General features: G+C 48.3%; 3 protein-coding genes and 1 long non-coding RNA gene across 8 annotated transcripts; 2 read left to right on the top strand and 2 right to left on the bottom strand.

Moving 5' to 3' along the window:
• The first annotated feature begins 21289 nt into the window (after positions 1 to 21289).
• Positions 21290 to 32326, top strand: FGF23 (fibroblast growth factor 23). The gene is made up of 3 exons (XM_070371764.1): positions 21290 to 21639; positions 27894 to 27997; positions 29587 to 32326. The coding sequence occupies exons 1-3, from the start codon at positions 21444 to 21446 to the stop codon at positions 30022 to 30024; spliced, it is 738 nt and encodes a 245-aa protein (XP_070227865.1). The 5' UTR covers positions 21290 to 21443; the 3' UTR covers positions 30025 to 32326.
• A 137-nt stretch (positions 32327 to 32463) lies between these two features.
• On the bottom strand, positions 32464 to 52702 carry TIGAR (TP53 induced glycolysis regulatory phosphatase). Of its 3 annotated transcripts, none has more exons than XM_070371761.1 (6): positions 51133 to 52702; positions 45665 to 45702; positions 41684 to 41805; positions 38956 to 39033; positions 38210 to 38320; positions 32464 to 37192 (listed from the first exon to the last, which is right to left on the bottom strand). In XM_070371761.1, exons 1-6 carry the CDS (start codon positions 51162 to 51164, stop codon positions 36761 to 36763), a joined length of 813 nt encoding a protein of 270 aa, XP_070227862.1. In that variant the 5' UTR covers positions 51165 to 52702; the 3' UTR covers positions 32464 to 36760. The 3 variants fall into 3 exon arrangements, with proteins under 3 accessions (XP_070227862.1, XP_070227863.1, XP_070227864.1); XM_070371762.1 differs by lacking the exon at positions 51133 to 52702 and adding an exon at positions 50908 to 51037; XM_070371763.1 differs by lacking the exon at positions 51133 to 52702 and adding an exon at positions 50273 to 50588.
• Positions 52703 to 62264: 9562 nt separating this feature from the next.
• Positions 62265 to 90231, bottom strand: CCND2 (cyclin D2). Its single transcript, XM_005897940.3, has 5 exons — positions 89730 to 90231; positions 87789 to 88004; positions 85055 to 85214; positions 76756 to 76904; positions 62265 to 67324 (listed from the first exon to the last, which is right to left on the bottom strand). Exons 1-5 carry the CDS (start codon positions 89922 to 89924, stop codon positions 67175 to 67177), a joined length of 870 nt encoding a protein of 289 aa, XP_005898002.2. The 5' UTR covers positions 89925 to 90231; the 3' UTR covers positions 62265 to 67174.
• LOC138987996 (uncharacterized) lies at positions 88011 to 115094 on the top strand. Of its 3 annotated transcripts, none has more exons than XR_011464352.1 (3): positions 88011 to 88965; positions 114004 to 114127; positions 114243 to 115094. It is a non-coding gene; the product is annotated as an uncharacterized lncRNA (long non-coding RNA). The 3 variants fall into 3 exon arrangements; XR_011464351.1 differs by having other exon boundaries at positions 114001 to 114127; XR_011464350.1 differs by having other exon boundaries at positions 113940 to 114127.
• Positions 115095 to 142906: the final 27812 nt, after the last annotated feature.

Here is a 142906-nt window from a genome sequence, read left to right as displayed (position 1 = left end):
TGAAAACGGCCATACCTGTGGACTTCCTGACAGATTATAATTTGTATTTTTGATTAAGAAAAACCAAATCAGTGTTTCATGTCACTATGCTTTGAATTTCATTTCCCTCTTAGTGAGAGAGCTCATTTCTAGATTCTGTGGGGTCAGAGAACTTTATTGCCCCGAGAGTGCTGGGTTGGCCATCTGTACCTTTGCAACTTGAATGAGCAAATACAGACAAAGGTGCCAGCAGTTACCAGCTTGAGAACCAGATTCTAAAGGTGGAAATCATCAGAAAATTTAAGAAACCAGGAAGTTTCCGAAACAAACTAACTTTTAGTTTCCTCATCTGCAAAGCAGGAATCAGTATTCATTTCTGTAGGGTTATTGTGAGGGTCAAATGTGATAATGTCTGTAAAATATCTGGTGGGTAGAGAGCAACTAGTATGTTTTTTGTTGGGTGGGAAAGTTACGACCAATCTAGATAGCATATTCAAAAGCAGAGACATTACTTTGCCAACAAAGGTTCATCTAGTCAAGGCTATGGTTTTTCCAGTGGTCATGTATGGATGTGAGAGTTGGACTGTGAAGAAAGCTGAGCGCCGAAGAATTGATGCTTTTGAACTGTGGTGTTGGAGAAGACTCTTGAGAGTCCCTTGGACTGCAAGGAGATCCAACCAGTCCATTCTGAAGGAGATCAGCCCTGGGATTTCTTTGGAAGGAATGATGCTAAAGCTGAAACTCCAGTACTTTGGCCACCTCATGCAAAGAGTTGATTCATTGGAAAAGACTCTGATGCTGGGAGGGATTGAGGGCAGGAGGAGAAGGGGACGACAGAGGATGAGATGGCTGGATGGCATCACTGACTCGATGGACATGAGTCTGAGTGAACTCCGGGAGTTGGTGATGGACAGGGAGGCCTAGCTGGTGCTACAATTCATGGGGTCGCAAAGAGTCGGACACGACTGAGTGACTGATCTGATCTGATCTGATTCAATATACTGCTGTATGTTGGAAAGTATTCACATTTTCCTAGAAGCCTACTGGAGACAGATCCTGAATATGAAGAAGTGAATTTTTCACAGCCATAATGAGATAGCTGTCGGAGGAGATACAGAGTTTCAGTGACCACAGGCTCAGAGGTATGGGGATTACTTAGAGATTTAAAAAACGATCCTTTTCTTGGCCAAGGTTAGGATTTCTCTGGCAACACAGTTTCCTTAATATTTTTGTTGTTGTTCAATCGCTAAGTCGTGTCTGACTGTTTGTGGCCCCATGGAATGCAGCACACCAGACTTCTCTGTCCTTCACTATCTCCCTGAATTTGCTCAAACTCACGTCTATTGAGTCGGTGATGCCATCCAACCATCTAGTCCTCTGTCATCCGCTTCTCCTCCTGCCTTCAATCTTTCCCAGCATCAGGGTCTTTTCCAATGTGAATCAAGTGGCCGAAGTACTGGAGCTTCAGTGTCAGCATCAGTCCTTCCAGTGAATATTCAGGGTTGATTTCCTTTAGGTTTGACTGGTCTGAGCTCCTTGCTGTCCAAGGGATTCTCAAGAGTCTTCTCCATCACCACATGTAGCTTCCATCAATTTGCTTCTAGTCAATTCTATGAATTATTAATCCTCAACCAAAGACTTTATCTGGATGTGGTCTCTGAGTCCCCTGATAAGTGAGCTCCTGGGCCCAGTGTAAGGACCTCTGCCCAGAGGCACTTTAAATAACATTCCTGGGCAGGGAGCCCCCACCATAAAGTTGATCTTGCTGACACCCTGTCCACAGGGTCTGGTGAAGAAACTCAAAGGAAGGTGTTTGGGAGGGTCCTGGCCAGTAAGGTTTTTATGGGCTTAAGTATCTCCTGGAAATAAGATTCCCACCTCCTTCTCTGCTTTCCAATTGGCATAATCTTGTCTCTTTCTTATAAGATTTACTAAAGGCCACCAAAAACAGTCAGTGCTCCAATATGCTGAATTTCCCATCATTTCCCCTAATACGACACCCTCAATGGGCACTCACTTATCATCCCACAGTTCTACTGAAAATAGTTGCATCTGGTAACTCACAGCCTCATAGCAGTGTCCAGCTGTCCAGCCTGGACCAGCGGGGATCTTGATGCTGGCTCCTGCTTCCCCACCTCCTCCCCTCGCCCATCCCTCATTTGAGGGCCACTCTCTTCCTCACACCTGTCACCCCTTGGCTGTGCCCCTCTGCATGCACACCTTTCACTCCCACAGTGGCAGAAAAATAACTGTAGACACAACTATTACATGCAGATACCATCACCCCTTTCATACACTTTTCTGCGGGAGCAAGAATTTTCCTGAAGCCCACCAACAACCTCTCCTTTACGCCTCACCCATCACACTGGGCTGTGTGCGCACTCCCAGGCCAGCCTCTGGTGCGGTCACCATGACAGCTTTCAGCATGTGTTTAGAGGCCCCTGGGGGCACTGAGGTCCTTTCAGGAGGTTCATGAAGGGAAAAGTATTTTCATAACAGTATTGCCTTTCTCTCTCAGTCTCTCACGATGGACTTTTACAGCAACTGCGTGCTGGGTGATAACACAGCAGACGGAACACAGGAGCGAATGTGGGCATCCAGCTGTGCTGCTATGAAGCCGGGCGCTGAAAGGAGTTTTGCAGACACGTAAAACAATGCTGCTCTTCTTACTGAGTGTTTTTGGTTTTGGAAAATAAGAGGTGTTTTCTTTAAAATATGCTAATCAGGTTACCATCTAACTGGCTTCTTGTTGCTATCTGTAAATTAATTCAAAAGAGTTCTTAAATTCCCTACTTCTAGTAGCAAATACAGTGAATACTGACAGATATAGCCCCTAGAAATGAAGGCTCTTTGAGTTCTTCAAAAAGTTTCAGAAGTGTGACGGTGTCTGACACAGATGTATGGATACCAAGGGGGAGGGGGAAGGGAGTGGGATGAACTGACAGATTGGGATTGATGCATGTACGCGACTGTGTATAATGTAGGTAACTAATGAGAACCTTCTGTGTAGCACAGGGAACTCTACTCAGGGCTCTGTGGTGACCTAAATGGGAAAGAAATCCACAAAAAGAGCGGATATATGCATAGGTGTAGCTGATTCACTTTGCTGTACTGCAGAAACGAACACAACATTGTAAAGCAACTATCCTCCAATAAAACTTTATTTAAAAAAGAAAAAAGAGGGTAAAGCTGTCTGAAACTGAAAAGTTTGAGAACCACTGCTTAAATTAATCAGCTTCCACCTATTGAGGCTGGGGCGGCCCGTGGTCAGCCTCCCCAAAGCTTTTCATAGAGGAGGGGTGTGTGTCTGAGCCAATCAGGATCTGTTGGAAAGGAGTAAAGGGCAAATAATTATTGAGCAGGCAGACAACAGTGTTCACGACAGAACACAGAATTTTTAAACCAAACTTAGACGTGCACTCACTGACTTGCCCAAGGTCACACAAAAGCTCTGCTGGAGTCAGAACTTAAAAGCAGGACTTCTGATTGCTGGTTAGAATCAGTTAGAAGTCTGACTGTTATGCTTTCTAAGCCTCACTGCTTTTTTGCAAAAGGTCTGAAAGAGGTTCAGAAGTCCTGGCAAGGTTGCAGTGATGGGCCGTGCTCATAAAATGCTGGTCGGAGTATAAGTGGTACAACCCTTCCGGAGAGCAATTTGGCAGCATGAGGGGCAGTGCTGAAAGTGTTTTTACCCTTTCACCCAGTAAGCCCACTTCTAGGAATTCACACAAAGGAAGTCATCAGAATGCGAACACAATCTGTGTGTGAGGATATTCATCAAAGTGTTATCTCTGGTGATGAGACAACCTGGATGTCCAACAACACGGAATAGTTAGAAATTCTGATAAAGCTGCTGGCTGCTTCGAGTGGTTTTCTCTTGAGTTGAGAATATCAGGAATGTTCATAAACGTGAATATTTTTCAGGGATAAGTTTGGTGATCCAGAAAAAGAAAGATAAATAATAAAAAATAATTATGACCTTGAAAAACTAATGGTGAGGGAAAACACAATACTGAGTTGTTTTTTTTTTTAAATAAGCATGGTGCCATACCAAATATATAATATAATATCATTTACATATGTCAGGGGTGGATTTCCGGAAGGAAATGTTCCTAAATGTTAACATTTGACACCATCTCTGGGGTATGAGATTATTGATGATTTTGCTTTCTTTTTTTTTTTTTTTTATTTTTTAACAGCAAAGACATTTTGTACTGGGGTATAGCCAACTAATAATGCCGTGATAGTTTCAGGTGAAGGGTGAAGGGACTCAGTATCCATTCTCCCTCAAACTCCTCTCCTATCCAGGCCGCCACATAACCGTTGCTCTCTATTAAATTTTCCAAGGCTTTAGAATGAGCATCTTTTCCACTTGTAGTCATGGGAAAAGGAAGGTCATTATACAAATATAATAGGTGGCCAACGAGACACGAGACGAATCCTACCCGGGGCTCGGGAAGCTTTTCCTTGTGTTTCCCCTTTATCGCTGCCAGGAAAATGTACGTGATGTCTGGAGTTGGAGTGGCCATCTTTCAACTCCAGGGTCAAGGCTGAAGAATCAAAATGATATAGCCCTGATGATAAGCCACTGAACCATTGCCAGCAAACACCTACTAATATTTTTTTATTACCTGAGGAAAAAACCCTCTCTGTGTTTGAACTGTTGGCAGTTGGGTTCTCTGTCAATTATAGTGGTAAATATTCACTTTCAGTGGCAAATATTCATTTCATGAGAATTAGTCTAACAGACTTGCATAGATTTTTTTCAGAGCTATTCTCAACCTCATCCTTGAACCCAGAACAAGCAGAGTTGCTCAGACAGAGTAAAAAATAAAAAGAAGTGGTGTGGAAATTATGCATTCATACTACAGAAGTTGAAAGAAAAGGAAAGAAAAAGACAACAAATAAATACTAATGTAGAAGAAGTTATTTAAGTTTAGTCTCTAAGTTGTGTCTGACTCTATTGCAACCCTTCAGGCTTCTCTGTCCATGGGATTCCCCAGGCAAGAATACTGACTTGGGTTGCCATTTCCTTCTCCAGGAGATCTTCCCAACCCAGGGATCCGACCCACGTCGCCTGCTTGGCAGGCAGATTCTTTACCACTGAGCCACCTGGGAAGCTCAGGAAGAAGTGGTCAGGATCCATCATTAAGTGGATTAAAAAAAATAGACACAAAACTGTTTATAGAGTTGTTTTAGTTATCTATTTCTACATAACAAATCACTGTTAAACAACAATCAGTGGCTATGGCTTACAGTTCTATAAATGAAGAATGAGAGTAGGGATTAGCTGGGGGCTTCTTCTGCTCCACATCAGCAGATGGCATCAAGACTTGGCTGCATTTAGCGTTGGCTGTGCTGAACCAGAGGGTCCAAGAAGGTTTCACTCACATGCCTGGCTTCTCTCTCTCTTGCCGGGTGGCTGACTTAGATTTCCTCACAGTAGGGCAGTCTGGTGGCATTCAGGCTCTTTACAAGACTGCTGGCTTTCAAGAGAGAAGACACTTCGTCCTTCCAAGTATAAAATCTAGGTATAGGAAACAATACACCTGCAAGGAAGTAAAGTCAAGCTGACCTCAGACTTCCAGGAGCATTGTTTAACTGATAAATAATGGGGCAATATTTACAAAGTTTTGAGGAAGAGAAAGTGGCACCCCAAATTATAACCACCAAGAAGTCATTTAGCTAAAGTCAAGAAACAAAATTTATCAAACCTGAAAGAACTTAGGAAGACAGCACCCAGAAACTCTACTTGGGATGAGGGGGAAAAGCTATTTAATACAATTTTATATATTAACATAAGAATCCAAACAAAAATTCAGGAAATGAGAAACAGCTGAAAAAGTACAGGTGGTAAACACTAAAACAATTAGATACTGACTGACGACTACACAATCATAGAACAGCTTTGATGATGTAAAATTAAGAATATAATTAGCAAAATTAGGGAGCTGTGAGAACACAGACATGTGAAAGATGCTAATTACCTTATTTTTCATAGCATTTACCCAATTTGAAACCGCCAAATTTAAATCAGTCACCAAAAAAATATTGATAGATAGGCAATGATTCTAACCTCTCAATGCTTTTATAATATTTTCATAATTTATTTTCTTAAATGTGGGAGGATTTTATCAAAACAATATCTCTTGTGCAAATGACTCTAACTGAAGTTCACCAATTACTTTGCCACTTTAACTTCCATTGTTTCCTTCCATTAAATCCAAGTAATATCGAATTAAAACATTTTTGTGTAAAAACATGAATATGTAGTACGATTCCATTTTTGTGAAAAACACTTCTGTTAATGTTTCTGCCTATTCTTCTATCCATAAAGATACACATGAAATGCTGGTGGTGGTGCTCAGTCATATCTGACTGTTTTGTGATCCCATGGACTGTAGTCCACCATGCTCCTCTGTCCATGGGGATTTCCCAGGCAAGAATCCTGGATCGGGTTGCCATTTCCTTCTCCAGGAGATCTTCCCGAGCCTCGGCTCGAACCCTGGTCTCCTGCACTGCAGGCGGATTCTTTACCACTGAGCCACCAGGGAAGCCTATATATGGAGATATATACAATAAAGTTCATTCAAGAGTGGATATTGATAGATAGCAGGGTTTTTTTTTTTTAAGCTTTGTTCTTTCTACTTTATTCTTTGTTCTTTTTTCACTCTATTTTCTTAAGTTATTTATGAGTAACAAATTCTCACAAAACAAAAAAAGGTGTTCAATAAAGGAAGGTCTAAAGAAAATACACTGAGTTGTGATCAAATAATTGTTATCGCTCAGAGAGTATGGGTATTTTCTTGCCTCTCTACTTTTCTATAGTTTACAAAGTTACTCACCTTTCAGATCTCGGTTTAGCCCTCATCATGTCCTCCCGGTTATTCACTGTCCTGTTTGCCAGAATGTGACCCACTGACACACTTCCTCCCTATTGCAATATTTTACCAACTCTTAATGCAATTCATGGGGTCGCAAAGAGTCGAACACGACTGAGTGACTGAACTGAACTGAACTGAATGTGACTTCTGAAATTGTCTTTCTTCCCTGCTAAAAGGTCACCACTTTGAGAGCAGAGGTCATGTCTATCACTTTTTACTGCTAAAGTATCATATAGCAACACCCCTCAATAAAAATGTATTTTAAAAGTGTATGTGCTGAAGCTGTGTATCAAACAGCAAATATTACCACTGCACATGGCAATTGCTTTTTATTTTCTAAATCAAATCCTCTGGTTTTGCCAAACTTATCAGGCTATAAGGTACATGGACGTTTGAAGAAGGAAATCTTTTAAGAGTTTATTTTTTTGATGCCAGTTTTGGGTTCACAGCAAAATTGAGATGAAGAAGCAGAGATTTCCCATCCTCCCTGCCCCCAACATGCACACTACTGCTACTGCTAAGTCACTTCAGTCATGTCCGACTCTGTGCAACCTCATAGACGGCAGCCCACCAGGCTTCCCCGTCCCTGGGATTCTCCAGGCAAGAACACTGGAGTGGCCCAACATGCATAGCCTTTTCCTTGATCAATATCCCACACCAGAGTGATACATTTGTTACAATTGATGAACCATATTGACACATGATCATCCAAAGTCCATAGTTTTCACCAGAGTTCACTTTTGATGTTGTTACAGATTCTATGGGTTTGAACACAGGGATCAAGTGACAGATACTCATCATTAGAGTATTTTTACAGCCTTGCCTGTGTGCTCGGTCATATCCAACTCTTTGCAACCCCATAGACTGTGCAGCCTGCCAAACTCCTCTATCCATGGGATTTTCCAGGCAAGAATATTGGAGTGGGTTGCCATTTCCTCCTCCAGGGGATATTCCTGACCCAGGAATCGAACCCGAGTTTCCTGCATTGGCAGGTGGATTCTTTACCATCTGAGCCACATAGGAAGCCCAAGAAATATGCAGTTTAAACCCAGGGATACATCCTCTCTGCTCTGCCTATTCATCTCTCCACCCCCAAATGCTGGAAATAACTGATCTTTCACTGTCTCCATAGCATTGCTTTTTCCAAAAACTCACATAGCTGGAATCACACAGTATGTGGCCTTTTTCAGATTGGCTTCTTTCACTTAATACTAGACAGTGAAGGTTCCTCCGTGTCTTTTCATGGCTTGATAGCATATTTATTTTTAGCACTGGAAGATCCCTTGGAGGAGGGTAGGGCAACCCACTCCAGTATTCTTGCTTGGAGAATCCCCATGGTCAGAGGAGCCTGGCAGGCTGCAGTCCATGGGGTTGCACAGAGTCAGACATGACTGAAGCGACTGGCACACACACACACACGGGGTAAGAGTATGTTTAATCTTGCAAGAAACTGCCAAGCTGTTTTCCAAAGTGGTAGCACCATTTTGCATTCCCACCAGCAGTGAGTGAGAATTCCTATTGCTCCATGTTCTCGGCAGTATTTGGCATTGTCAATTCTGAATACCAATCTAATAAGTGTGTAGTGTACAGGTGTGTAGTGGTATCTTATTGTTGGTTTAATTTGCCTTTCCCTGATGACATATGACGTGGAGTATCTTTCTGAATGTTTATTTGGCATCTGTATAGAATCTTTGTGTGAGGTGTCTGTTCAGATTTTATGCCTGTTTTTTAATTGTTGTTTGTTTTCTTATTGATGAGTCTTCAGATTTCTTTGTATATTTTAGCTAACAGTCCTTTTTCAGATGTGCCTTTTGCAAACATTTTCTTCCAGTCTGCAGCTTCTCTTGACTTTATCTTTCTCAGAACCAAAGTTTTCACCGTAATGACTGGTATCTAAAAAGTCATTGCCAAACCCAAGGTCACTTACATTTTCTCAACCATATTATCTTCTAGGAGTTTTATAGTTTTGCAGTTTGAACTCAGAATTTAAAAATAGCCCCTGATTTCTCATCTCCTTCCTTGATTGGAGAAAACAGTCAGTCATGGATGGATTAGCCCTGTAAGCCCTTCCACAAAGAAAGCCTTATGAGTGGAACAAATGATCCAAATGGCAGTGGTATTCCTGTAAAGTTTCTCTTTTTGTGATTTGATAAATCCGTCATTTTTTCTCTTGAGTTTCTTAACTAATTAGCCTAGACCATCACCCTGTGGCTCTTCCTATTAATGTTTCTCCACACTTTAAAAGAATGTCCACACTCTCCACTTTCATCCCCTCATTTATCTTGCCTTCAGTCCACACAATCTTGTTTCCAGTCCTACTCTTTTGAAAGAACTCTTTGCAAAATCAAGAATGAAAAATTGCAAAGCCTGATCCCTGAGCTTGTGTGTCCTCTCTGCAGTGTTGGGAATAGTTCTTCACACCTTCTTTCTGGAAATCTTGCTTCCTCCACTCTCCTTTTTTCCTCTCCTCATTCCTGATAATTAAGAACAAACATCAGGGAGCTGAAGACTTCCTCTTCACTCCAGCCCTGGGAATGAAATCTCACACGTGAGTCAATTACCAAAAGGCCTTGTTTCTCGGAGGTGTACACTCTGGGGTTCTGACACACTAGTGGCTGGACCTCTTTAGTAGAAGGAATACATAAATCATAGCTAGGAACATCATGGAGTACGTCACACCAGGCTCTTCTCAGCCACTAAGTTCCCTTTCTTCCTTCCCTTCTCTCTGCCTCCTTAGATACCTGGTGGGAATCAAGGCCAGGCTGGAAGGAGGAGAGACCAGATGGGTTCTACTCCGGCCTCTCAGAGGAGGGTCTTCAATTATTCCCTTTATTTAACTGTTCGTTCATTTCCTTCTTTGGGAAGTCACTGGAGATGAAGGATAATCTGCCTAGAAGGAGCCATACCCTTGGCCTACCTGTTGCCACACCCTTGGGACAAGGCTGGGCAGAGAGTGCGCCAGGGAGGGGGCGCTGAAATGGGGCCATCTCGCTGATGTGGGTGGTGATGTTACTGGCCATGGGGGCAGCGGGGACTTGAACCCAGGCTTTCGCTTTGTGTTCATTTTCCTTCCCAGTTCAGTGCCCTGCCCTTATATCAGGCTCAGGAGGAACGCATCCCTTCATTCCGTAAATACTTAATAAGATCCTAACAGTGACTGCGGCCATGAAATTAAAAGACGCTTGCTCCTTGGAAGAAAAACTATGACAAACCTAGACAGCATATTAAAAAGTAGAGACATCACTTTGCTGACAAAGGTTTGTGTAGTCAAAGCTATGGTTTTTCCACTAGTCATGTACGGATGTGAGAGTTGGACCTTAAAGAAGGCTGAGCACCAAAGAATTTATATTTTCAAATTATGGTGCTAGAGAAGACTTTTGAGAGTTCCTTAGCTGCAAGGGCAAAACAGTCAATCCTAAAGGAAATCAACACTGAATATTCATTGGAAGGACTGATGCTGAAGCTAAAGCTCCAATACTTTGGCCACCTGATGTGAAGAGCTGACTCACTGGAGAAGACCCTGATGCTGGGAAAGACTGAGGTCAAGAAGAGAAGGGGGTGACAGAGGATAAGATGGTTGGATGGCATCACTAGCTCAATGGACATGAATTTGAGCAAACTCCGGGAGATAGCGGAGGACAGAGGAGCCTGGCGTGCTGCACAGTCCATGGGGTTGTAAAGAGTCGGACACGACTTAGAGACTGAACAACAACCAAACAAAAACAACAAGCTCCAATATGTGACAGGCATCGGCAGTAACTCTGAAATGACAGCGGCTCTGAAGGTCACTTGTGAGGAATTATGACTGCAGGAAAGATCTAGGTGGGAATGGTCAGACTGTTCCCACCTGGATCTACAGTAGGAGGCTGGAGTTTGGAAAAGGAACTACCAGTGGCAAGAAAAACTGACCATCTACCAAGCAGGGCTACGTGGCCCCTTCCCATGAGACTGTGTACCCATTGTATTAAATCTTATTGACCATCTAAAGACACAGGTATAATTATGGTTTCTTTTTTAAAAAACACTTTTCCTTTTATATTGAAATATAGTTGATTAACAGTGTAGTGATAACTTCAGGTGTATAGCAAAGTGATTCAGTCTTGCATATGGTGATGGTGGTTTAGTCGCTCAGCCATGTCCAGCTCTTTTCGACCCCATGGACTGTAGTCTGGCAGGCTCCTCTATCCATGGGATTTCCCAGGCAAGAATACTGGAGTGGGTTGCCATTTCCTACACTAGGGGATCGTCCCCAATCCAGGGAGGGAATCTGCGTCTCCTGCTTGGCAGGATTCTTTGCCACTGAGACATGTGGGAAGCCCAGTTATACATACTCACGCATCTGTTCTTTTTCAAATGCTTTTCCCATTTAGGTTGTTACATAATATTGAGCAGAATTCCCTGTGCCCTGCAGTAGGTTTGACTTCCTTTTTGACAGATGAGAGAACCAAGTCTCAGAGTGGGGAAGTGGCTTGATGGTGCAGAGCTCAGGTTCTGGCCCAAACTGTAGAACCCCAGGGCCTTTCTTCAACCACAGATCTCTGCTCACTCCAAGCCACACTGAAGACAAGTGATTCCCACAGGGAGATAGGACAGGGGGTCAGAGCACAGAGGTGGCAGGCGGCTGGCTTCTCGCCTCACCCTGTGGACTCCGGGCCCCTCCCCATCGTGCGGCAGGAGCATCCTGCCTGCCCCACCCCCACGTGTCAGCAGCTGTGACCTCCAGCAGCCCAGGGGGATGCCTTTCTCCGGAAGCCCCCGCATCCTGCTTTCTGCTGAACCCAAGCACATCGGGCCGCCCATCCCAGCTGCAGCACGCAGACAACCTGACCTGACAGGCTGGGCTGAATCACCAGCCCCCTCAGCTAGAAATAGCCCTCCAAGAAGTGTGCGGTGGCTACGTGTCCACCGGGAGGGGAGGAGGCTGGGCAGGGGGGCCAAGGAGTCCCAGACCCTGAGATAACATGGGCCCGGATGTGCGGCATCCCAAACGCGGTGGACTGCCCTGGGTCACAGGCTCTGAGGAGGTGAGTGGGCACCAGGATGTCTGCTCTCCGACGTGGGCTGCGTGACAAGCCCCAGGCATCCTGCGAGGGCGGGCTGGGTTCCGATGGGCAGCCTGCGAGTGCCAATCAGATCAGGCAGGCCATGCACACACGCACACACACACACACACAAAGCAACTCTGCAGTTCACAGTTCCCATTGTTCTTCCCTGGACACAATCCCAGCTTGACAAGCATCCTTGTCTTCTCTCTGGTTCTGGTCAAAAGAGCAGGGTGGGAGGGATTAGGAGGAGATAGCAGCCCAGCAAAGTTTAGCCAGCAGGATAACCAAGGCTTCTAGACCTTGCTCCTTCTTCCCCACCTGTGTGTGTGTGCTCAGTCATGTCTGACTCTTTGTGACCCCATAGACTATAGCCCACCAGGCTCCTCTGTCCACAGGTATTCTCCAGACAAGAATACTGAGGTGGGTTGCCATGCCCTTCTTCAGGGGATCTTCCCAACCCAAGGATGGAACCCTGGTCTCTTATGTCTCCTGCATTGGCAGGCCGGTTCTTTACCACTGGTGGAACCTGGGAATCCCTCTTCCCCACCTAGAAGAGAGAAAACATTCCAAGTTCCTCCTGTAGAACCTAATTCCAGGGTACCAGATCCCTCCAGCTCTCCCTGCCACTGCTCTCTGCCCACCATGTTCCCACCCCAGCCACTCGGTTAAAGTCCCTGAAAATGGGAATACACACCAGATATGGGGCAAGGGGGTATCTTTGGCAGAGCTCTGAATTCAGAGCAAGAAGGCCAGGGTCTGTCTCCCGGCTGTGCCTCAGAGGAAACATAAAACCTTGCATAAGTCCCAGATTGATCCTCGGTTTCTTCAGACATCAAATGGGATTCCTACTCTCCCACGGAGTGGTTCTGAAGATCAGATAAGAGAATGCATGTAAGAGGGGCTTCCCTGGCGGTCCAGTGGATAAGACTCTGAGCTTCCAATGCAGGGGCCGCAGGTTTAATCCCTGATCAGGGAACTAGAAATCCATATGCTGCAGAGTAGCCAAGAAAAGAGAGAGAGAGAATGGATGTGAGGATGTTTTGTCAGACTATTCCATTTGGAAAGCCCTTTGTAAATGTTAGGGGTGGAGCTTTTGTTATTACATGAGACCTAGGGCATGAGGGCCAGTCCCGGCTTCAGTGTGGATCACCTTGGAGACACTGCTGAAAATCTGCTGGGACACTGCCCTCGCCTCCTCCTTGGGCTTACACAGGGGCTCGGGCCCGAGTAGGTGTGAGAAAGCACTTTATCCCCAGGGCTGTTTTTATACCTGGAGCAAGTGTGATGACCTTGGAATGGGGCTTCCCAATCTTCCTCACACGGGGGTCCAGATAGAAGGTGGCATCTGTCTGCAAGCTGACCACCCATCCCCCCAGGTCCCAGCCATGCCCTGCGCACCTGCTATCCCTGGGGATTCACAGGACACAGAGCTCAGGAAAGCACCACTTCAAATTATAAACTTTTTTTTTTTTTTTTAAGTGAGATTTGTTGGTGGGGGGCAGGGTAACAAATTGACAAACTTTATATTGAGATTCCTCAGGCAGCAGAGAATGAGACGGTTGGATGGCATCACTGACTCAATGGACTTGAGTCTGAGCAAACTCCGGGAGACAGTGATGGACAGGAAGCCTGGTGTGCTGCAGTCCACGGGGTCGCAAAGAGTCGGATGCGACTTGGCAACTGAACAACAACAGCAACAAATACTGAGAATCCTTATTCAAAAGCTGGCTAGCCCAGTCCATCCCATGCTGCCTTCCCCGCTTGGTTTCCATGTTTGTTCTCTGTGTCTGTGTCTCTCTTGTGCAAGTAAGATCATTTATACCCTTTTCCTTTTACTGATTTACTTCTCTCTGGATGACACACTCTGGAGTCATCCCTGTCTGACTGGGACTGACACATATACACTCTGGATACCATGTATCAAATAGGTAACTAATGAGAACCTACCATATAGCCCAGGGAACTCTACTCAGTGCTCCGAGCGACCTAGATGGGAAGGAAATCCCAAAGGGAGGGGATGTGTGTATACGTACGGCTGATTCACTTTGCTGCACAGCAGAAACTAACTCAGCGTTGGAATGCAATTAGACTCCGATAAAAATTAATTTTAAAAAGTAAATGAAATCTTTTGTTTTTATACAAAAACATATAAAGTCTTATCTCAAAATAAAATCTCATCTCAAAAACAAGCTGTGTTCCCCCATTCCCTCCCCCACACCCTCAGGCCCACCTCTCCCCACTTCCCCAGCAAGCCTGACCCCAGTCTCTGGCTCTGCTCTGAATGGACCCAGCGCAGCCCCTCTCTTCTCACCCAAAGTGAACCCTCTGAAATCCCTCCCGCAGCCCGGGACACGCAGTGTTGTCTTATCTCTCCCCGGCCGTCGTGGAGGAGGCCAGGAGAGGGCTTCCAGTAAGAAGGGTGTCAGCGGAAAAGAGGAAGGGGGGAGGTGGCGGAGGAAAGGGGACGTGAGCTGCAGCCTCGGGTCAGTCTGTGTTCCGCTGTCAGGCTCTTCTGTGACCCGCCCTTGACCAGGGTCCCCAGCGAAGGCGTCTGCAAGGCTTTAACTCCTCCTTGTCCTGCAACATAAGCTTCATTCGGACCACCACAGGCCAGACAGCAGCAACATGGGTTCTGTGACATTCGAGAAGCCGTTTGCATTTCACTGGGGGAATGTATCAGGCGGGTTCTGTCTATATATTTGGATTTCCTCTTGAGCACATCTGTTGGGCTGAGACTGATATTATACAGACCTATAATATTAAATGTTAAAAATACACAATCCTTTGTGTGATGTTCAATATTAAATTAACAGCATCTGTAGCATTTGTAATTTAAAAAACTACATGATAAAGGACAGAGAGGAAATAGAAATTTAAAAAACAATTTTAAAAAATGAAAAAACCAAGAGCTGGTTCATTGAAAGGATAAACAAGACTGGCAAATCTCTGACCAGACTCACCAAGAAGAGAGAGAGAATCCAAATAAGCGAAATAAGAAATGGAAAAGGAGACATAACAACTGATACCGCAGAAACACCAAATAACACAAGGGAACACTATGAACAGTTACATACCAACAAATTCGACAGCCTAGAAAGAATGCGCAAGTTTCTAGAAACATACAGCCCACCAAAATTGAATTAAGAAAAAAAACAGATCATTTAAACAGACTGATCACCAAAAAACAAAATCTCCAATTTTATAAAGTAATACAATAAATAAAATAACATCTGTAATTTAAAACCAAATGATCGGAGAGGAAATAAAAGACAATAGAGAGTGAAGGCATCTTTCTTGCTTGAGTTGATCCCTAGTCCAGTGTGAACATTATAAGCAAGGCAAGAGGGGAAAAATGAGGCCAGCAGCAGAGAACAATAAACCCTCTGTCTACATCCGCAGGTGGGCACTTCCCAGCTGACCAGGTCAAGTGTAGCAAGTGATAAAGTGAGTTATTGAGGAGGGGAATGGATGACATGACAGGATCTGACCCCAGAGACACTGCCAGACTGAGACACCCAGTAGGGACTTGAGAGATTATTTCATTCACACATCCACCTCCCCAGCAGACAGCTGGGAACACAGGTCGGAGAGGATGCGGTTCCGCAGTTTGCAGGCACAGATTTAGAAAAAAACAAGTCTACACAGCGACGGAGAAGCTGCTCCATGTGCAGGGCAGGTGAGAGACTGAACGTGTCTTATTTCAAGGCATTAAAGGTGACGAGTCAACGCAGGCGGATGGGTGCTGTTTCAGCAGACCCCATTTCTCTGACCCTGGAATGAATTGTTCCAGGTGGCGATCCCATTTCGACCCCCATTCAGGCAAATGCCATGGCTGAGTTTTGTTCTCATTCTTTGGAATATACGTTCTTTTTTTAGGGAAGTTATAACAGTGGGCTTCCCAGATGGCTCAGTAGTAAAGAATCTGCCTGCCAATGCAGGAGACATCAGAGAGGCAGATTCGATCCCTGGGTTGGAAACAGCCCCTGGAGGAAAAAATGGCAACCCACTCAAGTATTCTTGACTGGAGAATCCCATGGACAGAGGAGCCTGGTGGGCTACAGTCCATGGGGTCCCAAAGAGTCGGACACAACTGCTCGACTGAGCATACACACATAAGTTAACAACAAAATTAAGCAGAGAGCTCTCATATACCTCCCCCAGCACATCTCCTCTACTACCAGCATCTTGCATTAAGTATTGCATTTGTCACAATCAATGAAGCAATATTGAGATGTGATGACTAACAAAGGTCTTGAGTTTACATGAGGGTTTGCTCCTTGGGTCGTGAATTCTATGTGGGTGTGTGTCCACCATTGCAGTCTCTCTGAGAACAGTTTCACAGCCCTAAAGCTCCCCTGTGCTCCAGCGCTTGGCTGTGGGTGTCCTCCCAGCGCTCAGCTCCTCTCACTGTCTTAGATGGTGCCCAAGTGCCAGCCACAGACTACAGGGCACAGGGCATGACTGTACACTTGCAGGGCTGGCCCCGCCCTAAAGCCTTTGCCCTCCAGGGATGCTGTTTCCTAGGACGTCCTCCGTCTCCTGGTTCTCCTCGCCCCCAGCCACTCCTTCCACATTCTTATGACAGCTCCCTCTCAGTCAGCAAGTAGCAGAGCCCCCCCACTCACACACAGACATACCCTGCAAGCCTCTTCAGAATTCCTATCCAGCATGACATATACCTTCTTGAAAAACGTTAAACCCCTATGCTGAGCAAGCACTCAGATATCGTTTTCATCAAACACACTCAAACAATTGCTATTCCTATTTTTTTTTTTTTTAAAGCTTTCAAGCTCGGTAGTGGTAGCGGTTTAGTCAATAAGTCATATCCCACTCTTTTCCAACCCCATAGACTGTATGTAGCTCGCCAGGCTCCTCTGTCCATGGGATTTCCTAGGCAAGAATACTGGAGTGAGTAGCCGTTCCTTTCTCCAAGGGGATCTTCCAACCCAGGGATTGAACCTGGCAGGCAGATTCTTTACCAGCTGAGCCACCAGCGAAGCCCTTCAAGCTCTGCAGTAAGTTGATACTAGGTGGCAAAGTTAAATGGTATGCATTTGAAAGTCAAAGCTTATTTTTCCAAAAGTCAAGTAAATAACACCCAGATGCCTATCCTTCTCATCCACAGCCATTGCCGACCCGTCAGTGTCAGTAATTACAGATTTACAAGGTCACTGGAAGCTTGGGGTTCACTGGCAGGAGCAGCAGGTGCAGACGACAAGTCCTCCCAAGGGCCTTTATTTTGGAAAGTTCTTTAAGAACTTCATCACCTCTCAGTCAAGTATCAAAACCTCCCATGGGGTCACTCACCTCCTCTTCCATCCTTACCCTCCCAAAAGAGATGTTTCAATTTCTCCTTCCCAAGGCAGGCATTTCAGCTTATTTTTCTGGTTGTGGTAAGTGAAAGTCGCTCAGTCATGTCCTACTCTTTGTAACTCCATGGACTATACAGTCCATGGACTTCTCCAGGCCAGAATACTGGAGTGGGTAGCTTTTCCCTTCTGCAAGGGATCTTCCCAACCCAGGGATCAAATCCAGGTCTCCCACATTGTAGGCAGATTCTTTACCAGCTGAGCCACAAGCAGAACCCAAGAATACTGGAGTGGGTAGCCTATCCCCTCCCCAGGGGATCTTCCTGACCTAGGAATTGAATCAGGGTCTCCTGCATTGCAGGCAGATTCTTTACCAACTGAGCTATCAGGGAAGATTTGGTCATGGTAGCCTTCCCAAAATAAAGGCCCTTGGGGGGACTTGGGAGGACACCTTGGGAGGTATTGATTCTTGACTGAGCGGTGATGAGCTTTTTAAGTGTATTTCATTGAACTACAGTGGATTTACACTGTGCATTAGTGTCTGGTGTACAGCAAAGTGGTTCAGTTATACATACGCTTATATGTTAATATACATGGTTTATATATATATACATGCACTTGTTAATCCCAAACTCCCAGTCCATCCCTTCCCAGCCTGCCTCCACCTCGGCAACCACAAGTCTGCTCTCTATGTCTGTGGGTCTGTTTCCGTTTTGTAAATAAATCCATTTGCGTCATATGTGAGAGTCCACATAGAAGTGATACCCTGTGATATTTGTCTTTGTCCGATTTACTCCACTTAGTGTGATAATCTCTAGGTCCATCCATGCTGCCACAAATGGCATTATTTCACTTTTTTTATGACTGAGTCGTATTCCATTGTACATATATGTACCACATCTTCTTTATCCATTCATCTGTTGATGGACATTTAAGTTGCTTCCACGTCTTGACTATTGTAAATAGTGTTGCTAGGAACATAGGGTTCGTGTATCTTTTCAAATTATAGTTTTCTCCACATATATGCCCAGGAGTGGGATTGCTAGATCATACGGCAATTTTATTTTTAGTTTTTTGAGGAACTTCCATGTTGCTCTCCAGAATGGCTGCACCAATTTACATCCCCACTAACAGTGTAGGGGGGTTCCTTTTTCTCCAGAATTTATTATTTGTAGATTTTTGCATGATGGCTCTTCCGACCAGTGTGAGGTGGTTCTTCATCGTAGTTTTGAGATAGAAAGTTCTTGAAGTGACCTGACAGCCTGTCTCACAGGTCTGTCAGAGCATCAAATGGGATGCTGGGTGTAGACGCAGATTGTAGGTTGGGAAGAGCCAGACAGAAGCTAGCTGTCTCCTGCCCCGCATGTCATCAGCTCCTTGAAGAACAGGACTGTCCTTTTTCATTCTTAGGCTTCCCTAAAGACTTCCTACAAAGCACTGGCTATAAGATAGGGTTCCTATAAACACTTATGTGAGGATTGAGTGGATGCATTGGGGAAGAGAGAATCTGATTGGATATTAGGAAATGCACTTTAACTGTCAGCAGAACAACATACAGGGTGATGTTTTCAGGAAGGCCATCCCTCCTGGAGGCTTAGGCATTGATTTCCCTGACTCCAGGGACTGGATGAGCAAGATGGCGGGGGAAACCACTGTTGAAATGATACACCGTGAAGACGTACAGGTAGGGAGCAGAGACCTTCCTCTGCAGACAGGGGCTTCACAGTCCCACAAAGCAGAGAAAACCCTGACCCACCCTGAGACCACCTCCCCACAAGGGAAGGGGCCAGGGAGGTTTGCCTTCCAACCAGTCTGGGACTAGAGCCAATGCCCACATCCTCCTCCCAAGACACCTGCCCTGCGTCCCACCGTGCCTTGGCGGGGGCTGGGACACCCCTCCCCATCCACCCTGTGAGTCTCCCTCAAGCCTCTCTTGCCCTCAAGTCCTCCTTGACCACTGCGTCCACCCAGAGATCTGTCCCTCCTCCAGATGCCCTCGTAAGCCCCACCCATCCTGGCCATCCAGTCCTTCTCAGGAGGCAACTTGTAGGGAACAAATCACAGGATCACATCGTGTGTCCCTTGAAGACAAGTTTGCATTGTATTCTGTAACTCCTCCCCTGCCCGCTCTGGCACAGGGAAGGCTCTCAGTACCTGCGGCCGGCTTCACAGTGCTACCCACCACAGGTGCTCCTGAATGACTTGCACTTCAATCCTCAAAGCTGTTTCTTCAGTTCGCTGAGGCATGGGGTTCTTTGCATGAACCATTCTGTGACTGTTCCTAAAGAAGGCTGTCTGACACATAGCATCCGTGGTGGTGGTTTAGTCGCTCAGTCGTGTCTGACTCTTTGTGACCCTATGGACTGTAGCCCACCAGGCTCCTCTGTCCATGGATTTCCCAGGCAAGGATATTGGAGTGGGTTGCCCTTTCCTCCTCCAGGGGATCTTCCCGACCCAGGGGTGAAACCCAGGTCTCCTGCATTGTCAGGAGGATTCTTTACCAGGGAAACCCCACATATAGCACTGAACTGTCCTAAATCTTCTCTCTAACCTGGGGCATCAGCACCCTGTCTTAGAGACACATTCTGGGTCCAGGTGAGGAGCACTGTGCACCTCTGCTCCTGGTCTTTCCTCTCCTGCCCTCGTGACTTCAGCCCCAACCCGTGGTGGGCTCAGGATATGCAGCTTCAAACTCGACCACTCCCGGTATAAGCTGCGTGTTATTTAAACTGTCTGCACCAGCCTCCTCATCTACACAGAGGAGGTAACAGTTCCTCCCCCAGAGAGTTACTATGAAGAATAAATGAGTTATATGTAAAGCACTTAGTAAGCTCTCTGTAAGTGCCATGTGTAACCAGGATTATTATGGGGCCAGCGGCCTGGGGAAACTAAGATGCTGTCCCTGCTCTCCTGCTCATCTGATTTGTGACTCCAGACATATAAACCCCAAGAGCTCCCTTTCTTCATATATAAAGTTAAAATATTGTTAATGCCTGGTGTGTCTACCTCACAGGGTGGCCATGAGATCAGATGAGCAAATACATGTGAAAAATGCTTTTATAAACTATGAAAACATGTATACGTGCAGAATAACAAACACCCGCTTTCTGTGCCTGCATCTGTGTGACCTCACACCCTGTGATGCCTTGTATAATAGTTCCTGACTCTTCTCTGCCTCCTGTGTTAGCTGGGGCAGGCATCACATCTCTCTCCTCCAATCACAGGGTGCATCCAGTCCCAGGACCCAGGACCCCTAAGGACTGGGACACTGCTTAACTGTGGGGACCCCTGGCCTGCAGCTCTGCTCCAGGGACCCTCCTGGGCACTGCTCCCTGGGCATGGCCAGCAGATGTCCCATCTTCACGAGCTCTCTGAATTCAACTCCACACTGCCGGGGAGACCACTATACTGGTGGAGTGGCTCTGGGCAGTCCTCACCAGGGGAACCAAGCAATCGAACCTCAGCATTTCATAAAGGAGAAGTGACTTTGGGTCTTTATTCTTCCTTCCCATCTCGAATCCTTCTCAAGGTGGCAACTTTGGCTTTGGGTGCCTCAGGCTCTGGCTCCCAAATCTTCACGAGGATGGAGTCTTGGAGGATGCCACGGCCTGATGCTGACCTGGGTTACTTCTGTATCCCTCCAGACACCCACCTAGCACTGTGCACAGAGAACATTCTGGATGCACAGCTCCTGATTGGAATTCAAAACACTCGTTTGGGAGAGAAGCAAAATGAGTGGACTTGATGGGAGATTAATTGCACAGGCGTCTGTCGACTGCATGGCTGAAGCTGGATTTTTTCAGAACTGCTGGCTGCCTTCACATTTCCTGGTGGAAGTGGGGCAGGTCAGCAGACAGCCCAGAGTTGTAGATAACTTTTGCCCACACATCATTCACTTTTGGGAGCGTTGGCTTGAAATTGAGGGGTGTGTGTGTTTATGTGTGTGTGTGTGTGTGTGTGTCTGGAACCGACGTGCCTTCCGTGAGCCTCAGAGATCCCTGTATTCTCTTCAAATGGGCTGATTACAACACAGAGGATGTGGACGGCGGAGTTTTTCCTGTTTGATGTCACACTGCTACCCTTTAAAAGTCTGAGGGGAAAAAAGGAGGGAATGCAGCTGAGGAGCCTCGGGCCAGAAACCAGCAAGGAAGAGGAGAAAGAAGCTGGCAGAGTCAGGGAGGCAGGGTCGGGTTTCAGACTCAGCACCGATCACTCAGAAAGCTGCGATGCTGGGGGCCCGCCTGGGGCTCTGGGTGTGCACCCTGAGCTGTGTGGTCCAAGCCTATCCCAACAGCTCCCCGCTGCTGGGCTCCAGCTGGGGCGGCCTGACCCACCTGTACACGGCCACGGCCAGGAACAGCTACCACCTGCAGATCCACGGAGACGGGCACGTAGATGGCTCCCCGCAGCAGACCGTCTACAGTGAGTGGGGCTCCGCCTACGCCAGGGGGAAGGGGGCTGCTCTGAGCATCCACCTGCAGGGCCTGGGGAGGCCTTAGCTGGGCCAGAGGGCGAATGCAACCTCCTAGACCCTCGTCCAGTGTGTGTGTGTGTGTGTGTGTGTGTGTGTATGTTTAGACCTCGGGAGAATATTCTGTCACCTCCTCAGTTAGTGTTTACTGGTTTCTCCCAACAGAATAATTTCCATCTTAACTAAAATCTGTCTTCCCACAAAGAGCAACCTCTTCCCCTTTGCCCTGTCCAAAGAGTCATAAAAATGTATAAATGATAGACAAGGAGGCTGGGAGGAAGAGAAGCCAGACCAGTCAGTAGACGCTGAGTTATGCTCATGAACGTTGGACTGGGTTAGCCTTGGAGGTTGTAAAGAGGATTCTTGTACCAGACCAAGGCTTGGGATAGATGAATCCAGGGGCTCTTTCCAACTCCAGGCTTCTAGTATTCTGGCCTTGTAAAAGTTCTCAGGAAAAATGCATCAAAGACTAGACTAGACAGCATTCACTGTCTTGATGAGTCTGACCCAGTGAATCCACACACCCATCCATCCACTCATCTATCCAACAACCTTACTGAGGGCTTCAGTGGTACCCAGGCTACTATGAGCCAGTGAGTCTTCTCTGTGGAGCTGAAAGGTCTACCTAGTAGCAAATTGAGCTGCTTGGAAACTCACTGAAAACATAAGACAATCAGAATGTTTTTAAAGATCAGGTTTGTGGAAAATTGGACCACAGTCTACAATAGTCAGCCAACTAGCTGTGCTTCCGATGTCCTCAGAAGGAAAAATGGGGTGGGAAGAGGATGGATGTTTAAAAAGACATGGTCTTCTCTTTTATGAAAACTAGTAAAAATTACTCTAAGGATACAGAAAAATGCCAACTGATTCAAAATTCAATCAGAGGAGTGAAAGAGTAATCACAATCTCTGTTTAATTTTAAAAAGTGTATTGTAGGAATGACTTGCCCTTTATTGCTGCACGGAATGATTCAGTAATTTTGCGATGGCCTTGCTGTATGCAAGACATTCATTCTGCTAAGAATCAAAGGGCCTTAAATGTGGTAGCAAGACAGATGAACATGCAAAGCCGAGAGTTCAGATCTCAAGTTCTCAGCAGATGGAGACGGGAGATAGGAAGAAGGTCTCCCCAAATACCAAACGGTTTCCAGAACTCAGGGGAATATGGTAGGATTCAGGCGTCAACATCTTGGGAGCCAAGTTTGAGCCACATGGCAAAAATCTGAACTAAATCGGGATACAGTTGTTGCCACCAACGGATCGCGTGTTTTATTCAATGGATACTTAGCAGCATCTGCAATGTGTCCGACATTCCCCAAAGCTAAGGTGACTTCAAAAGAAGACCCAGCCCTTCAAGCACCTCCAGGCTTCTAACCCTTCATGTCTTCCCGCTGTGAAGAGACTATTAGGAAACATGGTTTTGCACCTCTCATTGAGGGTCGTCCTCCCTTCAAGATGAGAGATGATTTTCGATGCAGGATAGTAGGGGAATTACTGTGATTCCCCTAGATGGAAAGGGCTGCAGACAATTAAAGACTGCTTCTAAAACTTATCTTCCTTTGATGAAAGGAAGCCCCCAAAGATGCATCCTGGTGGGGATGGGGGGAGGGCTGTGAGTGGTGCCAGAAGGGGGCGGGGCTTAGCCTACTGAGTTTGCAGAATGAATCAGAGAACTTTCCCTCTTGTAGCCACTGACCTCAGGCCCCCAAAAGGCACAGAGCGCTAGTTGGAATGAATTAAAATCAGTGAGAGGAAGCAAAGTGAAATGAACTGATTTCAGATCTTTTTTTTTTTTTTTTACAGAAATGTGCTTTCGTCATATATAGGTCCTAGCTAAGCCTGTGTCTCTGGCAATTAAGAAACCTGGGGAAGGGACAGAGTCAGGGGTGGGAGGGAGACACTTCTCCTAGTTTGTATAAACTTTTATATTATCCAGATCAGTTATCACATGTATCACATGTATCATCACATGTATCAGTTATCACATCAATGTATCACATTACATTACATTACATACATATAGATTACATACATATAGAGCATTACATACATATAGATAAAGAAATAGAGAGAGAGAGAGAGAGGTAGGCTAAGATAAAAAGTTACCCAAAAAGGAAAGAAGAAACACCGATACATGTAACGAGGTAGCACAGCTAAGTACCAAGCCGAGGAAGAATTTGTAATGACCTCCCCAGTGAACACCAAGCAATGCTGGAATTTTTGTAAAACCAACGATGGTTTTACACTGATGGAAAGATGTGGGGTGTATTTTCCCTCCTAATTATTTCCAGTAAAATGCAGTTCACTTGATTAATGTGCTTTACTAAATTCTTTTTTTTTAACTTTTATAAGTGAGGGATTTTGATGAATCATTGAGTGTTCAGCCCATCTTTGGTTTGTTGATCATTATTAAATTATCTGCTACAAGATGCTAGAACCTCAGGACTCACAGCTGTGAATAGGGAACCCCTATGAAGCCTGTATCTCCTCCCTACTATAAACAAGATCACCCTTTTGAATTCCGTGAGCCCCACTTTGTGGCAAGAGTAGCAACGAGATGCTTATTACTCCCAGTTAATATTTCTCTCTAGATCCTAAACTTTTTACTTCCTTCACCTTCCCCAGTGTCACTTTCTTTACATGAAGCTGAACCATCCTTGGGCTTTTTAATCTTTCAAAATAATATCTTTCTTTTGGGGACCCCAAAGCTATTTTGGAGAAGGAAATGGCAACCCACTCCTGTATTCTTGCCTGGAGAATCTCATGGACAGAGGAGCCCGGCGGTCTACACCCCATGGGGTCGCAAAGAGTCGGACATGACTGAGCAACTAACACACAACACAAAGCTGATTACACCCATCATCTTATTTATCACTTACTGGCCATGAGACGAGAATAGGGCAGAAAATTTTCTACTTTTACAGCAGAGGTTGAGGCAAATGGTCATAGTAACAATCACTGGTATTTAGAAAGTGTGTTTATAGTGGATAAAAATATTATCTCCTTACATCCCAAAGTAGACCAAATGGGGTAAATGATTGTGCTCCAAATGAGAAAAGAGATTCAGGAACACAGGTATCTGGCTCGTGGTCACATATGGTAAGTGACCTAAAGCACACCTGGACCGCATCCCACGCTTCTTCTGGGGTCAGGTACACGGACACGGCATCATGAAAGGAAATGTCCTTCACACCTGCCGGGCTCCAACAGATGTGGCCCCAGCAGCCAGGGGTTGGTTGATGCTTTCTTTCTGCCAAATTCTGCCCATGGGTCTGTGCAGACCTGCCTTGGGCCCCTGCACCAGGGAAGGAAAGCAGCTCTTGCCTTTGCTAGACTTCTGCATCGGCTCCCGTGGATTTGGTTCAAGCCTGCGCACCCTCACAGCAGCAGCTCCCTGTCCCTCTGCAGGCTGCCTTCTGTCCGCAATGGCCCTGGACACCACACACACCACCCAGAGGGACGCAGGCATCTGCCAGTGACGGCCCACATGATGGCCTGTTGTCAAGGGCAGGCCAGCCACCCTCCATGGAGCCTTCCATCTGCTAAACATTTTCAAGGCACTTTTACAGCATCATCCCTTTTGATCCTGCTGCAGCCCAGGGGAGCAGGCAGCACAGCTGTGAGACGAGAGCGATGACTTGCTGAGGCTACAACATTAGGAAGAGGCGTAACGGGGAACAGAATCTTAGTGTATGGGTTCCGGGCTGCTGGCTCAGAACCTCTCCCCTGACCCCCTCCAGGGCACCACGACCTGGAAGCCTCATAGCCATGGCCTGGATTTTGGCCCCTGATTGTGTCTTCTGAGGCTTGTTGTGACCTCAGTTGGAGATGAGCTCCTGGGCCGTGGGCAGAGGATGTCAGGGTCATGGATCGGAGTTTGAATATTGCCATAGGTTCCTCATCATTTAAGTTGGGAGGTTGCTATTTCCAATATTAATAGTGGTGACATTAACAACATAGCAGCTGGGGTTTTAAAAAATTCTTTTTTATTTCTTTAGTTTTAGTGCCCAAGGCATGTGGGATCTAAGTTCTCCAAGCAGGAATTGAACCTGAGCCCCCCTGCAATGGAAACTTAGGGTCTTAACCACTGGACCAGTAGGCAAGTCCCATAGCAGCTGTTTTGAAATTTTAAAATATATCAAGTACTCAGAGTACAACCTCTCAAAAACAGTTATGAAGTGTAATTTTTTTTCAGCTAGACTAAAAAATCATCAGGCTAGAAACAGCTTCTTGTTCTTTATGTTTCAGGTCTTCCCTCAACAGTAGCTGTAGATCTGAGACACCCCGACAGACGCTACTATGGAGGATTTCATATCCTCTGTACCTCCCATAACCCACCCCACATCCAGAAGCTTCTGTCAAGGCCAATCCTTAGCCACACTTGGAAACCAATGACCGCTCCACTTGGGCTTCTTTCTGGGCTTGCTCTCAGCCTCACGGCCTCTGCCTGTCATCATTCTGACTGCTCTGAGCTCACCTAGGGTCTGAGCACTGCCTGTAGCTGTCCTTGGAGGGCTCTGCATGGAGCCCACATGGGGTATATCTGGGGTGTAACTCACCCAGGAGGTGAAACCACTTACTGGGCACACAGGCCCGATGTTCACAGCTCTCCAGGCTACCTTTCTAGAAGACCCCTGCCTGAACTACCTCCCTGGGGACTCTGAGGCCAAATGAGACATGTGGGGAACAATTCTCTGGTCGGCTAAGGGAAGAGACCCTGAGACTTAAACAAATGATCCTAGTAGAAAATGTCAGGAAATTAAACAGCATTTGGGGAGGAAGTCTTGCTCAATTATCACTCGCATCACACCTTTTATGGTCTACTTGTACCCTTGCTACAAAACAGAAACTTTAGACTTTATTTAACTAGTCACTGGTACTTCTTAAAACTGCAAGTCTCCACGGGGGTGGGCAAGGGAGTGGGGGGTCACACTTAGAGCTGCTGTCACTTACTCAGGGTGTAAGTAGTGTGAATGGCTGTCAGGCTTTTGTCCAGGGCTAGGGGCTTATTCATTTGTTATTTCTGGCTGTGCTGGGTCTTCACTGCAGAGCGTGACTTTCTCTAGTTGCGGCGAGTGGGGGCTGCTCTTCATTGCAGTGCAAGGGCTTCTCATCGCAGTGGCATCTCTTGCTGAGGAATATGGGCTCTAGAGCGTGTGGGCTTCGGTGGTTGTGGTGCCCAGGCTTAGCTGGCCCGCAGCATGTGGAATCTCCTGAACCAGGGATCGAAACCATGTCCCCTGCATTGGCAGGTGGATTCCCAACCACTGGATCACCAGGGAAGCCCCAGGGCTAGGTTTTGAGAGAGGCTACCCCTGGGGGAGAGGGGCACCAGCAAGTGAGAAAAGGAAAAAGAATAGTGATGAAGAAGCAAGAAGTAATTCCCTGCATCCATTCAACACGGAAAGCTAAACCACCTGTTTCTCCACCCTAGAGAGGCATAAACTTATTAACACAGGTGATGAGGTACATGCTCTGATGGGGTGAGGCATTGTTTGGAGGGGCTGAGAAGAAAGAACAGTCCATGCAGATGAGGGAGATTAGAAAAGTCTCCATAAAATGGTGACATATGAGCCTGGCCTTGGAGCATGAGTGACCTGGATACACAGAAAGGAGAGGAGAAGATTCACACAGAAAGGGTGCTGACTGCCGCCTCGCCGGCTCCACACAGCTGTCTCGGTGGAGGATCAGGCTCCACGTACAATCTGGATTCCTGAAAGACATCTGGGCATAGATTTCAAAATCACAAAAGCTTGGGAGAATGTGACCACCATGGCAAACATTAAGCAGTATGAGCCAAGGACTTCCCTGGCGGTCCAACGGTTAAGATTCTACACTTCCAATGTGTGGGGGAAGGGGGGACACAGGTTCGATCCCTGGACGGGGAACTAAGATCCATACTGTCAAACAATAAAAGTATGAGCCAAACAAAGGGGACAACAGAGTCCAGGGAGAGAGAAACGTGTTGGCACGGGTAGAAGAATGCTGGGAGCTTGGGGTGCTCCCTACAGGCAGGGGAGAAACAGGAGGCAAGGCGGAGGGGAGGGGCGTGGGGAAGTGGGAGTCAGAAGAGGCTGAACAGGGACAACTGTGAGGAGAGTTCTGTGAAGTCCTCACCCTGCCCCTTCAGATCAATCAAGGCAGGCTTCTTGGAGGTGGGGACCACATGTGAAGCCAGGTTTGGACCTGAATGGTTTTCTCCACAGGCGCCCTGATGATCAGGTCGGAGGATGCCGGCTTCGTGGTGATAACAGGTGTGATGAGCAGGCGGTACCTCTGCATGGACTTCACAGGCAACATTTTTGGATCCGTGAGTTTCTTTCTGTGCTGGGTTATTATTTGCAAATACTTATCTCACAGCTCTGGCAAAACATAGAACCTTATAGCTTAAAGATTTCCACCTGCAGTGTATCTTGGTGATCTTTTCACTGAGGACTTTTACCCATCTAAGTATCAGATGCTCTGGTTTATACAACTGGGGTCTGAACCCAGTAAGTCCAGCTCATGGTTCCTGGGCTCTCAGCTTCTAATCTGACCTGCCCCCCTTTGTCCCCATTTTTGTACCTGGCACAGCACCTTGTCTGCAGCCCAGGTCCTCACGTCACATCCGTTCATATTGTAAAGTCCGTTAGAAAGAAAGGGTGAGGAGCCACTGGCATCTCATGATGTTGTTCCTAGATGTCCGTGTCCTTGGGCAAGTCCTCTATTATCCGTCAATTTCAGTTTCCTGACCTGGAAGAAGTCAAGGGTGGGGATGTGGATCATATGCCCTGTGGGCTTCCCCCAATTCAAGGTCTGTAAGGAATTCTCTCTGTCCCAGCTGTGACAGCTGCTCTGAGCTGGAGAGCAAGGGCTTTTCTGACCTACAAGGCAGCACTGCCGTTCCAAACATCATGCCTTAGAACAGGAGCAGGAAGGCAGAGCCCCGGAGCTCCTCCCACCAGAAATTCCAAGACAGCAATTACTTTATGTTTTGCTTGCTGTGTCCCAGCACCCACCATAGAATCTGACCCAGAGCAGATAAATATCTGTTGAACAAATATAGATAAATAGATATGAAAATACCTGTTGACCACATACAGGCATATAGAGAGTTCTCATCTTTAAAATACTGACTTCCTGGACTTTGGGGCTTCCCTGGTAGCTCAGTCGGTAAAGAATCTGCCTACAGTGCAGGAGACCTGGGTTCAAACCCTGGGTGGGGAAGATCCCCTGAAGAAGGAAATGGCAACCCACTCCAGTATTCTTGCCTGGAGAATTCCTCGCACAAAGGAGACTGGCGGGCTACAGTCCACGGTGTCACAAAGAGTCAGACACGACTCAGTGCCTAACACTTTCTTTCCTGGACTTTGAGGATTAAATGGCATACTCTGCAGAGGTCCCAGCAGTCACTGGGCAAAACCCAGCCCCAGTGAGTGGCTGAGTGAGGGCTTGCCTAGGTCATCTGGTGATGAAGTTCATGTCCTGAATTCGCACGTTCTGTCTCGGCTGGGAGCACTCTCACTTATGCGGGGCCCCACAAACCTCACCCCACCTTTGTCCAGGTGAAAAGGCTAACCCAAGTCGCCGCTGAGCCCAAAAACGGTTTAAAGGGCAGTGACAGGGCAGGACGAGGCTGCATGGAAGTCGGCCTCCCTCCAGAAAGCTAGTTTTGTCCAGCGTGGCTCCAGGCAGCCACAGGCCGCCAGTGAGTCCCCAGGCGGGCCAAGAGGAACCGCGCTGGGGGCCGGGTAGCTTAGAAATGAGTGGAAATCCCTTTTGCCCAGCAGGGCACGAAGGGGTTTTTAAGGCACGGCTCTTGCAGAGTGGGTGGGAGGGATGGGGTCCCTGGGGTGCAGCTGGTCGCGTCCAGTCCCCGCAGGCTCCAGGCTCACCCCAGTCGCCCCGCCCCGCTTGCAGCATCACTTCAACCCGGAGAGCTGCCGGTTCCGGCAGCGGACACTGGAGAACGGCTACGACGTGTACCACTCGCCGCAGCACCGCTTCCTCGTCAGCCTGGGCCGGGCCAAGCGCGCCTTCCTGCCGGGCACCAACCCGCCCCCATACGCGCAGTTCCTGTCGCGCAGGAACGAGATCCCGCTGCCGCACTTCGCCGCCACCGCGCGGCCCCGGCGCCACACGCGCAGCGCACACGACGGCGGGGACCCGCTCAGCGTGCTCAAGCCGCGCGCCCGCGCCACGCCCGTGCCCGCCGCCTGCTCCCAGGAGCTGCCCAGCGCCGAGGACTCCGGCCCTGCCGCCAGCGACCCGCTCGGGGTGCTCCGCGGACACCGCCTGGACGTGCGCGCCGGCTCCGCGGGCGCCGAGCGCTGCCGGCCCTTCCCCGGCTTCGCCTAGGGCGCCCGACTTGGGAAAGCCACATCGTCTCCTGGGGGACAGGTTCCCCTGCCACCCCCAGCACAGGAGGTGGAGTGGAGTGGCGGCTCCCTCTCCGGGAAGACCGGCACTCCCTGCTCCAGGGGGAATCGCCCTTTGAGGCCTGCGGGATGGAACTCCTCACCTTCCTCATCCCACCTCTCCACGCACCCCTGGGAGAGAAGGTGTCCCCACCCACTCTCCTCTTCCCCCTCCTGTCCTCTCCATCAGTCCAATCATTAAGAACAAAGGCTTAGGGACTTCCCTGGTGGCCCAGTGGTTAAAATTCAGCCGTGCCAATGCAGGGCATGTGGGTTCGATCCCTGGTGGAGGAACTGAGATCCCACATATCTTGCGGGCCAAAACAAACAAAATTTAAAAAGCAACAAAGGTTTAGGCAGTTTATCCCCTCAACACGCCCACCTCTCACCCAGGGAGGTGAAGGGGAGACCCAAGCCAGCAGATCCTCCACTACCCACAACTTTGTGTCATCTGCCTGGACCCTGCTTGACCCTGACCTGAGAGGACACTAACAGATGGACTGGGCAGTCCTACTCGCAAACATCCTTAAGCATCTCTGGAAAAGCCTGTCCACAAGATTGGCGGTAGGCTGGTCAAAATTTAGCCAGAATGACTCCTCAGAGACCGGAGGCAAGGGATCAAGGTGGAAACATCCCCTCCCTACTGGGCGGTCCCCCTGCCCTGCCCTGTCCCTCTCTGCAACCAAAGCCTGAGGCCCAGAGTGAAGCCTGCGACCCTGACACAGCTCTGCCTCCTGGACCGCCTCTGGCTTGAGTGAATTGAGCCTGAGGAGGGGATCCAGTCTTGGCTCCAGAGAATCTACCCTGCTAGGATTTGTTTTTCCAAGGGGAAAAAAATTCAAACTCTGCTTAGAGGCGTTTAGCTAAGTCTCTGCTTCCAGGTTGAGTGGCAATCCCAACTACACAACTGTTGCAGGGAGGGGCCTTGAGAACACTACTGTGGGTTCTGGGGTCTTTGTGGCAATTGTGCCCTTTCATGAAGTGGCATTGAGGATCCTGGGGAAAGAAATCCAGGACTGGGGACCCCAGTGCAGGAGTTAGAAAAAGCCAGCACTGTCAGCTCTTCATCACCACCCTACCTGCCCTGCAGCCATGGCCAGAGGCTTAGCTAGGCTCCTAGGCCGGCATGTCTGGGTGTTACTCCACTTTGAAGTTCTGGGGGCACCAAAGACAGTTTTCAGTCCCAGAAGCCCCAGTGGCATCCTGAGGAATACCAACTCTCACTTACAGACGATGGAGCACCAGGCAGGGCACTGATGACTTAGGCATCCTCAGGGGCCCCGTTCCTACCTCTGTTTCAATGGCCACCTGAAGAGGAGAATGTGGGCAAGCAGGGCAGATCTGAATAGCAGCTTCTTCCCAGTCACCTCACCACCCTCCTTGCCGCCCCCCACTTCTCATCATGCACCCAATCGTAGAAACTGATCCACTGTCCTCGCCTGATGCTTTAGGCTGAAGGACCGGTTCCTATTTTGAAACACTCAGACTGTGTATGACACTAAATAGCAGCACATGGCAACTGTTTCCTCTATAGTCTTCATTTCCCATCAGAGATACTATTATACTGTTTAAGAGCTACTGGAGAACTCCATGGAAAGGACTTTGGCAGAAAACTGGTTCTTTGGGGTTTTCTCTTTGGCAGAGTCGAGGGAGCCCCACAGTCTTTTGTCCCTTAGCACATGGCAATATTTATTTATTTATTTGGAAGATTTTGCCTCTCGCTCTGTATTTATAGATATTTATAAAAATGTAACCCCACCCTTTTCCTTTCTTCTGTTAAAAAAAATAAAATTTATCTCAGCTTCTCTGAGTGTTTCTTTTTTTGTATGCGTACATAAAAATATATCAAAACATGAGAATAAAAGGAATTATGGTAGAGGAGCACTGGGAAAATGTAGAGAAAGCAAAGTTGAAAAAAAATCAGAACTTTAAAATATTCCAGGTTTTCCCCATACACAAACGAACTCAGTAATTTTGACTAATTCAGACAGAATTCTGGAAAACAAAGAAAAAATTTTAATCGTGATTATATTTCTGATCACTCTAGCTTGTTGTTTCCTTCAAAGAAAGAAAATTTTCTATTTGAAAAATACCCACAGACACAACAACATCAAGATCCCAGTAACCCTCTGAAGGAAGACGACACATTCCAGGCTCTGGACAAAATAAGGGGAAATGGCCCACAGTCCAGAGAAAATGCAATCACTAGAGACCAGCCATTAGATGAGCCAGATCCTGGAATCAGTGACAGGAACTTTGAAGCAGTTATGATAAATATATTTAAGGATTTAAAAGGAAAGAATGGTACTAAGGAATAAACAGATCAGAGAAAAGAAATAATAAAGAACCAAGTAGAAATCAAGAATTGAAAGATACAATATCTGAAATAATAAATTTATTAAGCAGATAAATAGCCATTGAAGATAATAAAGTCAACATATACTCTTAATCTGAAGAAAGAATAAATACGTTAAAAAAAATCATGACCGGTGTCTCAATGATTTGTGTGACAGTATCAAATTGTCCAAAATATGTGTAAGTGGAGTTCCAGGAAAGGTACAGAAAAAGTTGAGGAATATTATTTGAAGATATAATGACTGAAACTTCCCCAAAACTGATGAAAAATGAACGTACTGATACAAGAAGTTCATCAAATCTCAAGAAAAATAACAACAAAGGTAATCACAGTCAAACTGTGATTTGGGGATGGCTACAGGAAGAATTTGCAGGAAGAATCCACCTGCAGTACAGGAGACACGGGAGACCTGGGTTTGGTCCCTGGGTCGGGAAGACCCCCTGGAAGAGGAAATGACAACCCACTCCAGTATTCTTGCCTGGAGAATCCATGGACAGAGCAGCCTGGTGGGCTACAGTCCATGCGGTGGCAGAGTCGGACATGACTGAGTGACTAACACTTTCAACACACTGAAATTTTGCAGGGGAAAGGGCATGGGATCTCCAGATTGCTCTCCAGTGTTTCAGGGGGAAAACATACCCATGAGCCTGCAGGACAAAACAAATGGCTCAAAATGTAAGCAAGTGGTGAATCTGGGTGAAGAGATTAACATGAGGAGTTTCTTGTATTATTCTTGCCACTTTTCTGTGGGCATGACATATCAAAAGCAAAAGGTTACCAACACACACACACACTTTGTTATAATTATTCTCCACTTAATATAAGGAAATAGAAGCTCGGGGACACGAAGAGACTCACTCAGCCACAAAACTACTAGAAGCTGAACACAAGTCTACTGACCACGGATCTTCCCCATGTTGCCGCCTGGTCCCATCAGACATTAACCCATCAACAGATGAGCCCCAGCCCTTAAGCCAGGCCTCCCTCCCTCATCCCTTCTGCTTTCTGCTCCCTTCTCCTGTCGCCCACCCAGACTTCCCAGTACCTGCTCCCCCCACACCAGCTTGGGTCCCACACAGAGCTTGACCCTTCCTCCTCCGTCCGTGTCCCCATCTCCATCTGGGTTGCTCGTCTCCTCCCACAGACGAGCAGAGTTCATTCTTGGTTTCAGTCTTTGGATCCCACCTTCTGCTCCCACCTGTGGGAACCCTCCCGGCATCCCTCAAATAAAGCCGCACGCCTCCCTCGGGTCTTCCCGCTTCATTTCCCTCCACTGCAAAGAGCCCACTGACAGGTCCTGTATTCATCTTCCTGGACAGAGTATGGCTTCCACAAGGATGGTCTATTTTTCTGTTCATTGCTATATATTCGCAGTTCTTAGAATAGCTCTAATAGTTCTTGTGACAGCCTGGCATGTATGTGCCATGCTCAAAATAAATCTACCGAATGACTAATTGAACACAGGCATGCGATTCCAGTTATAATTGCAACAGAGTTTTTCTGGAAATTAATGAACTGATTCCAACACGTGTACAGAATAGAGGTGCTCCCCGTACAGAGTACCTGGCCATGAAGCTGCAGTAACTGAGAGTGACAGTCCTATGGGAACAGAGTTGTTGTTTAGTGGCTAAGTCATGTCCGACTGTTTGCAACCCCACGGACTGGAGCCCACCAGGCTCCTCTGCCCGTGGGATTTCCCAGGCAAGTATACTAGCGTGCTTTACTGGGTTGCCATTTCCTTTGCCAGGGGATCTTGCCAACCCAGGGACTGAACTCAAGTCTCCTGCATCGCAGGTGGATTCTTTACAGCTGAACCACCCGGGAAGCCCGCATGGGAACCCAGAGCTCCCTGAACTGGGGCAAAGTCCACTCCCTCTAGCACATGTGGGTGCGTGGGGGTCTGCCTGAGAATCAGGAACCAACTGGGAAAAGAAAGACTTGGTAACCGTTCACCACATGGGAAAAAATATCTAAAACAGAATTCTGACTTTACAGTATTCAAAAACAAATTCCAGATGATGAGAGGAAACATTCAGAAAACTCCTTAACACTGTAAGAAAAAGGAGATTAGGATATGACCTCATGGTAGGAAAAGCTTCTTAAAGACACCCCCAACTCCCCCAAATCATAAACAATAGCGTATATCCGTTTGACTTCAAAATAAAAAAAGACACACATATGAAAAAGGTGTATGGTGGCATACACAAGAGATGAGTGAACTGGAGGACATCTTCAAGGCCTCCTATAACTCACCACAAAAAAGCTACGCAGCCAAACAGAAAGCCAGACCAAGAATGCATGCAGACTGATGACTTGCCAGAGAGGGAACCCCATGGTCAAGATGCACACACACACACAAATGCCCAGACTCCAGCAGTCACAGAAGAGCTCATTAACACAGGGGCATAGCCTTCACTCGTCAGATTAAAACAATTTCACCAGACAAAATCCAGCGTTGCCAAAGATGTGGAGACCAGGAGCTTTTGAAATACTTCCAGTGAGACTGAAAAACCTCTGTTCTGTAGAATACTGGCTCCTGTCAGGCTGGGGATACACGCTTTCTCTGACACAGCACAAGACCACTCCCTGAAGCACTGTTTCTATTCAGAAAATGGTGAATAAACCAAAACATCCACTGATGGGAGAATAAAGAAATAAAACGTACTGTGCTTATTCTGCAGAATACAGTGGTTAGAGAAGTGACCAGGTCTGTACACACCAGTATAGAGCCCCAAGATACACACAGGAAGTGAGAAGTCAGAATAGACCGATGCTGTGTCCATTTGTAAAACGCCAGAATGATAGCGTTCCCTGATGATACCAGGCAGCCATGTGAAGGACGGGTGGGAGTGCAGACCCGTGGTGCTGGCCGCCTCTGTGGAGAACAGGAGGCAACAGGGCAGTGACGGCTGCTTAGAGGAACTTTACTTCCATCTCAGTGCATTATTTAAAAAAGGAGGGCATTAGTTATTACTTCTGGAGGGTGGGGGAGTGGGCATTTATTTGTCCTTTTCTGATTACTTGCCAGCTGTCTGCAGTGAGCTCCCTGTGCGCGACCACATCCTCCGTTCCAGGACACCGGTGGCACTGGACACACTGAGGACTGCGTGATCCTAAACCTGACGCACGTCTAAGTGTGACTTTAGCCTTAAGTGACGGACAGACTCAGTCTTACCCTCTTGTGAGCTGAGGCTCACAGCATTCATCAACATGACTATTTATAAGCAAAACTGCATGGAAAACACTTTCTCCATGGAGACGAGGACTTCAGAGGGACCCCCATCTGTTGCACAGAATTTCAGTTCAGTTCCGTTGCTCAGTCCTGTCTGACTCTTTGCGACCCCAACGACAGCAGCGTGCCAGGCTTCCCTGTCCATCACCAACTTCCTGAGCTTGCTCAAACTCAGGTCTATGAAGTCGGTGATAACCGAAATCCCTTTTCTCTAGCACCATCTGGTGGAAAAGAGAGGAAACCTCATCTTGAACAAATCCCCACTGCTTTGAAGCAAATCAGCAACTGTGTGCTTTCTTAAGCACCATGTTCAAACTAAATTCTTCAGCCCACAGGTTAGATATGAAAGGTCTGCTCTTTTTGTTTCTCCTGCTTTGATTCCCTCTTGAAAATTCTGTAATAGGTGATGGTTGTTCCTCAGTATACTGTTCTGAAACTACAAACCACATTCATCTATATCTCAAACCCTCCAGAATCCACAGTTACAACAGTTGATTTCCATAGTAAAGATTTAGTGTCATTTGCTTTTACGTAAACTATGATAGCAGGTTTCCTTTAAGGACTTTTTGAATATAACATCTGTCACATAAATATGGAGTGGAAATTACAAGTACCCTCTTCCAAGCACTGGATGAAGACAGCAAAAGAAAAAAAAAAAAAATACAGTATCATACCAAGAAAACAAGTTAGATTTTTCAGACATAAAAGAAAAACATTAAAAAAAAAAAGATATTAAAAAGGTGAAAAAAAAAAACACAAAAAAAACCCCCAAACCATAGTAACAGGGTTATTCATGCCTCAATTCACAATACTGAGTTCCCTCATCCATTTACAATACAGAGAGGTCACTGAGCAGGGTGGTAAAATTACCCTGGAAAATTCCAACTGTACTTGCACCAAAGAAGTCCATTTTCGATGGTTTTCTATTAGTGTTTTACATGGCTCTGATTCCACTCGAGTTTTATAACCTGCTGTAACAGACAGCTTTTTAACTGTTTCCAAATCTGCATTAGCAGAGGACGGAAGTAAAGTCAAGAGGCACTCCCTCAGAGGCTCACATGTGCTGATTTCCATGCAGATGATTCAGATTTAGGGAGTTTTGTTCACCCCGGCCAGGTGGCCCTGGAGGTTCACACACACACACTGGGCAGTTGGTCTCCCTTTGCCTCCTTTCTCAAAGTTTAGGATGAAGACAGTCATCCCTGTGTTAGGGCTGACTGACGTGAGCTCGGACCTGCTCAGAGTCGCTGGGAACGAGCACTTGAGGTCAGTCAGAAAGTAATCCAACAGGCTTCGTATGTAGGCGCCATGACTCACGACTAAGACACTGGCTGCTAGGCCCGGGGTGCCGCTGTCAGAGTTAAACGTGGAGGCACAGTTCTTCCCTAAAGGAAATATCTCTGCCAGGGAACTTTCCAGACAGCTGCTCGGGGCTTCCTGGGAAAACTGTTCATTCTGATCGGCTTCTTTCAGGATCAGTTGACAAAGAAATTCAAAAAAGTCTTTCCCACGCCTTTTCAGCTGCAATGAAAGAAAAAAAAAAAGGTGAAATAAACTGACATTAATGACTATCTTAAGACATAAACAGGCTTCCCTGGTGGCTCAGATGGTAAAGAATGTGCCTGCAATGGAGGAGACCCGGGTTCAATCCCTGGGTCAGGAAGATCCCCTGAAGAAGGGAATGGCAACCCACTCCAGTATTCTTGCCTGAAGAATTCTATAGACAGAGGAGCCTGGCGGGCTACCGTCCATGGGGTCAAAAAGAGTTGGACACAACTGACTGAATAACACTTAGGATATAAACAGAACTGATTTTTCTGTAAGTCAGTAATACCACAGAAGCAGATGAAACTCTATTCATTCAATCAGTACTTCCACTGATACTAGTAAGTAAGCACCTAATATATTTCTGGAACCATGAGAGCACTTTGGGGGCAAAGGTGAGTAAGCTACAATGCCCAACTCCTGACTTGAAGCAAACAGAAGGTCGTGAAACAGCGTCACCTAGGAAACCACGTCCAACGCTTCTGAAGCTCAATGACAGCAAGGATGAAAGGCCGGCCCTTGCTGAACTCTGCAAAGTCCTTACAAGGGAACTACGAAAATTAAAAATGGGGGAGATGACCACCCGTAACACACCTGAGCAGCAGAACACTCCAGGGGATATGATGTCACCTGGAGGGGTGGGGGCGGGAGAGGCGTGACGGCCTCTATCGGCTGCCCTCCCCGAGCGGCACACACCTGCTTCACTGACCCCCCTGTCACTGCAAAGACTGCTGCTCCCCATTCTTAACAAGACCATCTAACAACCCATTTCCTCAAATCCATGATCAGTAATGATGCCAAATTAATAAACGAGACAGGACAGGTTAAAAGGGGGGAAAAATGGTATCATGCAGAGTTGTTCTGTGAATCGAACAACTTGCAAATTGCTTAGCTAAAACTCAGAAACATCTCGCTCACAAAGAGGAGTCAGGTTTTAGCTACTCGGATGTCGACCAGCTCGTGGACACAGCCACTTTCCCCCAGGCTGCATACCTGGTCCAAGGTCTCTCCTCCAGGCGGTGTGAACGCTGGGCACTCCTCCCCCGCCGCTTTGGCCATGGCCCTCAGCTCGCTCAGCGGCCTGCCTTCTGCAGCCCCATATTTCTGCAATGATCCAACAGACAAAAGTGCCTCAAGGGGAATTTGCAATTCACAGACAATTAAGTACATGTTTACAGCACACTTTCAGCTTACTTTATCCTATCTCCTCTGAAAAGATGCAAACCCAGGTCCATGTGACTTCATAGCTCGTTAGCTGTTTAGGCTCTTAAAAATCAAGACTTAGCAAAATGCACAAGTCACAGAGGAAATACCAATGGCCAAGAGACACGGAAAATCTACCTTCTCAGGAATCCCATAGTAAGAAAGATTAAAATGACACCTTTCATAAGTCATTAAATCAGAAGACCAAAGAGACCACTAACAACCAGTGTTGATGTAGAAGGATCAGAGGCTGGGAAGAGAACTTTTCACTTTTAAACTCTTCTGTACTAAGTCCTCACAAGTATGCCTTGCTTTTATAATTTAAGATGCCTCTCGCCTACGATTTTAATGATTAAATAAGACACTATTCACGAGAGCAAGTAAGAGTAACTGCCACACAGTAGATTCTTCATGTAATAGCCAATTTCACATCCCAAGCAGGAAGGCATTTGATTTCTAGCCATGGGATAAACTGAGTTGCTGTAGTGATATTTTATGGTAGAAGAACAACATATAAGTAAGCTATTAATACTTACCCTTTCTCGGAGTCTTGAATCATACTTTACTGTCATATCTTTGCAAAATTTGCTCTTCTCCAAAATCCCATGCACGGTCTGCAAATCAAAAGACAACCATTTCTTTTCTCATAAAAATAATCATTACTGGGGAATCCCCTAGCACGCCAATGGTCGGGGCATGCTTCCATTGCAGGGGGCACTGTTCAGACCCTTGGTTGGGGAACTAAGGTTCTGTATGACACGCACCCCGCCCCCCGAAAAAAATCATTCTGGGAGGGCTCAGGATGGTATCATAGGAAGACTCTCAACTCACCTCCTCCCAAGGACAAGGAAAACCCCAAAAGGCTAATAGTAGATTTTCTAGTAGAAATCTTACAGGTCAGAGGTAGTGGTGTGACATATTCAAAGTGCTGAGAATTCCAGCTAAAAACACTCTACCCAGCAAGGTTGCTCGGAATTGAAGACAAGATCAAGAGTTTTCCAGACAAACAAAAACTAAAGGAGTTCATCACCACGAAACCAGCCCTACAAGAAATATATATGGGGCTTCTTTAAGCTGAAAAGAAAAGGCACTAATTAATAGCAAGAATACATGAAAGCAAAAATCTTATTGGAAAAGGTATATATATTAATATAATAAAGGTTGTAGATCACTTATAAAAAGTTATTTACTGACAAATATATATGTGTCAGATATATACACACATATATAACATACACATTTATAATTTTCTCCCTCTATGTGTCTTATTTATGCTTTGTCCCAAAAAACTTTCATAAAGACCTTTCTCCTGTGTTTTCTTATAGAAGCCCCATAGCTTTAGCTTTTAGACTTGTTCTATGATGGGCTGCAAGTTAGTTTTTGTGTACTGTGTAGGCAAGAGTCACATGTCATGTTTTTCCAGATGGCTGGCCCATTGTTTCAACACCTTTTATTGAAAAGACCACCCTTTCAAACACAGAATTATCTTGGCATCTCTGTCAAAGTCCAACTGACCAAAAACACTTACAAAAACAACTGAGCATGTGAGTGTGGGTCCCTCAACTCACGCTTGAAAGAGAAAGTCTTTATTTTACCTTAATTTTCGAAAGCACTGCAGGGTTGTCATTTCTTCAAAGTATCTTTTACCTTCACACTCACCCCAACTCTCTTCCCTGTTTCCCTTTTGAGACTTCAACTATATGTTGAAGTCTGCACTGCCTGGTACTGTCCCACAGTTCAGAGACTCTTCATTTTTCCTTTTCCAGCCTTTTTTCCTTCCACAGTTAATTTTGGAATGTTCAGTTTCCACGTCTTCACATTCACTGACCTCCTCTTCTACAGTGTCTGTTGCTGCTGCTGCTGCTAAGTCGCTTCAGTTGTGTCCGACTCTGTGCGACCCCATAGACGGCAGCCCACCAGGCCCCGCCGTCCCTGGGATTCTCCAGGCAAGAACACTGGAGTGGGTTGCCATTTCCTTCTCCAATGCATGGAAGTGAAAAGTCAACGTGAAGTCGCTCAGTCGTGTCCGACTCTTAGCGACCTCATGGACTGCAGCCTACCAGGCTCCTCCATCCATGGGATTTTCCAGGCAAGAGTACTGGAGTGGGGTGCCATTGCCTTCTCCATCTACAGTGTCTAACCTACTGCTAATCCCACCCTGTGGAATTATCATTTCAGAACACTGCCTTTTTCATCTCTAGAAGATGGAGTTGCTTCTGCCGCCTCCTACTTCTCCCCTCGTTATGCTCCTCTGAGGGCAGTTTAGCCTCACGGTGATGGGGTGACACACTCTCTGTATTCAGCAAAGCCTCCACTTGTGCTGTGGGAGCTCTCACACCTCCCCACTTTGTGTGGGCCCCAGGAATCAACTGGACAACCACACCCCAGCAACTGTTCTCCCCCAGAGTTCCGTTTTCTGCCCTCATGTGGTTCCAGCCACACCTGTGCAGACTAACTGTTCACCAGAGACTGATGAGGACTTCTATACACGTGTCTAGAGTCTTCTCTGTGCATTTCTCCCTCCAGCACGCCCACAGATTTTAGTTCCTTAAGCCTTCCAAATTCTAAGCTTTGTTCCCTCAACTCGGAGACCAATGACCTCCAGCTGGCTGCTTTTGCAGAAGTCTGGAGATCACTTTAGTCAGAAAACCACAACGACTGAGGGCTCATCCCCTTTGTTTCACCCCATCTGAGACTGCAGCCCAAGCTTCCTGGAGTCCACTATCTGAAAACAGTTGTCTCACAGGTTTTGTCTTGTTTTCTGGTTGTTTGTTGGGGGAGGCTACATTCCAGCCCTGTTATTCCCCCATGGTTGTCACTAAAGTCTCCTTCCCTTAGCTTTCAGAAGTTGATTTGGTTTTTTCAAACCTCTGGGATTGTTTTTATAGTAATCTGCTCCCTAAAGCTATTTCACACATCTTTCATTTCTTTATAGCAACATAACTGCTTTTTAAACTCTATCTGAGTTTCAATATCTGATATCTCAATCGTTAAATCTTTGGTGTTTCCACTGGGTTTCTCTCACAACACCCTCTTTGCCTTTTTTTGGCATTTTGTTAGACATTTCCCCCCAAGCTGCTCTGATTAAATTACCAAAATAAAATAAAATATAAAAGTGAAATAAAAAGAACTTCTGTCAGCGAGGAGAGGATTGGGGATGATGTTTGTGTGCGATTTAATTCTCTATGAACTCTGGGAGGAAATTTTTCAAGGTACAACTGTTGAAACTTTTGATTTACGAGCCTCATCCTTGACTAAACTTACCTGCTTTGTCCTTGTAAGGTCACTGGAGAAAACATGAGTAAACTTCACATCTTTAAGAAATATACCAGCAGCAGCTGCTTGTTTAAATCCAGTTTCTGAAAGAGGCTCATCTATTCCTTGTCCTGCAGTATTAAGAGAAGGAACAATAACGTTCAAATATATATAACGGATGCAAATAAAAATCATACCTAAGAGAATATAAAGAGCGTTTATATTTTATTAAGACTTCCTTGAGTACTTTCCACATAACTGTTCAGAAAACCAAAAGCAAGCAAAATTAAGCTATAATCCCTATAGAGGTTCAGGTATCCAAGTGTTTTCCAGCATGTCTGCCTGATGGGAACTGGTGGGTGATGAGACTGTCTTCAGCTCCCCTGCCTTGCACCGCCCACCGCTTTACCAGCCTGTTTCATTAGTGCTGCCTCTGATCTACCTTCTCGGCCCAGCTGCTGTATTTGGGTGGTTGGATCATCATCTAGAGAAGTTTTCCTTCTTTATCTCCACTGTTTAAATTCAGTAACATACAGTACTGCAAATTACTCTCCATAAAGGCCAACAAGCCTTCTACCAGCTTAGAGCAAAGATCAGTTTGGCCAGCGACACGACACACAGGACAATAAACCATCGTGAATGAGGGTCAGCAGAAACAACGGGTAACGGACTTGGAACCGCCAGTACTTCAGACATGGAATCAGCAGAGGCTGCACTCTGCATCACAAAGACAAGCAACAGCAAGTCCTCAAAACCAGACAGGTTTCTGAAGGAGCTAAACAAATCTTTTAACAATGAAAAACGGAATTGCTGTGGAGGTAAAAAATATCCCTCAGTGGATAAAAGGAAATTCATTAAGCTGAGAAGCTTCACGAACCCAAAGGTAAGGCTGAAGTGGTCCCCCGTGCCCCTTTCCCACAGATATGAGGAGATAAGAGCACGTCTCAGACATGTTAAGACATGGAGGAAGGACAAGGATTCCTAACTACAGCCAGTGGGAACTCAAGAGAGAGAGAAATGGAGAACAAGAAGCATGAAACGGAACAGGAAGTGCTAAATGAAGAATAGGAAGTATGAAATGGAGAACAGGATGTGTGAAATGGAGAAAAGGAATTATGAAACAGAACAGGAAGTGTGAAATGGAGAATAGGAAGTGTGAAATGGAGAATAGGAAGTATGAAACAATAGGAAGTGTGAAATGGAGAATAGGAAGTATGAAACAATAGGAAGTTTGAAATGGAGAACAGGAAGTGTGAAATGGAGAATAGGAAGTGTGAAACAAAGAACAGGAAGTGTGAAATGAAGAACAGGAACTATGAAACAGAACAGGAAGTGTGAAATGGAGAACAGGAAGAGCGAAATGGAGAACAGAAATCAGGAAAGACATAAAACTACAGATAAAGGAAACATGATGCACACCAAGGATAAATTATTAAAAAAAAAAAACAAACCCTACCAGATTTAGTAAGAGAAACTGTAGAAAACCAAAATAAAAAGACTTTAAAAACAGCTACAGAGAAAGACAGATGGGACACCATGGGATATGATGGGACACCATGGCCATGATGGGATATCCACCATGGGACACCATTTGGTTGAGAGAAGATCTCTGGACAGGAGCAACAGAAGCCAAAATAAAAAAACCCAGCAGAGTAATGGCTTCCAAAAGAACCATCAGTCTAGAACTGGACTAAAGAAGACTAAAGAAAATAGAAACAGAACTGCATGGAATAGAACTGATTGAAACTATCTTTACCACCAACCGATTTACACAAGAGAACTTCTCAGAAAAGATGCTTCAGGAATGAAGGTCCGAGATGCAAAAGAAATGGTGACAGGAGAAGCTGGCAAGTATGGCTGTAAATTAAACAAACACTAAGTAAAATAATGCCTAGGCTGCACAGGTGAAAAGGACAGGAGACTAAAACAACAGCACATGCCAACACATCTTTCAGGAGAGAGGATATTTACCTTATACTTTATTAGGTATGAATGGTGAAGATACAAAGACAACTATTAAAAGAACAGACATGGCTTATTTCAAGGCCAGAAGGCAAGATAACAGTGGGTTGGATAAGGGAAAGAAAAGCAGGCACCTAAGAAGTAAAGGTGAGTGAGAAGGAAAAGATTAGAAAACGAAGGAAAAAAAAGAACCACAAAGGAAAAATCCAAACACACCAGAAACCAGAGTCAACATGGATTAAACCACTCTCACCAGTTAACAAAAAGACTGCTTTTTTTTTTTTTAAGAGAACCAGAATCAGCTGCCTACCATTGACAAGGTTAACACTTAGGAGACCGGTACCCAGCAATGCTGAAAAGAAAGGGATGGGAAAATACACACCAGGAAAATTCCAACCCCACACAGCTTGAGCTGCCATATCACTCTCAGAAATACATGACTTTGTGACAGAAGTCTCACTAAGGATTGTGAAGATAACTATAAATAAGGTTCAATTCACCAGGAAGATAGAGCAATCTTTAAATTTGTATGTGCCTAATAAAATAGTCTCGAAGGATGTAAAAGCAGAATATATATATATAAAGCACAAATTGATAAAATTGAAGGTATTTAAGGATGAATTGGCTATCACAGTGGGAAATTCAATACATCTCATGCATAAACTGACCCTTAGGTCATACAGGCACATGAGTAAACTTACAAAACTAGTAAAGTAGGGGAAGATTTGAACGACAAAATCAAGATGAATGATTTGATATCAAACTCCAAACCCAACAATTAGAAAACAAAGATTTTTCTCAAACATATAGTAAATTTATAAAAACTGACCACGCTAACCAATTTCAGACATATTACCAAGTAAGCCATATTGTCAAAACAGAAAGCAATCACACTCTAAGTCAATCACAAAAGATGAAGAACAAAACCAAAGAGTCCACTCATTTGGAAATTTAAAAAACAGTTCGAAATAACCTACAGAAATCATAAATCATAATGGAAATTTAAGATACTTGGTACTGACTATTTACTAGATTACTATAAATCGAAACTGTAGGCATGCAACAAAAACGGTACTCAGAACCATATAAGCTTGAATGCTGACAAAACTTAAAAGAAAGAGGTGGCTGTGACTGAGGAGACTAAGCGTCTAACTTCCGAAGTGAGAAAAAGAACACAAAACAAATCTAAACAACAGGTCCTGAACATGGAAACTTTTATTCATGTTCTACTGCCAGTTTCAAATGAAACGAGACGAGTGAGCAGGGCCCATGAACAAACAAGGTAATGAGTCCTGACGATGCTCTGCGTGGGGCCCAGGTCAGTGGGAAACAGACTGGTTTCCAGCAGAAGGAGGCAGGCACGTGGGGTATTAAAAATCAGCTCCTGCAAACACCAGATGTCCCTAGCCCCAAAATACAAAACTCAACGCTTGGATCATCAGAGCACAGAAATAGCATGTCTAGCTGAAAGATATTCTTTAGAAGCCAGACCAGCTGGATCGCAGGGAGATTAAAAGAACCTGAGCCCAAATTAACAGAGCAAGCTCGGCTGAGGTGGGGTGGGGAGCAAGACAGAATAAAGTAACAACCCCATGTGAGAACAGGAATTCTCTTTTTAAACTATTTATTTCTTACGACTAAAAATAATATATCTTAGCAGGAAAAATACCATTAACACCAGCCAGTAAATTTTTGTTTCCAAATATGAAGTCATTTTAAACCCTGGCAGATATATTTGAAGACAATTAGACCCAATACAGCTCCTTAATCAGCTGAGAGGTCGCTTTGGAGCCGCCCACAAACAATTTAGACCACTGGTCTTCACATCCAATTCACTCAAGACACTCACTCCTCTTGAGTACCATCTACTCTGATCATACTTCTGTTACCACAGGCTTTAATTCCGTAATCCCAGCTCACAGTCCAGACCTGCCCCCGGTCCATCCTACCCTATCAGATCTCTTTAACCTACATTTCACATGAACATGAACAGAGAGAGCTAAACAATAAAACTCAGAGAATACCAACCTTGAATTATTTTCTCCTTGTTAAGTCTTGTTTCTCCACTAAAATAGAAACACAGGGAGAAAGCCTTTATTATCAAATTAGGTTACTTTTGAAATGAGGGGAAAAAAATCAGCAATGAAAGGTCACGATATTTGTAAAGACAGCACATTGTACCTACGTTAGAATCTAACCTGTAAAAATGACACTCTAAACTACTATCTGCAGCTGTCTATTCTATGTACCGAATTGATGAGCTAAAAATTTCAAACTGTTCCAAAGTAAAATGTATATAGATAAATCTTCAGTGAATTGAAGGCAGAGAATATTACTTTTCAAAGTATATGTACAGATACACAATGGAGTGTCACTCAGCCATAAAAAGAAATGAATCTGAGTCAGTTGTAAGTGATGTGGATAAACCCAGAGCCTGTCGTACAGAGTGAAGCAAGTCGGAAAGAGAAAAACAAATATTGTATATTAACACGTATATACGCAATCTAGAAAAAAGTCTTGATGCACCTCCTTGCAAGGTAGGAACAGAGACACAGATGTAGAAAGCACATCTGTGGACGTGGTGGGGGAGGAGGGCGGGGGGCAGACGAACTGAGTAGCACCGAGATGTACACACCACCACGTGTACAACAGATAGCTAGAGAAAGCTGCTGCACAGGGCAGGGGGCTCAGCTCGGCGCTCCGTGAAGCTAGGAGGGAGGGACGGCAGGGAGGCAACGTACGTGTACTGGTATCTGACTCATACTGTTGTACAGCAGAAACTAACAAAACACTGTAAAGCAATTATACCCCAATTAAAAAAAAAAAGTGTATATACAGACAGAAAATTTTTGTTAAATCATCTTCAAATATGTTGACCAAAACTACTTCCCAGATGTCAGGACCAAATAGGACAGCCAGTCCACCCATTCATCTGCTGGGCTGAGCGAGCAGGTCCAGGGGACCATGAGTGGAGCGGAAAGGGGTACAGGGACCCACAGTCCCCACCCTGGCTTCCGAGTCCTCGAGCGGCCCCAGCTGCTCCGCTCTGCAACGCTGAGGGATTACAAAACCAAACCCAGCCCATTCTGAAGCAACCAGAAGAGTGACAGGGTGAGAAACACTGTCACAAAACAACTGGATTGAGGCTGGCCAGGGGAGGGCGGGGCGCACTGGCATCCTATGGGGCAGATTTTGCTTTCAAATCACCTTATAAACATCACAGAGAAGCAATCTAGTAACAGGATTTTTTCCCCCCAAAAAAATGTGCACAAATATTTAGTTTTACAGCTTTGTAAATGTTTGTTACAAACCAAACATTTCTCGAGAGGTTTGTACAAATTCTTGAAGCAACTGGTTATAGCTAATTTGGGGAGTGGGAAAGAAAAGTGGGTGGCTAGAATAGGTTTACTATTAATCCACTTCCCTAACCAAAGCTTGGCTTGTAGCAGCCACAGGGAAAATCAGGAGAGTGGAAAGGTCAGAGGAGTATATTTTGAAGGAGTCAGGAGTAACAGCACTCATTTTCAAAATGTGCAGTGGGATTCACTTCCAAGACAGATATCCGACTCTGTAAGAATCCCAAGCCTTATGACAAGAAGCCAAGTCTGATGACTGGCCATTTATAGGCCCTCAAATATGCACCGTTCGTTTGGGGGATTATCACGCTGTTCTTCACTTTAAAAGACATTTTATTTTGTTAGTTCTGGTTTATGCTCGACAGCGCTTCTCTAGAAACCATGTAAGAGAGCTTAATTTCCTAATCACATCCTTTTAAATAATTCAAATTCAGCAGACAAGTACTTGGGTTTGCCACAGGAGAGACAAATCATGGGACATTAGGGTACAACTGAGGCGAGTTGTCAAAGTAGATGTTCTGGTATACACGAGAATGGAGTGTACTCTCCCGCTATTCAACCATGAATATACAGCCTTACAGTGATTCCTCCACAATTAATTCATTTGAAAATAGCGAAGTTTCCAAGGGCTAGGAATGTGAGGATTTTCACTGGATCTACATTACATTAGTCCTAGCTGCACAGGCTCTTCCAATTAATCAATCCTACTCCCAGAAAACACATCACGGGAACATAGCAATTACATGTATCTTTATAAGAGTTTACAGATGATCCAATATTCAACTTGCCTGCTCTATTAGAACAATGATTAGCATTCAGTGAAAACTAAGTAACTGCCAAAAGAGGCAGAATTAAAAAAATAAAATCAGTGTTGCTGTCAATACCTATACTAATTAATCATCTTTCAGGAATTAAAAGTAAATTAGTTGGTAGAAATGTTTAAAGAACTAGCTAAAAATGGAAGTGAAATGGAGTAGTTTGGCAGGCAACTAACTGCAAACACCTACAAGAATGTTTCGAGGAAACCAGAGGCTTTTCTGCATTTATTGGGGTTTTCAACAATGCTGTTCTAAGACCATGAGAAACTACAGCTCAATCAGATTAGTAAACTTGAAGTGTGAAATCTGGGGTATTCTGTTCCAACAATGATACACACTGGCACTCTCACGTTCAAGGATGTTGATGAAGATCAACATGCTGACAGTAACAGCACAAGATTCATAAAGAATCTGGCTGAGCTTAAAGCACAAGATTCATAAAGGGTTTGGCTGAGCTTAAATTGCAATTAAAAAGTTTTCTTCCATTATCAGAAGAGTCACCATTCAATAAAACTCAATTCAGTTCAGTCGCTCAGTCGTGTCCGACTCTTTGCAACTCCGTGGACTGCAGCACGCCAGGACTCCCTGTCCATCCCCAACTCCCAGAGTCTACTCAAACTCATGTCCATTGAGTCAGTGATGCCATCTAACCATCTCATCCTCTGTCATCCCCTTCTCCTCCTGCCCTCAATCTTTCCCAGGATCAGGGTCTTTCCAAAGAGTCAGCTCTTTGCATCAGGTGGCCAAAGTATTGGAGTTTCAGCTTCAACATCAGTCCTTCCAATGAACACTCAGGACTGATCTCCCCTAGGATGGACTGGTTGGATCTCCTTGCAGTCCAAGGGACTCTCAAGAGTCTTCTCCAACACCACAGTTCAAAAGCATCAGTTCTTCGGCGCTCAGCTTTCTTTATAGTCCAACTCTCACATCCACACATGACCACTGGAAAAACCATAGCCTTGACTAGACAGACCTTTGTTGACAAAGTAATGTCTCTGCTTTTTAATATGCTGTCTAAGTTGGTCATAACTTTCCTTCCAAGGAGTAAGCGTCTTTTAGCATCTTGTTTCTTTTCCTGAAAGAATCATCAATTTTTAGCTTTGAGAATTCTGAAGGAGGAAACTAACTATTCCCTATCAATTATTTCAACACTTTCTCTGCAGTTTCTTATGGATGCCCGTGTGCTTGATGGTTAAGTAGCGTCCGACTCTTTTTGACCCCATGGACTGCAGCCTACCAGGTTCCTCTGTTCATGGGATTTTCCAGGCAAGATTACTGGAGTGGGTTGCCATTTCCTCCTCCAGTGGATCTTCCCGACCCAGGGATCAAACCTGCATCTCCTGCACTACAGGTGGATTCTTTATCACTGAACCACCAGAGAAGCCCTTTCCCATGAACAGAACAGAACAAAGCAAACTGTTCTTATCACTCTTCACAGTCAGATCACAAGAAGTAAAAAGTAGCTTCTGAAATGGCTGGTGATAGTCAAGCAATCCACAAACACTAGGCTTTAATTCTAAAATAGGAGTCAGAAGGGCAAAGCAGTTAACAGGATGGGCCACAGTACCACCACCTTGGTTTAAACCCCCTCCCCAACTCATCACGTGATTTTAAGCAAGTCACATGACCTCTGTGTCTGTTTCCTCATCTGCAAATTGAGAGGCCCTCTTTACCACACTGGATGGTAGTCAGAATTTAATTACAACAGTACCTGGCAAATACTAATTCATTAAGACTTATTTTTAAATTAAGTCCTCAAAGGATTTCTTTGAGGAACAACTTTACACCTTTCAAGCCCTTTTTAAGAAGGGAGGAGGGGATAAAATATACATTCATGTAACAATTGTCTATTAAGCATCTAAATAGGGATCAGCTTGTTTTTCAAGGGGTGGTTTAGCCTAGATTTTCTATGGCTTCTGGGCTTCAATTTTATGTCAGGCACTGGGTCAGGCATCTAGAAAGTGCTGCAAATTAAGAGGAAAGTGCCATCAAGACTAGTTCCTGTTCTGCTATGGAGTAGCTGTAAGTTCTTGGAAGGTCACATGATGGTAATAAACCATTCTATAACATGCAGAGGAATGGGGTGGAGAAAGGATCTCCATTTCTCGCTTGGCCATTAAAATCCTGTGAGTCCTAAAGGGACAACTTCAGATAACAGCTGAGATAACCTTCCTATTCAGGAAGAACAGGACCAAAAAAAAGACAGCAACTAAAGGCAGCTTGACAAGGTTAGACCATTCTGATGTTGCTTGCAAGCTCCAACAAGTCAAAAATGGAATCTTAGTGACCCGTAACCCAGTCCTCTGATACACAGAAGCCACTCAGAATGCTGGGTCCCATTAACCACACACACACATACTGGACCACACGCTGCATTTTTATCAGAGCTGTCCTTAACACAAACAAAAGTTCGTTAATTCTCATATACGCTCCCCACCCCTCCCCAGTGCTATGCACTTTACCTTTCTAACATTTAATGATCACACTAATCCAGTGGGGTGGGGGCTATCACTATCCCCATTTTATAAATCAGGAAACTGAGGTCGTGTAAATTAAGTCGGTTAAAGGAAGCCCAGGTTACAAGGCTCCCAGGTGGAGCCCAGATTCCAATCTATGTCGCCCTTGCTTGAAAAATCTGTGCTCCTGACCGCCCTGAACTCAGTTAACACCGGGCAAACATAGAGTCGAAAAGGAAAAGGAAGGCATGGCAAGATATGTCAGCATTTGGCTCCCTGTAACGCTGCATGTTAAAAATATTTGTTGAGGGCGGTGCAGGCGGCTGAGAACAGGGCGAGGCGCACCCCCCCGCCCCACGGCCCCAGCTCCTCCCCCAGCGACCGAAGCTCTGCGGGGAAGAGAATCTCAGACCCGAGCCTGGGGGACAGAGGGTACAGAGTGGGAGCAGAGCCTGCAGGGGAAAGGTCAGCCCCGAGCCGGTCCACGCTGCAGACCCTGCGGGCCCAGCTGGGGGCTAACGCGCGGCCCGGGAGGTGAGGGGACTCGACTGTGTCTTCGGATTCAGCCGGCCCCAAGCTGGGGTGAGGTGGGGGGGCGGGACCTTGACCTCACTCCTTCCGACATCCCTGTCCCCACGTACTGGGGGACCGATGACATCTGACCCCTGGCCTTCTGCTCAGCGTCGCTGGGCCAGTAGAGCCGGAAGGGGGTAACTCACTGGGAACATCCAGAAATCGCCAGGCCGAGCAGAGGGGGAACACACGTGACAGGACTGGCGCGGCGGGTGCGGATCCTGGGTCCCCCCGGCCCAGCCCCGCAGCACGCCACGGAAGGGACAAGGGCAGCCCGCGACGGCCATACTCACTGCCGGACCACGGTCAGAGCGAAGCGCGTCATCCCGCCCACGCCCGGAGCCAGAGGACCAAGGACCTCAGCGCCGCCAGAATCCGCACCCGCTGCCCAGCACTGCGCCCACTGCCCAGCACTGCGCCCACTGCCCAGCACTGCGCCCACTGCCCAGCACTGCGCCCGCCGAGCCCCGCCGCTTCCGCACCGCGCCGCCGGCCGGCTCCGCAGCTATAGGTGAAGGCGGACTCTACGTCACTCCCTGACCAGCCAATCAGAGAGGCGGAGGCCCGGCAGGTCGCGAAGACTGATGGGTGGCCAGATCCCGCCCAGGGCCGTGGCGCGTGCGCCGCTGCGCGCAGGCCGGTGATTGGAGCGCTGCAGGTGCGGCGGCCCCGCCCCGAGCCCGGCAGACGGGTCGCGCCGGGGCAAACCCAGGGCTGGAGGCTCAGCGGTGATAAGGCTGCTGCCGCTCCGATTGCGGTTAGTCTGATTTGAGGCTGGAGTGCGGCCAGCAGTCCTGCTTCGTGGATGTACAGCTCCAGACACGTTCGGTCCTAGGGTTTATGTTAACCGCTGGCACTGGGAGCGTGGGGTCAGCAGTGTGCTTAGACCCACCCGGCTTCAGCCCCCACCTCCGCCTAGACTGACCTGCTCCGGACACAAAGTCCTAGGCTTGGCCCCTGGCAGCCCTTTGGCAACCCACTCCAGTACTCTTGCCTGGAAAATCCCATGGGCGGAGGAGCCTGGTAGGCTGCAGTCCATGGGGTCGCGAAGAGTCGGATATGACTGAGCGGCTTCACTTTCACTTTTCACTTTCATGCACTGGAGAAGGAAATGGCAACCCACTCCAGTGTTCTTGCCTGGAGAATCCCAGGGACGGGGGAGCCTGGTGGGCTGCCGTCTATGGGGTCGCACAGAGTCGGACACGACTGAAGCGACTTAGCAGCAGCAGCAGCAGCAGCAGCCCTTATCTGGACTAGGCCTCTTGTTTCGCCTGCAGGGCCCGATTTTTACCAAAAGTCCTGCGAAGCCACTTGCTGGAGAATCCTTCCACCCTTGATGTCTAATCGAACTCCTCTTCCTCCATTCTGTAAATAAAATCACGTTCCTCTCCGTCCGCATTCCCCCAATATCTCACCTAGTTCCTCATGGTCATATTTTCCGTTCTCTACCTCATTTTCTATTCTATCCTTCACCCTGCACCCTTGGCTATGCATGTGTGCTCAGCTGTGTGTGACTCTGTGATCTTATGCACTGTAGCCCGCCAGGCTCCTCGGTCCATGGAATTTTCCAGGCAAGAATACTGGAGTAGGGTGTAATTAATTTCCTTTTCCAGGGAATCTTCCCGACCCAGGAATTGAACCTGCATCTTTTGCATTGCAGGCAGATTCTTTTCCCCTGAGCCTCCGGGTAGCCCACCCTTGGCTATAAATTTCCATTTGTCCTTGTGTTCAGAGTTGCATTCATTTGTCAAATCAAACATCTAAAAAAATTAGCTTTATAAGAGGAGAGAATTGTTTTGGAAAAATTTAGAAAATTAAAATAATATGAAATGTTTAATTATCCAAGAACTACCTATAAAAACCATGTATGTTTTCAAAAACGTTGAGAATCAGGAAAAAAACAGTTGAAAAATGAGACTCTTTGAAAGAATGGACATTATTCTGCGTTATTCATTCAAGAGTTCAGAGACTACCCTACAGTTTATAAAATGAACAAGGAATTCATTTAAACTTTGTTTAGATATAAGCTGGAAATTACCACTGATAAGCTTTTGTTGACAACATATAAAATAACATGCTGGTTTGTTTTGTTTTTTATAAAAAAGGATGCTTTGTTGTGGCAACTCATATGATAGAATTCTGAATTAGTCAGGATAGGCCAAGTTATGGTAACAAATTAATCCTGGAGTTTCCATGGCTTACTACATAAAAGTTTTCTCTCTCATGCTACATGTCTGACATGGATCAGGAAGGGGCTTTACTCCACAAAGTCCTAAGGTAACGGTTAACAATGACCTCCTTACATGGATTCACAATAACTAGGGCAGGAAGTGAGAACAATTGAGGGTGTTGAACCAGTTTTTAGATACTTCATTCAGTGTCCGAAGCTACTCACAGGACCCTCCTTAACTGCAAAGGTGGCAGGAAAAGTGAGGGACATGTGAGTGTTTAGCGTGTGGACCACGCCCCCCATACAGTGTGTGTCCCGGTCTCCGTGGGGTATGCTTTTGGTCCTCTTCTGTTCTCCACCATGCAGTCTCCTCACTGATCCTACCCAGTGCACAGATACTGTGTCTCCAGCCTGCAGTCCCCTCCCTCCACTTTCTCCTTATTCGTTTACTTTTTCTTCCAGTTTTACCGAGATATAATGGACATACAGCACTCTATCCGTTTAAGGTGTGCAACATAATGATGTAATTTATACCCATCACGGAATGACTGTCACAAAAAGTTTAGTGAATATCCCTCATCTTGTCATGTCATGTGTTAGTCGCTCTCAGTCGTGTCTGACTCTTTGCGACCTCCGGACTGTACCCCGCCAGACTCCTCTGTCCACGGGATTTTCCAGGCAAGAGTACTGGAGTAGGGTGCCATTTCCTCCTCCAGGGGATATTCCCAACCTAGGGATCAAACCCGGGTCTCCCGCATTGCAGGCAGCTTCTTTACCATCTGAGTCACCAGGGAAGTCCAGTAAAACTCTAGTGATTATCAATCAAGTTCGAAATTGTTTCTTTTCCTGAAAGAATCATCTTAGAGACACAAAATTGTAGCAAAAAAAAAGGCTTTTCTCCTGATGAGAACTCTTAGGATTTACTCTCTGCAGCTGTGTTTATATCTTTATCATGTTGTACATTACATCTCTAGTATTTATTTATCTTAGGGCTTCCCAGTGGAGAAGGCAATGGCACCCCACTCCAGTACTCTTGCCTGGAAAATCCCATGGATGGAGGAGCCTGGTGGGCTGCAATCCATGGGGTCGCTAGAGTCGGACACGACTGAGTGACTTCACTTTGACTTTTCACTTCCATGTATTGGAGAAGGAAATGGCAACCCACTCCAGTGTTCTTGCTTAGAGAATCCCAGGGACAGGGAAGCCCGATAGGCTGCCATCTCTGGGGTCACACAGAGTCGGACACGACTGAAGCGACTTAGCAGCAGCAGCAGCAGCAGCAGCAGGGCTTCCCAGGTGGCTCAGTGGTAAAGAATCCACCTGCCACTGCAGGAGACACCCATTCGACCCCTGGGTCGGGAAGATGCCCTGGAGAGGAAATGGTAACCCATTCCAGTATTCTTGCCTAGGAAATCCCATGGACGGAGAAGCCTGGCAGGGTACAGCCCATGGTGTCAAAAAAGAGTCGGACATGACTTAGAGACAAAATTTTATTTATCTTGCAACTGAAAGTGTGTACCTTTGGACTGCTTTCATCCAATTTCCCCACTCCTCAACCTCCAGTAACTACAAATCTGATCTCCCCCTCCATGGATTTGTTGTTGAAGTATAATTGACCTAGAACTCTATGTTAGTTCCTGTTACAACATAGTGGCTTGACACATTTCAAAATGATCACCAGGATAAGTGGTTACAACACGTCACCTGTATTCCCCTCACTGAACCTGTAATACCCGCTGACTCATTTATTTTGCAGCTGGAAGTTTGTAATTCCTAATCTTTCTCACCTATTTGTTTCCTCCACTACCGCCATTTTGCCGCCTGTTTGCCCTCTGGATGTATAAATCCATTTCTGTTTTGTTATATGCTGGAATGTAGGGTTTTGGTTTTTTTTTTTTTTTTAAGGAAGGGACTCCCTTGTTCTCTTACACGTGCCTGGAATGTGACAGTCACGTTGCAGAAGCCCAATCAACATTTGTCATCCACAAAAATCATGCTCCTAAAGAATAAAGGGGGGGCGGGGGAGGAAAAAGCATAAGAGAAAACTCTTCACTATGGTCCGGAAGAACCCACGTGCTCCTGAGCAACTGAGCCCGTGCATCACAACTTCTGAGTCTGCACGCCTAGAGCTTGGCAACATGACAAGCCACTGCTATGAGAAGCCCATGTACTGCAACGAAGAGGACCCCCATTCACCACAACTAGAGAAAGCCCATGATCAGCAACGAGGACCCAGAGCAACTAAAAACATAAAGAAAGAAAAAATGTTTTTAAAGACTCACCAAAATAGAGATGAGAAGATTTTGAGCTGAAGACTCAAAATGGACCAAGCTGACACCAGATGTTAGTCTAAACTAACGAGAGTCTTCAGGACCAACTAAAATTTGGTGCTTTTTCAATTATCCCAGTTACTGTACTTTTAACACCATGACTTTGCTTTTTGCTCCTCTGGCTTTTAAGTTGGAAATTGTCAGGGTTTATGCAAATGTAATAAAAGAGAAAGTCTGGGACTTTTATTGGCAGGGATTTTTTTTTTTTACACCACCCACTGTCATAATTGATTACATGCTGTACCCTGATGGAAGAACAGAACTTCAAGGCCAATAACAAGTCACAAATACATGGTAAACCATCTGCTTTGTCCGGCTACTGAGAAATAATAATGTGAGCAGTGATCCAAGCAGGAAGGGGCTGCCAGTCCAACTGTGCCCAGTCCTCCATCAGCTTGATGTCTGAAGATGCAAGGAGATTTGTTTTGGCAGTCACTCTGTCAACATCTGACATCTGTCACCCAGAGTTCGCCATTACTGCTGCTTCCAAAAAATTATATCTGCCAGTCAAACGGCTTTTCTACTGATGGATGGTGGAAGGAGCCTGCTTCTGGGGAACTCCCCTTTATTTGAATACATGTATCCAGTAATCCCTTTTCATGCCTCGCCTGATAGCCTGTCACTTAGTGGGGGAGAGAACTTTGCCTAAGCCCAAGTTCACTGATGTTTGGGAGAAGGGCAGCAGAATGAAGGGGATACTGTGGACAGAGTAAACGCTTATGGTTTCACTGTTGTGGATCAGAGCAGTCTCTTCTATCATGATCTACAGGCAAGCGATACCTCCCGTCATCTCTGCCCTTTTGGAAAGTTAACATTTGCATTCATAACGCCTTTAAAAATAGTTGACAAGGTACTTAATGTGTTTGCATATACAGTCACTGCCCACTGGAAACTGGTTCCAGGACCTTCCTTGGGTACCACCATCTGTGAATGTCCAAGTCCCTTATATACAATGGTGCGTATATAACGCACCATATACGATTGGCAGGTAACCTATGCACATCCTCCCAGACACTTTCAGTCATCTCTAGGTTACTCAGAATACCCAGAATGTAAAAGCTCTGTGAATAGCTGTCAGCACTCTGCAGATTCAAACTTTGCTTTTTAGGAGTGTAAGTCACTCAGTCGTTTCCAACTCTTTGCAACCTCATGGACTGTGGCCTGCCAGGCTCCTCTGTTCGTGGGATTCTCCAAGCAAGAATACTGGAGTGAGTAGCCATTCCCTTCTCCAGGGGATCTTCCCCACCCAGGGATCAAATCCGGGTCTCCTGCACTACCGGCAGATTCTTCTCTGTCTGAGCCACTAGGGAACTTGCTGGAATTTTTTTCTCAAATATTTTCGATCTTTGGTTGAACCTGTGGATGTGGAAGGGCTATGGTCAGACACTGCTTGAAACTTACAGTATTAGGTGTTGTACCTACACTACCTCGTGTAATCCCTTTAATAATCCAGCATCTGACAGTTAACAAGCAACGGCCCTGGGATTCAAATGTAGAGCCTCTTGCTTAAGTGAAATGCCCTCTCTGCTACGCCATCCTGACCCTTCCTGTCACTGTGACAATCTGCAGGAAATGAATAAATGTACAACACTGTCAGCAACACTCCAGGCACTGGAGTATTGGGTCTTGATTGGGAAGGTTCCCCTAGAGCCAGGAAGAGTGCTCAGGAAGACCCTACAATCCTGTTCTCCTGGCCCTCGTATCTGGAAAGATTTAGGATGTGGATCGGGTAAGGCCATAGGAAGTACCATATTGAAGCAGATCTTCCCTACCCTTTTTTCTGGTTTTGTTTTTTAATTTTTGGTCACACTCCACGACATGTGGGACCTTAGTTACCAGACCGGGGATCAATCCTCTCCCCTTGCATTAGAAGACACAATCTTAACCTAGGGACCACCAGGGGAGTCCCCCGTAGACTCTTCATTCTGATTCTGAGATAGAAGTGAGTGATTGCTGTCAAAACATCTGACGCATCAAGACTTTCCAGGAAGGTACTGACTGAGGTGTCCAGACTCACTGAGCCCTGCCACAAACGGAAACCCACACGAGCTGAGAGCACTTTCCCTACATCAAGGCCTCCATTGTTGAGGGACCGTCGCTGAGAACAGCATGAGCCCTAGCAGGGTTCAGGTTATCTTGTCGACAGCAGGATACCTTTGAGATGGTAATCAGTGTTTTTAGCTCCAGCACTTTTCCCTTGCATTTTTTGGCTCTTTATCCCATGTCCCCTTTTTAGGGAAGAGGAGGTGCCAGAGGCCAAGGAAATGACCATCTCTCCTTGGAGGATAAAAAAATAATCTTGACATAAGCAAGGGCTTGGGAGACTGTGATGAGATCTTCCCTGTCCCCTGGACCAGGAAGATTCTCTGGGCTGAGTTGTCATTGTTCAGTCGCTAAGTCATGTCTGACTCTTTGTGTCCCCATGGACTACAGAACACCAGGCTTCCTTGTCCTTCACCATCTCCCAGAGCTTGCTCAAATTCATGTCCATTGAGTTGGTGATGCCATCCAACCATCTGTGGACCCCTTCTCCTTCTGCCTTCAATCTTTCTCAGCATCAGGGTCTTTTCCAGTGAGTCAACTCTTTGAGTCAGATGGCCAAAGTACTGGAGCTTCAGCATCAATATTTCCAATGAATATAAGTCGCGATGGGAGTCAAGCTAAACATGCCCAAGGGCTGGATTTGGTCCATAAATTACTTTTTGCATCTCCAAATTAGACACTGAGAAGAACGGTAAGAAGTCATGAATAGCACCAGCCCATCCCAGGAGAAGTCAGAAGGCAGCAGTGCTGAGAGAGGCTGGGGAGGCAGCTGCCAGTTCTGCTCACCTGTGGGAGGGAGGTGTCGCCCTATACCTGTCTGCCAAGGTTCTCTCTGCAAGTTGCTCCCGCCCATGGCATTAGTGCCACCTAGCGGACTTCCCAGGAAGTTGATACCCACCAAGGCCAGAGGATGGCGGGGGCCCAGCTTGAGTGCTCAGTTGCTCAGTTGTGTCTGACTCCTTTGCGACCCCATGGACTGTAGCCCACCAGGCTCATCTGTCCATGGGATTCTCCAGGCAAGAATACTGGAGTGGGTTTCCATGCCCTCCTTGCCTTCCAGGGCATCTTCTCCACCCAGGGATCGAACCTGTGTCTCCTGCGTCTCTCCAGGTGGACTCCTCACCCACTGAGCCACCTGGAGCAAAAGCCAGAGTCAGAGCAAGTCACCACCAGTGAAATGGAAGCAGTGTTTTGGATAAGCATAGACACCAAGTTCCCATGGGATGCTGAGGCAGGGCCCTGGGACTGTCTTGCTGTGTTCTCAGGCCGCCCAGTTCTGTCTGCCTGTCTGATTGGATCCTGACGGAATCTGCCCCTCAACAGCAGGACATCCCTGAGCCCAAGCAATAAAGCTCAGAAAGGCCGGCTGTATGTATTTTCCTAAAACTCATTTGCTTGAGCAAACCCAACCATCTTGTCAGAAAGCACCCGGAGCCACCCAGGGCATCGGCGTTTGCCATCAGAGCTCTGTGCCGCCTCAGGGGTCTCATGGAAAACCTCCTAAACCGGAGAGCATGGGTTATGTCTGCTCTGCTTCTCCTTGAAGGCCAAGTGTAGTTGGCCCTGCACACACACACGCTGGCCGTGGCTGGTCAGCTCTTTGAGACACGCTGAATCTTCACACCCACTGTCACCACCATTCTTGCTGCCGTTGTTGCTGTAAGGACAAGGCAGAAATGATCCGGTGTAACACTCAGGTCTGAACACTCCCCTCACGGCAGCAGGTTGAGTGTGTTACCTGGGCAACTGGAACTTTTCATTTTGGTGTGACCTCTGTATCCCGACTCAAAGCCCCAGATCTCTGCAAAGTTGTTAGAAAAGTTCTCCCTAAAGCAGAAACAAAGTTAAAGTGTTAGTCACTGAGTCGTGTCCGACTCTGTGACCCCATTGCCTGTAGCCTGCCAGGCTCCTCTGTCCGTGGGATTTTTCTAGGCAAGAATACTGGAGTGGGTAGACATTTCCTTCTCCAGGGACTCTTCCTGACCCAGGGATTAAACCCAGGTCTCCTGCATTGCAGGCACTCTTTACTGTCTGAGCCACCCGGGAAGACCAAAACATCTGGGTCTTACAGGGGGCACCCAGATTGAACCTGGGCCCCCTCCTTGGGAGTGCGGAGTCTTAGCCACTAGACCACCAGGGAAGTCCCTAGAGCAGAAACAAAAGACCTGGGATTTTGACATCTCTGCTCCACTTGCAGAAAGAACCCTTGCATCCTTTTCATGAGGGTAACATCGGTGTTCCAGAGATGGCAATGGCACCCCACTCCAGTACTCTTGCCTGGAAAATCCCATGGACGGAGGAGCCTGGTAGGCTGCAGTCCATGACTGAGCGACCTCACTTTCACTTCTCACTTTCATGCATTGGAGAAGGAAATGGCAACCCACTCCAGTGTTCTTGCCTGGAGAATCCCAGGGATGGAGGAGCCTGGTGGGCTGCCATCTCTGGGGTCGCAGAGTCGGACACAACTGAAGTGACTTAGCAGCAGCAGCAACATCGGTGTTCACGATGTTTAAAGTCTGAGATTTTCCAAGTGTAAGATGAAGTGGGTCTGAAAATGTGTGTGACGGGGCCAGTGGATGGATCCCAAGCCAGCTGTGCAGGGTGAGGCTTCGGCTTCCTTCCCACCTTCAATACCCAGAGCCCCGAAAGGGAGAAGCCGGCAGCAACTGGACGGTATTTGGGAGGAGAGGTGCCGGAGTGTTACTAACAGACAGGGCACAAGCACTGCGGGGCACAGATGGGGGAGGGGAAGGGAGGGAGGGACCTGGCTGCACTGTCGGTCGTGCAGAAGAGGATTCCAAGGATGGTTAAGAGCAACAACCAACCAAAGAGGTCTTGGAAACTCCCGAGAGGCCCAGCGGACGCCACTAGGCAGAAACCCAAGAAAAAGTTATGCCTGCTTTCCTCCAAGAACACTGGTAGTCCACGGCGGACAGAGACAAGGGGAACTTCTAGACTGCTTCTAAGATGAAGCATCCTGTGGAGTGGAGTTACTAGGGGATAACAACGAAATGTCTTCATCCGGACTGTTCCTCCATGACCACTGTTACCCTTCCTGCTTGCAACTGGGGTCAGAATTAAACTGGAAAATAGCCTAAAGTGACTTTTTCCCCCCTTAGAGACTAGGTTATTATTTTCTGTCTCTACAGCTCTATTTCCTTTAACATTTTATTGTTTAACCCCCATAGAAATTCACATTTTTAAATTTTCACATTAGAAATTTTTATGTTGGAGTGTAACTGATTTACAATGCTGTTAGTTTCAGGTATATAGCAAAGTGACTCAGTTGTACCTTTATCTTTTTCAGATTCTCTTCCCATATAGCGTATTGAATAGAGCTCCCTGTGCCATACATAGGCCCTTGTTAATTGTTTTATAACATACAGACATGTATCTGTACCTTAAGTCCAACCTCCTACTTTATCCCTACCTACCATCTCTCCCCTTTAGTAACCATAACTTTGTTTTCTAAATCTGAGTCTGTCTCTGTTCTGTGCACAAGTTCCTTTTTTAAAGAACCCACATGTAAGTGATACAATATGGTATTTGTCTTTCTGTCTGGTTTACTTCACTTAGTATGATCATCTCTAGGTCCAACCATGTCGCTGCAGATGGCAGTTTCCTTCTTTTTCACAGGTGAGTAATATTCCATTGTATATATGCACCACATCTTCTTTATCGACTGACTTTGAAAGAGACAGGGAACTACAGAGAAAATGAATTTTCTCAGCAACAGCAACGGGCGTGACCCATCACTCTTGGGAAAGAGGCTAGTCTGAGTTTCTGAGGTCATGGAGCAACTGGCAATTCGTTTAAGGGTGGCCATTCCCACCCCTTTCCCAGGCTCTGCCTCCCCACCCTTTCCTCCAAGATAGTGGTAGTCCAGTCCTCAAGGGAGGGATAGAGAGAGAGAGAATCAAGAATCAGGTAGGAGCCATGAAGAGTGGGAAGCAACCAGGAAAGCTGCAGTGGTCAGTTCTCCATGGACACACCCCACCCAATCTAGAGATGGGGCTTCCCTGGTGGCTCAGTCGGTAAAGAATCCGCCTGCAATGCGGGAGACCTAGGTTCCATCCCTAGGTTGGGACGATCCCCTGGAGACAGGAATGGCTCCTCACTCCAGTATTCTTCCTGGAGAATCCCATATATGGAAGAGCCTGGCAGACTACATTCCATGGGTCACTAAGAGTCGGACACGACTGAGCACACACACACACAATCTTGAGATGGCACCTCAGAAGCCAGAAGATGCTCACTCAGACCCAGGAGTGAAGAGCTGGCAATAATCAGGGGACAGCATCTGAGGTCAGTCACGATAGCAGTGACTGACGCACCTCTTGAAAGCGGTCTGAGGCTCCAGTTTTTTACAAGAGGGGTGCCTGGGTGATCCTTAAGTGTTGCTGTTGTTGTTGTTTTTAAAAGGCCATCAATGGCTTGCACCCAAGTGACAGACCTAAATGAGCCTTCAGGTTAGGATCCACATTTTACCCCAACACCAACTATGGCCAAGAGTTCTGACCGAGAAGGTTGTGCTCCACACTGAGGACTGCTGGTCTAAAAAATAAGTCAAAGAGCCAGAGACTTTAGGTCAAGGTGAGTTTATTGTCCAAATAGCATAATCTAATTGCATCCAAAACCATTTTCAAATCCATCTTTAAGCTAGTCAGAAAAACAGGTTATTATTTTTAAAAATCACTTAACACTGAAAAGATAGGACCTCAGAAAAGGCAGCTTGACTATACCATGCCACCATCATAGCCAATACAACATTTTTTTTCCCATACTTCCTAAAAACCTTCCGTGTATACTGATCATGCTGCGTTAGCACTTGCTTGCACGCCGACCAAATAAACACCCACACCTCTTATAGAGTACATGGTGAGAGATTAACATTGACTCGATATGGCATCACACTCGTTTAAAGCAAAAAAAAAAAAAAATTATAATAATAATAAAAGAAAGTCCAAGACGAGAAACTGTAACTGAGAGAGAGAGATCTGAGGTACATGGTACAAGGGTAATGAACATAATGGAAAAAATCCAATGGCCCCGTGACACGCTGGGGATTTCAGAGGTGGTGAGCAGTAAGAAATAGAACTAAGAAGAAAAAAAAAGAGAGAGAACTGTTTAAAAAAAAAAAGGATAGGCATCTGTGAAAATACACTGGCTACTGTAATGGCTACAGTCAGTAAGGCACTTTTTTCCCCCCAAAGAAGGCTGCAGGCAAAGGAATAAATGTGACAGCAAGAGCATGCGTGTATAAGTCTGCCGAAGGCTTCCGGAAACCCAAGCCAAGAAACGGGTCTGAGGGCCCACGCAAGTCTAGAAGCAGAGACACCGGAGGAAAGAGATGGTTCTGGGTTGTTTAGAATCCAGAACCAGGAAAAGCCGGGTGGGATGAAGAAGCCATAAACATCCTAATGAATTTCCCGCCTTGTTTCACACCAACGGGTGACGGGAACCATGCCGAGCCCACAGCTGAGGAGCCTGCGTTCATTCTAAAGCTACAGGGCGCGTGTTGGGTAAGGGACTTCACCGTCTCAGCACTGATTTCCCTTTTAAAGCTATTCTTGGGGTTGGACTGTCTCAAAGATAAACACGGAGGAACCCTTTTGGCTTAAAAGCCAGCTGGCTTACTCAAGATTTCCTGCTCATTCTTATCTCCCGTTCCCACTCTACCAATAATTCTTTCTTGAACTAGAAAAATCAGTATATTTACATGATATAAGGTGCACGTCTATTTCTTCTCCCAGCCCTGTCCCCCCATGGCCTGTGGGGAGAACAGTCTGCTGCCCTCTTTGAGAAAAAGTCATCCAGTCCTGCCGTCCTCAGCGGGCAGTCCCAGGGCTCCTGGGGCCCTTGGGGGTGGGCAGCAGCCTCCTCGGAAGGGAAGACCCCGATGCCTACAGCCAAGGGCCGCCCCTCCCGAGTCACACGTGCCCGACTCAGGTGAGGACAGGAGGCAGAGCAGGGCCTCCAAACAACCCACAGACCAAGGGGGACCTGGCTGGGGAACACTGGCTGCTCAGTGGGGTCGGGACAGTTCCAGAGGACAGCCTCCGTGGACAGAAGCCCCTTCTCTCGGCTGGAAGGGGGGGTGCAGTCTGCTGAGGCACCCATCCCCTGCCCCCACCTGCAGGCTTCTCGGCTGTGATGGACAACCCACGTGGAACTGACTTATGCTCAGCATATATTTTTGGCATACGAGGATTTTCACCCCCTAGGATTTGGCCAAAACAGGGGAAGGAACAAAATTTGGCCGGCAAGGGGAACAATCAGTCCCCACTGATGGAGAAAAACAAACAACCAAAAAAAGAAAAGAAAAAAAAAACATAAAAGAGAACAAAGTAAAGGAGAGATACAATGACAACAAGGTAGGAAAAAAACCAGAATAGGTTTGGAACCTCCTTCACGGGAGGAGAAAAAAAAAATGCACCTGAATGCCTCTGGGACAGAAACTCCTACCGAGGAAACCAAGATCCAAGATCCAAGGAGAGGGCACGAGACAGTTCAACAATGCCTGGGCCCGTCTTCTGTTTAAGGAAGGAGCAGGCAGGAAAGCAGAAACTACGTAGCACCCTTCCTAGCTGCAACCCTGCGCCTCCCATCACACTAGGCACGAGGAGGAAAAGGAGAAAAAGCTAGAAGGTCCCGGGGACCCCTAGGGCTCCAGGGAAGTGGAGAGTGAGAGACTGCGGGGGGAGTCTGTTGGCCTGTATCCTTCCTTATTTCTCTCACTCGCTGCTTCTGTTTGAGCTGAGCAGCTGGTCACTGTTAGAGGGATCTGTACCTCCCTTTCTCTTTAGGTTCCAAGACTCTCAAGAACTCTAGGGCTCATGCTTTTCTCCACCACGCAGACTCCCCCCGACCCTGGGGCCCAGAAGAACGGCCTACACGGGATGGCCTCTTGATAAAACACAGGCCGCTCAGCCTTTCTCCCCCAAACCTCAGAATTCACTGCCCACTGGCCCACCAGGAATCCTGAGCATCTCAGGATCACATAACTCACCGAGTCCTGAACCCTTCTAACCCACGTCAACGGAGCCTGACTCACCTGGGATTCCATCTCTGGGCAGAAGCAGCCTGCCCACCTGCCTTCAACCACCGATCCGATACTCACCCCGACCCGTTTTCCCGATCATGCCAATTCAGCGCACTATTTAAAACCTGAAAACCATTCAGTGCCACTCAGCGAGGACCACGCCCTTGCCCCAGCATTTTGCCTGTCACCGGCCAGACAGGTGGGAGCAGTTCCCATGGCAACCCTGCCTGCCGCAGGTTCAGACCTAGGAAACCCTCTGAAATCGTCCTGAAGGGGGGGGCCCAAGGGGCTGCCAGCGTCCAGGAAAAGAGAAACTTGCCAGAGAGAGAAACATGCTGAAGGAAGGGAAACTTCCCAGGTGAAAGGAGAACTGGAAGCAGGTGTGCTTTAGAAAGGCCCGCCTGATAAGGCTCTCTGAACAAACAGCCTGTTCAAATGGCTGGAACCCAAGTGCAGATGCTGCGTGCCCAGCACACCGCATCACTCAGCGCTGTGTGTCGGCCTTGCGGGGGAGGGGAAATCCCTTGGTCCAATTGCATTTTTTCCATCATGATGAGGATACCGGAGTCAGAATGGAAGCCTGATGACCTTCAGCACTGAAGAGGTCCCTGGGCATGAGACCCTGGGGTCAAGCCCCCCACCTTCCATCAGGGAGAGGCTGTGGCCCCTTCCCCCCTCCGCCTTCCCTAACTGATGGGCTCCCAAGCAGAAACTGTACGGTTGTGAGGTATTAATGAGAACAAAAATGTGAACCATTTTCTTTCGTAGCTATTGATTTTGTCCAGTAAACCTGAGGTAAAGAATACTCTGTCTTTGAAGGATGTGATCAGAGAGGGAAAAAAAAAAAAAAAACCATGAATACGCAACCAGAAGAAAACACACTATGTATGGAAGAGGGCTTTTCCAGTACGAAGAACTCCTATCTCAACCAACTACTTCAGGACTTGGAAATTTAAGCAGTAAAATAATATATTATAAAAATGTTTATATAATAGCAGCACACTCGGTGAAACATTACAGCTAGGTACTGTTAATGTGGATAACGATGAATGATCTTAGCTTCTTAGCAGCGCAAAAAAAAAAAAAATAATAAAAACTGAACATAATAAAATGAAAAATAAGAGACCCCTTAGATTTTTCTCCATCTTAAACCCTCAATACTATGAAACAAGGCAGAATCTGCGTATAAAATAATTCTTCAGAGTAGCCCTGTTCTGATCTTATTTTTTTTTTTTACTTAAAAAGGCAAATATTTTAATAGCTTCATTACCTGTCAATTATAATTGTGCAAAAAAAAAAAAAAAAAAGTTGGTGCTTCAACCTCTCTGCTAACTGAATGCCTCTAAGACGTGGAGAGGAAAAAAAAAGTTCAAGTACGCTGAATGCAACTTTGCAATGAAATCAACAACAAAAGAAACTCAACGGAAACGGGAACGAAATGTCACACGGATGCCCCGCTGTCTTTGCACCAGCAATCATGTTTCTTTCCATGTCCAAAGGGGAAGTACAGAGGTGGGAATTAAGATCCTTGTGTGCCATCAAAATGGTTACAGATCTCTGCTTTTAGGAATGTTGTCATAGGGATTTTCGCGGAAGGGGATGTGTCTTTTGAGTCCCCGGAGGGGAACCCAGAGAGTGTCAGATACAGGACGGCAACCTGACTCGAGGGGGGGGGGGCACGAGGGGAGGGGACACAGGAGGAGGAAGGAGGCCTCTGCTCTGTATGATTTGCATAAACCAATCCATCTACCCCCTCGGGAACAATTTTTCAAAGTGCTTTTCGAATGGAATGGTTTATACCAATGCTCACCTGTGGACCGGACATGCCAATCAGCACCAAAAAAAAATTAGGTTTTTTTTTTTTCCTAATGAGGGATGCCAAGGTCGCATTACTCTCTTGAACACCTCAGGAGGAAAAAAAAAAGTTCTAGATCCCACCCTGGGGCTCTGTCTGCCTCCATTTCACGGAGTTTGGGGGATGGCCCATAGCTAGATTGCCCCTTTAAGATAAAAATGGGGTGGTGTCCGCAACGAACCAAGTTTGGAAGAAGAAGCAAGGTATTGAAAAACATGAAACCCAGGATCCAATCACCTGTGTCCAACGGGCAGAACAGAACATCTCTTTCAGGTAGCAGCTACTGCAGACAGCAAGACTTGTCACTAGAGACCCAGAATCGCTTAGCAACAAACAGGTGGTTGGGAGTCGGGCGCTTCTCCATCCAAAATGGTTCGATCGCGCTGAGATTATTTGTCACTCCCTCCCCATCCTGTCCCTCCTTTATTTCTAATTCCTTCTCAAGTTCATTGCTTCGCAATCCAATCCTGCCATACGTGGCATCCGCAGTTCTTCCAAATTATCCAACGGGTGTATATGTGCTAGTTCATAACATGAAAAAAAAAGTCTCTAACTTGTTCCCATAGTGCAGGCGTACATTTTTCTCTAGCTACTCTGCAGGTTTTCCTGTAAGCATGTTACTATGACTTTTAACATCATCAAACAGTAACTGTTGGCATATATAAGGGATTCCCTTCTGTTGTACTTCAAATAGGCACCAAATGCTTGTAATGATTTCGTTTTTATAGGACCTTTATCTCTCACTTCTAAAAGATCTTTCAATAGGATCTAGGTGGGGGCAGAATTTTTTTTTTTTTTTTAAGTTTCATCCTAAAATGTAAGAGAACCAAATACAACCAGAGAGAAGGAGAGAGCGGATTGGACGCACCCCTCCCATTTGGCCCGCCCCACATCCTCACAGGTCGATATCCCGAACATCTGTAGGGGTGCTGGCTTGGTCCAGCTCATCCTCCGACTTGGATCCATCGCCCTGGTCCTGACGGTACTGCTGCAGGCTATTCAGCAGCACCACCTCAATCTGCTCCTGGCAGGCTTTGAGGCAATCCTAGAAGGAGAAGCATCGAGACCAGAGCCGTTAGCAAGGGCAACAGGGCACAGAGCAATCAACAAAGAGAACATACACGATTTGAGCCCGCCTAACTCCACACTCCAGCAGGTGGTGGTGGTTTAAGTCATGAGGTCGTTTCCGCCTCTTGCGACCCCCTGGACTCCAGCCCGCCAGGCCCCCCTGCCATGGGATCTCCCAGGCAAGAATCCTGGAGTGGGCTGCCATGTCCTTCTCCGCTTCCAGTAGAAAGAAAGTCAACATGTAAGGAGGTGCGTCCTCCTGGTGGCGGGGGAACCACTCCCAGTGGGGTCCACAGGCCGGCAGCATCTGCAGCACCTGGAAGCTAGTTAGAAATGTGATTCTCAGCCCTCTCCGAACCAACTACATCTCAGAATCTGCACTTCAGCAGAAGCCCAGGCAGCGCTGGCCAAGGCGAGGGGCCATTTGCGGCCATGCAGGACCTGGTAACTCAAGGACCGGCGGGATGCTTCCTGCTTGGGGCCACTGCGTGGTAAGCAGGAAAAGGGGAAGGTGAGCCCTCCAGATAGTGTGACAGAACTAGACCACCCGAGGGGCAGATACAAGCGAATGGACTCAACTACACTGAGCCTCAGAGCCACTGGCTCAGAAACAAGCCAGTTTGTCTCTCCACTTATTTACCGTTTCCTTAACTCTCATAAAAAATACAACAGCATGTTTACAAAGTTCTGGACGCTTGAGCCGTCTAATTGGGGAGAAAGCAAAAAGAAAAAGCTGCGGCACTGCTTTGAGATTAGTCTATATTTGGTAGGGAAGATTCAGGGTGTGTCAGCCCCATGCAGAAGCTCCTCTAAATTGGGTGACATTGACACAGCAGGAATTCATGGGTGTCATCAGGGTGGGACGGTGGTTGGCACTAGCAACCGGGCTGTGAGCTGAAGTCACTGCTCATAGCAGATACTGGGTAGGCCAAAAGGTTCCTTCGGCTTTTCCTGTAAAATGTTATGGAAAAATCTGAATGGACTTTTTGGCCAACTCAGCATCTCCCGACCTCTCTACTCATCAAGACTGGTTTCCTGGCACTCTCGTAAACGTATGGAAAATATGTGAACTCCACTCTGCCTGGGTCTTTTCACAGTTTCATGTATGTTCCCCCCGTGTTTGCTCCACCATGCAATTTTCACTGCCCAGAGGTTGCAGTCTGCCAAGCACACAAGCATTATCTCTATTTTCCAAAGATCTAAAATAAAGTTGGAGCTCCCAGGAAAGTTTCCATGCCCCGACATTTTCTTTTTGTATCTCTCAGCCACCGTACGCTGTTAAACCACAACTTTTTAGGAAAATTAACATCTGGAGTGAGACCAGCCCAAGCGCTGAGAGCAGATATGAAATACCACTCAGAATGAGTGAAGAGGGACAGAGGGAGGTGGCATCTGCTGTCCCCACAACCAGACTTGTGGGCACCACTGAGTTATTCTCCTTCTCTGTCTTTGGTTTCCCCATTTGTAAAGTAAGGCTCAGGAGACGCTCACAGAGGGAGGATCAGTTGCAATGTCCAGATGAAGCCCTAATCATTCATTACAAAGTGGAAGTCTTGGAAATCTGAACAAATTCCTGAGGTTTCTCTGAAATGAGGTACGAGTGAGAATTTGCTCAAGACAGGTGAGGGGCACAGCGGAACGGGCACCGGGGATGGAGCGTTCAGCAGGGATGCAGACTCTTTGCGAACCCATGGACTGCAGCACGCCAGGCTTCCCCGTCCTTTGCTACCTCCTGGAGTTTGCTCAAAGTCATGTCCATTGAGTCGGTGATGCCATCCAACCATCTCATCCTCTGTCGCCCCCTCCTCCTCCTGCCCTCAGTCTTTCCCAGCATCAGGGTCTTTTCCAATGAGTTCTCTCTCTGCATCAGGTTAACAAGGCAAAAACTGAGGACAGTCCAAACTGCTCTGGCTGGTCCCCTAGGGACCAGCTCTCCACCAACCCTGTCGACTTTCTTCCCTCCGAGACTCTGTTTCTGCGTCAATGCAACTGCCACCCAACAATATGATGAACCCAGGATGCCGTGATCATTTCTGCATTAGCCACACCAGCAGCTGAGATGGGTGGTCCTCTGAACATAGGGATGCGGCTCCAGAGAGCTAAGCAGCTTGATAGGGGGCCATGGACAGTCTCCCTGGGGGTCACCCAGGTGCCTGCTCTTCCTGGTATTCAGGCTTCCCTCCCAGCAGCCTGAGACCCTAAAGGAACAGTTCTGAGAAAGTCCTTCAGGGCAGGCTGGTACACCAGGCAATCACTTCTACAGGACTTCAAGATAACACAGGCATCGAACATCATATTTACCTAACTTGCAGCCCCAAACTTTCACGATTTCCTGAATAAAATCAAGAAATATATCACACAAAACCCAGACTCTCCTTCCTTCAGTCAATGTAAATCACTTTTGACAGTGGCCAGCTCTTCCTCTTTGATACTTCTTACTTCGAGAGAAAAGGACGGACGGTAGCAGTTGCCGCAAAAATGAGGATGGAGCAGGAAGCGAAGGCTCTCAGGGGTCAGTTTTGTCCCCCTTCCTGGGAAGCACTCTGAGGTCTACATCTAACCCTCCTCTGGTTCCACTGCTGACAGCATCTGAGTTTCAACTGTGGGATCTGTCGCTCTCCGCGAGATGAAAACCTATCTGAGGGCAAGAGCTCATTTTGCATAAAGGATGCTGAAGTTCTCCTATGATGGAGGCACAAAGGTAAGAAATCGGCCTCCCTCTTCCTGGAGCACAGAGCTCATGCCCTACATTTCTTTCCTAAAATTTTTTTTTGGCCGTGCAGCATGTGGGATCTTAAGCTACCAGACCGAATAGAACCTGAGCTCTCCACCGTGGAAGTGCAGAGTCTTAACCACTGGACATCCAGGGAATTCCCCACTCCCTGCATTTTAACACCTTCCTTCAGCATCGCAGGAGCCCTTCCCCTTTGTGGACTTCCTAAGGCTGTGAATTTCCTGTGAGCTGCTGGAAAGTGAAGTTGGAGGGAGGATGGGCTGGTGCCCCTACCTGCAGCAGACCAGCACCCCCACCCAGTCCTGCCCAAAGGGCTCTCAATCTCCCCAGCAGGGACCAGGGTGGAGGGTGTGGCCTAGAGGGAGGAGGCCAAGACTATAGATGGCAACAGACAAATAGATGGGGGAACAAGCTGCAGAGTCTGAAGGGAACAAGAGGCAAAGCTGAAGAGTGATGTCAGTGTGTCTTCGGGCGGAGTTCTTAGAGTGACACACGCAGATCCTTACAGAATCTGAGAACAGGGGCTCTGGGGCAGGGGGAGCTGTAACAGCCAGCGGCCCTCACTTTCCAGCTTAGGGAACCGAACTGGAGCTGGCTCGTCCCCCAGTCACATGTAGTCAGAAGTTAACCCTGGCCTTCAGAGGGCAAGCTTCCTATTCCAGAACCCTCTTCCCTGTGCAACTCTCTGCTCCTTCCAGGCTCTAAGGAAAGACAGACCGGAGAATCTCCAGGAAAGGCAGACACAGCCCAAGAGTGGCCTGGAAACCAGCACCCCCCCCAACCCCGCCCCACCCCACCGCAACAGTGCCTCGGATAAAAAGATGCCCCAGGGCCCTCTGCTCCTCGGCAGCCTCCAAAAGCACCAGCCATTGTGTCGAGATGCCCCAAATTAAGCTGATTAGAAGGACAGCCATAATGCTCGTCTGTCAGCCTGGACAGGTGGCACTCCCCAGCGCTGGGGGTCGGGCAGGCCTCCAGCCCCACGAGGCTGGGCCCCCTCCCCCCGCCTGACGCGGCCCCGGAGCCCTGACAGCCGCGTTTGTGATGCCGGGCTCCGTCCCCCCGGGCCCCGACTTCCTCCGCTTGCTGGCTCCAGCCCCGCGCCCTGCACCCTCTTCGGCCTCGGTGAATGGGCTGCGGAACTGTTACCATCGGCCCCCAGCGTCGCTGCATCAGGGCATTGTCACCACACACGCACTGCACTCAACAGGGGGACAAAGGGCTGAATGAGCCCCAGACCCGCGGCCAAATCAGGCACAGACAACTTAGGAAACTATCTCATTCTTCCTTTCTTCGCAGCCTGTTGGGCTTATTTCCTTGAATACCAAATGAGGCCCGCAGTGAAAATCAGGCAGGCGCGCAGGGAAGCCTCAGCTCCAACTCTGCTTCCTCTGCCGCCCTGCCCCCGCTTTCCCTTCCTCCAGCCACTCTTCAGGAGGCCCCTGACCACACAGACCCAGTCCCGTCCACGAAAGACAAGTCTGGGGAACAGAGGGGTCTCTGGGAGAAGGTGTGCTCACGAGGGCTCCGGGGACCAAGATGACGTACGTTGCGTCCAACTCTGTGTGACCCCACAGACTGTAGTCTGCCAGGCCCCTCTGTCTGTGGAATTTTCCAGGCAAGAATACTGGAGTGGGTAGCCATTTCCTCCTCCAGGACAATCTTCCCGACCCAGGGATCGAACCCCCATCTCCTGCGTCGGCTGCACTGGCAGTGGGATTCTTTAACATGGAGCCACCTGGGAAGCCCAGTCTTAATCGCATCGCCCCTGGCACTGAAGGTGGGGTTTTGTAATAACCCACTGACAACAGGATTCTGATATGCCAGGACGACCCTAGGAGAGTGATGTCCTGGAACTTCTCTGGGAGCTATTTAAGACTGAGACAGAGTCTTCCAATTCAGGGGACCTGGGTTCGATCCCTAGTCCAGGAACTAAGATCCCACATGCCTCACAGCCAAAAAACCGAAACAGAAAACAGAAGCAATGTTGTAACAAACTCAATAAAGACTTTAAAACTGGTCCACATTAAAAAAGAAAATCTTAACAAAAGAATGCAACAGACTTTTGGTATAATCTAGGTATAATAGGGTATATACAATGACAAAATGACTTGAGTCTATACCTGTTCTGTTAACTATCTTCCGATAACTTCACATCTTCAAGGCCTGTGAGCCCCATTCTACTTGCTCATTAGGGATTTAGGGAACTGGTGTCATGTGACAGCGAAGTGACTCGCTCTAAGAGAAAGCCAGGTAAAACTCGAGGGACCCTGACATGCTAAGTCCTCTCTCGCTTTCCAAGAGACCTGGGGAGACCAGAGCAGGGGAAACACACTTGACATCCACCTGCCAGCCCTTTGTCCCCTTTCCCTTCCTCCCACCACCCCAGCATCATTCCCCGATGACTCTGCCAGGGGATACAGAGAGAAAGGACTGAGTCAAAGTTGGGTCTCGTTCAAGAGTCTATAGACAAGTGAACAAGGAGATAAAGGCGGGTGCCAAGCAGAGCAGGATGCCGAGGGGACGGAAGAGGAACCCCGATTCTGCCAGGGAAGTGGCCCAGTCGGTTCTCCCTTCGCAAGCAGACCCCTGGCAACGGAAGCCCCGGTGGACAGTCCCCCAAAGCCAGCTCGGCCTCTCTGGCTGGTGTCTGTTTTTAGCAACCCTCATGAGTGGAAGGAAAGACTACTTAAAATACACCACCCTCTGAGACTTTTATTCCCTGTAAAACCGTCAGCCTTCTCACTCAGCTTTCTCTTTGGCATGAGGCGTTCCGGTTTATTTTGGCAACCAGAGCGAGCAACAGAACACGGCTTTCTACGGCCGCGTGCGTCCCTCCTATCAAAGCTCACTGCCGCCAGCCAAGGAGCTGGAGAGGGGGGTCTGGCCGTCCTGGGGTAGGGGAGTCGAGGGGACCCTCTTTCCGCAGCCTGATCCTTGACAATCCATGGGGAGAGGTTACCATCAGCTGGTCCGGGATCTCCAGGTGCACAGGGCTGACACACAGCTTCGGGGACTCTGGAGTCAGAGGCTAGTGCACCCCAATTTCCTAGCTGTCTGAGCATCAGGGCCAGTGGGGCACGAGGTGGTCGGAGCACCTGGCTTCCCCGTGGGAGGACTCAGGGCAAACCCCTGGGCCCTTCAGCGTGGTCCGAGGGTCTACCTCTACAGCTACAGCTTTTTGTGAAGGCAAAACATTGGGTTGGCCAAGAATTTCACTCGGGTTTGCCCATACACTCTTACAGAAAGCCTTGAATGACCTTCCTTGGCCAACCCAGTATACGCCACCTAACACTGAGCATCTTCAACTCTTCTAAATGCAGTGTGTTAGCTTTAAGTTCCTTCGCTGTGTGTGTGACCATCACCCTCTCCAGATCTTTACATCAACAACCACTCTCCCCCGTCCCCCACCCTCTGGTCCCTGGGAACCTCTATCCCACTTTCTGTCCTTATGGATTCGATTACTCTAGGTAAGTGGAATCATATTTGGTCTTTTTGGTATCTGGCTTATTTCACTTTACATGCCGAAGGCACATCCATGTTGTAGCGTACGTCGGAATTTCATTTCTTTTTAAGGGTGAACACTAGACCATGGCATGTACAGACCATATTTTCTTTCTCCGTCCCAAGGACATTTCCTATCATCAAGTGATGAAACTTGATGCTTTTCCCTGAGTTTCACGTTAGGCCCAGAGAGTCCTGCCTGCGGGCTGATTTCCTACTATGCCTCTAGTTCCTCACGCCTGCTTAGCGTCCATTCATTTGCTCTTCATCTGCTGGGAGTTTAGGTGCTTTACTGTTGATTCTGCACACACTCGCTGAGTTCCTTGAAGACAGGAAGCTCATCTTTTATTTTCCACGTGTCACCCACCCCCGGACTTCTCCCACGCTTGTCTCGGGTCTGTGCCTTGCTCACGAGGTGACAGCCTGCACCAAGGACTCTCCAGATTATGACTCACACGGTCAAACAAACAGCATTGTAAAAAAAAAAAAGCTAAAGAAAACCTAGAGCTAATGATCTCAATCTGCAACCTGGGATCGTGAGCGGGAGCCCGGAAAGCAGGAATCTGAAGTCTCACCCACAGGGTGTGGGCACCGCCTGGGACCCTTTCCCAACTGGGACTCCAGACTGCAGTCATTCAGGACTTGCCAGTGCTGTTCAAGTCTGGATGCCGGTATCAGCCCAAGTAGCGGATGCATTTGCTGTTACTTCTCCCTACTGTTTCTATTTCTTTTAACGACTGTACATTAAAATTCCCTAGAGAGGGAAATGGCAACTCACCCCAGTATTCTTGCCTGGAGAATTCTGTGGACAGAGGACCCTAGTGGGCTACAGTCCACGGGGTTGCAAAGAGTCAAACGCAACTGAGCAACTAATATTTGAACACTTGATACTGAAATTAAGTCAAATATCCTCTATTAAATATTGTTTTAAACAAGAGCCCTCCAGAGAATCCAGACTGATGGGAGAGAGGACTCAGTGCCCAAGGACAAACACACGCAACAGCCGAGGCACGGGGACAGACACGCCCCAGGAGAGCGGGAGCCAGGCCCCGGGGATCCCAGGTGAGGCCGGGGGATTCCTGGGGTCTCCATCAGCTCTCTGAAAGCCTGGTCCACGCATGCTCAGGATTTCACACCAAAATGTTACACCCCCAGACCCACTGGTGAGACTGAAGCACATGTGTGCGCCATCTCCATCAACAGCTGCCCTTTTTAGAAGGAACCTTTAAGCTGGGGCTGCATTCAGTTGACCTAGTCTGAATGGCCTGGCTAAATACTGTCTGAAAGAGGCCGGCAGCGTCTCCAGTATGAAGTGAGAGACTGGGTCGCGGGCACAGCCCACGAGCTCCAGTGACACCCTGGGAACAACCTCTGTCCATCTGAAGCCACTAAGGGGGTGACAGAGAGATGGGGGAAAAGGCTAGAGACCCCGTGGGGCCATCAGACCGTGAGGATGTATCTATAAATATCTGCAGGAGGTTACAATGCCTGAAGAGGGGTCAAAACTCTTGTCACTGATATGTTTTGTCTCTGGGGGTCGAGGAGGGGCTGGTCTGATGCTGGCTGGGAGTCCTTTCGGCAAGGCAGCCTTAATAGGAGACGTTCAGAAAAGGAAGGAAGTGTATCACTTCTATAAATCCTAATAAATTCTAAGATTTGCCTCTAGAGGATTCGAAAAGCATTCTGCCTGGGAGGGTCTTTTCCATCTACACCTCAGAAACCATGCTTCAAAAACCTGTTTGCCATGTCTTCCTCCAGGGGATTTTCCTGACCCAGGGATCGAACCCACATCTCCTGCATTGCAGGTGGATTCTTTTACCCACTTTGGCAGAAACCACAATTTTGTAAAGCAACTATCCTTCAACTAAAATATAAAATTAAAAGTTAAAAAAAAAAAAAGCCTGTTTGGAGCATCTGAAAATCAAGTTCAGGAGAACCCCTTTCTGTGCCATTTCCGTGAGATGGTAATAAAGGTCGGGGAAAAATCTAAGGAGGGGCTGGGGGAGGGGGGAAGCCAAGAGAACTTCAGCCTTTGCTGAGCTGACATTTACCCCTTCTGCCCAGCACTGCCAGAGGAGGCACCGGCCTCGGGCTGGTAAACCACATTCTCCCTTGTAACTCAATATATTCCCCCAGCAGGGCGCTCAGAATCCCCCTGACCATCCAGAGGGGGTCATCACGAAGTCCCTTGCATTCTTAAGCTTCTCCATGGTAACTCGAGAGGGCCTCGGAGCTGACATCCCTCTCCCGGGTTGCTTTAAGCCAAAGGCCTTTTTCAAACAAAAAGATCCCAGGAGCTGCAGCCAGGCAGGAATGCAGGGTTCCCAGGCCTGGGCGTCAGAGCCTCTGGGTTCCGGTCCCAGGCCAGTGACCCCGACCTCTCCACCTCCCTAACCTTGTAGAATCACCCTGGCCTGGACCTTCTAAGGACCGTCATTTCCAACCAGCTGAATAAGAGCCTCCCTGGACCCTGGCTTCTCCTCCAAACCTCTCTTTCTTCTAAGGAGCTTCAAATTCTGGCAACCAGAGTTACAGCCTCTGAACTGTCCACGGGGCACCCAGAATGGAAAAATCTATAGCTAATAATAGTTCCTTGCGTTTGCATGGCACTTAACTCTTTTTAAAGTGGTTTTTAATCCATCATCACAATGAACTAAAGGGAAATGAGAGACAGGCGCAAGGGCTTGAGAGGTCAGTGGAGGCGGACACCTCCTCACAGGAGCGGGGGGCCCTCCTCTCCCACGCCCTGTGGTGCAGGGGGGCCCCCCGCTCCGGCCCTGCCTGCCAGCCTCAGCGTGTGTGAGCAGGCGAGAAGGCTCCATGTTGGAGGAGAAGCAGGCTGGGGATTGTACATAAATGGAAACAAGCAACAAATCAGACCCGCGGGGAAGCCCAGGCCATACAGGAAAGCAGTCAGCGGCCTCCCTCCCGCCTCAGATCTGCCTGCTAAGTTCTCCTCTCTATCTTGAGGGCACACGGGCTGCTGAAACCTGAAGAGGCAGCCTCACCTGCTGAATTCTGTATGATGTCAGAGGCCATGGTCTCAGCAAAGAGAAGCCAGCTGCCACAAAGAACCTCTGACACATCATCATCCCACCAACTGTCTCTTTCCCCGAGCGGACAGACAAGATGCCTGTTCTCTGCCAGGAGGAGGGACGGGGGCCACCTACCACATCGGTGTTGGTGATCTTTGCCAGGAGATCCACCAGGGCGTCTCCAGTGAGCGAGCTCACATCCTCATCCTGCTGAAGCCCACAGATGGCGGCCCCCACGCTTCCAGTTGCAATCATCGATGGCGGGTACATGGCGAACTTGAAGTCTGTGGGGACGAGAGGTGGGGAGGTCAGGACAGGGTGGAGACGGGCGCTTCCCCGCTTGGTAGACGATAGCACAAATGCCGCCTGGTCCCTCAGAGGCATCAGAACCCGTGTGATTCACCACCCAAAAAGTGGAAGGCTGGGGTGGGGGCTGCTGGGGAAGGAAGACCTGCGTCCCAATTCAAATCCCAGCACAGGGGACTTTCCTGGCGGTCCAGAGGTTAAGACTCTGCACTCCCAATCCTGGGGGCATGGGTTCGATCCCTGGTCAGGAAACTAGACTGCACCTTTCTGCAACTAAGAGTTCATGTGCCACGATGAACACCAAGTGCAGCTAGATAAATATTAAAAAAAAAAAAAAAACCAACCTGAGCATTGGGCTGAACCCGCAGAAACAGCTTAACCTATGGCTTCTCCCTCTTGCTAGCATATCAACATTGTCCACGGAGGCCCTTTTATCGCTGACTCCAAGGTCTACATCGAGTCACGGGCATGCTTAGAAACCATGCTGGGTGGCTCAACGAGGCACACACTCCCCACCCCTCCTGGCTGAATGCCACGAGCACAGCAGGCCTGGCTGTCTGTCTTTCTCCTTGGCCTTCTTTTCTTAGCCTGTGCACCATCTCCACCTCTTGAGGGATGTATATTACAACATTCCACCCAGAGCCTGCTGTGCACTGACTTGTGCAGAGCCTCTCCCTCCTCTCTGCTGTAGGTCTCTTCACATGGGGTCACAGCAGTGTTTCTCTGCCCAAAAACCTCGTTAGCTCCCCCCACCCCACCAGACATTCACAATGCACAGGAGCCAGCCAGCTCGTGGCCCTGGGCCCACAGGGGCTTGGGGTGGGAGCAGCTGGCAGGGAAAGATGGGGCAGGACGAGACCCCGCCTCCTTCCTCCCACCCCCCAGTGCCCAGGCCTCAGCCCAGAACCACAGTCCACACACTGCCTATCTCTGCATCCCGCTACCTGCATACCCAACCCCTACTTCTAGCAAATTAACCAACTTCTGGAAGCCAGGGGGTGCAGGTGGATGGTCCAGGGGGTGCCCAGAGGACTGTACCTCCCTTGTTTGGGTGGGGGGGAATGCTGAGAGACACGTCCCCCTGCCCTGCCCCACCATCCCCTGACCCCCGATGGCTGCACCTATGAAGCAAGGGAAGCCAAGCAGGCTCTGCTGAGCTGCAGGACTCTGAGCAGCTGCTCACTCTCCTCTGGGTTAATCCAGTGGACGTGACTTGAGTGCTGCCAAGCCAGGCTCAGCCCCTGGGGTCCGTGACCAGTCATGCCCTCCCTCCCACCCTCAAGTTTTTCTAACTTCCCTTGCAACTCAGTACCAGTCACCAAGTTCACTTGTGGGTCGCGACCTGCATGTGCTGTTGTTGCTGTTGTTCTGAACAAAATAAAAGTATCAGGAAGGAGGGCAAGTGGTGGGGAGTCAACACTGTCTGCAGAAACTCTTGTATCGATTTGAGGTACACTGATGAGGCATCCCACGCGGTGTTATAAAATGTACTTCTTCCTTTATGGTAGGTCAAAAGTTGAAAAGCAGCAGGCTGGCTCATCTCCCAGGGGCCCCTCCAGGTCTAACTGACTTTTATTTACAAAAAAATTAGAATGTAACTGCTTTACAATGTTAACTTTCTGCTGTACAATGTAGCAAATCAGCTCTATATATACATGGATCCCCTCTCCATGTACATATGGAGAGCCTCCACCCACCCACTCCCATCCTACTCCTCTAGGTCACCACAGAGCAGACACCCTGGCTTCCACCAGGCAGCGAAGTCACAAGACATATGTCTCCATCGGGCAGTTCTGCATGGCCTCAGGGGCTGCCCCAAGACTACACCCAGAGACACTCCCCTCTCTGCTGATAGGGGAAACGCAGAGAGGAAAATACCTAATGAAACACCTGGTCTCGTCTTTGTCCTAGCTCCTGTTCGCTAACCTCCACACTCAACCCTGGAAAGTTCCACCCAATCCATTCAGCCATTTCTGGAAACCTTAAACTTTCAGCTATGGAACTGGATGGAGAAATATTCACAATACCTACCTGGGTGAGAAGGGGGGCAAAAAAAAAACCCAAAAACTATATGAGTGTGTGCTATGATCAAGATTACAACCACCCATAAATATATAAATAGAAAGGCATAAACCTGCATGCATATAGGGGAACTAGAAGATACACAGATATATGTAAACTTCCCCACCACTGGGTGGGGAAAACTTCTTTTAGCAAAAATTAAATATCATGAAACAATCTCCCCTGAATCTAAGCCTCTTGCTCAGAAATGCTGCCAAGTTGTATTCTGGTGCTGAAGGCACGATTGGGATAAGCGTCTCCCTCCACCCTCAGCTCCCTACCTGGAAAGGTAAGGTGTGTGTCACTTCCTGAGCAACCCGAGCCTCAGCAGAGTGAGAAGTAGTTGGCTGAGCAGGGACCCATTCAGATCATGCTCCCCCATGCTCCAGGCACCACGGATGGCCCCCTGCCCCCAAAATATAGGACATAAAAATACAACGCAGGGTGGTTCTTCTAAAGATACATCTCTAAGAAGGGAGATGTCCCCACGTGGATAGGAGTGTCCACGTGGAGCCACGCAGGCCTGCCCTAGAAGGTGGGGAAGGTTTGGGCCATGCAGCTCCAAGCACTGGAAGGCGGAGGCCATGGAGGCTGGTAACCCACTGCTCACCAGCTGCTTGAAGGTCTCCAAGGCCAGTCACCTGACCTCTCTGAGCCTCCGTTTTCTCACCTACAAATGATATACCCACCTCCTAGGCTAGTTCTGAGGCTTCAACCAAGAGAGCAGCGCCCTGCTCACAGTCAACAGTCCACATCAACCGCCACCACCATCACCCCACTATTCCTAACACTGGGACGTGCTGTGGGATTGGGGCGGGCAGTACACTTTTTGGCCACACTGCATGGTTTGTGGAATCTTAGTTCCCCCTACCAGGGCTCAAACCTGTAACCCCTTGCGTTGTAGAAACACTTAATCTTAACCACTGGACCGCCAAGGAAGCCCCTGGGGTGGGCAGTTCTGACTGTCAAGAGATTCTGTTCAGCATCTGCAGTGATTCAGGGAAAGGTGCATGGGGAGCCCAGAAAGAACAAGGGATCTGCTCTGGGTCTGGAGACTCTTTTCCAATCGTGTGTGTGTGTGTATGTGTGTGTGTGTGTGTGACAGGAACACGGCCTCATGGAGCCCCCACCACCTCCTGCTGCTCTGTCAGGGGCAGAAGCTGAGATCCCGTGGGGACATGGGGATGGGGGGGACAGAAAGACGACACAAGTATACAAGCAATGAAAGGGAAGCTGGATGGACCGTATTCATTCCTGCAAGAGGGGCACCCAGAGCCAAGGAACAGGCCCACACACCTGCAGCCCCGACCTGACCTCCGCCCTCCCAGTGAGGCGGGGCAAAGGGCGCGTCTCCACCGACCAGCCCTGATGCTGTTCCTACAGTTTGCTGACTTGGCCAACTATTAGCAAAAAACAAGGTAAAATTCACCTGTTTCAGGACACTGGCTTTTACGGGTGAATCAGTGAAATCTCCAGAGGTTAAGCGGCTTTGTTTAGCATCTGCTGCTGGGTTTGCAGGCGCCTGGACTTGGCACCCAGTGCGCTGGAGGACTCCTCGGAAGGTGAAGAGAGCCTCAAAGGGACCCCCCCCCCCCTCTCCAGCCCCACCAAGAACACAGGGTCGTCTCTCCCATCAGAAGCGGGAGAAATGCCCAGAGGAGGGAGCCTCAGCTTTGACGTCCAAGAGACAGGAACCCGTTCCATCCTCAGCCGCCCCCCCACCCCCAACCAACCCTGCTCTTGCTCTGGGACTCCGCAGAGATCCTCACCACGTCTCTCAAGGACCTCCGGGGACCGCTTAACCCAGGCAAGGGCAAGAGAAGTGCTCCACGTTTATCAACTCAGGAATATGTCACTGGAGGAAGAGTTCTGAGCTAAGCAGGTTTGCAACCACAGATTACAGGGCCCTGGCTGGTCGCGTTATCCCCGTTGTTTTGACTACGACGGCGGAAGCCTTGACCGGCTAAGTGTGACTGCTGTGCTTCTTCTGTTCACCACTAGGGGGCGAGAGAGACTCTCTCTGAGGTGTCAACCAGAGGCGTTCCTCCATCTCTCCCGCAACCTGGCGTCAGTCCGGTGGGGGGTTTAAAAGGCCAGGATGGGGGTGCTCGCTGGCCACCGAATGACGTCATCGGCCGCCCCCAGAGCCGGCTCCCACCACGTCCTTGTGGGGGCCTCGATGCCAATTTAACTCCAGCAGCCTGGCTGGGAGCAGGTGGCAGGAGGGCCCTCAGCCCGCTCCTCACAGCAAGATGGGAAGTGAGCCGGCCTTGCCAGGCTGCCTGAAACCACGCAGGGAAGAAGGGAGACTCCGGGTCAACGGGCCACACCCCCTGGGCCCCGCGACCTCGGCTCTTGGAGGACAGAAAGCGGTTTCCGTTCTTCCTTCCACTTTCCAACCACCCAGGCAAACCTGCCTTCCTGGCTCAGGCGCCAAGTGGTAGATCCTCTCTGGGCCATCACTGTGTGTGTGTGTGTGTGTGTGTGTGTGTGTGTGCGTGCGTCCGTCCGATTCTGGACCGCAGTCCACCAGGCTCCTCTGTCCACGGGTAGAAACCAACCCAATGCTGTAAAGCAATTATCCTTCAATTCAAAAAGAAGGGAAAAGGAATACTGGAGTTGGTTGCCACCACTTCCTTCTCTGGGGGATCTTCCCCACCAAGGGATCGAACCCACATCTCTTGCCTCAGCCTGCACTGGCAGGCAGATTCTTTACCAAGAGAGCCACCTGGGCCATCACTAGCTGGCTATAACCTGGGGATGAACTGTCACAGGAACACCTGGAGGCAAAGCCAAGAAGACAGTTGGAAGCACGGGGGGTGACACCATCACCCAGGCCCAGGCCCGGATGTCTGGGGGGGATACTCATGTGCAGGAGAGCTGAGGGCAGCACCTTGGGGTGCGGGTCACCTAGGCAAAGAGAGGAGAGGCCGGGCACCATGGGTAGGGAGGCTAAACACCTCCTCTTCCCACCGCTTGCGCCAAGTTCAACCTCAATGCCATTGGCTCTTCTAGACATAACTGGAATCATCTGTTGAGCATGATATCATGCTTCAAGAATCTCCCCACGCCGGCGTGCGATCTTGAGTCATCCCAGTGGTCTCCTTCCCCCTTGGCGGACCTGGGGGGCTCTGCCATCAGGACCCGCCTGCTGCCTGGCTACTAAAGCCTCACAGGAGCCAGTGGTTATAAGGGCTCCCCTAGCCCCATGGCCTCCACCGACCAGGACCAGGACCAGCCCGGGGTAGTCTCCGCCCCAGAGGCTGTTTGAGATTGAGCAGGGGAGGAAAGGGGGCACCTCTCCGTCTCACCATATTATGCCTCGAGCCCCAGGAAGAAGACCGACACCCCCTACCCGTCCCGCCTCCCGCCTCTTCCCCTTTCACACACAGGCACTCTCTGTGGACAGAGGGACCAAGGCCAGCTCTTTCACAAGCAGCTTTCCCCCTCAACTGCCCACAACGCCCCATGGTTGCTACTGCCGCCTCCAGACCTGGGCCTCTGCAGGGGCCTCTGCGCCCCTGGCTGCCAGAGCTCAGAGACAGAACCAGCGGGATCCACGTGGGGTGGGGGTGGGGAAACAGGACCTGAGCTCCTGGGACTTCCCACCTGCTACCCGTCCCAGACACACACCCGGCCCCAGGGTGTGGAATCTCATCTAACAGGAAGATGTTTCCTCCAAGAAAAGCAGCCCCAGGGCTCTTGATCCATCACGGCCTCAAAGTCCCAGCCAGTGAGATGCCATGTGACACAGCCTTGCAGACACAATCAAGGGCAGATGGGGCAAAGAAAATCCTCAGGAGATAGGCTCCTTCCTTCAGGAGACACAGGAGACCCTCCCTGTGCTCTGAGCAGACCACACCCGGCTTACTGGGTACCTGGCCAGAAGTCTCTTTTCTCCTATCCTCCCCCACTCCCTGCCCCACACTAGCAAGGCAGTCTTCTCAACTTCCTCCGCCTCCCCTCAGACCTCTGTCCTCAGTCCCTGAATCCCAGGCTCCCTACTCTGGCCCCAAACTTGGCAGCTGCCCCAAGGATCTGGCCAAGAAGGCCAGGAGTGGGGGATGGGATCCCCAATTTTAGAGAATGGGCCTTTAGAGAATGTGGGGACCTGCTCTAGGCCTGGGTGACTCCACCCACCCTCCTATCCGAGTCGGAGATCATCAAGGAGCGGGCAGACGGACCCCCAAAGGTACATCAGTTAGGAGACAAGGTCAAAGCAGAGCTCTGGCCGTCAACAGCTGGGCAATGAGGGAGCGCAGGGTCAGGGGTCAGCTGTCCGAGAGAGAAAAGGGCTGGCTGACCCCCTCCTCCAGTGAATCGCGACCACGGAGAAGAAGGGACAGGCGGGGCCTGGGAGACAAAGTGACAAGTCAATGAGGGGCTGACCTCGAGGGCCTAGGCCAGACAGCAGAAAGGGAAGCAGCTAAGAATGGCCACGGCCTGCAAGGCAGCAGGGATCAATGGCTAAGAGTGGCCCTCGGGGCCACAGGAAGGGCACAGACTGCATCTGGGAAGCCCGGGGAGGGGAAGCTTGCCCTGGGATCCACGGGGTGGTGGTGGGGGGTGGCTGGACCCTGCATCTGAGCCAGCAAAGGCCAAGCGTGGCGTCCTGCTGGACTCAGACAGCGCAGCAGGGTCAGCGTGCAAGTCACTGTATCCGCCTTAGCTGGAAGAGTCAGCATCGGAGTCACGTTCATAGTACCAGGGCCCATCGCCTGTACCTTGCCTGGTTGACAAAGGGCTTCCTCGCCCTTCATCTCTCTTCTGATGTCTGTTTTCCTAACCACCCTGAAAGGGTTGCAGGAATGTTGTGGGTCAGTGTTTTGCAGATGAAGAAGCTAAGGTTCAGACAAAACTTAAGTGCCCGGAGGTCACCCAGAGATAAGTAACAAAGCCTGACCTTTTGACTGCGAACAGGGCATGGACGCTATTGCAAACAATGTGTTCATCTCCTTGGGCTCCAATATAATATGTAACAAGATACTGAAAGAAGTCAACCCCCAGGCCCACCTTTGCAATGCAAGTGCAGACTCCGGGCAACCTTGAACCACGCCCTCTTCCCCCCTCCCCCGCCTGCCCCCGGGGCGGGCCGGGGAGGGGAGGGGGGCGCAGAGAAGATCTGCCCAAACAAGTTCTTTCCCTGACACTTCTGCTTGTGAAAATATGAACTCCTGACGCTCCACCCTATTATGATTGCGGGTCCGGAGCTTCTCCCACAGCCACTACCTTTGGGGGGCGGGAAGTGGGGGCAATGTAGAAACTGGCCAAGGTTCAGTGTGGTGAGACTGTATCAAACCACTGCCTTTGGCGTATTAGTTAATGGCACAGGGGCCAACAAGATTATGTACCAATTGTGACATCAACAGGGTGGGTGTAGGGCTTTTTAACATGAAAAGGCAGTTGCAACTTACAGGTTGCAATCAAAACCTCAACACGTAGGTGGGGTGGGGTGGGTGTTGGGGGGGGTGGGTGGGAGCAGAGCCCAGGCTTAGGAATTGACTCCCCGCTGCAAAAGCCCACAGGTCCACCCCCACCCTGCCAGAGGGAGCAGCCAGGAGGCAGTCAATGCCCTGCAGCCAGGAGAAATCCTGGGGCCTCTTCCCTTCCCAGTATCAGGGCAGGCGGTATTTATCTTGACAGGGTTCCTTAACCTGTATTTGCCTCCACCCCCCAAATTTCCTCTTGGGCTTATCTCCAAGCCATCCTTTTCCCTCCAAAGATGAGAGATTTAAACACGACCAGAGAGCAGTATATATAATCTTCAAAAGAGCACTTTAGACACCATAAAGAATATTTTAACAGGCGCTGTTTTTTTTTTCTTCCCCTTACCACACCTGTCCTCGTAAACCATTTATGAGTTTGGCAGAGAGAGAAAATATACCAGCTGAGATAAAGGAAGGAAAAAACTGCCCAGGAAGGAAACCTTGGACTCTATAGAGATTACTTGGGACCCCTCCCGTAAACACTCGTAAGTTAGGGCTGTGGTCTGCCTCCCCTTGCAGCCCCCCAAAGCCCTTCTCGGCACCCAGCCACCCCCCACCCCCAGGGCTCCAGCGGTTCCTACCAGTGGCGCACAGAGCGATGAAGGTCTGGGCGTGCTTGCGAATCAGCGACAGCTTCTCGCTGGGCTGAGGCAGCTTGCGAAGGATGTGTTCGATGAAGTCGTGGGGGGTGACAGCCGCCAGGTTCCATTTCAACTTGCCCAGCACCACCAGCTCCCACTCCTGGGGAGGGAGGGAGGCAGAGAAGAGTATAAAACCCACACAGGCTGACCCAGTGTCCCGGATGGGAGGCTTGGGATCTAGACCAGTCTTTTGAGGATGTTCATTAGGACAAGGCTAGATTGGAAGGCCGGACCATTTATCAGAGTGGTCCTAAAGCTTTGAAGTGGGTGATGGCTCTGAAGGCTTCAAATGTCAAGCTCCCCGGAAACCAATGAGCGCCCAGGTGGCCACTGCCTCGATGGTCCTTTCTGCTATTTCTTCAGCCTCTCCAGCTGCACACCCTACCTCCCCATCCAACCCTGACTTCCAGAAGATGCTCTTGCCTGCCCACCCAGAAGGCTGAATTCACAGTAAAATACCGCCAAGGTTGTGGTGACCCTTTGATAGGAACTTATTGTATATATCAGTGACTGGATTAATGAGTAACTTTTTTCATCCTCCTGGAAAAATGATGTACACAGAATGAAGCTCAAATGTAGGTTTCTTGGCCCAAATCCTCGGCAACCAATTAGCTCGCCTGCGTCGGTGCCAACAGTACCATTTTCCTCTCTGCTGCTAAGACTTTCCCTGGACACACAATGCAGAAGACCCCAGGAAACGACACCCAGACACCGCGCACCCTTCCACATACGGGTCTGCGCAGGTTTTTGTTACCGTAACTAAAGGACCAGAGGGTCACTGGCCACCCCGTTTTGCGGCTGGAGGGGATTCAGGAGAGGATTAAAGTGCTTGTTCGAAGTCATAGAGAAGAATGCAGCCCAAATGCTGGCGCAGGGCTAACCCGGTGTCTGTGGGCCTCTCACCAGCAGCCCACCTACTGAAAAATGTTTTGTTTCTTTCCCTCTTGGAGATACTTCCGGGAGAATTATGCTCAAGGGAAACGAGTCAAAAAGAATGCCTTAAAAAAACGTGCTGTCGGAGGGAAAACAGGTCTATTGATCAATCATCATCAGAAGAATGAGATGCTGAGACCAGCCTGTTTGTGCAGCTCGCTCCCACATTCACCCCAGGAAACTGACTCTCTTCCCCCCAGCCACCGGAGCCCCATTCTGCCCATGGCACCCACCGGCTGTGTGGTCTCCGCCATTGCCCTCCCCTCCCTGGTCTTAGCTTCCTCATTGGTAAAATAGGAGGACCCCTCTAGATCTCCACTTCTGGGATAAAGAGACTAGGAAAGGGCAGATGTGTCTGCAGAAATACAAATTAGCTTGGCAGACCCTCAAAAAAAATTGGGGTGCTCTAAAAAGATCTGAGCCCCCCATCATGATGAAACAGTGATGCAAAAGCATTATTTTTCCTGGTCTCCCTTGGGGAAAAAATAACTGGATCTTATTTCTACCCATTTGTTTGTCTTTACTGGCTTTAATGTTGGCCTTCGCTTTTTTCCGGAGGTTGGGGGTAAAAACACAGACAGCCTTCTAAACAATCAGGGTCTTCCAAGACGGCTTGAAATTCCAGCTCTCCTTCTCACGGGAGAATGTGAGTATAAACCACTCGACCTGTACCATTATTAAAGGAAGCAGATCTCCCAGAAGAAAGCACCTTTCTGGGCCTCTCCGACCAAACCAGAAGCAGCTGAAATCTGGCAGCTGTTCAAAGGTGAGGTCATTCATGCCCCTCTGCATTCTCGGAGATTCCTCCCCGTCCTTGCACATGTCTGCCGCTAGGTGGCAGCACAGCCTCAGGGAGGAAGGCCTCTCACAAAGAACTCAGTTCAGGCAGCCAGTCCCGGCCCTGTGGACTTCGCTGCAGGCCTGGCCAGCAGGGAGGGAGGGTGGAGAGGAACAGAGGGGGCTCTCTTCCAAAGAGTTGGGAGATGGGTGTGCAGATCACTGAGGGTGGGCCTCTGGGGCCACTCAATCAATGCCACACTGCGGCTACATGGACGTCTTAAGGGTGAAGCTGCAGAGGCAAAGGGTCCTACTGGGTGGGAAAAAGGTTTGCTGGCAGAAAACCAGAGCCCAGACAAGATCCCCATGTCTGTACAGAGGTTATAGCCCCACCGAAGATGGGACTCCACGCCTCCGAATCCTCCCACAAAGGGCCAAACTTGACTCTGCTCAAAAGCCAGTGAGTTGGTGTTTAGTGAACAGCTACTATGTGCTGGTATGCTGGAGAGACTGAGAGATTCCCTAGAGTGTACCTTTGAACTCCTAGTTCTTGGGAGACACGTCACAACACGTCTGGATCACGGTGAGGTTGATGACTGTCTCGGAAGTCAGTGATTGAAAATTGGGAATTTAATTAAAACATTAACAGTGTTGTATACCTCCACTACACACACACACACACACACACACACACACACATTTTGCAAATGAGTGTCACCAACCCAAACCTCTGTGAAGGAGGCTCTTATGCATGGGCGGAGCCTGAGTACTTTGTATATACAGTCCAGCACACAGTAGGAACACAAAAAGTCTCTATAGGAAAGGTCAGAGCTTCCCGAAGGGTGGACATTTCACAGATGGGTAATTTGGGGTCCTAAGAGTTTGTTCTGGGAGCGGTGGGTCAAGGCGGATTAGGCCAGAGCAGAGCAGAAAGGCAAGCAGGCAGGAAGGAGGCAGTCATTACCAGCAGCTCCTGAGGCTTGATGGAGTTGTCGGTGTAAATGCATAACTTCTCAGCGGTCAGCGGGATGGTCTCTTTGAGCTTGGACGCCAGGAACATGCACACGGCCCCCAGCAGCTGCAGATGGGTCTTCGGAGTTGGGACTCCGGCCAAGAAGCGGTCCAGGTAATTGATGGCGAGAGGAAAGACCTCCTCTTCGCACTTCTGCTCCTCACAGACCTACGACATGAGTGGGAAGGGGTCGGGGTCGGGGGAAGACCATAATATCAGGAAAGGAGGAAGAAAGGGAAATCGCACAATCTCGGGAAATGACAAAAATATTGGATTTGGGGGGAGGGGAGGGGAGTAGAATAAGCGATAAGAATGAAGACGAGGAAATTGGGGGCAATCTACATGGTCATCCGCGCGGGGGTCCTTCCCGGGAACTTAAAATCTCAAAGGTGAAGGGGCTTAAGGACCCCGAAGCCGAGGGCGCAGCAGCGCCGGCCCCGCCGCCCCCGTGGGCCGCTCACTACTCCGGGCGCTTGCACTCACTCACTCTCTTTTTTGGATTTCGTCATCTTTTCAAAAAATCAATAAAAATATTCTGGAGGCTCCGGGGGTCTCGTTCTTGGTCTCATTCGGATCCCCAGACCCTGCTCTATCATTCCCGACAATTGAAAAAATTGTCGGGAGGGGTCCCCGCGGCCCAGGCGCCGCATTTGGGGGGGTGGGTGGGAAGAGGTGGGGAAGCGGGGGGAGGGCGGAGGGAGCGAGCGCCGCGCAGCCTGGGCGGCCGGAGTCGGAGCAGGGGAGACGGGTTCAAAAAATAATTAAAAATCGAGGAAATATCCCAGAAAAGCCCTTTCGCCGTGAAAACCCCGCAGAGGACCCAGGCTTCCCGCAGCGGAGGTTTGGGGCGCCGGGAAGGTCTGGAGCGCGACCCCTGGGGCTTCGGATCCCGAGGGGAAACTTGCAGGGGAGAGCGCGGCGGCTGGAGTGTCCGGCCGCGGCCCACAAGGGCAGAGGCCGGGGACGGTGGCGAAGAGCTGGGGGACGCTCGAGGACGGGGAGCCGCCGGAGAGAGGCGCGGGGGGCTCCGGCCTCTCCTTCGGGGGGGCCCCGCTATCCCCCCTGCACACACCTCCTCCCCCTCCCACCCCACCCAGATCTCCGCACCCAGGAAACTGAAGGCCGAACCGTAAGTAACCTTCACGAGGGGGCGGGGTGGGTGATGGGGGAGCGAGGGCGCCATCAGAAGTGGGGGGACCGGGGTCGTGGGGTGCGAGGGAGAGCAGGCGACGCGTCCAGCCGCTCCACCCCCGAGTTTACAAAGCAACATGGCGAAACCACGGCAGGTCCGGAGCCGTGCAGACGTGGGCACACGGCAAGGGTTCGGAGCAAGGGGAAAGAAGTGCTTCTTCTGGGTTCCCCGAAAACACACGTTTCTTCAGTGTGACTTCCGGGGCTCCTGAATTCCCCGTTTCTCTTCTCCCTCCGCCCTCCCCCTCCCCCCTTAAGTGCCAACGCGGAGTCCCGACCACATGCGGGGACCCGAGGCTGGGACCCATTTGCTCTGGCCTTTGCGGGGAGGGGGGGGCGCAGCTGACTTTTTAACTTCGGGGTTCACGCTCCCATTCTCTTCTTCAAGGCACCGCAAGCAGCCTCGGCTTAGCAAAAGGTCGCGGCGGGGGTGGGTGCCGGTGGGAAGAGGTGGCAGCCGCATGCAGGCACACGCGCTCGGGATGCTCCCCCACCCTCCGCCCTGGGACAACCTCGCTGCTCTCCCTCTCCCCCCGGGAATCTTGCACCCCCCGCAAGGAACCGAGAGGAAGCCACGCGTCTCGCCGAGGGCGCGGGGGTAAGCTCTGGCGCAGGAGTGGGGAGGCGGGCTCCCGAGGCTGCCCTCGCCCAGGTTCCGGGACCCGGCGCGGGGGCCGACGGAGCGCTTGCCTGCAGCCCTACCTCCAGCATCCAGGTGGCCACCATCCTGCGCATGTAGGGCTGAATGTCCTTCTGCACGCACTTGAAGTAGGAGCACTGGGGCAGGTAGCGCTCCTCGATGGTCAGCAAGTTCTGCAACACGCGGTCGTCGTGGAGCAGGTTGGCGTCCGGCACGGCCCTGCGGACCGGCTCCACCTCGCCGCACAGCAGCTCCATGGCCAGCTGGCTACTCGCTCGTGCCCCTGCGATCTCCGGACTGGAAAAGTTGGGGGGTTTTTTTGGGAGGGGGGAGGGGAGAGGATTCCCCGTACCTCCTTCCTTTGGCTAAATAAGGGTTTTTTTGGGGGGTGGGGAGTTAAGGGCAGAGAGAGAGAAGCCGGGGAAGAAGAGTGGAAAGGGATAGGATGGGCGGTGGGAGAGGAGCGCCCCGGGGGCGGCTGACTCTCTCTGCCCTCCCCTTCAAACTTGTCTGCTCTCCCCAGCTCGCTCGGCTCTCTGCTCGCCGAGGCAGTGACGCACACTGGCTGGGCAGTTACTTCTCCTCCCTCTCGCCTCACCCCCCTCTCCGGTTCCTCCTCCCCTTCCCTCCCCTCCCGGCCCTCCCCTCCTCCTTTCAGTCTCTCCCTCCTTTCCCCTCTTGTTATTAAGGAGAACAGCAGCTGGCCCGACCAAACTTCAAACGCGGTCCCCCGCGCCGCCCCCCACCCTCTCCCTTAGCTTTCCGAGGCCCTCTCCTCCAAGCCAGGGGCCCTGGATAGGGGAACCCACCAAAAAACCACAAAACCCCACCGATCCCTACTTATTCCCTGTAATTGCAGCACATTCTGTAGGTGCATCCCGCCAAAAATACGACCCTCCGACTCTGGCTTCCTCAAACATGATCGCCACACTCCAGCCCACAAATTTAAGATCCAGGAATGACGGGTGGGTGAGCTGAAGATGAGGTGGGCTCAGACGATTGAGAAATAAGATCCCTTATAAGAGCCGGAAGGAGGGTGATTTGGGGAAACAGTTAACTTTGCATACCCAGAGGGAAAGGGTATGTATATGGCCCTGAAATGTACGTTCTTGATCATTTTCAGCCTGTTTCCAAAACCCGATTATAAGGACCAGAATACATCCCCCCCCCCCCATGCCACTGCTCACCCCCCACCCCCCGCAGATGTGTGGGGAGAGGAAGAAGGCGGAGGGGTGGGTGTCCGGAGGGAGGGGGCGCTTCTTCGACGTGGGAGAATGTGACCTAGGAGCAGAAACCCTCCCGTTCTTGGGGCGCCGCAGGCGCCACTGGGAGACGCGGGGAGGCGCCCCGAGCCGCCGCAGGCCGGGGGCAGGGCTCCCAGCGGTTCCGCCGCGGCCAGCGGCCACGCAGGAAAAACCCGCTTCCTCGCCCTGCATCTGCTGACAAGCCGCCCGAGGTGTCTGCGCCGAGCGTGGCCACCCTGATACAGCTTTCTAGGAAATAGCCCGGGGGGCGGGGAGGGGGGCGAGAGAGGGGGTAGATTGGGCTCCCTGTCTCTCCCCCAGCGCAAACGACACCACCCTTCGTTTGCTCCGAGGCCCAAGATCTCCCACCCCGGGTCCCTCGCGGACCCTCCGGGTTCACGCCTCCATCGCAGCCAGGGCTTTCTCCCCGAGAACTAGACTGCGGTAGAGACGCGGTCGGCTCCGACACGTGCTCCGACGCATCCTCGGGTCAAAGCCGCTTTGGGAGGGGATCCGGGGGCGTTTCCTCACCTCCTTCCTCCCGCCACCACCCCCCCCCTCCACCACCACCACCCGGCCCTCTGTGCTATTTTACTCCGAGGGGGAAAGGAGCGGGCCCTGCGTCCCGGGTGCTGGCCGAGCTGGCACGTGCGGCGAGCGCCGTGTGGGTCGGGGCTCTCGCGACACCCCGAGGTCAGCCCAGCACCTCCCTCGCGGAGCAAGGAGGGTCTCAGAACCGGGGCACGGAGGGCGAGCGTGGGGCGGGGGGGAGCGGGATGGGTGAACCGGGCGAGCGGTTCCCTGAAAGGAGGGGGAGGTGGAAGGGAGCGCGGGGAGCGCGCAGAAAACCAGAGGTGCGAGCGATTAACTCCGGCCCCCGGGGCCAGCCCCTTTCCACGAGGGTGGGGCGGAAGGGGTGGGTGGGTGGGTGGGTGGGTGGAGGGGGCTATCGCTTTAAAAGGGTGAGTAAGAGTTTGGGGCGCCGTCTCCCCTCCCTCTATTTGCATAGCCAATAGCTCTGGGTCTCCTGCTACTGCGCGCTGATTGTTACCGGGCAGATTACTTTTTTTTTTTTTTTTTTAGTAGGACGCGTTCCCCGCTACATCAAAAGGAAGCCAAGGAAGGGAGGGCGGAGGGAGAGCGGGGATGGGGCGGGCGGGGGCTGGTGAGAGGCCGGGGCGCCCGCGACCTTATCAATAGCGCAGGAATTAGGATCCCATCGACTGTACGTAAAGAAAGGGGAGGGAAGGGGGCGGGCGAGGAGAATGTCTAATTGCGGTGGAAGCCATTAGCTTTCGGGAAGAAAAAAAAGCTCGCTGAAAAACCCAAGTTGCAAACTCAAAATGAAACAGCCCCGCGCGGCGGGTGACACCCGGGGCCCAGAAGCGTGTTCCTCGGAAAAGATCGGGTCCCTAACAATCACCTATTGATTTCAGTCAACGTGGACTTCCCGACTCAGGCCTTGAGTCACTCCGGATAAATACGTTAACTTACATTTTAAGACCCCATAAAAGACCTACTCAAACTTAAGTTCAACCACCTTTGAGCGGATCAAAGAAAGCCTGCAGGAGTGGGGGGTGGTGTGGGCTGGAGGCAGTGGGGGCGAGAGAGGTATTTTTAAAGTATAAATCTGCCCCGACAGGCAAGGACAGAAGCCGGCCAGGGCCCCCAGCCTCTTGACATCACTTGATAACTAACGCAGCACGGTCTTTTCTCCACCTCCCTGCAGAGAAAGCATCCTGTGCTCCGGGTCCCCTGAAGAGGGGCAGCGGGAGGCTGGGGGTGGGGGGGAAGAGGCGGGTGGTCGTCCTCAGGGCCTCGCCCACCCTGGGGAGAAAGCCTGGGTGGCAGGGCCTCAAGTCTCCGGAGCGAGCCGAGGGGCCCCCTCGCCCCTTCCCTCCCCCCAACCCCAAACCCGTCTGGCTTTACTGAGAAATTCCGGCGGGGAGCGGGGCCGGGGGCGGAGGGGAGGCGGTCGTGAAGGGGAGGGGCGCAGGCGAGTGCCCCTCTCCCCGCCGCCCTCGCCGTCCACCCCGATCCGCCAGTGCGGGTGCTCCCCGCGCGGCAGGCTCGCTCCTTCCAGTTCCCCGTTGACTTCCTCTTCTGATCACGGACTCTATCCGAACTGCAACCTCGCGGCGAATCCATCCCCCAGTGGTTCGGGCTCCGAGGCTCGGGGTGGGGCGTGCGAGGGTGCGGAGGTTGGCAGGAATGTCTCCGGGAGGCTTGGACTGGAAACTGAGTTTTCCCTTTTGGTCGCCACTCCGACCATGTGTTAAAACCTTAATTTTGCTTGTTAAAAAGCACACCGTCTCGCACGCGGGAAAAGGGACGTTGCCTTCTGGGCAAACCTGCGCATTTTCTTTGAGTGTAGACGTAGGTTTAGAGGAGAAAGAAAAAAAACAAAAACCAAACTTGTGCTCTAGCTTTTAAGTAAAAACTGGTCACTGTTGGGGGCGGGGGGAAGGAGAATGTTGGCTCTTCCTTATTCCTTTTCCATCCCTCAAGGGGAAAAAAAATTCCTACCCTTCGAAGGATCAGTGATAACCTTTAGCGAACGTCAGTTTTATTGGACTTTTATTCCCTCTCGGGCCGGCTCACCACCTCTCGCGTTGTGGAGTTTCGGTTGGAAAGTGTACAAAACCCTGTAGGTGTAGGGTGTTTATAGGCACATTTCTGCAGGAACCTGCAACGCTGAGCACACTTACGCCCCAGCTCACCTGGCGGACGCCGCCCAGCCAGGTGATCCTGCGGTCGACTGGAAGCTGCGTCCTCAGAGGGGCGCTCAGGCGGGGTGGGGGGAGGGGAGGGTAGCTCGGGCTCAGGCCCTCCCCCCACCCCTTACTGCCCCCCTAGAGCAGAGCTGTGTCGGGGTTTTCCCATTTAGGGATGCACAGGCAGTCAAAACCGAAAACCCGATGGTGGCTTGAAAGTAGATGGCCGAGGGTCCGAGCCCCGGCTCCGGGCGCCTGGGGTACCAGGGAGGAACCGGACGGGGTGCAGAAGGAGCGGCTCGAGTGGGAGAGTGGCGGGGGGAGGTAGCAGCAAGTTAGAAAAATGTGCACAAGGAGAGGGACAGGTCAGGAACTGGAGCGCACGGGGACAGAGGCTGAGTGGGTGGGGATGAGCCGTCGGGAGGCATCCCCCCACCACCACCCCAGGCCAGGCCCAGGGACACCAGGTGTGCGGGCGCTTCCGGGACTTGGCACGGCTGCCCCCTGCCCGCGGCGGCCCCGGGGCGCCTGGACCCTGCGGGGACAGAGTCGGGCGGGGGCTTGCGCTCTCCAGCCGCCCTGCAGACGTCCGAACTCGAACCCGGGCTGCGTGCCTGGGGCGGCAGATGTGACAGTCATGGGTCTGGAACGCCTGCCGTCAGTTCGCCCACCTCACATCTTCCTCCTCTCCCTTGGAAACAAAATAAAAAGTAAAAAGACCCGAACTTTCCCCCTCTTCCTGTCTGATTCAGCTGCTGGACACGCCTCACGCGGCCGAAAATAGCCCTGGAAATGTATTCGCTTTATTTAAAAAAAAAGTGACTTTTCCACTAAGATTTGGGGCGGGGGGCGTCTGGCCCGCGGCGTCGGCGGGCCCGGCCTCCGGGAGGAAAGGGAACCGGCCGGCTCACTGCTTCGCCCTCCCCCACCCAGGCGCCCGGGAGGGGCCCGCTGGGCGGCGGAATCGCGCCTCCGCTGGAGGAGCCACCACGCGGCTTTTTCGCGGAATTTTGACGTCACCCACACGTGGGGGAAGGGGCTGGGAGAGCGAGAGGAAGCGGCGGGGGAGGGGGCGGGCGGCGGCGGCGGCGTGGCCGGCACCTCGCGAGGGGCGCTCCTGCCGCGCGCCCCCGGCCGCCGCGCTCGCTGGGATCCGCCGTGCGCGCCCGCCCGGAGCCGAGCTGCGACCAGCTCCCAAGCCCTTCCCTCCCCGCCCCCCCCCCCCCGCATCTTCCACCCGGGGGAGCTGATTTTCAGCCTTTGGAAGCCGCGAGCTGCTCCTAGCTCCGGGGAAAGCTAATTTCTTTGGGTTGCGGTCCAGTTGCGCTCGTTGGCGACATCAGATTGAATATCGCGATTGCTGGTCGCGACGCGCCGCCACCCGGCTGTCCTCCGCCTCTCCAGTGGTGGAGACGTGGGTGTGCTTTCTGTTCCCCGGCAGGGAGTTCGGCATATATGTTCACACCAGGAGTTTTTCACGCGTGACTTTTCCTCCCTGCCACCCCACCCCCTCACCCGCCCCATCCACTACTTCAATACCGTCTGGCTGATGCGCTGAAAATGACATGTGACATCTGCATAGAAGCAGCTTGGGACGAATTTTAATGTGTTAGGAGCAAATCCATCTACAACTATATACTTTTCAAAAGAGTTCACAAATCGATGGGCAAACGTATAGGGCGACTCCCCTCCCACCCGCTGGGTACCCCCATGGTGTCCGAGCTCCGGGAGAACCTCCTAGACTCCCAGAGCTAAACACAGCAGCTGCAGAGTGAGCCCAAGTACCTTCCTTTCCCCTACATTTGGGCAAAGTCTTTTTAATCTTTCCGTTTGGAGGGGGGGGTGATGTCTGAACTGTGCCATTCCTGAAACCCACGGTGACAATGCTGGATTTCTGCTGAAATTTACAAGGAGTTTGTGGGAATGTTTGGGAGAAAAATAGTCAAATGTGAACTAGCTTTTAACCTCAGTGAGGTAGAGACTGTTGCAGGGATCAGATGTAGAAAGCTAGGGGCTTCTTAGAAAATGTGGATTGGAGGTGGAATTATTTGTTTCAAATGTAAAGGAGAAGCTTTCTGTTTGAATCAGATATGAAGTGTGGAACTGTTTCTTTTTGAAGATGTCAGACTTTGGTTATGAACCTTCTTCCTTCGTTTGAACACATTCACTCTATTTTTAACTCATTATTTCTTTCTTTTTCGTTTAATGGTTGCTGCTGTGACCCAAGAGACTTTGTTTTGTTTCTTCTGGGGGAAAAAAAAGAGTTAAAATTAATAAAAAAATGTCAATACTTGCTGTTGAAGGTCAGTCTGAGTGAACTGTATTTGAGTTCCTGCTTTTTGGTGCCTGGTTTGATGGGCACTTGGTTTGTATGTACAAAGGTAGAAAAATAGAATAAATTATTGAAGAAAAAAAAAGGGAAGGAGCCAAAGAAGTGTTTAAGAAACCAAAAGAGACAAATGTCTTTTAACTTTTACTCCTGCTTCACTTTAGACATTTAAGTTCTGGGAGGTCAGAGTAAGCATTTTGTACATTTAAATCCTTAGTGAAATATCAAAACTACCCCTACCAGAAATTTTCTTGGAGCAATGGTCATTTTTATTTGTTTTATAAACACTTCAATTTTGCCCAAGTTCAAACGTTCATTTGCCTTGAAATGTCCACTTTTCTAGTATGATTGAATATTCTTTCGATTTTGTGGCTTTATTTGGCTATGTATTAGCTACAACCAAATTGAAGCAATATAAAATATTTCTAACAAGTGGTCCTGATTTCATATTTTATTTTTCAATTTTTAAACACAAGGATTGTAAACATTTTTTAGTCTACTTTATAGCATAGCTGTACAAACACCCTGAATTCACATTCTGCAAACTTAAAAAAAAAAAAAAAAACACAACTAATTAATATAAACCGGAGACATAGTTTTCTCGTTGAGGTTTTAGGTTTTATTGTTGTTCTTGTTTGGGTTTTTTTTTCCCTGGTAGCAAAATTCAGGAGGCAGATTGAAAATTTTTCAAAAATTATTTTCTTGGTGGTCTTTTGTTGGCATTTTTAATTTGAAATGTGGAATAGAGCATGTTTTAAGTTTTATAATCTTCAAAATGTGCACCTCTGGAGAGAGATGTTCTTTCTATTTTGGGATTGACTTGAAAGCAAGCAGTTTGCAGAAGTATGCTGGACAATCCCAGCTAGGATGGATTTACACTCCTACTTAAGTAAGGGCATTTGTTCTCATATGAACTCAAAACAAAGTCTGTGCCTATGCATTATATAAACAACTTTGAAAAGCACAAATTCAGAGGACAGGGGTTCATGTGGAAGGTGAAATTAGAACAGAAAGTCCTAATTTATTTCTGCTGTTAGCCCTCTCCAATCACACTTTCATTGTGATTCCATCAGCTGTAAAGCAAATAATTTTTTCTTTGTGACGTACAGAGGTATGCTCTTTCAAGCCCTATTTAATAATGATGATGATAATAATAAATAATAATAATCCACCTATCTCCTTCTCTTCCAGTGAATATGTGTGAGCCTGCACTTTATTTTTCTTTAAAAATTGTGAGCATGTTGTAAAGAAATGCATCTCAAAGTTAGGTTTTTTCCCTGGGAAATAACAGCAAAAGCACTCGATTTTGTGCTTTTGAAAATAAAAAGTCACCAAGATTTAGTAGTCATGTTGCTTAAGAGGTAGGGGGAAAGGCACAGGATTAAAAATGAACAGGAAAAATCCTTTGCTTAATCTACAAATCCTTTCCTTCATCGTGCCCACATATGTTTCCATTTTTGAGAGCAGCCAGGCAGTCCATTAGGTAAATGCAAACTCAGGACCTAAAGTCTTTCCTGGTGTCAAGGAAGATGTTCTAAAGTGAATGGTATGGTTTACAGAAGGTTTCGGATGAAATGTCTTACATCTGGCATCTCATGGGCACCAATTATTTCAGGATGATGAAATATTATTTTAAAGAAATATTTTGAGAGAGAGGGGAGTCTAGATCACGCATCACATGTGGGCAGGCCATTTTGTGTGTGGGGTCTTCCTAAAATCTATTAAACTCAAGAAATTTAGTTGTTTCACATAGCAGCCCATGAATTCCCTTTTGTATAATTTCAATAAACTGGTGAATAGCCTTTTTCTTTTTACCCCCTACTTCTGAACATATATTCTTGTGATGTTTCTCTCTCTTTTAAATAAAATAGCAGACCTAATTATAAATTTCCCTAGCAGAATATAGACTAGGGCTTCAATTTACTTGCCTTTATACAAGAAGAGTTCAGATAATTACTCTTTGTAGTGTGATTACCAGCAATTTTATGTCATCTAGCAAATGATTTAAGTTAAGTCGGTAATCGAACTCCAGTGAAATCTGCTACACTTGGGATGAAAACCATACTTTACCTTGAGAAATTGAGGTCTGACCCTCCATTGAGACACTTAAGACTTTACCTTGGCTGCCTGTATGTTTCACTCAGTGGAGCTCTTTCAGATTTAAGAAACCTGGCTCTCTGCTATAGATTAGATGTAGTCTTGCTTAGAAACAGGGGAATGGATGATGGACCCTCATCACATTTTGGCCAGTCATAGAATATGCCTTCTGTGTCTGGGAGTCTGCAGTTGAAATTCTATATAGTATTCATCAAGGTTATTCATGCTGAGCGATCACATATGTGTTAAACTGATAACATCGCAGGTCTGTGCACAAGTACAGCAGAGCATGTCGGAGGGCACGCTTCAGATTTGTAAGGTAGAATTTAAGTGGTTTTAATGAAGGAGTCAGATATGCAGCGGTTTCTATACTTAGGAAATTGCCTTTGGCTTTTGTGTTTTATTGTTTCATTTATTTGATACAAACTGAGTCCTTACCAGGTGTCAAACAATGTGCTAGAAGTCAGGGATGTGGAGGGTATGAAGACTGGACACTAAATGAACGTTTTGTAAGGTTTGCATGGAGGAAAAAGTATTGGATAATATAGTCCCTGTCCTTAACAAGCCCATTGTCTAGGGATCAAGCCTGGGAAAGAATTAACATCCCATACATGAACGCTTTAAGAAAGTTAATGTGTTAACTTTCTTAATTAACTTTAAGAAAGTTAATAAAACCTAGAACAGAAGGCATAGAGTGAGATGCTGTGTCTTACCCACCTTATGCCACCCACCTTAAGGCAGGGGCATGGAGATTTATATTTTCTTTAAAATTCAGTCTACACAAGTAGTTATTCCTTGGACTGCATAGTGTTTTAAAATTATTTTTCTTAAGTTATTCTTGAACTGTGTTCTTAATTTGATAATAATCTATTGGAACTTGTTGGTTGGATATATGGGTTACATGTCTGGGGTTTGGTCAGTCCTTTTAAAGTACCCAGACTCCTTTCTTGGTCCATCCGTCTGCAAGCAGTCGTTTCTTGGAGTAGCTGTTTTTCCCAGACCATCTGTTTCTCGTCTGAATGAACCTTCCCTGAATCAGACAGAGTATTGATTAGCGTTTCACTCCTTTGGTTAGGGAAGTTGAGGTCAAAAGTGGCTCATTTATTAATACTCATCCTGATTCATCCAGATGTTGAGAGAGCAGAGTGAGTATAGACCTCTTATTATGAGCTCAGATGTCTCCTAAAATACATAAAGGAAACATCTGTCCTTGGCACCATGTTGGTGAGATGGCACCAGCCTAGAAGTCAGAATTCTCATTTTCTGGTTCTAGCAGTGTGACCTGGGGATAGCTTAAGTGCTTCCATTTCTGATGTTCCTTTCTCATCTACAATATTAGCTAGCTGGAGTAAAGGATCGTGAAGTTCCCTTTCAGCCCTAAGTTTCTCAAGTTCCTGTGGCTTTATCATCATCATCATCAAAATGGGAATTGTATCTTACAGCATCTTTTATGTATTTTATGTTTAACATTAAAAAATCTTAAATTGTGAATTTGGGTGGATGTATTCTCACTCCCTAGGTATCTGGGAGATATTAACTCCTCATAGGTTGAAATCTTTTATTTACTTTTTATTTCTTAAAGAAATATTTGTTTCTATTTATTGGGGCTGTTCTGGGTCTTCGTTGCAGCTCAAGAACTCTTAGTTTTGGCATGAGAACCCTTAGTTTCTGCATGTGGGATCTAGTTCCCTGACCAGGGATTGAACCCAGGACCCCTAGCACTGGGAGTGCAGAGTCTTAGCCACTGGACCTCCAGGGAAGTCCCTTGAAAGCTTTCAAATTCAGTACGTTACATAGGCGAGCATTTGCTTTCTGTTGTCAGCTGATGAAAAGACTACTTTCATTGTCCCAAGTCAGCAGAAGAAGATGGTAGCCTTTAAACTTCACGGAATGCAAAAATATATGGAATATAGGAGTGTTCTGGTGCTTAAGAAAATTCCAGGACAAAACTTAAACTCACCTAGTGCGTACACCCGCATCCCAGACACAGCCCCATCATAGCATGTGTGGACATAGAGTTTCGACTGGATCCTCACTCAGAGACCCTTCTTTAGGTAGCCTGACTAAGTGACCACTCAGAGCCTTGTGGGCCTCTCTTCAGCAACTCTCTTCAGCAACTTATTCCGAACTCGATGGAACTCCCAGGGCATCAAGTGACTCCTTTGACTTCCAGCGTTGCAGTCTTTAGACTGGACATTCCTCCTTGCGTCCTAACAGCTAAGAGTAAGCAAGGAGAGCTTTCTGCTCTGTCCTACTTTTCATTGCTTTGAACATGTGAGAAATGTCATTCATTGAGCAAAATCCACTTAACGTAAATTATTTACCATATAAAATTATGTGTTTTGAGACTATTTCCTTCTTAAAAGTGTGGGTACTGGGGAACTTCCCTCTGGCGGTCCAGTGATTAAGACACTGTCTTTCAGTGCAGGGGTGCAGGTTCAATCCCTGGTTGGAGAGCTAAGATTCCACGTGCCTTCAGTCCAAAAAAACCAAAACACAAAACAGAAACAATACTGTAACAAATTCAATTAAGACTTGGTCTTAACTGAAATGGTCCACAACAACAGAAGTCTTAAAAAAAAAAAAGCCTGGCTGCTGAGAAGAAGAATTTCGTGGTCCTGATGCTGGCTAAGATTGAAGCCAAAAGGAGAAGAGGGCAGCAAAGGATGTGATGGCTAGAAAGCATCACTGACTCAATGGACATGAATATGAACAAAGTCCAGGAGACAGTGAAGGACAGGGAAGCCTGGGTGCTGCAGTCCATAGGGTTGCAAAGAGTCAGACATGACTTAGCAACTGAGCAAGAACAATAAGCAGTTACCTTTGGGAGAGTTTCTGGACGTTTCTGTATCATTTTAAGATTTATTTTTTAATTAATTACTTTGGTTAACTGTGCCACAGAGCATGCAGGATCCTAATTCCCCAACCAGGGATCAAACTCATGCCCCCTGCCGTGGAATCGCAGAGTCTCAACCACTGGACAGCCAGGGAAGTCCCCTGTAATTTTTTTAAACATGGTGTATGGTGTCATGGAGAAAGCACTAGACTTGGGGTTATGAGAGGTGAGGTCTAGTCCCCAGAATGTAGTGGGGTGTCTCTACCCACTGTTCACACCACTGTGGGTCAGTTCCTCAGTGGCTTCTGCCAACATGGTTTAATCTCAAACAAGTCAATTCTAAACATCCTGTTACTTCATCCTCAGAGAGACATGTACTCAGAGATAATCCTCCAACCTTCATAATCTTCCAGCTTGTACAAGGGACAAAGGAGAACACATTTACACAATCATAGAAGTGGAGAGATCCTTACATATCAAATCCACTGTTTACCAAAGTGAGGTAGTTGGTACATGGAGGAGCATTTTCTATTTAAATGCTTTGAGGTTTATTTTAATGAGTAGCAGAAAAAAATGCAACATATTGAACTCATAGTTACACAAATACTATAGTGGTATTTAAGTTTTAAAAAAGGATCCATTTTTTAAAAAATTAAGTTGAAGCAGTGATATATAGATACACCTTTTAAAAATCAGGAAAATTATATGCAAATTATTAAAATTTAGGAAACACACTCCAATTCTTCCTTAGAAAACTGAGGGACAGCATCTCACTTACATCTATAATCTCACAGCCCGTCGGTGGTAGTCTAGGACTAAAATAGCACACCTCACTTCTGAAATTAAAGAAGTTAAGTTTTTGGATTAACTTTTCATTGAATGGCATCTTTTCATTTAAACTATATTGTTACAATTTACCCATTCTGCTTGTTTCTTCCTCAGTGTTTTATTGTGATTCACAGATGGGTTGTGGTTTCTGAATGGCTTTAGATACTTCTTACTGTTCATTTCTGTTTTAGTGATTTTCCCTACTTTTAACTTTTGGGCTAGATGCCTTGCTTTTTTTACCAGACCACTACTGCCTGTTACTTTTGCCTATCTAAGTAGGTTTTCCTTTTGTCCTGTCGCCCTTCCAAACTTACCTGCTTTTTTAAGGGTAGAGAAATGCCACTATTTGACTTATCTATCAGTTTTCTAGAACAGCTTCTTTCTCAGGGTTTGTCATTATCTGACCTGACTAGGAGCTTGCTCTCTGAACAAGCTTTTCCTCAGGGTGTTTGCCCGAAACCATCAGCGGTAATTGTTTAACATTTCAGCTACCTGAGGTGGTGCTACCCATTGGAGCTAACAAGAGGCTGGCTGAGAAAAGTAAAAGGAAATGCTGGAAAATGTGCTGTCCATATGGGCTTTGAACAGTTCTGACATATTCTTGGGAATCTAGAAAGTTGCACTGCATGTGCATGGCTTTTCATGTACACAGGCAAGACCTGAGAAAGCCCTGATTACTCACCGCCAGCCGACCTTGAGCCTCTGTGCAAATGGAAAGTGATAGTTAAGAGCTAAAGACTGCCTCCTTGCTGAAGGCAAACTCTCCCAACACACACACTGGGTCTCTTGGTAAAGCTAAGGGACATTGGTTCAAGGCATTTGCTGATAGGCTTATAATGCTTAAAGATGTAATATGCATGACAATAATACCCCAAAGGAGTGAGAGGGAATAGTGTTGTAATAGAGTAAATTTTTTTGCAAACTATTGAACTTAAGTTGGTATTAATGCATTGTTTTAATTGTAATCCTCAGGACACCTACCAAGAAAAAAAGATTTTTTTAAAGGAAATAAAACAGGAGAATTTAAGTGGCACACTTAATAGTACTATTCAAGACAAAAGAATCTATCAATGGAAAATAGAAGAACAGAAAAGACATAATACATACAGAAGACAAATAACAAAATGACAGACGTCCATTCTAACTTAATTACATTAAGTGTAAATGAACTAAGCAGTTCAGTCGAAGGAAGTGGTTGGCAGAATAAAAGAAAACATGATCCAACTACATGCCATCTGCAAGAGACACACTTTAGATTCAAAGACATAAATTTAAAGCAAAAAGATGAAAAAATATGTATCATGCAAACACTAACCAAAAGAGAGCTAACGTGGCTATACCAACACCAGACAAAATAGACTTTAAGACAAAAGCTGCTACTAGAGACAAAAAGAACAGTTGATAAAAAGGTTAATTCATCTGAAAGATTTAATAATTATACACATTATGTGGCCCTAACAAATGAGCCCGCAGATATATGAACATAATCTTGTTTTGTATTGAGCAAGAATCAGTCCCTGTGGCTTTTACTCTGCGTGCTTATTTCTGCCTCTGGAGCCTCACAAAGTCAGTCTAACCCCTATGTGACTAGAGAGTTCTCCAAATATCCGAAGCCAACTCTCATGTCTTTTCTTACTTTCAATTTTTGTGTGACCTTTGCCTTATACAATTTTCCCCTAGAACTCAGTCATGGTCTCGTATAAAGAAATCCATTGCAACGTGAAGAACAGAACCTACTTCCATAACATTTCAGAGTTGAAAGGAAACGGAGTTTATTTTTTCCCCCAAATCTCCAATTTGATAGATGAGTCAACTGGGGCTCAACTGGCTAGATCACTGAGCTAGTTAATGGCAAATCAACATCCATAATCTTGGTTTCCAAACTCCTTGTCTGGTGCTTGTTCCTACATTTTCTTTCTATGATAGCTTCCCCCCACTTTGGGTACTAAGGAGGGTTGCTGGCTTTGGGTGAAAGAGACTAACCCCTCACTTTTAGCGATACCTGGCATCCTTCATCTTGAATTTGCCGTAGAAGAAAAAAGCTAAGAATAATGGAAGGCACTGCACTGGGCATTAAGGGATATGGATTCTCATCTTTTTTGGTCACTAACCGATTTCTGATCCCTCGGATAAGTCACTTCAAAAAATAATGAGAAATACTATTAATATCTATTGAACACCTGCTGTTTACCAGGCACTGTGCTAGGCACTTTGCCTACAAGCCTCGATATGTGTTCAGATGTGTTTCTTTCTTATCTATAAGACAATCGGATTGTACCAAATGTTGTCCGTTGTCTCATCAAGGTCCAGAATTGTGTGACTGTAAGGAGCTATCTATTAGGATATTCTTATAGCTCCTGAGGGTTCATCTTGATTCCCTTCCTTCCTATTTCCTGCTTCCCTGATGGCTCAGACTGTAAAGAATCTGCCTGCAATGTGAGAAGACCTCACTTCAAAGCCTGGGTTGGGACGATCCCCTGGAGAAGGGAATGGCTACCCACTTCAGTATTCTTGCCTGGGAAATGCCGTGGAGAAAGGAGCCTGATGGGCTACAGTCCATGGGATCTGAAAGACTTGGACAAAACTGAGCGCCTGACACTTTCACTTTCCTATTTCCTAGCTGGCAGTGGTGGGGTTGCTATAGAATAATTGCTTTAGACTTGTCTCTACAGCAGGCCCATGAGTTGTGACATTGTACTTTGCCCTCCCAAGAGACTTTCCACTTTACGATTTGGCTGGACTCTTACTGGTTCCTTTCAGGGTTTCCGGGACTGTATTCTTGGCTCTCTTCTTTTTTTAAAATTTTATTTATGTATTTATTTTTGGCTGTGCTGGGTCTTCGTTGCTGTGTGTGGGCTTTCTCTAGTTGTGCTGAGCAGGGGCTACTCTAGTTGCGGGGCTTGGGCTGCTTCTGCGGTGGTTTCTCTTGTTGCAGAGTGGTCTCTAGAGCACTTGGGCTTCAGTAGCTGTGAACCACTGGCTTAGTTGCCTCACAGCATGTGGAATCTTCCCAAACCAGGGATCAAACCGTGTCCCCTGCACTGGCAGGCGGATTCTTAACCACAGGACCAGCAAGGATGTCCCTCTTCTCTCTTGAGCTTTTCCCCATGGGTCTTTGATTCACCTGTAGGCTCAGAGAGTCAAAAGCAAAGTGTTAGGCGCTCAGTCACCTCCGACTCTTTGCAACCTCATGGACTGTAGCCCGCCAGGCTCCTCTGCCCTTGGGATTCTCCAGGCAAGAATACTGGAGCGGGTTGTCATTCCCTTCTCCAGGGGATCTTCAGAGGAGTCAAATAATTTTAAAAAGTTCACTCAGCTTGTATATAGATGGCAGACGGCAGCTGTCTGACCCAACTGCCTCTGTTATTCCTGGTATAACAGGATTCTTATCTCTGAAAGTTCACTGGATCTGATTTTCCTGCCCTTGCTTAAGACCTAGCTCAAGCCCTGCCTTCTCTACCAACTGAGCCTAGCCAGCAGTCATTCCTCTCAGTTTACCCAACAAGTGTTGTCTGCAGTGCCCATCAGGCACCACACTGGGGCTTGTGTCTTGGGAGACTCTAGGGCTTAGTGGTTGTGAATGTGGGGCCTGGAGTCAGAAAGCCAAAGTAGGAATCCTGGCACTACTGCTTCTGAGCTGTGCAACCTTGAGAAAATTACTTAACCTCTCTGGGCTGGGTTTCTGCCACTACAAACCAGAGAGGCTACTGGTACTTACCTCCTAGGGTTGTCGTGAAGATAAATGTGAATCCATTCCATCACCCGATCTAGGGGTAATCCCTGATTGGCCCAAGCCAATTGACATAATCCCATCCTTCTTGCCGGAGGGATTGAGTTGGCCTTGGGTACGTGAACTTGACTAGGCCAGCACAACCTTCGGGACTGAAGTTTGACAACATAGAATTGCTAGAGTCAGTTTTGATTTTTTTTTTTTTTTAAACTAGCAGGAAGCCAGCCTGAGAACAAAAGGGACACAGGGAGTAGGGCAGAAGTGAGAAAAACCAAAGAGAGAGAGAGCTAGATGTCTGATCAAGCATCTCCTGAAGTCCCTCCAGCCTCCTGAATTTTCCACTGCGACTGAAAATACCTAATCCATACTTATTTGTTGTTGTTGAGTCGCTAAGTCGTGTCCGACTCTTTGTGACCCCACGGACTGCACCACCCCAGGCTCCTCTGTCCTCCACTGTCTCCCGGACACTCATGTCCACTGAGTCAGTTATGCTAACAGTCTCATCCTCATTATTATTGCCTTCCCATGTGTATACGATGTTTTGTTATTAAATTGAGGTGTCCCTTGGAGCAGAGACTAACTTGCTCAGCTCTCTGCTGCCGCACCCCCTGGCACACACCACCTGTGCTTCATGCCACAGTCCTCACTGCCCCTGGGTACCTCTGGACTTTGAATATCTTCAAGGCAGAGAGAGAAGATGGCCAGAGTCTCAGGTAGGATGGTCCCCTGCTGGTTCTTCATCATCTTATTGTGCTAAGATAACAGGAAAGTAAAATACCTCATAGATCAGCTAAACCTTATTGAGAACAAGACACTGAACAGAGTATCATCTTTTTTTTTTTCTCGGTTACTGATGGTTACTATTACCATGCCCTATTTTGTACAGATGAGAAAAAGAGGCTTACAGAGTTTATTCAACTTGTATTGGACACGCAGCTTCTACATACCATAATTTAGGGACCCACACCCAAATGACTGCATTCTTGTCTCTATGTTCTCCCTCTACTTCACAGAAAATGAAACTAGCAGTCACAGACAGTGCTTTATGGGTGTGGCTTACCAGGAAAAATGATGGACCCATGCTAAAAAATCGGCTTTGGATTGACATCAAGAGTTTAGTAAATAGGCACTTCCCTGGCGGTCCAGTGGTTAAGACTCCATGCTTCCAATGTGGATATGTGGGCTTGCTCCCTGGTTGCGGAAGATCCCACATGCCACATGGCACACCCGAAAACTAAAAATCAAAACAAAGCAACAACAAGCAAAACCACTAAAAACTTTAAAAAGATTAATAAATAAAGGTACATCCACTTCAAACAAATGTTTCAGTTCAGTTCAGTCGCTCAGTTGTGTCCGACTCTTTGCAGCCCCATGAATTGCAGCACGCCAGGCCTCCCTGTCCATCACCAGCTCCCGGAGTTCACCCAAACTCACGTGCATCGAGTTGGTGATGCCATCCAGCCATCTCGTCCTCTGTCGTCCCCTTCTCCTCCTGCCCCCAATCCCTCCCAGCATCAGAGTCTCAACTCTTCCCATCAGGTAGCCAAAGTATTGGAGTTTCAGCTTTAGCATCCGTCCTTCCAATGAACACCCAGGACTGATCTCCCCTAGGATGGACTGGTTGGATCTCCTTGCAGTCCAAGGGACTCTCAAGAGTCTTCTCCAACACCACAGTTCAAAAGCATCAATTCTTCGGCGCTCAGCTTTCTTTACAGTCCAACTCTCACATCCATACATGACCACCGGAAAAACCATAGCCTTGACTAGACGGACCTTTGTTGGCAAAGTAATGTCTCTGCTTTTGAATATGCTATCTAGGTTGGTCATAACTTTCCTTCCAAGGAGTAAGTGTCTTTTAATTTCATGGCTGCAATCACCTTCTGCAGTGATTTTGGAGCCCAAAAAAAAAAGTCTGACACTGTTTCCCCAAAATAAATGTTTAGGTATGTATAATTCATTTAAAAATGATATCTCATTTCCCTGACATTTTTAGATAACCCAACACCTTCCCAATCACAGCAGAGAGATTTTTCTTTTTTCTTTCTCCAAGCATTGGGATTGTGAAAACCCTAACTAGGATCACACCAACATACTGTCCCGCTGCTGTGTTTTTTTTCAGTGAACAGTTGGTATAGATCTGCTTCATTCATTGTAAGTGCAGAAGGTTTTTTAATAGTCGCTTGGTCACGTTCAACTCTTTGCAACACCATGGGCTGAAGCCCTCCAGGCTCCTCTGTCCATGGGATTTTCCAGGCAAGAGTACTGGAATGGGGTGCCATTCCCATCTGCAGGGGGATCTTCCCAACCCAGGGATCAAACCAGCGTCTCCTGCATTCACAGTGAGAATGTATCATAATTCAACCACTTCCTACAATTAATGGACATATGGGTGACTTCCCGCACCACTTTTTTTTTTTTTTTTTTTTTTTGCTTTTATAAACGATGTGCCATCATCGTGCTCTGTTTCTTTGTGCATTTAAGTGTCCCTGGGAGGAGAACAGTCTTGAGACCTTAATGCTGCAACCTCAAAAGTGGTCTAAGATAGAAAACGAACACCTTGAGGTCCCTATCTTCAACAACTTCACGGTCTGTAGAGAGCAAATGTGTTCACACATGACTTTCCCTTTAATATAAGCACAAGGGAAATACTTTGGCCACCCTCATTGGAAAAGACCCTGATGCTGGAAGGGATTGGGGGCAGGAGGAGAAGGGGACGACAGAGGATGAGATGGCTGGATGGCATCACCGACTTGATGGACATGAGTTTGGGTAAACTCCAGGAGTTGGTGATGGACAGGGAAGCCTGGCGTGCTGCAAATCATGGGGTCGCAAAGAGTCGGACACAACTGAGAGACTGAACGGACTGACTGACTGAAGGGATATAGGGATCCCCTTCAATGTTACAGGAGTACAGGAAGAAGGAGACTGAGGGGCTCTGTTGAGTGGATAGCCAGGAAGGCTGCATGGAGGAGGTGGCACTTGAGTACAGTTGCGAAGGATGGGAAGGCTCTGATGCTTGGTCTGCCCATCTTCCTATCGTGGCCTGGCAATGTGTCTGTCATTTAGTTGGATTCTTTTTTAGGCCATTTGGTTGGATGACTAACGGTGAAGATGGATGGGGAGGATGCTTTGAGCAAAGGAGACATAGCCCTGGATCTAAAGTGACGAAGTGTCCCGTCTCTCAGAGGGCCAAGAACTGGCTGCTGTGGTCAGAGCACTAAGCACAGGCCACCTCTGAACAGCACGGGGATAGAAGGCTGTTGTGGGGGACGGGGTGGAGGAGTTGACTAAGAGACACCCAGGAGGCATTTTGATTTGTCTGGAAAATGATTTTTCTTTAATATGTATGCTGCAGGTCAGGCAGAAAGAGTAAGGACAGAGCAGGTAGCTCTCTGATGAGACCATGGGAGCCAGACAGATGGGTCAACGTTCTTTATACGTGACCCCGAGCCCCAAGGTTTCCTGAGTCTGTTACTGTGACGCCTCTCTGCTTCACTGTGTCTCTGCTTTGAATTCAAGTGAAATCGCCATGTGGAAGACAAACTACAAAGTTTTAGGGGGGAAAAAAAACCCACCAACTTTTAGCTGCTGCGGGTCTGTATCCTTAAAAGTTCCCTCCATGCTCCATGAATTTCAACATGTAGTTTATCTCTTTTGTTACGTAAAAACACGAGATGCAACTTTAATGGCCTAACCCCAAAAAGATAACCAGACAGCCATCAAACATTCAGCAGCATTCCAAATAACCTTTTGCTGCAGCCTGCCTTCTACGGGGCCGTGTGGATGTCAGACGCACACAACCGGAGTCACGCTGACATAGCTGACATGCCTGGACCGCAGTGGAATCTCGGGGGTACCAATCACAGGCCAGAGAGAAGCCATTGGCCGGAGGAAACAATGCCAGCGTGTTCACATCTCTGCAGAAGGAGCGGTGTTGATGGTGACGAGATTGACAATTGCAGCCAGAGGGGGACTGTGACCCCGAAGCTGGATGGACACACACGTCAGTGGTGCTGGCACGAGGCAGAAGCATTCCGGGGCTCAGGTCATGGCCCCATCCTCCTTCTGATCCCCAACCAGAACGATTAAGAAGACAGCAGATATGCCCTAAAAATACTTCCTGCCTAGAATGCCCTTCTCTCTTCAGGAGTTTGAGAAATCCAGAATGGATAACAATGACCCAAATTCATTCAGCACTTACATCTACCAGACAGCGTATTGGGCATTTAACAAATAATTCATTTGCTTCTTACTCTGTGGTTGGTAGAGTCTGCCTGCAATGCAGGAGATACAAGAGACAGGTTCGATCCCTGGGTTGGAAAGGTCCCCTGGAGGAGAAAATGACAACTCACGCCAGTATTCTTGCCTGGAAAATCCCATGGACAGAGGAGCCTGGCAGGCTACAGTCCATGTGGTCACAAAGACTCTGATACAACTGAACGACTGAGCATGCACTCAGTGGTGAGGTGCGTGTGTGTGTGTGTGTGTGTGTGTGTGCTGTGTCCAGCTCTTTGCAACCCCATGGACTGTTGCCTCCCATGTTCTTCTGGTCATCAGATTCTCCAGGCGAAAATACTGGAGTGCGTTGCCATGCCCTTCTCCACAGGATCTTCCCTACCCAGGGATCGAACCCTGGTCTCCTGCGTTGCAGGCAGATTCCTTACCATCTTGAGCCACCAGGAAAGCCTATGGTGAGGTACTTTGCATAATTCCTACTTTAGGAAGGCGGGAACTGAGGCTAGGAAGGAGTAAGAAATCTACCCAAATTCCATAACCAGTAACTGGCAGAGTTGTGGACTTGAACCAGTCTTTCAAAAGCAAAGCCCAAGCTTCTGACCCTGGAACTCAAAGCCACGTGGCAAGTCCACACATTCTGTGGCACCCATGACAGCCACCCTCCCCGATGGAGGAGGTCTGTGTATTTATCGGGTGAGAAAAGTCCTTCAAGGGATTTTTTTCCTCCCCTGGTTTCCTGGGGGCTCAAGCAGGCATGCTTAAATATGCTATTGCTTGAACCCTGGTTTATTTCAGGACCCCTGGCTCAGCCTGGCAAGGGGTGCTGTGGAGGGAGCCCCTTCTGGGGTGAGGGGTGAGTTACAGACATTTTACATCTCTCTTGAGTTTGGTCATCACTCTTCTATCCAGACTTGATCAGCCTTTCGTTTTTTCTTCCTTTCAAGATTCTTTCTCTTGGGACTTCCCTGGAGGTCCAGTGGTTAAGACTTCACTACCCAATGCAGGGCTGCGAGTTTGATCCCTGGTCGAGGGGCTAAGATCCCACGTGCCTCGGGGCCAAAAAACCAAAACGTAAGACAGAAGCAATATTGTAACACATTCAACAAAGACTTTAGAAATGGTCCATATAAGAAATACTAAAGGAAAAAGGTTCTTTTTTTTTTTTTAATGCTATAAACTTTAATGTGACTTACTACATGTCAATTACGGTGCTACCTAACACAGACCCATTAGCAGGCAGCATCTCCTATGGTCGTCCAACACTTTAGGGAAGTAGGTGCTATGATATTCCTACTGTAAGAAGATGAAGAAACTGGGGCTCAGAGAGGTTAAATGATGTCTCCAGGATGCCTGATGCAGTCTCCCATCCTGTTAACCAACATCCCAACCAGACCCTACACTAACAGGGCGCTCACTCTGCACAAGGCGCCATTCCATGCTTCTTTTATAGTGACTCATCCAGCTCTCACTACAGCCCGTGTAGGGGCACTGTTACCCCCTTTTAACAGATGGGGAAACGGAGGCTCGGAATGCGCATGTCACTCGCCGGGGCTCACCCTGCTGGTGAGTGGTGGGGTGTGTGTTTCACTTCTGACGTCTTGTGATGCAATAGGAAGACGTTCCTCCCTTTGGGTTTTGTTTCTCCCTGGAAATCTCCTGCGAGGGAAGGCCCAGGGTAGGATGCCAGGGTTCTGAGAATAGTCTCTGAGCTGAGCTGGGATGGGATGCCAGGGACAGCCGCATCTCTGCAGCTCCGGAGATGGGGAGGGCGGAGGGGAGGGTGATGAGACAGCAGCCGCAAGCCTGGGGTTGGGCCAGGGAAGGCCTCAGAGCCCACTGGTGGGTTGGCACCCCCGAGCTGGGCTGAGCGCCAAGTGTGGCTTCAAGGGGACCAGACGAACATGGTCCTCGGGAGACGAGAAAGCCGGCGGGGGTGGGCTGGCATGACCTCAGCCTTCAGATCTGAGAAGGGCTGTTCTGTGGACGAGGGGATGTAGGAAGCGGCTCTCCTGAGAGCCAGGCAAGAAAAAGTAGGTTTGTGTTTGGGCAGCAGCAGTGGGATTTCAGGGAGAAAGAGAGACATCCCCGATGGTTTACAATGCCTGACCATGACAGAGGGTGGCTGTGGGACCTCGCCTAGCAAAGTGGCCTCTAGATAGAGGAGATGGGCCACCCCAAAGCTGGCCTCTTTGTTGTCTCTGCCCCTAACCTTCTGAAACCCCATCCATTCTTTAGGGCCTTGGTTCCATTGCCACCTCCTCCGTGGAGCCCTTCCTGACTGACCAGTACCCGCACACCCATAGAATCACAGTTCTGTTCTGAGGGTACAAAGCCTGGGTTCTCTGAGGTCCAGGCCAGTCCACACTCCTTGAGGGCAGGGGTCCCCAGAGGGCCAAGGTTCAGACCGGGTGATAAAAGCCTCAGACACTCTGGAAGCCAGCCCAGTCAGTCCAGGGACCTGTCTCCCCATTAACTCCATTCTTATGGCAAACATACCTTCCCTAGTGTCCATCTGGCCTTGGGCATTGGAGGTCTTGCTGGTGCGATGGCTCCTGGCCGTAGCAGCTTCTTGCACTAATGCACCTCTCAGATGTTCACAAGATGCTTACGGGACACTTGGCATGTACCAGGCACCGTTTCCAGGGATTAGCTGGTTTAATCCTCCCAACAGCCCTTCAAGTCCGTGTTACCATTACTGCCACGTTACAGAGTAGGGACTGGAGGCCCCAGTCCTCGGCAGCTAAGGACCCAACTGGTACTGGATGGACCACAGCGTTGAAACCCCGGGCAGGTGTCAGAGTCTGGGATTTGTCTCCATCTTGTTCTCAACAAGACATTGTCAAGGACGTTCTTGTTCCTTTGTACCTCCTGTAGCCCTTAGCAGATGTCCCTGCAGAGTAGTTGCTAAAGACATATGGGCTTACTGATTGTTCAAAGACTCTTCTAGTCTGCTTTTCCAGTGATCTGTGAGTTTGGGTGCTTTTTCTTTTTTGGCCATGCTGTGCGGTTTGTGCTCACTCTTAGCAATATAGCCTGGAGTCCTAACCACTGGACCACGAGGAAATTCCTGAGTTCAGATGCTTTTGAGAGGACAAAATAGTATTGAGTCCTTGCTGGACAAAAGCCAGGTACTCCTTGGGAGAAGTGAGAGACTTCCATGCATTTTATTCCAAGTCTTCAGGGTAACTGTGACACACACACACACTGTATATTTATATATATATATGTATGTATGTATTTGGTCTTTGTCCCCAGTTCCCAACCCATAGCTTCTTACTTCCTTGGAATTTCCCAAGCGATAGGCCTGTCTTTTGTTATCATGAGGCCACTCCTGGTGGGCGGGGGGGAGGGGGTCCCCTAGAGAACTTCAGGATGGGGCTAGTCACCAAAGAGACCAAGGTTAGAGGGTTGGAACTTTGGGTCCCATCCCCCCTCCTCCTGATGGGGGAGGAGGCTGGGGATTGAGTTCATCGCCCATGGCCGATGACTTAATCAACCACGCCCGGGAAGGCAATGCAACCCAGCTCCACGGGGACAGAAGGTTCCATGCTTGGGACCCTTCCAGACCACACCCTCTAGACATCTTCATCTGGTTGTCTGTTTGGATCCTTTATCATATCTTTTATGTACGTGCTAAGTCGCTTCGGTGGTGTCTGACTCTTTGTGACCCCATGGCTCCTCTGTCCATGGGGTTCTCCACCCAGGAATTCTGGAGTGGGTTGCTATGCCCTCCTGCAGGAGATCTTCCCCACTCAGGGATCAAACCCAAACCTCTTAAGTCTCCTGCATTGGCAGTTGGGTTCTTTACCACTAGCGCCACCTGGGAAGCCTAGTATGGTTCATTAATAAACCAGTAATAGTGTGTAAATTGCTCCTGAGTTCTGTGAGCTGTTCTAGCAATGATCAAACCCCAGGAGGAGGCTGTGGGAACCCCTGAATTTATGGCCAGTTGGTCAGGAGTCCAGATGGCACCCCATCTGACCCGGGCAAGTCTTGTTGGCTGAGCTCTTCACTTCAGGGTCTGTGCTAAAACCCTGTGGTCACTGTCAGAACTGAACTGACTTTTCGGACCCCCACTTGGCTTCAGGGAAGTTGGTTGGCGTGGGGATAAAGCCTGCATACTTGGGGTCACAAGTACAGTGAATGAACACAGTCCATCGTGGCAGAGAAAAATGGGAAGACAGCCCACGTCAGTTGATTGATAGACTCAGCCAAACCAGAACATTGTGTTAACTGCTCTCCTGTCCTCCACTTGTAGGAGGATATACGATGAAACTGGCTCCCATGAGGATTGATGTTGAACTTCATTTACCTTCCAGAAGATGCCCAGCAGACTGGACTTGATCTCTACCTACTCTGCCTACATTTCCAGTCCGGGGCAGTCAGACCTGATGCTCGGCGGTGACCTGAAATCAGAAGAAACCTCTCGCCAAGCTCACCAAGAAGGTAGTATTTGTTCCTGCGTGGTGGTTAAGCTAGGAAAGCAGACACCTGGCTTTGAGTGGTTTTTTTTTTTTTGTAATGAGATTTGAAACCTAAAGGATTTTTTTTTTTTTTTCAGATTATCCTTAAGCTCTTAGAAATGAAGTTTGGAAGAACTTCTCCAGACTCTGTAGGTGTTGGTCAATGGACCTTAACAAAGAGATCGAAAAGCCAGGAAGAAATTGAGGCAGAAGGCACACCCTTCACCAAAACATTTGTTATACTGACCCAGACACTTTCCCGTGGTGATTCTTTAAATTGAGAGCATTGCGGATACATTGTAAACGGCTTCGTTCACTTGAAAGTGAGATTTGTGTGTTCCATTCAGAGAACCTGGTGAAGTGTAATTGATTTTGAAATCCTCGAAGATCATAGCATGTTCAAGCTGAAAGGAGCATTTCAGCTTCCTGCCCCTCCTTTACAGGAGAAATGACACAGCAACCCGAGATATGAAGTGATGATGGCTGCACAAAGCTTTGTCCTCTGCAGGCCGTCCAGTTTCCGGCATCCCCCGGAAACTGGGCACCTTCTTTGCATCCCAGCTACCTGACTGTTCCGTGAGGACTCTCTACATGGTCCTCAGATGCCCTCATGGATGCTTAATCGTTGATCCCCTTCTGGATTTTTTCTTTTGGTATTGTTTTTATGGAAAGTTTTCAGACATAAAGGTAGAGAATACAATATAAATAACTCCCATGTGCCTTCACCCAGCTTCTACAATTATTAACATATGGTCAACCTTCTTTTATCTATACCCAGCTCCAGATTCCACTCCTGCAATGAAGATTTTGAAAGCAAATCCAAACATCAAGTGATATCATCTGTAAACACTCCACGTGCACCCATGGAAGAAATCTCTCATGTGTACATACCTACATATCTGCAGTACAATGATTATAACTAATAAAATGAACAGTAACTCAATATCCAATTTTCCCCACTGTTTGCCTGTCGCTCTTTAGCGATTGATCTGTTAGAATAAGGATGCAGTGGAAATTTGGGCCCCAGTACTCATTCAAAGTTCTTGCATGAGGTTGTTTGCTGAACGAGAGGAAATAAATTACATGATAAAGATGTGCACTGTGTCCTAAATCGCTTTAGTCATGTCTGACTCTGTGCGACCCTGTAGACTGTAGCCCTCCAGGTTCCTCTGTTTGTGGGATTCTCCAGGCAAGAATACTGAGTGGGTTGCTATGCCCTCCTGCAGGGCATCTCCCCATCCTAGGGATCAAACCCACTTCTCTTACATCTCCTTCATTGGCAGGCGGGTTCTTTACCACTATCACCACCTGGGAAGCCCTTAATAAAGATACTTTGTCATAATGATAGATCACAGTTAGCTACGCCTTTACATTTCCTAAGCAGAAGACCCCTGACCTTCGGGTCAGATGGAATAGATGGGTGTCATTTGCCTCCTGCAGAGATAACCAAGGCCTGGAGGTGCTTCAGGATCCAATTAGTGATCAAGCTTAGACTACCTGTTTCCTGATGACAACAAAGCCTTGTGATCACCTCCATCTCATTAAAATTTGAGCCTCTACTTTTAAAGGGGGAGGCTCAAGAGATTCTCACCCTCTTTGAAACACATTTTATGGAGAAGCTCCTGAAACCTTCACAGCAACCCTGTGATGTAAGGGCCTTCATTCTTACTCCGCTGGAGCATCCCAGGCACAGAGAGGCTGAGACATTTCCTCAAGGTCACACAGCACCACCACTTAAACCTACCCCTGTCATTAGTATGAGCTTCCCTGGTGGCTCAGATGGTAAAGAATCTGCCTGCAACTGCAGCAGACTCAGATATGATCCCTGAATCGGGGAGATCTCCTGGAGAAAGGAATCACTACTCACTCCAGTATTCTTGCCTAGAGAATTGCATGGACAGTCCATGGAGTCACAAAGAGTCAGACACAGCTGAGCGACTAACACTTTATTTTCAGTTGATTACAAGGCAACTGTAATTTTCAGTGTTGAAAAGGCGATTCAATGAACTTTATCATTTTTCCCTTTTATTTTTTAAAAAATAAAAAAATATTGATTGGCTGTGTTGCATCTGCGTTGCATCTTGAAGATCTTTCTTTGTGGCACGTAGGCCCAGTAATTGTAGCCTGCAGGCCCAGTTGCCCCACGGCACGTGGGGTCTTAGTTCCCAGTCCAGGGATTGAACCCGTGTCCTCTGCATTGTGAGGCGGAGTCTTAACCACTGGACCACCAGGAAAGTCCCCTTTTCCCCATTAGAATGTGGCTTTGATTTATGAAATAAAGTGCCGTTTAAAGTGATGTCGACTGTTCGGACATTTCATCAACGCAGATGTGATTTTTCCTTTATCCAAGTTTTACACGACTCCTGACTCAATCATCAAGAGCTGAAAATAAATCCTAGACTGGGGACCTGTCTGCCCCCACCTTCTGCAGCCATGGGTAACGTCACAGAGTTCCCGCCATGGCCAGGCCCCGATTACTCTGTCCTGGGCCTTCAGGAGCAATCAAAGCCCTTTTTAGAAAATATTTCCTGGTCGTCTGTGGCCTTGGATGGACAGAGTTTTCCACTAGGCCTTTTTTTTTTTCCAGCCACACTGGCCCTTAAGAAGATGTTACTCAAGACTCCACACCTACTTCAAACATTTTTAGGGGCCTTGGCTGGGGCTTCGGGTACGACTGCCAGGAACCCTACAGGGGGTGGAGCCCCGACTTGGGGCCTAGCCTCTGTCTCGGGACTCAGCGCCTGGGGGCCCACTGTTGCTGGGGTGACTTTCTCCCAGGGCCCCCACACAGCTTATTCTGATCAGGCAGCTGCCCTGACTGCTTCTCCCGTGTTTCTGTCCCTGGTAGGATAGACCCCTCCTCCCCTTCCCCCTTTTTTAAGGGCTTTCTCCCCAAGTCTGTCTGTCAGGGAACAGCTGTGCTCTGATATTAGATAGAATGTTTTCTGTGCTCACCGCGCGCCTAGGAACAAAAGGGTTTTAAGAACCCTGATAAATGAACAAGGTCCTTGGGAAGATGAAATGTTACCAGCGTTGCGAACAATTACAATCCTTGTGCATCTCGGAGGCTCTGGCCTCTGCAAAGCTGAGGGCCAGCCGGGCATTTGGTGGTGGAGCCTTGGAGACTGGGAGTTTTTTTCAGCCCCGTCTGGACCCGACATGGGAAAGTTGCTCAGAAGGTGGCCTTTTCACTGGCATCAAAGCCCCCGGCTGCTTTCTCACCGCCGCTTGTCCGGGGCTGAGGCCCTACTGGGTGTGGAGCGGGGCAGGTTCCAGGTATTCTGTGAGCACCAAGGCCACAGCTGGGCTTTCTGGTTTCTGAGATCTGCCAGGTGGAGGTGTTGGGGTCCTTTCCTGCCCCGAAGCGCGCCCAGCATCGTTGCTTACCCGCTGCCCACCTGTAGGTACCAGGCTGAGCCCTGGGCGGTGGCCTGTTCCATCAGTAGAGCAGCTGGTGACATCTGAGTCCCCGCCCTTGGCTTTCCAACGTGGAAAGTGAAGCTTGGGGAAGTTAAGGGATTGACCCAAGGTCCTAGCAAGCAAGGGGTCAAGACAGCTTTTAAACATACAGTTGGGGGATCCCAGGAAGGACAGGGAAGCCTGGCGTGTGCAGTCCATGGGATCGCAAAAAATCAGACATGACCTAGGGACTGAACAGCAACAAAAGAGCCTTGGCTTCTTTGATAAAAGTGGCATCACTGGGTGTCTGGCCAGGGCGGCTAGACAGGGAGGGGTTCCTACGCTGTTCTGTGGTCCCACTTCCACAGAGGACTCCTTCTCACTGGATCCTCTCCTTTCTTTCTTTTAAATTTAATTTGTCAAGGAAATTTTTGGCTGTACTGAGTCCTTGCTGCTTTGCACAGGTTTTTCTCTAGTTATGGCAAGCGAGTGCCTTTCCTCATTGCAGGCTTCTCATTGAAGTGGCTTCTCCTGTTGCAGAGCAGGGCTCAGGGTACATGGGCTTCAGCAGTTGTGGTGCACAGGCTCCTGTGGCACATGGGATCTTCTGGCCCAGGGATCGAACCCACGTCCCCTGCAGTGGCAGGCGGATTCTTAACCGCTGGACCATCAGGGAAGCCCCTCTCCTCTCTTTAAACCTTTCTCTTCACCCCACCTGCCTCCATCCACAGCCCTGAAGGATGTATTCTGGTCCTTAACGCACCCTTTCAAGGTTATCTGACCCCAGTCTACTTGTCTAGGTTAATTTGTCCCCTAGTCCATGGCCCACCCCAGACATTCACTCCCCAGCCCAGGCTTCTTCCTGGTACCACCCCACGTGGGAACAGAAAGGTCAAGGCATGAAGTAAAATGACAGATGGAAAGAAAAGCCGCTCCCAGCCTCTGAGCCCCATGAAATCCTTCATTATGGGATTTCCCTTGTCCGGGCTGCAAGGAGAAGCCTGAAGGCTCACAGCAAAAATCTGTAACTCGTAAGGGCACCGTCCACATAGGTGCTGCTCATCACAGTGGGGGCATCTGATAAGTGGCCCCACGGGTGGGGGCCAGCGAGGTGATGGACTAGGAGGAGGAGAGGGGAGAAGAAAGAAAAGAGGGAAACCATCAGCCTCCTGATTTCATTTCCTACCTGTTGGCATCCCGCCTGCTCTCTCTTCCACTGAGATTCAAAGGTCTTTTAAAAGTGCAGCAGGAAGGATTTAGGCTAGACTCTAAGTAGAACCTGAGACCCGAGAATTGATCAAGGCACTCCCTTCTCTGGAAACGTGTAAGACCAGGGTGTAGATTCACCACTGGCAGAATTTAGGACTGTGTTGGACCTGGTGACTTCGGTTCTGTGGATTCAGGAATGAGCCTGCTGCCTTGGAGGGGTCTCTTCTCAAGCCAGTTGGGGTCAAGTTAACAAGTACACGCGAGAAACTGCCAAGAGGTGGACACGTCGCAGGAGCAAGCCCCCGCAACTGTTGTCTCCAGGCCCACAAGGGCACATGTCTTCCTCTTCTGCCCTCTTCCTCCCCCAGTTCTCTTAATTTTCTTTACCCTCTGAAGCTTCCCATTCCTTCTATGGAAAAACACAGACAAAGCATCTTTCTTTGGGGGTTTATCACATCAATCAAGAGATTTGCCCAGGACACAGAGCACATGTTTCCAGCAAGTGGGGAGGCAAGGGTGGGTCTTGGTGCCCAGACGTGGTGAGGTTGCCCAAGAGGAAGTGAATTACTGTCTCCCTGCTGCCCCACCAGCTCCCTCATGGGGCACCTCCAGGGTCTTTTCTGAAAAAGGGAAGCTGTGAAAAGTGCAAAGACATTTTTGCTGTGGCTTCTGGGAGTACGCTGTATCACCCAGAGAGGGTATGGGGCTAAGGACATGGCTTGCGGAGGACTCGGGGGTTCCCTGCCAGCGACCCTAACGTGGGACCTTGGACAAGTCATTTCACCCTCTTTGGCCTCAGTTTCTCCTCTGACCAAACAGGATTAGTCTTAATTATTCTGGGAACCAGTGGGGACCATGTGGAATAAAATTTTAGAAAGTTCTTTGAAATGTGGAAGTGGACCCTTTAAGAGTGATGTTTGCTATTCGGGATTTCAGGGTGGGGGGAGGAATAGGAACCAGCAGTAGGCCACGCACCCCTCGGGCCAGGATCTGCCAGGCCTTGGTCCAGGCAGTGACCGTGCCCGCCAGAAGTCGTGGGAGGAAAGGGGTCCCGAAGCCAGCAGCCTTTGGAACCGCAGCCGCAGACACCGCCCACCTCCCTCCTTGCCTGGGCCGCTCCAAACCCCAGGAAAGTCAGAGTTTCTGTGGCAACTTAAGCCGTGCCTGCTGGACCAGACTGGGCTGGGGGTGGGGCTGCGCTCTGCCAAATGGTGGGCTTGGAGGGGGAGCGACAGCTGGAGGGTAGAGAGCTGTGTGGGGGCGTGGGGGCGGGCTGGAGCCCTTCCCCTGCCAGCCCTACCAGGCCTGGGCACTGCCGCCTGCTCTCAGCACAACCCACGTGGGTAGAGGGACCCCAGGGGGGGGCAGGGTGGGGCTCTGGGAGCCTGAGTAGGGGATGTCAGAGCGATATGGGGACTCCCCAGGTGTGCACTGCCTGCAGAGACCAGAAGAGCGGGGAGTCCAGCCTGCCTGTCCTGGTGACTTCTTCCTGCAGTGGAAGACGCTTCTCGCTCGGCTAGAATCCCAAGAAAGACCGTGGACTCGCCTGCTGCTCCTAGTGTCTAAAGACGCCCCACCTCCAGACACATCCCCCCACACTCCCACTCCCGCCTTCCCTGTGCACATTCCCCCACGGCTCTACTGTCTGGGGGTCACACAGTGGAGAGGACTTTCCAGTTTGCCCCATGGACGCAAGCATGATCTCTCTCTCTCTCTCCCCTCCACACCCCTGCCTGACCCCCCAGCCAAGCAGGAACCTCCCTGTGTCCCAATGACACATGTCACAGGGCAGGGCAGTGACGTGGAGGCCACAGAAATGTCTGTCCGAGGTGTGACCACCGCCACTCAGGACTCTGGGCTTCCATGGCAGCCGTCCAGACACAACTTTATCCTCCTAGACACTGGGGAGCAGCGTTTAGATCCTGGCTCCTGACATCAGCTGGCCTCTCATAATTTTAATGACACATACCATGGTTTTTAGGGCTTCCTGGTGGCTCAAATGGTGCAGAATCGGGTTTGATCCCTGGGTAGGGAAGATCCCCTGGAGAAAGGAATGGCAACCCACTCCAGTATTCTTGCCTGGAGAATCCCATGGACAGAGGAGCCTGGCGGGCTACAGTCCATGGGGTCACAAAGAATCAGACAGGACTGAGCAACTATTTTCAGAAAACAAGACAGTTTTAAAAACCCAGATAGATGGTAGCATCTACTTGGAGCCACTGAACCAAGGTCATTGTCTTCACGGGCCCAAGGAGTCCCCAGTACTTGTTTCAATCCTTCCACTGGGCATTCCCACCCCAGCCCCACTCAGGGTCATGGCGGGGAGGATGGCTTTGCTTCTCTGGGCCTCAGGTTATTCATCTGGAAAAGAGGGAAATGGGCTGGTTTTCCATGACAAGAGGAATAATGATGCTAGGTCCATTGTGCTTGCTATGTACCCTGCATTTCTTCCCTTTAATACACACATACATACTCACACGTACAATTCTTGTTGGTAAAGTCTTCATCTTAAATGCCTCTTGCCCATCACTCATCTTAAGTTTCACAAACTGTCCATTTCTCCTCCAAGCCCCTCTCATCTGTTGACTTGCGCCTTTCATTGGCATCCCTGCCCCCTGCCTCACCCACAGAGGATGAGATGGTTGGATGGCATCACCGACTCAATGGACATGAGTTTGAACAAACTCCAGGAGATAGTGGAGGACAGGGAAGCCTGGCATGCTGCAGTCCATGGGAGAGCAAAGAGTCGGACACGACTGAGCGACTGAACAGCAGCAACCCCTGCCATTAGCGGTTCAGCCCTTCTGGTGTTTTCCTGGAGGATTCTCATCTCCACTGTGGGGACCTTCACCCATATACTTCTTTCTGAGGCCCTTTTCTCCTCCTTTGTGTGATACAAAGGACATACAGCCCAAAACTCTGCAGCTGCCCCGTGCCCAGGCTACTGAGTAGGTGCCACTGCCAAACGATGGGTGATAATTATTGGGGGTGGTTGTCCTGTTCTCCTGCCTTTCTACAGATGAGGAAACTAAGGCTCGGAGAGGTGAAGGCTCTTGCTTGTGCAGCTGGTCACGGATGGAGACGTGGGCGGAAGCCACGTCTTGCTGACGTCTTGCTCACTGCCCCTCCCTGCCCCTAGTTGGTCACTCATGCACCTTGGGGGCGCTGTGATATTTATAGCCTCTGGTTTCTTACAAGATGTTCCTTGGGGCCAGCGAGACGCCTGTCTTCCCAGGAAACTCCTATTCATGCGCCACGTTCTTGCTCAGGCATTTTCTCTTCTCCTTTGCGAAATCTCCCCAGACCACCTTCCACAGTTGGAGGTATTATCCCCTTGCCCGCGATTAACACTGTTCCTTTCACCCCTCTGTTATTCCATCCATTTCATCACACAGTCATCATTTTAAAATTTTTGGCTGCCCCACGTGGCATGTGAGATCTTAGTTCCTTGACCAGGGGCCGAACCACGAGCTCTACATTGGAAGCGAGGAGTCCTAACCACTGGACCCCCAGGGAAGTCCCACACAGTCATCACTGAATCTCCTGTCTGCCTCCTCTCTGCCTCTGTGAGCATTTGAGGATGGGGACCAGGTTTTGCGGGTCATTGGACCCCTAATCCCAGTGAGTACGTGCGCGCACATGTACTAAAGTTTCCCAAGTGCTGAGTGCTTTACATGGATCATCTTACTGAACTTACCCAATGACCTTAGTGGATATCGTTTCCTCCCTTTTACAGATGATGGAAATTGAGAATGAGGGAGCTGCAGTAGCTGCTGAAGTTTAATCATTTTAATTTATGGATGCAGGGGTACTGGGAGACTAGTCTGAAGCTGGGTTTCAAAATGCGTTGTTTTCACTTTATACCTCGTGTGTTTGGGTGTGTGATAAAGAATCTGCCTGACAACACAGGACACATAAGAGATGCAGGTTCGATTCCTGGGTGGGGAAGATTCCCTGGAGGAGAAAAAGGCAAGCCACTCCAATACTCCTGCCTGGGAAATCCCATGGACGGAGGAGCCTGGCGAGCTACAGTCCACAGGGTCACAAAATAATCGGACATGACTTAGCGACTGCGCACACAAACACCCACGACAATTGTGAGGACTAAAGCCTTCCCTTGGCGCCACCTCTAGACAGACTGAGTCCTGCAGCTGGAAAGTAGCAGAGTCAGGATCTGGTGGGAGCCAGAGACCCTCAAGATGGGTGCTGGGGGCCGTTAGTCGGGTGTCACTAGGTAATGAGGTGTTAGCATGTAGTTTACAAGAAGAAACCCAAATGAATCAGTAGTTTTCTAGCTTGTAGGTTAATAGGAGAAATAAGTCATTAAAATGTACATAATGATGCATACACAAAGGCCACACCCAGCAGGTGCATAAAAACAGCAGCTGAGCAGAAATCAGAGTGTGGAGCAAAGCTGCTGTTGGGGGAGCTGGGCAAGTGGGTTGGTTTCTGGGTAAAAGGGCGTATGAGTCAAAGTTTTAAAGAGAAGGAGGAGGAGACGGGCTGTCCCGCTAGGCGGGCCCTGCCTCCCTGTGGGTTCCGGCTTCCTCACACAGAGCGGGGACTCACGCAGTGGTCTCAAGACCCCTCCCAGTGTTGCTAATTTATGACTCTGGGTTGGTTTTCAAAGCGGAGAAGATAATGCACACACACAGCACTCAGACTCTCCGGCAATTCCTGTGATTTTTAAAAGATTTCTTTTAATAAATCTTTTAAGATTTCTTTCTTGGAGAACAACCGCTCAGACTTGCTCGTGGCCAGCTCTCCATGAGGAGCCAGTTTCCCTCCAGCCCTGTCCAGGCGGTGCATGGATTTTAATATTCAATAGATTCGGGAAAGTCAGCTGCAGGAAAAGAACCACCAGTGCTCCCAAACCAGACAGAATGGGTCTGAGGTCCCTCATGTGTGTGCTGTGCTCAGTCGTGTCCAACTCTGCAACCCCATGGACCGTAGCCCTGCCCCAGGCTCATGTGTTCATGGGATTTCCCAGGCAAGTATACTGGAGTGGGTTGCCACTTCCTTCTCCAGGGAGTCTTCCCAACTCAGGGATCAAACCCACGTTTCCTGCTTGGCAAGTGGATTCTTTCCCACTGAGCCTTGGGGAAGCTTGAGATCCTTCATGATTTTATGTCACTGGAGCCATTCTTCCTTAGGACGGTGGAGATGCTGCAGGACTTTGATGAGGGGTGATGGGCGGAAAGCTGTGTGGTCCACGGGCATGAGCCTGGCCCTTCTCAGGACAGCAGGGAGCACTTAATCCCACGCTACTTCCTTGCTCTTGGCTGAGTGTCGCAGGGGATGCTGGGAGTCGGGGGGCTTCCCAGAAGCCCACGTGCCCCACTGACCTTTGAAGGATAAGAGGAAGATGAATTGGATGATTCTGGTTCCAAGCCCAAGGGTCATGGCTGCACTGGGCTGAAGGTCGCCAACACTCAGGAGTCCAGAGGAGGGGCAGCAGCCTGGGGAGCCCTTGGAGCTGCCGAGGACCTTCCATCTGAGGATCCCAGCGGTGTGTGTGGTTGGCGGAGGCAGAGAAGAAATGGGGGAGGGGTGGTATGAAGGAAAGATACTGGGAAAGGTTGCTGCTGGGGACCAGCTGTGCTGAGCCTCTGGGCTCCGTGACTTTCTGGGGTCCACTGGGTGCTTCTCTGGAGAAATTCTGAGGAGGGATGAGGTAGACAGTGGGGAGGTGGTGCCCCAAGCCCTGTCTGACAGAACAGCTCTCAAAACCAGAATCCTCCTGGCCTGCTGCAGGGAGACCCTTCCACAGAAGAAGCAGTTTTAAACATTCATTGGACATATCCTCTGTGCCGGTGGACAAACGACACGTATAAGGAATGAAAGTGTTAGTCACTCAGTCATGCCCGACTCTTTGCAACCCCGTACTGTAGCCCGCCAGGCCCTTCTGTCCGTTTGGAATTCTCCAGGCAAGAATACTGGAGTGGGTGTCCATTTCTTTCTCCAGGGGATCTTCCTGACCCAGGGATTGAACCTGCGTCTCCTGCATTGCAGCCAGATTCTTTACTATCTGAGCCAACCAGGGAAGCCCCCTATAAGGAATGGCAGATATTAAATGTGACTGAGCCATGGATGTCTGGGGAGCTGGGTGAGTAGAGTCAGGATTTGAGTGAGAGTGCAGAAGTTGGTAACGGAGAGACAGAAGGCTCCAGAAAAATGATGGAGGACTAACTTGACCCTAAGGACTTTGGATCTTTATCCTCCAGGCACTGTGGCCCCGCTGAGTGTTAAGGGTTTGAGCACCACTGTCTGTCCCCACGTGTACCTTCCCTTCTCCAAGAAGGCTGCCGAGAGCCAGGGCTGAGCCTGGCTGCAGCTAACCAGCCTGGGTGTTCAATGGCCCTGTGGCCACAGCTGTCTCTGTGAGCCACATCTGCTCTTTAGCCTGGGTGAAGCAGCAGAGGAACGGGTGTGGGTGTACTTGGGGTGGAGGAGCAAGGTGGCTGGCAGAACCAAAATTCAGCCACATCAAGGTCCAGAAGCAATTTGGTAGCTTGGTACCATGAAAGGAATAGCAGGACCCAAGGCTCAGGGTCCCCAGGCCTTTCCTGGTTCTACAGTGAATGAGGTAAGCACGTGTGGATGGACAAATTATCTGACACACGGACTGCGCACCAGGCCCTGAGCTGGACATGGAAATGCAGAGGGAAGGGAGCCAGTCCCACCTCCAGGGATGCGCACAGATGATGAAGTTGTTTCGGCACCACATCGGTCATCCTTACGTTCCTACCTATCTGTGATCTTGGTTTGTACCCATTTCTACACCCCAGGCCTATGTGATGGCCAGGGCGCTGGGCCACTGGGCACAAGTCCATGGGCTCGTGTCTGTCCAGATGGAGGGGACCCCAAGAGCTCTGCTTCCGGACCTCCCCCAATCTAAAGTCACGGAAAGCCTGGGAATCAGAATGTGGAGAGAAGCCAGCAGTGAGGGGGTGAGTACCGTACGTCGTGGGTGCATTCTGTGTATACGTGCCAGAAAGGACTTGATTTCCCCAGACAGCTCTTATCTCATGGCCTGAAGAGAGGAGTAGGGGGTCGTGCTGCAGTTTTCTTCTCCAAGATCGTGGCTGTCCTCCAGATATTGGGCTAGTCAAAACATTTGTTCAAGTTCTTCTGTAAGCTGTGATAGGAAACGAGAACATTTTGGCCAACCCAATACATGGACTCCCAAGGGTCAAGGAAAACCCCACTGTTTTAACTGGAAACCAGTATACACAGGGGCTTCCCACATGGTGCAGTGGTAAAGAACTGCCTGCCAATGCAAGAGATGCTGGTTCGATCCCTGGGTTGGGAAGATCCCCAGAGGAGGAAATGGCAACCCACTCCATAACAACTTGCCTGGGAAATCCCAGGAACAGAGGAGCCTGGGGTAGGGGGGTGGCTACAGCCCGTGGGGTCACAAAGAGTTGAACACAACTGAAGCGACTAAGCACAGCACAACACAGCACGGGACACACAGAGTTCAGCAGAAGTGACAGAACCTTGGGCTCAGAAATGTGCAGACAGGCTCTTAGAGAAGGAAAGCACCCAAGACCCAGGCCTGGAGTCCACCACCCACTGCCCTGACTCAGACCAGCTCTGTGTCACTTGCCAGGCCGCGCTCCTCATGCGAACCAGATTCTACCTCACTGCCACCTGCTCTGCCTCTGCTCCTGCCTCCCCTGGTGTCTGCACCGGGGCTGCTCTCCACCCTGGAAATGCCACACCCTTCTTTCTAGCAGGTTCTGACCTCCCCAGCTAAACCCAGCTTCCAAGATGCTTTCTGGACTGATCCTTTCCAAGTGATCCTTGGTGCTGCCAGTCACTCCATCTCCGCGTACCTGCTCAGCATTCACACTCTTGACCTCCCTTCACCTGGTGTCCCCTCTGGGCCTCATTTCTGAGCTATCTGATAAGCAAGGGGACCTCCTAAACCAATAGTAACCACTGGGGCTACCAGACACGGGGGTATGCCAGAGGCAGGGGGTTAGGAAGAAAAATAATAAACTTCTATTTATTTCAAAAAATATCATTGTGGTCTGTGGCAGTCCAGTGGTTAGGACTCTGAACTTCCACTGCATGGGGTGTGAGTTCAATTCCTGGTCAGGGAACTAAGTTGCTGTATGCCACACATGATGTGACCAAAAAAACCCAACAAAACAAACACAATAAAGCAGGGGCTTTAAAATAATCATAACGAAATCAGTATTAGTTTATGAACTCCACTACTATGGAAGATATTCATAACAAGGGAAATGTTGTTGTTTAATCGCTCAGATCAGATCAGTTGCTCAGTTGTGTCCGACTCTTTGCGACCCCATGAATCGCAGCACGCCAGGCCTCCCTGTCCATCACCAACTCCCGGAGTTCACTCACACTCACGTCCATCGAGTCAGCGATGCCATCCAGCCATCTCATCCTCTGTCGTCCCCTTCTCCTCCTGCCCCCAATCCCTCCCAGCATCAGAGTCTTTTCCAATGAGTCAACTCTTCGCATGAGGTGGCCAAAGTACTGGAATTTCAGCTTTAGCATCATTCCTTCCAAAGAAATCCCAGGACTGATCTCCTTCAGAATGGACTGGTTGGATCTCCTTGCAGTCCAAGGGACTCTCAAGAGTCTTCTCCAACACCACAGTTCAAAAGCATCAATTCTTTGGCACTCAGCCTTCTTCACAGTCCAACTCTCACATCCATACATGACCACAGGATAAACCATAGCCTTGACTAGACGAACCTTTGTTGGCAAAGTAATGTCTCTGCTTTTGAATATGCTATCTAGGTTGGTCATAACTTTCCTTCCAAGGAGTAAGCATCTTTTAATTTCATGGCTGCAGTCACCATCTGTAGTGATTTTGGAGCCCAGAAAAATAAAGTCTGACACTGTTTCCACTGTTTCCCCATCTATTTCCCATGAAGTGGTGGGACCGGATGCCATGATCTTCGTTTTCTGAATGTTGAGCTTTAAGCCAACTTTTTCACTCTCCACTTTCACTTTCATCAAGAGGTTTTTGAGTTCCTCTTCACTTTCTGCCATAAGGGTGGTGTCATCTGCATATTTGAGGTTATTGATATTTCTCCCGGCAACCTTGATTCCAGCTTGTGTTTCTTCCAGTCCAGCGTTTCTCATGATGTACTCTGCATAGAAGTTAAATAAGCAGGGTGACAATATACAGCCTTGACGAACTCCTTTTCCTATTTGGAACCAGTCTGTTGTTCCATGTCCAGTTCTAACTGTTGCTTCCTGACCTGCATACAAATTTCTCAAGAGGCAGATCAGGTGGTCTGCTATTCCCATCTCTTGAAGAATTTTCCACAGTTTATTGTGATCCACACAGTCAAAGGCTTTGGCATAGTCAATAAAGCAGAAATAGATGTTTTTCTGGAACTCTCTTGCTTTTTCTATGATCCAGCGGATGTTGGCAATTTGATCTCTGGTTCCTCTGCCTTTTCTAAAACCAGCTTGAACATCAGGAAGTTCACGGTTCACATATTGCTGAAGCCTGGCTTGGAGAATTTTGAGCATTACTTAACTAGCGTGTGAGATGAGTGCAATTGTGCGGTAGTTTGAGCATTCTTTGGCATTGCCCTTCTTTGGGATTGGAATGAAAACTGACCTTTTCCAGTCCTGTGACCACTGCTGAGTTTTCCAAATTTGCTGGCATATTGAGTGCAGCACTTTCACAGCATCATCTTTCAGGATTTGGAATAGCTCAACTGGAATTCCATCACCTCCACTAGCTTTGTTCATAGTGATGCTTTCTAAGGTCCACTTGACTTCACACTCCAGGATGTCTGGCCCTAGGTCGTGATCACACCGTTGTGATTATCTGGGTAGTGAAGATCTTTTTTGTACAGTTCTTCTGTGTATTCTTGCCATCTCTTCTTAATATCTTCTGCTTCTGTTAGGTCCATACCATTTCTGTCCTTTATCAAGCCCATCTTTGCATGAAATGTTCCTTTGGTATCTCTGATTTTCTTGAAGAGATCCCTAGTCTTTCCCATTCTGTTGTTTTCCTCTATTTCTTTGCACTGATTGCTGAAGAAGGCTTTCATATCTCTTCTTGCTATTCTTTGGAACTCTGCATTCAGATGTTTATATCTTTCCTTTTCTCCTTTGCTTTTCGCTTCTCTTCTTTTCACAGCTATTTGTAAGGCCTCCCCAGACAGCCATTTTGCTTTTTTGCATTTCTTTTCTATGGGAATGGTCTTGATCCCTGTCTCCTGTACAATGTCACGAACCTCATTCCATAGTTCATCAGGCACTCTATCTATCAGATCTAGGCCCTTAAATCTATTTCTCACTTCCACTGTATAATCATAAGGGATTTGATTTAGGTCATACCTGAATGGTCTAGTGGTTTTCCCTACTTTCTTCAATTTAAGTCTGAATTTGGCAATAAGGAGTTCATGGTCTGAGCCACAGTCAGCTCCTGGTCTTGTTTTTGCTGACTGTATAGAGCTCTCCATCTTTGGCTGCAAAGAATATAATCAATCTGATTTCAGTGTTGACCATCTGGTGATGTCCATGTATAGAGTCTTCTCTTATGTTGTTGGAAGAAGGTGTTTGTTATGACCAGTGCATTTTCTTGGCAAAACTCTATTAGTCTTTGCCCTGCTTCATTCTGTATTCCAAGGCCAAATTTGCCTGTTACTCCAGGTGTTTCTTGACTTCCTACTTTTGCATTCCAGTCCCCTATAATGAAAAGGACATCTTTTTTGGGTGTTAGTTCTAAAAGGTCTTGTAGGTCTTCATAGAACTGTTCAACTTCAGCTTCTTCAGCATTACTGGTTGGGGCATAGACTTGGATTACTGTGATATTGCATGGTTTGCCTTGGAAACGAACAGAGATCATTCTGTCGTTTTTGAAATTGCATCCAAGTACTGCATTTCGGACTCTTTCGTTGACCATGATGGCCACTCCATTTCTTCTGAGGGATTCCTGCCCGCAGTAGTAGATATAATGGTCATCTGAGTTAAATTCACCCATTCTAGTCCATTTCAGTTCGCTGATTCCTAGAATGTCAACATTCACTCTTGCCATCTCTTGTTTGACCACTTCCAATTTGCCTTGATTCATGGACCTGACATTCCAGGTTCCTATGCAATATTGCTCTTTACAGCATCGGACCTTGCTTCTATCACCAGTCACATCCACAGCTGGGTATTGTTTTTGCTTTGGCTCCATCCCTTCATTCTTTCTGGAGTTATTTCTCCACTGATCTCCAGTAGCATATCGGGCACCTAGGACCTGGGGAGTTCCTCTTTCAGTATCCTATCATTTTGCCTTTTCATACTGTTCATGGGGTTCTCAAGGCAAGAATACTGAAGTGGTTTGCCATTGCCTTCTCCAGTGGACCACATTCTGTCAAATCTCTCCACCATGACCCACCCGTCTTGGGTTGCCCCATGGGCATGGCTTAGTTTCATTGAGTTAGACAAGGCTGTGGTCCTAGTGTGATTAGATTGACTAGTTTTCTGTGAGTATGGTTTCAGTGTGTCTTCCCTCTGCTGCCCTCTTGCAACACCTACCGTCTTACTTGGGTTTCTCTTACCTTGGGCATGGGGTATCTCTTCACGGCTGCTCCAGCAAAGAACAGCCATTGCTCCTTACCTTGGACGAGGGGTATCTCCTCACCGCCGCCCTTCCTGACCTTCAGTGTGGGATAGCTCCTCTAGGCCCTCCTGTGCCCACGCAGCCCCGGCTCCTGGGCTCAGCCTTGTCCAGTTCTTTGCAGCCCCGTGGACTGCAGCACGCCAGTTTTCCCTGTCCTTCACTATCTCCCAGAGTTTGCTCAAACTCATGTCCATTGAGTCCGTGATGCCATCCAACCATCTTATCCTTTGTTGTCTCCTTTCCCTCCTGCCTTCAATCTTTCCTAGCATCAGAGTCTTTTCCAATGAGTTGGCTCTTCGCATCAGGTGGCCAAAGTATTGGAAGTATATAGAAGTAGGTAGATACACTGGTTTCAAATTGAGAACGGAGTACGTCAAGGCTGTATATTGTCACCCTGCTTATTCAACTTACATGCAGAGTACATCATGCGAAATGCCAAGTTGGATGAAGCACAAGCGGGAATCGAGATTGCTGGGAGAAATATCAATCACCTCAGATATGCGGATGACACCCCCTTATGGCAGAAAGCCAAGAGGAACTAAAAAGCCTCTTATGAAGATGAAAGAGTAGAGTGAAAAAGCTGGCTTAAAACTCAACAAATCAAAAACTAAGATCGTGGCATCCAGTCCCATCACTTCATGGCAAATAGATGGGGAAACAGCGGAAACAGTGACAGACTTTATTTTCTTCGGCTCCAAAATCACTGCAGATGGTGACTGCAGCCATGAAATTAAAAGATGCTTGCTCCTTGGAAGAAAAGCTATGACAAACCTAGACAGCATATTAAAAAGCAGAGATATTACTTTGCCAACAAAGTCCTTCTAGTTAAAGCTATGGTTTTTCCAGTAGTCATGTATGGATGTGAGAGTTGGACTATAAAGAAGGCTGAGCACCAAAGAACGGATGCTTTCGAACTGTGGTGTTGGAGAAGACTCTTGAGAGTCCCTTGGACTGCAAGGAGATCCAACCAGTCAATCCTAAAGGAAATCAATCCTGAATATTCATTGGAGGGACTGATGCTAAAGTGAAAACTTCAATGCTTTGGCCACCGATGCAAAGAACTGACTCATTGGAAAAGACCCTGATGCTGGGAAAGGTTGAAGGCAGGAAGTGAACGGGATGACAGAGGATGAGATGGTTGGATGGCATCACCAACTTGATGGACATGAGTTTGAGCAAGCTCTGGTGTTGGTGATGCACAGGGAAGCCTGGCGTGCTGTGCTCCATGGAGTCACAAAGAGTCGGACACGTCTGAGCAAATGAACTGAGATATGCTTAGATTGAGGCCACTGCTCAGTTTTCTAAATTAATCTTTATTGGAGTATAGTCACTTCAGAACGTTGTGTTAGTTTAACCACTGCTCAATTCTAAAAACTGATCAGGGTGTGCAATCAAAACTGTTTGGGTCACCATCTAAGATGCTAGCGAGGCCGCAGTGTGCATCTCTGGCCCCGGCTTTAAATTTTTTTAATTTAATGCTTTAAATTTTTGTACTTTGCTGAAAATTCTTTTTCCCACGGCCTATAAAACATTAATTTGTTTTTATATTTTACTATTTTGGAGTTTTTTTTTTGTTTTTAAATCAATAAGTAATCTAGGACTAGCATTATGTTTGCTAGACCTGGCATTTGCTCGGTACATAAGGTTCAAAGTTTCCTTTCCTTTTTTTATTTAGTTTATATTTTGCAATGTTGTTTTTCCATAGTATTTAAGTTTTTCGATGTTTAGGTATTTTACTTTGTTCCAAGGTCCAGTCAGGTCTGGTAAACACGGTGTAAGTTACTGCTGGTCGGTTTCAGATCCCAAAGCCCCCTGTCCTTTGGGTCTTCATACCAGCTCCCCTTGTGCCCTGGAAGCCAACCTGCTTTCTTAGGAAGATCCTTCCAGTCCATGTGGCTGAGGGAGTGAGGAGGAGGGGTGGGGAAGGACAAGGACAGCGTCTGAAAGAGGTGGGCAGACAGAGAAAGAAACAGTGCCAGATAAAGGCTGAGGACGATAAGGAGAAAGAGAGAGCCTAGGCATTGGGCCTGGAACCCAGGAGAGGGCAGCCAAGGAGGAGAGAGGTGGCCCCAAAGGAATTGGACTTTTATTTGGGGACTGGTGAGGTCACCTACCCTCCAGAGGTGAGAAGGCGAGTGGTGTACATCCTGCTTTACCAAGGTCGTCTGCCCTGGAGGTCATCTGAGAAGGCAAGAGGGAGGAGCAACTTTGAAGGTGAGCCGAGGGGATGGGTCATCCACATTCTGCTCACACTTGGGGCAGACTGTGTGTAGGTCCTGTGTTTACTTGTGCAGGAGAATTACCTTCTGGGTCTGTGCTCTTACCTCCCAGGAGACCACAGATGCCCCCAGACACATTCCCCTCGAACTTAGAAGAACAAAGTTTCAAGCCAGGTGAAATGGGGCTACCTAAGCGCTTGGGATAACTTTCACACGGGAGAACGGGAGGACTTCCTGGAGGGCTTCCCAGAGGAGGTGGCGGCCTTGAAGGACAGGAAGAGAAATTTTAACAAGTAGAGATGGGATGAGGAGGAAGGGCACCAGGGTAGAGGGAACCCTGTTATCAAAGGCAGGAAGCACCAAAGGAGGAAGGCAGACAGTGGGAGGGAGGAGGGACCTCGGGAGCTGCCGCACTGGAAACAAGAAAGCAACAAAGTGACTTCCCAGGAGTTACAGGCGATAAACACAGCTCTGCGTTGCGTTTTCTGTCTACAGAAGATAGGTTGGGACCAGGTGTCTGGGCTCCTGGTCTGACAATGGGCAGCATTCTGCAGAGCCTCTGCCCCGGAGGCCCTGGGTGTGGGGAGTTCGTATCTGCAGGATGACACCTCTTTCTCATCCTGAGGATCAGTTTCCTGAGTCCTGGTCATCCTGGCTTCTGTGGGGCAGCTGTCCATTGTACAGATAGTCAACTGACAGAGTGATCCCCCCCACACACGCCCTCTTCCCATTGCCCTCTGCCTTCTATTATTGATTTCAGTCCATGTCTGTGTCACTTCTTCTGCACCCTTCCATTCCGTGGACTTGCGGGACACAGGCTCTAATTCTCTCCCACCCCCAGTGATGCTCTTCCTCTGTCTCACTGCTCACTTTCCCTCTCCAACTCCGTAACCATTGGCCTCCCCTTTGTTTTTTCCTCTCTGCACACTCCTTGGCTTTATTGTCCGCTTTGTCAGGGAGCTCTTTCTCTGCACAGGTGGTATACTGGTTGAAATACTTAGTACAGCATGGATGGAGACCTCGACTCAAGGGGCTTAAGTAAAGAGGACATATGTCATCACACGGTGAGGAGTCCTGAGCTTCTTTCTGCGGTTGGACAGTCTGACGGCCCAGTAGCATCAGAGAGCCAGCTTCTTTCCATCTTTCTGCTCGGCCACCTTGTGTGTGGGTGTGTGTGTGTATGTGTGCATGCAAACTCAGTCGTGTCCAGCTCTTTGAGACCCCATGGACAGGCTTTGAGACCCCTGCCAGGCTTCTCTGTCCATGGGATTCTTCAAGCAAGAATACTGGAGTGGGGTGCCATTTCTTTCTCCAGGGGATCTTTTTGACCCAGGGGTCAAACCAGGGTCTCCTGCATTGGCACGTGAATTCTTTACAGCCTGAGCCACCAAGGAAGCCTCTCTGCCATCCTAAGCATGTTGATTTTTGCCTTTAGGATTTTCCCCTCACTGTCACAAAGTGCGGAGAAGGCAATGGCACCCCACTCCAGTACTCTTGCCTGGGAAATCCCATGCACAGAGGAGCCTGGTGGGCTGCAGTCCATGGGGTCTCAAGTCAGACATGACGGAGTGACTAAATAAAAACAAATACCAGAATGCTAGATTGAACTAGGCTATAAGGAAAAGGAAAGAGTCTACTTTGTCCTGTCTTCTAGAAGCTTTTAAAATTCAGGGCCATCCCATGCCAAGCCAAACATAGAATAAACACAGTGAATTTCTGCGCTTTCCCATCTTGGGCTTCCAAGTTCCCCTCTCTGAAATGGGAATGACTAGGACTGCCTCCCTTCCAGCCCTAAAGGATAAGAGAGACTTCAATGAGATAATGGAGGTGAGAGCTTTTGAGCATCTCATTCCAAAGTTATCAGAGCATCTTTTGCCTCCGGCTCTTGAAACCTCTTAAAAGCACCACCACATTTTCATCCCATAAAAATTGCCCAAGAGAAATCTCCTCCTTCTCAGTGCTTGGTGGGAATCTGGCATGCACCCTCACATTCCCCTATGATCACAGAGTCTGTTTGGTCCAAAGAGACCGCAAAGAGCATCTTTCTGCTGGCTTATCTGCAGAGCAGTCTGGAGCACCAGGCAAAAGCCCCAGAGGTTCTTGCTCATCTCCTCCTCTCTCCTGCGGCCCAGGTGCTGGTTCCCAAGTTTAGTCCTCAGCACCCTGGTCTCCTTGGCATGCTCACTCTGTTTGCCAAGCTGAGTCTTAGTGAATTCTAGTTTCTACCGCAGACCCACTAAGAGAATTTTGCCCACTGTTTAAGTTCATGTGACCTGTATGTTGTGTGGGCCAAGCATGTCCAAGGAACTGTGGGTACAGGGTAGGCAGGAAAAAGTGAGTAAAAGCAGGAAGGGGTCTCTCGTCACCTCCTCACTGACAGATGAGGCAGACAGGATGAGCAGGTACCAGCCAGGGCAGACGGTTCCCATGACTGAAGCATCCTGGTTCTGACTTCTGAGTTGTAGCACGTGGTGCAAAGAACTGAGCTTTAGGGCTAACTGGATCTGGTTCTGCCACTTCCTGTCTGACCTTGGGCAAGCAACTTACCACATAAGAACCTCGATTTTCTCAGCTATGAATCTGAGATAATAATTCCCACCGGATCATAACAAACACTCAATAACGGTAATTATTATAATCATTAAATTTTCTGCTATAAATTCAATGATTCTCTGTTGAACATGTACTTTTTATTCACTTGTCTGTTCAAATATCCACTCATTCATAGACTATTTATGAACTCAGGATAGTGTTGGGTCTGATGGATGGTCCCACCAAGAAATAACAAGCTGTACCCCTGAGGTTAAGAAACTTGGGCTAGAATGGAAAACAATAAATGAGAAGAGTTGAATTATAAAGTGGAAATGTCATGCCTTCTTGACTGTGTTGTGAATGTTTAGTGGGCTAAACCTCCGAACTCAGCCTTTGGTTCAAGGTAGACTCCTCAAAGGGTAGCCAGAGGGAACTGTATCTTACCTGGGGGTGGACTACAAAGAGGCTGTGAAGCATGAACTTTAGTTCCCCCCCACTCACACGGGCTTATTCTAAGGCTCTGTAATTGTTTTTCTATCCTAGGGAGGACTCCCCAACCACACAAGCTTCAAGGCTGATGAATCTCAGGTTATCCTTCATAGGGGATTAGATTTTAACATCATGTGATAAAATAGAAATCTCCAAGTGCACGCCTCACATCTCGTGCTCTCAGATGAGTGTCAGGAACAGGTAGAGGAGGTGAAGAATCAGGATTCCTTGGATCCAAAAGAAAGGTACTAATCAAGACAGGCTTTACAGTGGAGCAAGGATTTGAAAAATAGAAAGTAGGTGGACTGGGAGAAAAGATGCAGGGGCAGGTGGTGGGGGATTTGAAGCTGGGAAAGCATACTTTCCAAAAAATGCTCATATGGCTTTCACATTGCATGCTCAAGAATAGTAAGAAAGTATAATTGGGGAATGGGTGTTTGGGGCCACTCCCACCTGAGTTCTGCTTATTTGGGTACCGTGACGCTGGACAGGTTCGGTAGCATCACAGAATTTCAGTTTCATTTGTGAATGCTAGCAGTAACATCTGTTGCACAAAATTCGGGAGATAGTTTTGTGAAAGTGCCTTGTAAGGAGCTCTGCTTAATCAACACTGGTTCCAGTTCATTTTCCTCATACTGCAAAAAGGATTTTCCTTGTTTCCGAACACAGTAAGAGTGAAAAGAGCCCTAAGAGGAAGACAGACAACCCCGGGACTCCCTGGACAACAGCTCTGGCTTGTTACATGAACTTCAGCAACTCCCATTGCTCCTGCAAACCTCAGCGTCTCCGTGTACAACTGCCCATGGTGCAGTTCTCAAACACCAGTGAAGCAATGTTTTGATTACTGAGCTTTCAGTTCCTTGGGAGGAAATAAATGAACATGTTCTGATTTTCTATCCTTATTCTGACCTTTACCAAACTCTGGAAAGGAGACTTTCAGCAGCAGACAGGAGCCTGGGAGCCACAGCCCCATGTGGGCTGGATTGTGATAAGAATGGAAACAGGGATGTAGGAGGGTGACATAGAAATGGCTTCCTTTAATTATTCGTTTTCTTTTTTATTTTTTTTTAATTATGAAAGTATGATAACAGTTAAACGAGACTTAAAAAATACAGAACAAAGTTACATATAGTTCCACAATATATTACTATTATTTTGTTGTTGTTGTTCAGACACTAAGTCATGTCTGACTCTTTGCAACCCCATGAACTGCAGCACACAGGCTTCCCTGTCCTTCACTATCTCCTGGAGCTTACTCAAACTCATGTCCCCTGAGTCAGTGATGCCAGCCAATCATCTCATCCTCTGTTGCCCCCTTCTCCTCTGGCCCTCAATCTTTCCCAGCATCAGGGTCTTTTCCAATGAGTCGGAAGTTTTAGTTGGAGTTTCCACATATCAAATTCTCAAAAATTAATAGAATGAATAGACAGAGAAGTAGAAGGATACAGCAGACTTGAAAAGTAGTACGAACCAATTCAATATAGAGATTTATATAATTTTCACACAACAACAGGATACAAATCCAAGTTCCCAGAGACTATAAATCTGGAGACACTAGAACATATCCAGGGACATAAGGTACTGAAATCATACAGAGTCTGATCTCTGATCGCTGTGGAATTATATTAGAAATCAATATCAAAAGATATTTGAAAATAACCCATGTGTTTTCAAGTGCAAACTGACATTTATCAAGAGAGTTCTTTGACTTAGCCATTGAATGACTTCCTTTAATTAAGTGCAGTGCCTTCTGGGTTTCTAACAGAGTTTGTACCAGTCACATCATGGACCTACAGGCTTGGTGTTACAGTTTATGCCTTCCAGATGAGGAAAATTTGGCTCAGAATATTAGAGTAACTTCTCAGAAGTTCCACTTCTAGGAAATGAAAGAGCAAACTTCGAACCCCGGTCAGTGCTGAGCCTGTTTTCCTGGTGTCCAGTTGCTTTGCAGGCCTGGAGAGCTGCGTCTACGGTTGACAGGAAGTCACGATACCTGGTCCAGGTGAGACTGCAGGTGGGTGAGCCCGGCCTAGCCTCTAGCACCCGATGGAACTGCTAAGGTTAAGTTCACACCGAGGAGAACACCTCCACCCCTGCTCCCACGAGGACAAGGTTGGCTTCAGCGTCTGATGGTTTTTGCCACCCTTGTATTTCAGGTAACAGTATCCAAAGTAAGAGGCTCCATCTTCTTTATCTTTTAAAGAAATTTATCTTTTTTTTTAATTTATCTTTTTAAGAAATTAAAAGACACTCACTCCTTGGAAGGAAAGCTGTGACAAACCTAGACAGCCTATTAAAAAGCACAGACATCACTTTGCTGATTAAGGTCCATCTAGTCAAAGTTACGGTTTTTCCAGTAGTCATGTACAGGTGTGAGAGTTGGACCATAAAGCAGGCTGAGCACCAAAGAATTGATGCTTTTGAACTGTGATGCTGGGGAAGACTCTTGAGTCACTTGCACATCAAACCAGTCAATTCTAAAGGAAATCAACACTGAATATTGATTGGAAGGACTGGTGCTGAAGCTGAAGCTCCAATACTTTGACCACCTGATGTGAAGAGCTGACTCACTGGAAAAGACTCTGATGCTGAGAAAGATTGAGGGCTGGAGGAGAAGGGGGCAACAGAGGATGAGATGGTTGTATGGCATCATCGACACAATGGGCAGGAGTTTGAGCAAGCTCTGGGAGATAGTGAAGGACAAGGAAGCCTGGCGTGCTGCAGTCCACGGGGTTGCAAAGAGTTGGACACGATTTAGTGACTGAACAACAGCAACAATCTTCTCTCTGGGGGCTTCCCAGGTGACACAGTGGTGAAGACTCTGCCTGCCAAAGGAGACCCAGATTTGATCTCTGGGTTGGGAAGATCCCCTGGAGAAGGAAATGGCAACCCATTCCAGTATTCTTGCCCGGAAAATTCCATGTACAGAGGAGCCTGGTGGTCTACAGTCCATGGGGCCACATGACTTTAGACATGACTTTGTGAGTAAAGAAGCAACAGCAATCTTCTTTATATGTTGTGGCTGTTTCTGTTAACCCATCTCTTCAAGGGTCTAATGAAGGAGGACACCATGGCACTTGTATGTCACAGAACGCACCTGTCTCCATGATACCAAGGACTGGTTTCCAAAGCCAAGACCACAGTTTTGGAGCCTGTTCCTCACGTGATGTTTGATAGCCTGCAGACAGTGACCGAGGAACCAACGGGACCATCTCAGCATCGTAATGCCGAGTAACAGCACAGACGGTTGCACACTTCCCACGCCCACCGCCCGCTGCCCTTCCGGCAGCACCTTCCCCATCCCAGGCTCTCACCAGCTGGTTCACCATTAGGTGAGTAATAAACCAGCCCTTCGGGCCAATCCCCGAGAAAAAGCAACATGTTCAAACACCTTGTTATTATTGCTACCAATGATAATAAGAGGAATAATGAGCAAGAATTGCTTTTATTAAATAAATCAGGAAAATGCACTTTACAACATGTTCCTGGGGCGCGTCAAGAGGCTCTAAATGCCGGGCTGCTGTTACAGCTCGCGCTGGGCTCCGACAGGAGGGAGGTCCTCTCCAATTACTTGTCTCTCCACAGCAGGTCGGGACTCATTTTATAAATATGTAATAGCATAAACGGACGTTATGTTTATCAACTATTTTATAAGTGTGTGTCTCCCTCCTATAAACCTGCCTTTTTAATAGGTGTGTTTTGGAAATGGTACCATTAATTGTAGTCATTTAAAGACCAGGATATTTTACCTTCATCTCTGTCTGTTTTTCTCAATTTTGGAATTAATAGGGAAATTGTGGCTTCCTCGGCCCTGGAACTTTTTTCAGGGTAAAGTGCAGTGCTCTGAATAAACCAAAGTCACAGTAAAAGTGTCTGATCGGTGCTTTTTTGAATGAATGGATCAGGGCAGCATTCTTGTAAGTGATCATCATCCCCTTTCTTCCCAGCAGCTGAAACTATCCTGAAAGGTGCAACAGTCATGATATAGGACATAGAGCTTGAGAGCTAAATTTGTCCAGCTCGATTCACTCAGTGTTTCGTTGAACGATACCCATTCTTTGGTATCCTTAGTGTATTTAACTCCTCGGATAGATATAGTTTCTACACTTCCTCCCTTTATTCCCCAAAATTACTTCCCATAATTCTCATGCAAGAATCATGATTTTCTTGATTTGTTCTTTAGTTTTAAAATAACAATTAAGGGACTTCCCTGGCAGTCTCGAGGTTAAGTCTTCACCTTCCGGCAGTTTAGGTTCAATCCCTGGTCTGAGAGCTAAGATCCCACCTAAAAAGCTGGCTTAAAACTCAGCATTAAAAAAACTAAGATCACAGCATCCGGTCCCATCGCTTCATGGCAAATAGATGGGGGAAGAAATGGAAACAATGGCAGCTTGAATTTTCTTGGGTGGGCTCCAAAATTACTGCAGACGGTGACTGCAGTCATGAAATTAAAAGATGTTTGCTCCTTGGAAGAAAAGCTATGAGAAACTTAAACAGCATATTAAAAAGCAGAGACATCACTTTGCCGACGAAGGTCCATTTGTTAAAGCTATGGTTTTTCCAGTAGTCATGTACAGATGTGAGAGTTGGACCATAAAGAAGGCTAGGTGCTGAAAAAATGATGCTTTTGAACTGTGGTGCTGGAGAAGATGGACTGCAAGGAGATCAAACCAGTCAATCCTAAAGGAGAACAACCCTGAATATTCATTGGAAGGACTGAAGCTGAAGCTCCAATACTTTGGACACCTGATGCAAAAAGCTGACTTATTGGAAAAGACCCTGATGCTGGGAAAGATTGAGGGCAGGAGGAGAAGAGGGCGGCAGAGGATGAGATGGTTGGATGGCATCATCAACTCAAAGGACATGAGTTTGAGCAAACTCCGGGAGGTGTTGAAGGACAGGGGAGCCTGGCATGCTACAGTCTATGGTGTCGCAAAGAGTCGGACAGTGACTGAACAACAACAACAGCAGCAAAATAATTGTAATATATGCAGCTGAGGGAGACAGCAGAAAGCAAACAGCCGCAAAGCCCAGGTAGGAGCAACCTCACAGAGTCCCTGCAGGCACTTCCCAGCAAGAACTGGCTACACCCCAGCTTATGACCTTAAGTAAGATGTCTTGGGTCTTACTTTCAAGGAGAAATTTCCCAGACGATATCTTGTGTCTATCTGCTCACCGCACTGACAGACCAGAATCCAAGAGATGAAGTGTTGAGGCAAGGAATATGACTTCATTTAGAAAACCGAATAAAGAACCATCTTGTCAGTCTGGATGCCGGGTTCTTTTATGGATCAGAGATGGGGGAAGGTGAGGAAACAAAGGAAACAAGGCGATTAGTCTTGCAAATATCTCCTAGAATGGCAAGCCTCAGGCAGGAGGATGTGTTAATTTCTTCCTTCCTGCCATCCTCAGTTGGACAGGGTTCTGAACAAAAGCACTTGAGTTTAACAGGCAGAGGGGCAGGCTTCTCTGAGGCAGGCCTTTAGGTAAGATTATAATAACAAAAGCAACAGGGAAAGCAAGTCAAGAGAGAGTTCCAACAGGGAGTCGGAACTGACTTCCCCCTGCAACAGTCCGTCTTCCCAAACCCAGTATGGGTGCTACCCCCCAGCCCTGATTCATAGCTTAGAAATTCAGTTCCAGAGAAAATCATCCAGTCTCCCCAGGTGGTAGAGCAAGGACCTGAACCCTGTTCTTGTGAAGCTGTCCTTTTTCTGAGTGGTTCTGGAGCAGGGATGACAAAGGAGAAATCCTGCAATGTGCATTAAAGATACTGATGTCATGCCCCTTGTACAAAAGTAACTTCAGAGACTGGAGTGAAAAATGAGGACCCCTCTCTGCTTTCAAATTTTAAAATATTGAGAGACATGTATGGATTTTGAGTCTCCATATAGAGTGACAAACTCAAGTCAGTCAGAAAGTCAGAGAAAAACAGACATTGTACATTAACGCATATGTGTGGAATCTAGAAAAAATGCATCAATGAGCCTGTTTACGCTCAGGAATAGAGATGCAGACAGAAGAATGGATGTATTAGCCTCTAATTAAAATAAATTTAAATTATAAAAAAAGAATAATGGATGTGTGGACACAGGGTGGGGAGGAGGTGGGATAAATCGGGAGACTGAGACCGACATATATACACGACCACGTGTAAAGTAGATAGCTAGTGGGAAGCTGCTCTCAGCACCGGAAGCTCAGTTCAGTGCTCTGTGATGACCTAGAGGGGTGGGATAAGGAGGGGATGGGAGGGGGGGTCCAAGAGGAGGGGATATATGTACACATAGAGCTGGTTCACTTCGCTGTACAGCAGAGACTAGCACAACATTATTGTTGTTCAGTAGCTCAGTCGTGTCCCACTCTGCAACGCCATGGACTGTAGCACGCCAGGCTTTCCTGTCCTTCACCATCTCCCAGAGTTTGCTCAAATTCATGTCCATTGAGTCGGTGATGCCATCCAACCATCTCATCCTGTATCCCCACCCCCCTTCTCCTTTGGCCCTCAATCTTTCCCAGCATCAGAGTCTTTTCCAGTGAGTTGGTTTTTCTCATCAGGTGGCCAAAGTGTTGGAGCTTCAGCACCAGTTCTTCCAATGCATATTCAGGGTTGATTTCCTTTAGGATTGACTGGTTTGATCCCCTCGCTATCCAAGGGACTCTCAAGACATTGTAAAGCTAAATAAATACAAAAAATAATAAAAAATAAATTGAAAAAAACAGAAGTATAACTTCATGGAGTGAAGAACCCAAATTGCAGGTGGACAGCAAATGACTGCAAGCATTTAATCCCCACCTGGGTCCGCAAAGAAACCCACAGCCCAGCAGGCTCCCCCACCCTCCCAGCAGTGCCCACCCCCTCTCCAGGGGCAACCACTGATCCTGGTTCCATTGTAGGAGGTACATTTAAAGATTTTTTTTTCACCTTTTTTTTTTTTTTGCATTTACAATACACAAGCAACTTATCAGACTGGTACTTTTCATAAAATTCATTTATCTTTGTGACACAGTCCATCTCAGAAACTTTGTCCCTGTGTCCCCCACCCCAGGAATGAGCCTTCCCCAGAGAGCCACCCTGCATTGCTCCCTCACCTCCAGCTCCCCCTCAGACACCTTGGTGACACCTCCTCTGAGCAGAGGAGTTAACATTGCCGCCTAGACCCTGGCATTCCACGCTCTCCCCCTGCCTCGCTTCAGGCAACAGCATTTCCTGACGTAGTCTGCGTTTTCCTTGTCGTACTTCTCCATCTCCTGCTGAAATGTCAGCTCCTCGGAGGCAAGGCTGTTGGGCTTACTTCTGTTTCCC

Source organism: Bos mutus, chromosome 5 (assembly GCF_027580195.1).
Source record: "Bos mutus isolate GX-2022 chromosome 5, NWIPB_WYAK_1.1, whole genome shotgun sequence".
In the NCBI taxonomy this organism is placed as follows: Eukaryota; Metazoa; Chordata; class Mammalia; order Artiodactyla; family Bovidae; genus Bos; species Bos mutus.
The sequence above is the reverse complement of the archived record's forward strand: the minus strand, read 5'-3'. Positions and strand labels throughout refer to the sequence as shown.

Coding starts and splice junctions, on each gene's coding strand:
- TIGAR (XM_070371761.1), bottom strand. CDS start 51,164: ATGACGCGCTTCGCTCTGACCGTGGTCCGGCA. Junction 38,321..38,955: donor ATTCAAGACTCCGAGAAAGG/GTAAGTATTAAT, acceptor GGATCATTGCAG/AAATATGGGGCTGCAGAAGG. Junction 37,193..38,209: donor GAGGAGAGACCTTGGACCAG/GTATGCAGCCTG, acceptor CTTTCATTGCAG/CTGAAAAGGCGTGGGAAAGA.
- CCND2 (XM_005897940.3), bottom strand. CDS start 89,924: ATGGAGCTGCTGTGCGGCGAGGTGGAGCCGGTCCGCAGGGCCGTGCCG. Junction 76,905..85,054: donor CATCGCTCTGTGCGCCACTG/GTAGGAACCGCT, acceptor TCGTCCCCACAG/ACTTCAAGTTCGCCATGTAC. Junction 67,325..76,755: donor AGATCACCAACACCGATGTG/GTAGGTGGCCCC, acceptor TTCTCCTTCTAG/GATTGCCTCAAAGCCTGCCA.
- FGF23 (XM_070371764.1), top strand. CDS start 21,444: ATGCTGGGGGCCCGCCTGGGGCTCTGGGTGTGCACCCTGAGCTGTGTG. Junction 21,640..27,893: donor CCCGCAGCAGACCGTCTACA/GTGAGTGGGGCT, acceptor TTTTCTCCACAG/GCGCCCTGATGATCAGGTCG. Junction 27,998..29,586: donor CAGGCAACATTTTTGGATCC/GTGAGTTTCTTT, acceptor CCCCGCTTGCAG/CATCACTTCAACCCGGAGAG.